Source organism: Tenrec ecaudatus, chromosome 13 (genome assembly GCF_050624435.1).
Source record: "Tenrec ecaudatus isolate mTenEca1 chromosome 13, mTenEca1.hap1, whole genome shotgun sequence".
In the NCBI taxonomy this organism is placed as follows: domain Eukaryota; kingdom Metazoa; phylum Chordata; class Mammalia; order Afrosoricida; family Tenrecidae; genus Tenrec; species Tenrec ecaudatus.
The window spans coordinates 82,239,018-82,383,196 of record NC_134542.1 but is presented as its reverse complement, the minus strand read 5'-3'; the positions used below and the strand labels follow the sequence as shown (position 1 = coordinate 82,383,196).

Genomic DNA, 144,179 nt, shown 5'->3' with positions numbered 1-144,179 from the left:
CATGTCTCTCTCTAGTCCTGTGACTTATCACCCACATGATCCCTGTGCACAAAACAGTACAAGACTCCTTAACCCCAGGAAGAAGGTAAAGAAAACAGAGGAAAGATCTAGGAAACAAAGCTATGGATAGAGGTATAAATATAGATGTGTACATATGTAAATATATTAATTCATAAAAATAGAGGTATTGGCCTATGTACATATATTTATATGACAATACATTGAGGTAGTGGACAGACTGGGCCTCTGCTCAAACCCTCCCCCAATGAAAGAACACTTGTATCTAATAGCCTGGCATTCTGTGATGTTCACCCTCCAAGCATGATCACTGAAGACAAAATGGGTACACAAGCAAATGTGGTGAAGAAAGTTGATGTTGCCAGCTACCAAAAGATACAGTGTCTGGAGTCTTAAAGGCTTGAAGTTAAACAAGTGACCATCTAGTAGAGAAGCAATAAGCCCAATATGGAAGAAGCACACCAGCCTGTGTGATCATGATATATGAATGCGATCAGGTAACAGGCACCAGAAAGCCCAAAACAAACAAACCAAAAAAGAACACATATTTCTGAGAACGAGGGGTGTTGGAGCAGAGACCCAAAACCCATCTGTAGACGATGGTACATCCCCTCAAAGAAGGGTCACAAGAGAAGAATGAGTGAACCAAGGCGCAGTATGATGAAACACACGATTTTCCTCTGGTTCCTTGAGGCTTGTTCACCTCCACTGTCATTACCCCAGTCCTGCCTGTCACTTCAGGCAGGACTGGAGCATATACACTGGTACAGATAAGAGTTCACAACCACAGAATCCAGGTCAGACAAACCCCTCAAAACAGAAATGGAAGTAGCGATACCCGGAGGGTAGAGGGGAGGTGGGGGGAAGAAGGGGGAACCAATCACAATGAATGACACATAACCACACACACACACACACACACACACACACACTGGGGGAGGAACAACAAACTGTGGGGGAAGTGAGACAGTTTAAGATATGAAAATAAAAATAATTTATAATTTGTCAAGGGGTTATGAGGGTGGGAGGGGGAAGAAAGGTAAAAAGAGGAGCTAATAATAAGGATTCAAATAGAAAGTAAATGTTTATAAAATAATGATGCCAACATATATATAAATATGCCTGATACAATTGATGTATGGATTTTAAATTGTTTTATTGGGGGCTCATACAACTCTTATCATAATCCAGACATATATCAATTGTGCAAAGCACATTTGTACATTCATTGACTTCATCATTCTAAAAACATTTGCTCTCCACCTAAGCCCCTGGCATCAGCTCCTCACTTTTCCCCTCCCTCCCCGCTCCCCACTCCCTCATGAACCCTTGATAATATATAAATTATTATTTTGTCATGTCTTGCCCTGTCCAACATCTCCCTTCACCCACTTTCCTGTTGTCCATCCCCCAGGGAGGAGGTCACACGTACATCCTTGTAATCGGTTCTCCCTTCCAAACCACCTTCCCTCTAACCTCCCAGTATCGCCTCTCACACCACTGGTGCTCAAAGGATCATCCGCCCTGGATTCCCTGTGTTTCCAATTCCTATCTGTACCAGTGTACATCCTCTGGTCTAGCCAGATTTGTAAGGTAAGATTGGGATCATGATAGTGGGGGAGGAGGAAACATTTAGGAACTAGAGGGAAGTTGTATGTTCCTACATCATACCCTGGCTGGCTCGTCTCCTCCCTGAGACCCTTCTTAAGGGGATGTCCAGTGGCCTACATCCCCCCTCATTCACTATGATAAGATTTTTTGTACTGATGATGCCTGATACCTGATCCCTTTAACACCTCGTGATCGCACAGGCTGGTATGCTTCTCCATGTGGGCTTTGTAGCTTCTGAGCTAGAGGGCCACTTGTTTACCCTCAAGCCTTTAAGACCCCAGATGCTATATCTTTTGCTAGCCAAGCACCATCAGCTTTCTTCGCCACATTTGCTTATGCATCCATTTGTCTTCAGCGATTGTATCAGGGAGGTGATAACACAATGGTATTATTTTTTGTTCTTTGATGCCTGATAACTGACCCCTTTGGTACCTCATGATCACACAGGCTGGTGTGCTTCTTCCATATGGGCTTTGTTGCCTCTTGTTTACCTTCAAGCCTTTAAGACCCCAGATGCTATATATTTTGATAGCCTGGCACCATCAGCTTTCTTCACCACATTTGCTTATTCACCCACTTTGTCTTCAGTGGTTGTGTCAGGAAGGTGAGCATCATAGGTTGCCAATTTAATAGAACAAAATATTCTTGAATTGAGGGAGTGATGTATGGATTGTTATGAGCCCCCAATAAAATGATCTTTAAAACAAACAAACAAAAAATTCCTTAACCTTTATACATGTCAAAAAGATGCCTCACTCTGCAAGCTGGGCTCATTCCAAAAGACACTCAAGGTTACTCACTCAGGGAGCAAGGAAGCTCACTGTTGCATTGTATTACTTTGGTGCTGTGGCTTCTGCTTCTACCTCCCCTTCACACAATGATGTTGCACACATTTTACAAATAAGATTACCTGTCTAGCTTCTGGATTGGCTCACGTTATACTCTACAAAACATCAAAGTGACCAATCCCAAGTCAGAATCCTCTATGCTTTATTGACCTGCTCTCATCCAATCATTGGTGTGAGCAAGGAATACTATGAATAGAAGAGCTGCAGTAAGTAATTTCGTTTCACTGCACTACAGTGCTTAGATTTACTATAAAGTTAAAATGATCCTGGTAAAATGAACAGGCGACATTTGTACAGATATAGAGATAAGGAAAAGAACAAAGATTACAGAAACAGAAAAGAGAGAGCCTGGGGTCTTAAAGGCTTGGAGATAAACAAGCGGCCCTCTAGCTCAGAAGCAACAAAGCCCACATGGAAGAACACACCACCCTGTGTGATCACGTGGTTCCAAAGGGATCAGTTATCAGGCATCAAAGAAAAAAATCATATCATTGGCTGCACACCTCCATGATACGATCACCAAAGACAAACGGGTGCATAAGCAAATGTGGCGAAGAAAGCTGATGGTCCCCGGCTATCAAAAGAGATAGTGTCTGGGGTCTTAAGGGCTTGAAGGTGAACAAGAGGCCATATAGCTCAGAAGCAACAAAACCCACATGGAGAAGCACACCGGCCAGTGCGATCACGAGGTGTCGAAGGGATCAGGTATAAGGCATCATCAGAAAAAAAAAATCTTACCATAGTGAATGAAGGGGGAAGTGCAGAGTGGAGACCCAAAGCCCATTTGTCGGGCGCTGGAGATCCCCTAACAGAAGGGTCTAGGGGAGGAGATGAGTCAGTCAGGGTGCGATGTAGCACCGATGATGAATATAGCTTTCCTCCAATTCCTAAATGCTTCCTCTATCCCACCCCCTCACCCCAACTACCATGATCCGAATTCTACCTTGCTACCTTGCAAGTCTGGATAGAGCAGAGGTTGTACACTGGTGCAGATAGGAGCTGGAGGCACAGGGAATCCAGGGCAGATGATACCTTCAGGACCATGGGTGTGGGGGGTGATACTGGGAGGCTAGAGGGTGAGTGGCTTGGAAAGAGGGAACCGATTACAAGGATCTACATGTGACCTCCTCCCTGGGGGATGGACAACAGAAAAGGGGGTGAAGGGAGACGCCAGATGGGGCAAGATATGACAAAATAATAATTTATAAATTATCAAGGGCTCATGAGGGAAGGGGGAGCGAGGAGGGAGGGGAAAAAAGAGGACTTGATGCAAAGGGCTTAAGTGGAGAGCAAATGCTTTGAAAATTATGAGGGCAAAGAATGTACAGATGCGCTTTATACAATTGATGTATGTATGAATTGGGATGAGAGTTGTATGAGTCCCTAATAAAATGTTTAAAAAAATAATACAGAAACAAAGATTTGGCCAATCACATTTTGACAAAAGTGCCAATGTATTTAAGTGTAAAATGATAGTATTTTCAAACATGGTGCTGAGCAATTAGGCATCTTTTCATAAATGTACTGAAGTAAATAGACATCGAAGCATATTGAATTAATATTAAAACATAAAAAATCATAGATACAAATAAAAAGGGTAATGCTGCATATAAAACTTCTAAAATACAATGTAAGATCAAGTTTACATTGTGTAAGGTAGACAAAGATTTCTTAGGCCATAAAAGCATTAACCACAAGAGAAAACTTGATAAAATTAATTTTTATCAAATTTTAAAACTCTTTGAAAGACTCTTTTAAGTAAACTATAGTATAAATCACAACAGAAAAAATCTATTTCCAATAGACTTGGCAAAAGACAGTTATATTCAATTCATCTGAAATTGATATTAGACTGTGACATTGCCATTGATTGAATACTTCCAGTTGCTTTGCTTTGCTTTCCAGATGTCACAAAAGGACTCCTGGTGGCACAGTGGTTCGGTACTTGCCTGATAATCAAAAGGTCAGAAGTTTGAGTCCATCAGCATCCCATGTGAGAAACATGTGGCAGATTGCTTCTTTTAATATTTGCAGCATTGACAACTCTATGGAGCAGCTCTACTCCGTCCTGTAGAGTTGATATGAGAGGTTCTACTTTGTTCTGTAGGGTTGACGTGAGAGGTTCTACTCTGTCCTGTAGGGTTGATGTGAGAGGTTCTACTCTGTCCTGTAGGGTTGACATGAGCAGTTCTACTCTGTCCTGTAGGGTTGACATGAGCAGTTCTACTCTGTCCTGTAGGGTTGACGTGAGTCATTCTACTCCATCCTGTAGGGTTGACATGAGCAGATCTACTCTGTCCTGCAGGACTGAGATGAGTTAGAATCAACTTTATGGTAATAGGCTTGTGTGATCAAACACTGAAGCACTCAACAGCTACTCAAGGGTTTGGAGGTTGGAACTCATCCAGAGGCACATTGGAAGACAGACCAGACTACTGGCTTGTGTAAAAGTTAACAGACTGGAAAATCCTGTGGGGCAGTTATGCTCTGGATAAACCGAATCTCCATGAGTAGGAAGCAACTTGATGACAAACAGCAGTATAACAACTACCTGCTAAAAGGACTTAAAAACACTAACATTCCAAATTCACTATCCAAATACAGGGCATGATAACTCACAAAGACAGCTTCTTTGATCTATAAAGCAGCCATGTCACTGGTATCATACATAGTATTGTGTATGAGTATATTTTCCTTTCCAGTCTGAGTGTTTTTGTTTATTTGGTTTTTCTTTCATTTATTTTATTGTAGCAGTTATTTTTCCAAAACAATGTTGGATAGAACTTGTGAGAGTGAGCATATCTAATCTATTCTTTACTTGGTGAGCACATATTCAGAATTTAACCACTAAGTATAATTAACTAGGTTTTTCCTAAATGCCCATTTTAAAATGACCTTGTGGTCTTAGTTTACTGTTATTTTTAAAAATAGTATAAGGATTCAAATATGGCATAAAAGTCAAGTCAAAATGTGTATATGCATTTTCTCTAAAATTCCAGCCCATAGAAAAGCTATAGGACAAAGCAAAACGGCTCTTTTAGTTACCTAGGCTAAAACACTTCAAGGGAACAAAAAAAAAAAATCTCATCTTTTTTCCTGTAGCACAGCTGGTGGGTTTAAACTACTGACCATGCAGTTAGCAGCCAAATGCATAACCTATTCACCAGGTACACACATTTAGTGATTTGAAGTGTTGTTTCATCCTATTATATATAAGGGAGTCATGAAAGTATGGGTTCTCATTCTTGCTGCACAGGATGACTACTTCCCAAATAAGGAGTCAACACTTGCTCCCTTCCTCTAGCTCTAGAGAATTCGAACTAAGACAGGTCTCAGCATGCACGAGCTAGAAATTCTCACACTGGAACAACCAGTACAAAAAAAATTCAAGTGTCTATCACAAAATATGCAAAGTCAATCATCACATGAAAAGAAGCTAGGCATAATAAAACATCAATAAGATACCATTATACTTTTTGCTCAATCATGCATTGCCATTGAGTAGATGCCTACTCATATTGACCCAGTAGGATATAGTAGACCTTTAGCAGCTAATGATTTTGAACTGTTGCCCTTAGGGTTAGCAGACCAACATGCTACCCATCAGGGATCCTATAGAAAAGTGAAAATGAAAAAAAATCTGGAGCAACTAGTACTCTCATCTATTAGTCCTGAGAGTGCAAAAAGATGTGCTCATATGAGTACTAGTGTTCACGCACCATCTTATTTGCTCCATTGCACTGCTGGAACAGATATATAGGCCTGAATGTCACTAGACCTGGTGGCATAGTGAATTATTCACTGGGCCGCTAACCAAAAGGTCAGTGGTTCACATCCCCCAGCTACTCTGCAGGAGGTTTTCTGCTCCCATAAACATTGATCACTTCATAAATTCATAGTGGCAGTTCTACTCCATCCTATAGCATCTTATAAGATTGCTATGTGTGAGAATTAACTCTATGACCTTAAGTTTGAGATTTTGGAGCCTGGTTAAATTTTTTAATTTAGATGGTGAATTACCAAGGAGTGCATACTATCATTTTAGGGATGTAGAAAATGGGAAGTATGTGAAGAAAACTGAGAACAAGAAGATACAGATGGAGGAGAATCAGAAGAAAATAGTATTACAGAAGCAAACAAACAAAAAGTCCTCAAATTCACTGCAATCAAGTCAATTCCAACGACTAGCAACCTTCTCCTCCGAAGTAGAACTGCCCTTGTGGATCTCTCAGGCTGTAAATCTTTTCTTTCCAAATCATTTTATTAGGGGCTCATATAACTTATCACAATCCATACATTCATCAATTGTGTAAAGCACATTTGTACATGCATTGCCCTCATCATTCTAAAAACATTTGCTCTCCACCTAAGCCCCTGGCATTAGCTCCTCATTTTTCCCCTCCCTCCTTGCTCCCCCTCTTCCTCAAGAGCCCTTGATAATTTATAAATTATTATTTTGTCATATCTTGCCCTGTCCAACATCTTCCTTCACCCACTTTTCTGTTATCCGTCCCCCCAGGGAGGAGGTTTTACGTAGATCCTTGTAATCAGTTCACCTTTTCCAACCTTGAACCTCCGCGTATTGCCACTCTTACCATTGGTCCTGAAGGGATCATCTGCCCTGGATTCCCTGTGTTTCCAGTTCCTATCTGTGCCAGTATATATCCTCTGGTCTAGCCAGATGTGTAAGGCAGAATTGGGATCATGATCATGGATGGGGAGGAAGCATTTAGGAACCAGAGGAAAGTTATATGTTTCATCATTGCTACACTGCACCCTGACTGGCTCATCTCTTGCCCAAGACCTTTCCATAAGGGTATGTCCAGTTGTGTATAGATGGGCTTTGGGTCTCCACCCCACATTCCGTCTCATTCACAATGATATGATTTTTTGTTCTGATGATGCCTGATCCCTTCAAACTCATGATTGAACAGGCTGGTGTGCTTATTCCATGTGGGCTTTGTTGCTTCTAAGCTAGATGGCCACTTGTTTATCTTCAAGCCTTTAAGAATCCAGACAATATATCTTTTAATAGCCAGGCACCATCAGCTTTCTTCACCACATTTGCTTATGCATCCATTTGTCTTCTGTGATCGTATCAAGGTGGTGAGCACACAATTGTATGATTTTTTGTTCTTTGATGCCTGATAACTGATCCCTTCGGCACCCCGTTATCACGCAGGCTGGTATGCTTCTTCCATGTTGGCTTTGTTGCTTCTGAGCTAAATGGCCTCTTGTTTACCTTCAAGCCTTTAAGACCCCAGATGCTATATCTTTTGATAGCCAGGCACCATCAGCTTTCTTCACCACATTTGCTTATGCACCTGCTTTGTCTTCGGCGATTGTGTTGGGAAGGTGAGCATCGTGGAATGCCATTTAATAGAACAAAGTGTTCTTGCATTGAGGGAGTTCTTGAGTGGAGGCCCAATGTCCATCTGCTACCTTAATACTAAACCTATCAACATATGTACATAAATCTATTTCCACATCCTCATATATAATCTTCATGAGAAAATAAAGCCTTATCTTTCTCCTGTAGAGTGAATGGTGGCTTTTCAAACTGCTATACAGTCACGATTGATCAGAAAGAAAGTAGTTTTAAGAGAAGAGTAAAAGCCAAAGTTCAAATGCAATGGAGTCAAGCTGTGACGAGGTGGAGAGAAGATGGGGCGTGACTCGTGGTGGTGTCCTCTAGAAGAGTGATTCCTGGTTTCACCCCTCACCCTCACAACATATGGAAACCTTGGTGATATCTATTATCAATTTTAATCATAGAATAATATGTGATGAATACAATTAGAAGCTCCTTACATGTAATATTTCTTAGATTATATGAATACTAAAACCAAAATTGATTTGTAAGATCTTCCGACACTGAAATAAATCATTGATCATATTATTAATAACTGAGCAGAAATCGTTTTAATCTCTCTCCTTTTTTCTTAATTAAAACTTCATTTTCATAAAAAGTTATTGATATAGGTTCTCAAATACTAATTACCACAATTTCATAGCTAAAACACCAAAAAATTTTGTAAAACCAGCAACTATCATAGGTCTGGCAGCAAGCAAGACAACAGTATCTATGAAGTACTCGCAGATGAAGCCGCATGATTTGAAGCATTATTGAAATTGGATGACAGTGATATCTCTGACTGGAGAGCATTACTGTTTGTTGGTCTCAAAAACCTTTCTACCATCAGTCAATTCTGATGCATAATGACTCTGGAGGACAGGACATAGGTGTCTGTAACTGCAATTTTCTTCTTTTTTATAATTCATTTTATTGGAGGCTCTCACAGATCTTATAACAAGCCAAACATCAATTGTATCAAGCACTTTTGTACATACGTTGCCATCATCATTTTCAAAACATTTTTTTTCTTCTTGAGCCCTTGGTATCAGCTCCTCTCCCCGCTCCCCACCCCATACATACCCTCCCTCCTTCACGAATACTTGATAAACTATAAATTATTATTATTTCCATCTCTTACACTGACAGGTGTCTCCTTTCACTCATGTTTATGTTGTTTGTCTGCCTGGGTGGGGGGCTATTATATGTTGATCATTGTGCCTACTTCCCCCTTTCTTCCCCTCCACCCCCTGCCTTCCCCCTACCCTCATGGTATCATTACTCCTAGATTCTGTGTGTTGAAAACTCATAGCTGTACCAGTGGACATACTCCTGTCTAGCTTGATTTGTAAGGTAGAACTGGGGTCATGATAGTGAGGGGTGGGAGGAAGCATTAAAGAACTACAGAAATGTTTTGTCAGTGCTATACTGCACCCTGGTTGGCTTGTCCCTTCCTTGTGACCCTTCTGTAAGGGGGTGTGCAATTGTCCACAGATGGGATTTGGGTCTCCACTTTGACCTCCCTCATTCACATCAATATGATTGTTTGTTTTGGGTCTTCTGATGCCTGATACCTGGTCCTCTTGATACCCCGTGATCACACAGGCTGCTGTGCTTCTTCCATGTAGGCTTGTTACTTCTCAGCTAGATGACCTCTGGTTTAACTTCGAGCCTTTAAGACCCCAGACACTATATCTTCTAATAGCCAGGTACCATCAACTTTCTTCACATTTGCTTATGCACCCATTTTGACTTCAGCGATCGATCATGCTATACGGTGAGCATCATAGAATGCCAGGTTATTAGACCAAAGTGTTTTTGCATCGAGGGAGGACTTGAGTAGAGGCCCAATGCCCATTTGTTACCTTGATAGATAGCATATAAGTCCACAGACCTATATCCCTAATGCTGTATATATACATGTCTATCTTTATACCTCTGTAAGTATATTTGCCTCCTAGATCTTTCTTCTATTTCCGTGTACTCTCCTCCTGTCCCACAATCATGCTCAATCACGTTCCTCTTGGCTACATAACTGCAACATTTTTTTCTGGCAGTAGAAAGCTGCATCTTTTCCCCACAGAGCATCTGGTGGTTCTGAACTACTGGCCTTGCAGTTAGCAGCCCAATGGGCATCCCACTAGGCCACCAACACTCCTGTTGTTTGTTGTTCGGGACCAACAAGAGGGTTCCAGCACTGCCTGCCCCTCAAAATGGTCGTTATATTCGAGCCTATTGTTGCAGCCACATTGTCTATCCATCGAGATCCCAAAGTAAAGTATCATAGCGCTCTAACCTTGGGGCTACATTCATACATATAAGCTATGCTTACAAAAATAGTTTTTATGTTATAATGAACTAGATGGATAGTCTAGAAAAAATAATTTATGTTAAAACACTACACAAAAATGTTACATTCATTTGGAGTCACTCAGGATGATCCATCCCCCCCACCCTTGTGGTGCCCTTGGACAGAGAATACACCATATTTTTACAGCATCTGCTTTGGAAAGGGAAGAAGAACTAAAGAGATTGCAAAATCCATATTTCTGAATGTCATCTTCCTACCTGATTTCACATTTTTGGTATTTAATAAACATCCTGTCTCAATAGGATGTTTATAAATAGGATGTTCCTAATGTCATTGTTATTGTTGTGACTCGGTTCTGACTCACAGACCCTGAGCACAGCAGAATGAAACATTGCCTGGTCTTGAGCTATCCTCACAAATGTTGTTTTTTGTTCAAGCCCATTGTTGCAACTGCTGTGTCATACATCTGCCAGGGTCTACCGCTTCATCGCTACCTTACTACTTAGCCAAGCATGATGTTCTTTTCCAGGGGCTACTGGGTTCTCCTGAAAAAGTACGTGAGCCCAAGTCTTGCCATCCTCACCTTTAAGGAGCATTCTGGCTGTAGTTCTTCCTAGGAGAGAGACGTATGTTCTTTTAGGAGTTCATAGTATTTTCAAGTTTTTCGCCAACACCAGAATTAAAATGCATCTTTCTTCAGCCTTCCTTGTTCAATGTTCAACTTTCACAAGTGAATGAGATAATTGAAAACCCCATGACCTGGGTCAAGACCACCTTAGTCCGCACATCACTCTTATATTCTAGTGAAGAAAAGGCTGACAAGAGGAAAGTGAATTTTATGAGGCACCCTTCAGGTCAGGAAGTGAACTAGCCTTTGTAGGTTAATTTCAGCCAAATAACAAACCAGTCTAAAGGGGGACCATGGTGAGACACATGCATCTTAGAATAGTCAACCAATTGAGATAAAAGGGTATCATTTACCCAAGGAAAAATTCAGAAGGGTTAGGAAAAAGAGAGGAACGAAAAGAAGAAGCACACGTGCAAAGATTGTAGTGTAGCGTTAAAATGTGTTTTTGCAAAGTTTTGCTTTGTGCAGAAATCCCAAGCTCTATTATTCCCCATCCCAGTTCACTTCTATATCCTGCAATTGTGTTGCCTTCCTGTGTTTCTCCATTTAAAACTTAAAAGCAAACCCAAAACTACCCTTTTCTTAAACTGTGCCAGTGATCAACAATTGCTGCATTAAAAACTTTACCTAGAATGCTATTTTTTTAAATGTTCTTTCGTGTTGCACGGTAGATTTGAGCCAAATGTCTCTCAGGGATGTTGTTGTTGCTAGGTGTCATCGAGTCAATTCTGACCCAGAGCCACTCTGGCCAGTCCTGTGCCCTCCTCACAACTGTGCCCATGGCTGAGCCCATCCCTGCAGCCACTGTATTCATTTACCGTATATACTCGTGTAGAAGCCGGGTTTTTTCAGCACATTTGAATGCAGTTTTTCTGGTAAAATTGGGTGCCTCGGCTGATATTTGGGTAGGCTTATATTTGAGTATATACAGTATCTTGTCAAAGGTCTTACTCTTTTTCTCTTTCCCTCTCCTTTACCAAGCATGATGTCCTTCTGCAGAGACTGGTCTCTCCTGACAGCATGTCCAAAGTGTGTAAGATGAAGCCTTGCCATCCTTGACTCTAAAGAGCACTCCGACTGCTTCTTCCAAAATCTCTTTGTCCTTTTAGCAGTCCATGATATTTTCAATATTCTTCTCCTGCAGGCAGCCTTCAAATGCATCCATTCTTCTTTCGTTCTCCTTACTCGGTGTCCAACTTTCACAGGCATAGAGGCCATTGGGGATACTAGGGCCTGGGTGAGGTGACACCGTCAGTTAAAATCAAATGGACAGGGAAGGCCAGTACTAGCACACACACACAAAAGCAATGCTGGTTGACGTCAAAAAGGCTAAAGTACATTGTGTTTGGAACGTTTTGTATAAATTTATTTGGATTTTTGTTTGTTTAATCAGTGCCTACATTTAACCACCTATTTCTTGTTTAGAAGAGTTCAAAGGAACTATTTCAAGCACAATTGAGTAACACTCAAAAGGAAATCAAAAGCAATTTCCTAAGCTGCTGAAGCAAGTGTTCTTCTTTGAAATTCCTATTAATATTTCCATTTCATCATATTTGAAATTTACTGCACACAGTTCATTGGTACCTACAAATGTCTTCATACAGAAATAAAGTTGTGAGGTAGATCTGTTAAAATGATTGTTCCTCTGTGTGTATTAAATCCCCTGGGTTATATTTGTGATACAACTAAAGCATTGAAGATAAAATGCTTGAGTTCTTTATCTTCCTTGTCACTATACTTTGCTTTATTTTTGGATATATTTGAATAGAACCGCACAACATATACCCTGCATTATATCATGGTATAACTCTTATTGAGATCCCTCAATGATTCCCTATCTTTAAACCTTCACCAGTCAGGGTATAGTGAAATCTTTAGGTTACTCTGATAAATCTAAGAAGTTGGCTCTTTAACCCCTCATCTGTATCTGAGGCAGGCTCGTGTCTACACTCTACTCTGATCCTCACACATACCCTCCATTCTAGAAGCTTTGAGCATTACTTCTTGTCATGACATTGTTGTCTTTGTTTAGGACTCTCTTTAAGGACCCCTTCTCTATCTATTTAGTTTATCTTTATCTTTCCCACTCTACAAAATCCAACTTGATATTTTCCCCTTCACTACATTCTTTAAAATGTCCAAGTAGTAAAAACTTTTTTATTGTGCATTGGGTGAAGGCTTACAGAACAGATTATCAGTTTTACATTCTGTTATTAATGTGCATTTTGTCAGCTCATTTATTTCAGTTTCCTCAATGTAGCACCATTTATTCCACTTGCTTTTTTGTGTTTCTTCTTTTTGTTCCTCTCTTTTTCCTAACCCTTCTGAGTTTTTCCTTGGGTAAATGATACCCTTTTATCTCAATTGGTTGACTATTCTAAGATGCATGTGTCTCACCATGGTCCCCCTTTAGACTGGTTTGTTATTTGGCTGAAATTAACCTACAAAGGCTAGTTCAATTCCTGACCTGAAGGGTCACTCAGGGCCATATTCTCAGGGGTTCCACCTGTCTCTAACTGACAAGTAAACTTGATCTCTTTTATGATTTTGAGATTGTTCCACATTTTTTCTCCCCTTCTGTCCAGCATCTTCTAATGTGATCACTTTTAGAGCAGTTGTTAGCTGTAACTAGGCACCGTCTATTGAGTTCTGGCCTCAGAGTCTTGGGGTCGAATGTTTGAGTAGTTCATTAGACCATTTGACGATTTCCTCAAAATAAAATTTTTTCATCCCTCTTTTTACCTCTGGATAAAGAGACCAAGAGATGCATCTTAGATGCCTTCTCACATGCTTTTAATATCCCAAAGGCCAATGTAGGGTGTAGAGCATTGTCTGTGAGGACTATGTTATGCCCGTTGACCTTGGTTTTGATCCCCTGTAACTGTGGCCCTGATACTCCCAGGCACAGTGACTCATTTTCACAAGATGTTTAGTTTTTGTCTAAGAAGTTTTCATAACTGAGATAGCAGTCAGTGTAAGATATGAAATAATCTATAATTTATAGTTTCTCAAGGGGTCAGGAAGTAGGAGGCAGGGAGAGGAGGGGAAAGAGGAGCTGATACCAAGAGCTCAAGTAGAATGAAACGTTTTTAAAATGATGATGGCAACAAATGTACAAATGTGCTTGACAAAATGGATGGATGGATGTATTGTGAGAAGAGCTGGATGAGCCCCCAATAAAATGATTTTTTAAAAGAAAAATAAAGTGAACAGACATGTGTAAATAAAAATAAAGACATCATCTCAATTAAAAAAATAATGATGGCAACATATCTACAAATGTGCTTGATAAAGTTAATATATGGATTGTTATAAGAGCTGTAAAACCCCCCAAGAAAATGATTTATTAAACATTTTAAAGAAATTTTCATAACTTTTTCTTCTGTGTTCTACAACACACTCATGGATATATTTTGCAACTGTAGATCACCATGCACAGGTATCCGCTGCCAAACTCATAGATATCTGTGAGCATTCTCCCACTCTCCTTCCTCCAACTGTTCAGCCTGCATGTCTATTCAATAATCAACTTGTGGCTAACCATTTTTAAGGATTGTTTATAAACAATATCTGTCTCTGTTGGCTTTAACTCATGCACTCACCCTAGTGTGTTCTCCTAACTCCATCATTAACTCTTCTAACTTAATACATATCTCATCCCTAAGTCTTCCTTATTGTTTAATATTTGCCTCCACATACAGCCTTAATAATTTTCTACTTTATGACTTTTGTTTTAATGACTTCTAAGGTTAGATAGCTTTTTGTATGCAAGTTTGTTTTTTATCTATGCAAATTAAGTTCTTCTTGAATGCAGAGGTTAATTATGTATTTAATGTCACCTACAATGACTATTATGAAGCTATATATGTGTCAGTAATGCTTTATAAATATGTGTTAGCTAGTATTTTGTAGCAACTGGAATATTATTCTGTTTTAATTACAGAAGTGATTGTAATTATAGTTTTTCTAGATATATCATGAGTAAAATAAATCTCTCTATGGGTAAATGCTTCAAATTAAATAGATTTCAAAGAAACTACACAAGTCAAAGATTTAACAACCATTACGTCGTGGAGTGTTTCTTGAAACTATCAGTTTCTAAACACCCCATGAATCAACCAGAACTTATTGATGTGACCCAGCGTCTACGAACGCATCTTAAACAATAGAAATCGGCCCTTTTCTTTTCAAAGTGAGTAGCTAAGATACCAAATCTAAACATAGGTATTTAAAACTAAACACTAAATTGTAGCACCAATATGTATCAATATGTCCTCTATCCAAAAAAAGCTCACCTCTGGGATCTTCCTCTATCCATAATTGAGGGATGGGAGGAAAATGGTTATCAAACAGAGTATATTGGTGAGATGTGTATAGCAGATCAAAGAGATAAACCTGACTTGGGTAGTTAAAAGTTTGTCAGTTAAGCCAACCTCTGTTGCATGCTGGATCTGATCTGGTTTTCAACATTTTCTGTACTTTTGTTTTGTTTTCATTTGTTCCTATTAGGGTGTATCTCAGAAGTGTGATGCCATTGAAGGTTATCCTCTTGAAGTTGTGTTGTGTGTCTCTCTCTATATGAAACCCAGGATTGATGAACCTCTAGGTACAGCAAGTAGAGTAAGAGTTTTGGTGCAGGAGGGGGGAGGAAGGGGGCAGGTCAGTGGTGGTGTGTGTGTTGGGGGGGGGGGAGGGAGATGATGTCAAGGAGTCCAGGAAGAAAAATAATGTTTGGGAACTGATTTTCTTTTTCTCTTTTTTTCTCTCTTTCTCTCGTCTTTTTCTCTTTCATTTTCTTTCTTCAAATGTATGATTTCTTGTTGTTCAGACTAAGACATGGATGGTTTGCCTAATTAGATGGGGTAGACCATGGGAGGGAATCCTGGGGGAAAGGTAATGGGGCCAATGACCCTGGAAGGTAGAGGGTGAAGAAGGAGGTGGGGAGAAGGGTGTGGTGAGCATAAGGCATCATGACAGGGGAACAACTAGGAAAGCAGAACCTGAATCTAGGAGAGGTTAGCGATCCTGTGAGTAGTAGAGAAACATCAAGTTAGTGAAGCGGAAGCACTAAGAGGTGGAAGAATGGGGAAAATGATGGCCGGGCAGGAGGAGGCAAAAGGAAATAGAGGCAAGCTGTAGTAAGCAAAGGCAGAGACGGGGAGATTAGCAGAGGTGTGCACATTTGTAAATATAGTAATCCATAACAATAGTGGCATTGGCCTATGGACAAATTTTCATAAGGCAATACACGGAAGCTGCAGATGGGCCTTGGGCTCATACCTTCCCTCAATACAAAAACACTTTGTTCTAACAAATTGGCATTCTGTGATGCGCGTGCGCGCACACACACACACACACACACAACACGGATCACTGAAGACAAAGCAGGTGTATAAGCAGATGTGGCGAAGACAGAGGATGGTGTCCGGCTTTTAAAGACATAGGGCTTTGTGGACACATAAAAAAAATAGAGTGACCCAAACCAATAACAACTTAACACAACAACTTGAACATGTAGAAAAGGAGTATTTAAATGCCGAAGCAGAAGAGAGGACATTTTAAAGATCAAACAGAAATATTGACATAGAAACAAAAACAATAAAATCAATAAGACTCGAAGTATGTTCTTTGAGAGGATCAGTAAAATTGAAAAGCTACTGGCCAAAATGCAGAGGGATAAATGACAAGATGCAAATTGCCAAAATAAGAAATGAAACGGGTGGCACTACAGCAACACAGACTTAAATAAAGAGAATCCAAACAGTGCACTATAAGTAGTCCTACTCTACCGAAATCTGAAGACCTATAATAAATGGATAAATGTCTGGAGAAGAAATCCTTCCTTCAGCACACAAAGAGAGGTAGGAAATTTGAACACATACATAAAAAGAGACAGAAGATCACATTTTAAAAAATAATAATAAAACAAAGCCGATAAAGTACCAGACCAAATGATTTCACTAGAGAATTTTACCAAACATACAGAGAAGAGTGGATCAATTCTACTCAAATTATTTCAGCACTTATAAAAGGAACAAATACTCCCTAATTTATTTGATGAAGTCAGCAAAAGTCTAATGCCAAAACTGGGTTAATACATACCACACCCAATGGCACACAAATAGCCCTCGTGAATAGAGATATACAATTTCTCAACAGAACTTTAACCAACAGAAGTCAACAGCATGTCAAAATATTTAATACTGCATGAGCAAGTGGGATTCTTACCAAAGATGCATGACTAGTTCAACATTAGAAAATCAGTCATAATTCACCACATAAATAGAACAAAGGGAAAGAATTCCCTGAGCATCTCAATCAATACAGAGAAGGGATTTGAGAAAACCCAATACCCTTTCCTGATGACGGAAAAAAAAACTCAGCAAAATAGGAATCATAGGGAAGCACTTCATCAGAATTATGACCACATATTTGTACACAAATCCAACAGTCAACATTGTTCTTCAGAGAGAAAGACTGAGAATATTTTTCTTGTGAATGGGAATGATATAAGGATGTCCATGATCACTATTCTTATTGAATATTGTCCTGGAAGTACTACTTAGAGCAGAAAGACAAAAGAATTCATCAAGAGTATCCAAATCAGAATTTAAGAAGTAGAATCAGCCTTACTTGCAGATGTCATAACACATATCTATGAGGAGTATCAGAGATTCCACAAGAAAATTACTGGAAGTGATATGAGTAGAAAATTCAGCAAAGTGGCACGGTCTAGGACCAACATACATAAAAATATCCTTTGGGTTCCTCTACATCAGTGGTTCTCAACCTTCCTGATGCACCAACCTTGCAGTGCAGTTCCTCATGATGGGGTGACCCCCCCAACCATAAGATTATTTTTGTTGCTACTTCATAACTGCAATTTTGCTACTGTTATGAATTGGACAACCCCTGTGAAATGAGTCATAGGACCCACCAAAGGGGTCACGACCCACAGGTTGAGAACCACTGCTCTACACTAACAAGAACTCTGAAAAAGAAATTATAAACATAATTTACAAAAGTCTCCCAAAGGGTTAAACATATTAGAATAAGCCAAGGACAGGAACGAGTTAGGTACGGAAACTTTAAAACATGCTGCAAGGAGCCAAGAGAGACCTACATCAATGGGGAAAACATTGCACGGTCATTGTTATGAACACTGTTGCTTTTGAGGGGTTTCTGGCTCACAGCTACTCCATGAGAGAGTCAAGCTTTCCCCATAGCGCTTCCAAGGCCATAACCCTTATAATGGTGAGGAGGGTGCCGAACAGAGGAATGTTTCCTCCTGTGGAGCACAGGGTGGCTATGAGCCGGAACCGACACAAGGGTCCCCAACAACCACAATCTTTACAGAAGGCTGCATTCCCCGGAGGATTGGCTGATGCGTTCAAATGGATGACCTTTGGGTTAACAGTTGAGTGCTCAACCACTGTCCCATCAGGGATCCAAACAGACACATAGACCAATGGAATAGATTTGAGAACCCAGCACTAAAATCATCCATTTATGGTCAGCTGTCCTTCAACAAAGAGTCCAACTTCATTCAATGAGGAGTTGCTTTAACATATGGTTCTGGCAAAGCTGGAAATCCACCTACAGAAAAGTGAAACAGGATCCATATCTCATACCATGTACTAAATCAAACTCCAAATTGATCACAGACTTAAATATTAAATCTAAAACTATTAAGTCCCTGGAAGATAACAGGGACAGAACTAGGGAAACTAACTTCTGGCATACATATCTCATCAAACAAAACTGGAACTTCATGAACAACATAATATGAAGTTTAAAATGGGGATTGCTAAAAGTTAAATACTGAGGCTCATCAGAAGACATTATCAAGAGAGCAAAAGGACAGCCTGCACACTGGGAAAAATGAATTTGGTAATGGCATAGCTGACACAGGTCTAAACTCTAAAATAAATAGAAAGTCTCAACAACTCAACAACAAACTAATTTGCAATCCAATTTTAAAAATAGGCAAAGATCCTAATGAAGTGAGTAGGATTTGGAGTTGAAAGCTGGTCATCTGAGCTACAACTAGATCTCAATTCACTGGAAACACAGTAACAAGCTAACAAAATCTCAGAGAAGAAACAAGTTTGCAAAAGTCACAGCCCCATCTACAATGAGAACAGAAGAACTGGATAGTGCCGCACTACTACCACACACCTTTCTGCCTCAAGCCACTAGTTGATCCTTGAGAGAGTGGAGGAAAATATAGAGTAGGACTCAAAATCTTGCTTTTTTGAATAAACGAAAACAGACTAAGTGGAAGTGTAGCAAACAGTGGATCTCCTAAGAACATTGCCCTGAGACTGTTTCCACACTGATTAGAACATATCGACAGAGATCACATAGAAACAAAACTAGGGAACTTAATTTTGGGCATAAATAGTTTATCAAACAAAACTAAAAGGGTGAACATGGCATAAGATAAATTAGATGATAGTGATTCCTAAAAATTAAATACTTAAACTCATCAAAAGAGCTTATTAAGAGAACAAAAAGACAGCCAACAGAATTGGAGGAGGGGGGCAGAAACAACTTTGGCAGCAGCATATCTGACAAGGATCTATTCTCTGAAGTATAGAGATAAGTATAAATAATAAAACAACATACTGACACATTAAAATCAATTATATTACCTAGAAGATCGGTGCTCTTCTTAAAATCTATCTGTGTGACACCAAAAAGTTAAAAATGTTATTGAAAGCAAACATGATTCGCTAAGGGGCAGGGAAATTGTCTTGAGGTGTCCTTGAGTCAATTCGGACACTGAGAGACCCGCTGCATAACAGAAGGAAGCACTGTGTGGTTCTGCCGCTTCTCATTCACTATTGTTCCTACGTCTGAGCCCATCCTGGCAGCCAGGGTGTCACACCATCTTGTCATGGGCCTTCCTCTTCTTTGCTGCCCCTCCGTTTTACCAATTGTGATGGCCTTCTCCAGGGATTGGTCTCTCCTGACAGTATGTCTAAAGTATGTCAGACAAAGCCTTGTCACCCTTGCCTCTAAGTAGCACACTGGCCAGACTTCTTCCACAAGAGATCGGCTTGTTGACACATCACGTTACATGTTACTAAAATCACTAAACCATGTGCACAGAAATTATAAAACGGGATTCTAACTTATTGTGCAAGCTTTCACCTAAAACTCAGTAACATATCTTTTTCAATATGGACAAAAAACCTGAATAGACACTATACCAAAGAGAACATTCAGCCAGACAAGAAATGCATGAAAAGATAAGCTATTGTTAGTCAAGAGTGAAGGAAAATCAACACTACAATGAGATACATCTCATCCTTTGAATTGTTAAAATAAAAGCAAAAATACAACAAATGCTGTAATGTTCAACGTGATCTTTATAAACAACCTTATGCCAATTGACTGAATTATCCCATAAGTCTGTGATCCCAAGGCTGTCATGCCTGAAAACAATCCCACAATGTGTTCAATGTGCCCTGGAAGTCTCCACAGCTCTGCTCCCCTACGTGTGGACCCAGAGGGAGGTTGGTCTGAAACAAAAGGTCTAGAGAGAGTTCAACTGTATAAATGCATCTCTTTTGCATGTTACATTATTTTATACATATATATAGTTTTTGAAAAGTATGTATATGTCTTAAAACTATATATATATGACTTTGAAAGTGGACATCATAGCATACTCTCAGAGGATGGAGTTCAATCCACATAGTTGTAATAAGTAGAAAAGCTATAACATAAAGAATGAGGTGCTAAAAATCTTTATGTCCATTTTCAACCTTTGACTAAAACTAGAAAACATTCATTCTAAGAAAACTAATAAAAAGAAATTACAAATTCTCTCAGAGACATCGGATACCTTTATAGTGCTATTCAGGAGATAGAAATATAGTAGCTGAAAACATTTACAGACCTGTATTTGTGTGAACATAAATCATTGAATTCTCTTGGTGAGTTGTCTAGATTAGATCTGAGCTTAGCCTGTCCCTCTCATCCTGCTCTGGGGGCCCCCAGTCCAGTTGGATCGGGCTTACTTGCTCATCTGCCCACCTGTACTGTCCCCAGATGAAAAAACAGGGAATTGGGCCCCAAGAGAGACAGCACACAGGCACTGACTCTAAAACTGCCACCCTGTGCAAGAAGCATAAGGCCCGGACACTAAATGCTAGCCCCAGTTCTTAAAGCTCTCTCCTGACACACCCCATTCCCAGTGGCTGCCCCACTCACTTTCTAAAAGAGTGATAGAGAAGGTCCAGGTATCTTGTGTGCCAGCTTCAGCGATGTCCCAGAGAAAGATCATGTATGGAAATTTTTCAGACATCACCTTTAGGCAGCAGCATATCCTCAGGGGCTGCTCACAGTCCTGTGAGCTCACGGTCCAGGAAGCACCGCATTGCCCATGCTACAACAAAGGCAAGGGGACCCTCTGGTGCTGCCTTCAGCTCCTCAGATGGGTATCAAGTCACCGCTGAAGAAGAGGAGCCGGGGAAAAGAGTAGTGATCCAGTGCATCAACACTGTGTTGGAGGATAAGGGGCCCCACTCAGGCTGCAGTGCCCCAATTACTGCCCCTCTGCCTGAATCACAGGCTGCTCCTCCAGCAGCTTCACTGCCAGCCCCCACCCCCAGTCAGAAACAGGAGACTTGGAGGAAGAAGCAGGAACCTCAAACCCCTTTCACCAACTTGAAGCTGACACACACACACACAGACACACACACACACACACACACACACAGCCATCCCGTCTCCTCATTGCCACCATCCCTCTCAGCCACCTTGCCACATTTGCTAGAGTCAGTATCTTTTATCCTGGCGACCAACACTGCCGCCTCTCAATTGTCAGATAATCACAGAGTGCCTGTCTACTGGGTCCCCATTCTCTGACACACCTGTTTCCTCTGTACGCAGAGGAAAATCCACTGCCTCACCTGCCTGCTCCTGCAGCTGTCCTCCCCTCTGCTGCCTAAAACACAGTGTGTTGACTCACCTGCCTCTTTCCTGGACCCCCACCTCTAGTCAGATATCTTGGTTCCCCTCATGCTCTAGGCTTGATCGCCCAGCCTGCTGCTCACACTCAGGACATACCCACAGACACCTCTCCACGCTGTTCCTCCAAAGGATCCCTCTCCTTGTCAGGCCAAAACACAGAGGAAGCATTTCTGTGGTCTAGTTTCCTCATCCCATACCCAAAACTTTTCAGAAGATGGAAATGCCGCACCGTCCACCACTTCAATCTCCTCTTTATCAGTATCCATGGAGGTGGGTTCTACGAGGAAGCAGCCAATGTCTGCTTCCTCCCGGCCGGAGCCATATGTTTGCTCCATGGAGATGTGGATCACAAGCAGCTGCAGACCTCTACGATTCGGGAGCAAGCTGAGGGCCAGGGATCCAAGCTGTAAGAGATTTAGGAGACCAGGTGTGCAGCAGGGTATGGTGGGAGGAGGAGCATAAAGAATGTTTGCCACCTGAGGGGTGGAGAGTGAAAAGCGTGGAGTAATGCTTGCGGTAGTTCCATAATCTGGTGTTGGTTTGAGGACTGAGACTGTAAGGGGGGAGTCTAGGCTGTCAATCAGGTCATAGCCAATGGGCCTCTGGGAATTCTGGGAACTCTGGATTTTCCTCCTCTTGTCTTGAATTCTTCCTTTAGTTCTTTCAATTTAAGATATGTTCTTCCTTTTTGGTTTTCTTACTCTTTGCACAGATAACAATTTAAAATTTAACGCCTTATCATTTGATTTTCTTTTCGATTCATTTTAAATTTGTTCTGGTTTTTAATATGTTCACCATTCTTTTCTATTGAGGTTTTAATCTATTTTACTGTATGATTATTGTTGTTTTGCATGTGTGTCGTACATTGGCGTAGTGGTTACCCATAGGGCTGCTAACTGCAAGGTAAGCAATTCAAAACCATGAGCAATTCCATGGGAGAAAGACAGGGCTTTCTATTCTGGCTAAAAGTTATAGTCTCTGAAGCTCACAGGGGGAAATTTTACCTTGTCCTACAGGGTTGCTATGAGTTAGCATTGACTCAGTGGCAGTGAGTTTGTTTAGCAATGGCACAACGGACAAGAAAGTCATTAATAAAATTAGTTTGGGATTTTATATAAATTAAAATGTATGAAAACAAAAAGTAGACCAAACAAATTAAATATGCAACAAAATAAAATATTGAAAAACCTCAGTTACAAATATAGAAAAATAATAAGCATGGATCAAATTTAAAAGGGAGAACAAATGGTGAGGTGTTAAATGTTAACCTAATTACATCTACATTCGTCGGCTTTCCCATGGACTCTGTCTGAAAGCAAAGCTGTTCACAACCCTGCTCAATCACCACCAGAGGGAATCCTCCGGAGACTTCCACGTGTGGACCCTGGAAATGTTTTGAGGGTTTTTGCTGACATCCATGACCTTCTGCAGAGTGGGTGCTCAGAATTTAAACACTAACACTCTTCTCTCTTTGGTCGTGGATTTTACTGCTTACAATGTTTGGATTTCACGGGCTGGTGTACTTCTTCCCTACTGACTTAGTTGTCGCCTCCCTTAGATGGCTGCTTGTTGTAAGACAAGACTTTGAGACCCCAGGCACTATTCTTTCTGATAGTTTGGCACAATCTGGTTTCTTCATTACATTATGCTTTGGTGATCTCTTGCTGAGGGTTAGAATCGAATAAGACCATTTCATAATTCAAGACGAATTATTCTTAAATTAGGTCAAGGGTTATGTGCAAGTTAAATCTGCATTCATATATCTATGGTTTATATATGTTGTTGGTCCACTTTAGAGATATCATTTTAGTGAGGAACATTATAAATCATCACCATGGTATATATGGTAATTTTATGAATAAAACATAAAATTTTAAAAATCCAAGCTCACTGTCATAGATTTGGTGCTGATTGTATAATTAATTTAGCCAATGTTATAAAATTTCAAAATAAACATATGCATGCACGGGGCATCTTTTTAAGACCAAAATGCATGAATTGTTGAACTGTACAAACTGAAAACTCAAGCGACTAGATAGAACTAACACAAACAATGAGAGTGGGCGATAGGGCAAAACTCTCAATAATGCTCATTCACAAAGGCAGAACCATGCCTGCTAGACTAAGACATGTCATGAGGAAGCAAAGAGAGCATGGAAATAGCAAATATGGGGTAGTCCTGAGCCACCGTTCTTTGGCACCTTCAAAGTAAGAGTTGTGAACTAAAAATCCAATGACCCCAACTCCATAACCTTCAGAGAGCAGTTATCTGCTTCTTCGCACACTAAGGCACGTCTGCCTAAGCCCAGGAATTATGTAAGTCTCTTAAATCTGACACAGATGAGCTTAAAGTCCAATTCACTTGACTTCCAAATCTGATCCTCAAAGTTTGGCCTCTGAAGAATATTGTGCACCTTGGAAAGAAGCTGAAATCCTAGTTATCTGTAGCACACAGCCTGGATCACCAAGGGCTGGATAGAAACTAGGTCAAAAGTGCCCAATTAGAAACATAGTTCTGGGCATATTCTTGCCTTTGAGGTCTATGTAAGTAATGTTAGACATTCCCCCCACCCCCATATAGGTTGTCCCACTTTATTTAGTCACCAACAAATATAATTACCTTCTCAAAGAGAGACGTGACCATCTTGATCTCTGGACTTGAATTTCCATTAAGTTTCACTAGGTCCTCTTTTAGGAGTGCCTGTTGATTTGGGGTGACCATAGAATTTATACAGCCAGAACTAGTGGTCTTTCTCTCCCCACAACATGAGAAACTGCCTCTAGCTGAAAGGAAGCCTCCTCTATCAATGTGGTTCAGTAATGCACAAATAAAGGGATGATATATTGATCATGAATGTTAGGCAGGCACACCACCTCTTTGCTTGGAGTCTGAATTAGAAGATTATATCACCTGAGATCAGGTGCTTGCCTCTGGTTTGGTGTTTATGCTTATAGTAGTGGTCTCATGCAATATTTGTCATTTTGTGATTGACAAAATTCACTCAGCATAATGGTTTCCAGGTCCATCCATGTCATAAGGGGTTTTGTGTTTCATCAATGAGTTTTAGAGATGCATAATATTCCATTCTGCCCATGTACCAGAGTTCCTTTACCCATTCCTCTACTGATGGGTGTTTGAGATGTTTCCAGATTCTTGCTAGTGTGAACTGCATTGAGATGAACATGTATGTCTGTTCATGTTGTGTCTCTTACTTCTTTGTGGTGTATGCCAAGAAGAGGTATAGTGGGTACATAGAATATTTCTATTCCCAAATATTTTAGATAAGGTGTACTGCTTTCTGCAGTGATTATAAGATCACCACTATAAGAGTACCAATCTCTCTCCACACAAGGTCCAGAATTTTTTTTGAGGACTATCATGTGAGTGGAAGGTGATAGCTCATCATTATTTTGATTTCAATTTCCAAAATGGTTATTGATAGTGAGAATTTTTCATGTTTGTTTGCCATTTGAGTGTCATTTTTGGTAAACTATCTGTTCCTGCCTTTTGCCCACTTTTTTTTTTCTTTCACGTTTTAATTTCTCCTGAGTTAAGACTTACAGAAAAATGGCAAGCCTAGAATTGTTTTTTGGTTACTCGTCCCAGATGTCAACATTTTTTTTTCTTTTTCTTTTTTTTTTAATTTAATTTTTACAATTTATTGGGGCTCATACAATTCTTTTCACCGTTCATATATATACATACATCAATTGTATAAAGCACATCTGTACAGTCTTTGCCCTAATCATTTTTTTCTCTTTTCTTCTTTTACATTTTATTAGGGACTCATACAACTCTTACCACAATCCATACATATACATACATCAATTGTATAAAGCACATCCATACATTCCCTGCCCCAATCATTCTCAAGGCATTTGCTCTCCACTTAAGCCCCTTGCATCAGGTCCTCTTTTTTTTCCCCTCCTCCCTCCCCATTCCCCCCTCCCTCATATGCCCTTGGTAATTTATACATCATTGTTTTGTCATATCTTGCCCTATCCGGAGTCTCCCTTCCCCCCTTCTCTGCTGTCCCTCTCCCAGGGAAGAGGTCACATGTGGCTCCTTGTAATCAGTTCCCCCTTTCCAACCCACTCACCCTCCACTCTCCCAGCATCGTCCCTCACACCCTTGGTCCTGAAGGTATCATCCACCCTGGATTCCCTGTACCTCCAACCCTCATATGCACCAGTGTACAGCCTCTGTCCTATCCAGCCCTGCAAGGTAGAATTCGGATCATGGTAGTTGGGGGGAGGAAGCAACCAGGATCCGGGGGAAAGCTGTGTTCTTCTTCGATACTACCTCACTCCCTAATTAACCCATCTCCTCTCCTAAACCCCTCTATGAGGGGATCTCCATTGGTCAACACTTGGGCCTTGGGTCTCCACTCTGCACTTCCCCCTTCATTTAATATGATATATATATACATATATATACATACATATATACATATACACATATATACACATACAAACACACACTTATATCTTTTTTTTTTTTTTTGCATGATGCCTTATACCTGGTCCCTTGGGCACCTCGTGATCGCACTGGCCGGTGTGCTTCTTCCATGTGGGCTTATTTGCTTCTGAGCTAGATGGCCGCTTGTTCACCTTCAAGCCTTTAAGACCCCAGACACTATCTCTTTTGATAGCCGGGCACCATCAGCTTTCTTCACCACATTTGCTTATGCACCCATTTGTCTTCAGCGATCCTATCATGGAGGTGTGCAGTCAATGATATGATTTTTTGTTTTTTGATGCCTGGTAACTGATCCCTTTGGGACCACTCGCTCACTCAGGCTGGTGTGTTCTTCCATGTGGACTTTGTTGCTTCTGAGCTAGATGGCCGCTTGTTTATCTTCAAGCCTTTAAGACCCCAGTCACTATCTCTTTTGATAGCCGGGCACCATCAGCTTTCTTCACCACATTTACTTGTTCACACACTTTGGCTCCAGCCGTTGTGTCGGGAGAGTGAGCATCATAGAGTTCCAATTTAATAAAAGAAGGTATTCATGCATTGAGGGAGTGTTTGAGTAGAGGCCCAAGGTCCTTCCGCCACCTTAATACTTGACCTATAAATATAGACACATAGATCTATTTCCCCATCCTCCTATATATATTTGCATGTACATGTCTTTGTCTAGACCTCCATGAATGCCCTTTGACTCCTAGCTCTTTCCTCCATCTCCCTTGACTTTCCTCCTGCCCTACTACCATGCTTCATCGCCACCTGGGCTAGAGTATACCTCTTCTCTAAGCAACCTTACCCTTGATCATTTCCCACCAGGCCTGCCACTCCCACTTCTCTACCATTTGGGGTCCCATGTTTTTCCCTTGTCCCTGGGTTTGTTAACACCACTTCCTTACCCCCCCTACCCCCCCACCCCAAGTCCCCCTGGAACTGTCGGTCCCGTTGTTTTTCCTCCAGATAGTTCATCCAGCCTGTCCTATTCAGACAGACCTGTGGAGTCACTAACATGCACGAAAACTAGACAGAGGAAAACAAAGCAACAGTATACAACCAGACAACAAAACAACAAAAACAAACCACTGACAAAGAACAGAATAAAACAGTTCACAAGAGAAAAGCTTGTAGTTAGTTCAGGGATCGTTTGCTGGCCCTTAGGAACGTTTTCCAGTCCAGTCTGTTGGGGCACCACGCCCTGGCCCCGAAGTCCACTTTCAGCATTCCCTGGGGACCTTGCCACTCCATTCCCTTGCTGTTCCGCTGCACTCCCCCAGTGATTTGCCTCGGTGTGGTGGGATCAGGTCAGGTGCAATTCCCACACTGTGTCTCCGGTGCTGTCCCCTGTATCGCCCTTAGTCACTGAGGGGCATCATGTCTCATAGTGGGGCCAGCCATGTTGTTCTCTCTGTGGACTGGCTGCTCTACTCAGGAACATCATCATCACGGCCTGGTGGGCCAGGCTGTGCTCCACTCTCTCCTCCTGCCCCTTCATCTGCTCCCGTGTGCTCTGATCAAATATGTCCATCTCCCAGAGCTGCAGAGTCAATGTCGTCCTTTGGAAAAAATTCTTTTCGGGGGAGGGGCAGGAATCCACTTAATTTATGGTGCTGGGGCCAGCCTCCCAGACCTCTCCACCGGTTCTTTTGCCCACTTTTTAATTGGATGATTTTGTTTGTTTTATAAACCATTTTATTGGGGACTCTTACAGCTCTTATAACAATCCATACATCAATTGTATCATGTACATTTGTACATATGTTGGCATCATCATTTCAAAACATTTTCTTTCTACTTGAGCCTTTGGTATCAGCTCCTTTTTTCCCTCCCTCCAGCAAACTTCCATCCTGTGACCCCTTGATAAATCATAAATTATTATTATTTTCATATCTTACACCATCCTCTGTCTCCCTTCACCCCGTTTCTGTTGTTCATCCCCCTGGTGTGTGTGTGTCAGTGGGGGGGGGGTGTTATATGTCAATCATTATGACTGGTTCCCCCTTTGTTTTTTTTTCATATTGGAGTGTGGCAGAATTCTATATATCTTTATAATTAGTCCCTTGCCATTGCTGAAGAATTTTCCCCATTGCATGGGCTTTCTCTTTATTCTGGACAAAGCCATTTGATGTGTATAAGTGTCAGCCTCAGCCATGTATTTTGCATTCTACTGTGTTTGCTTCCTTGATTATATTTGGTAAGATATTTATGCTCTGCAGTAGGACCCTTAAGTTTGTCCTGATTTTCTCATTCACGAACTTTGTAACTCTGGGATACACATTTATGTCCCTGATCGACCTTGAGTTCCTTTTTGTGTGTTGGGCAAGGTATAGGTCTTGTTTCAACCTTCTACAGATAGACATCTAAATGTACCAGCATCAACTGAAAAGGCTTTCTTTTTCCCATTTAATATTTTTGACCCTTTGTTGGAAATCAGTGGTTTGTAAATGGGTGCATTTATTTCTATCCTGGTTCTATTCTGTTGGTCTTTATATCTATCTATCATTGCACCAGTAACCAGGTGGGTTTAACTACTGTTGCTGTGTCATAGGTTTTAAGGTCAGGTAGTGCTAGGTTTTCTATTTTGTCTTACTTTTTAAGGAGTTATTAACTTATCCTAAGTCTCTTCCCTTTCATGTAGTGTTGGTAATTAATTTTACTATTTAAAAAAAATAAAGATGGGACTCAGATCAGAATTTGTTTTATTTATAGATTATCTGGGATAATACTGACATTTTCACAATGTCAAGTCTTCCTATCCATGAACATTAAACATTCTTCCATTTGTGAAGGTCTCTTTTGGTTTGTTGTAATAGTGTTCTATAATTTTCTTTGTTCAGGTCTTTTGTTTCTTTAGCTGGGTTTATCCCTGAGTAATTCATTCTTTGTGTAGCTATTTTTAATGGTATTGTTTGTTCTCTTGATGTCTTTTTCAGAGTTCTCTTCCCTGTTCTACAGGGATCCCATTGATTTCTACTTGTTAATCCTGTATCCTGTTACTTTACAAAGTTCCTCATTTTTTTTTCTAATTATCTTTTCGAGGAGTCTTTGGAATTTTCTACATATAAAATCATATTACCTGAAAATAGTGAGAATTTCACTTCTCCCTTGCCCAATTACATTCCCTTGATTTCTTTTTGTTGTCTAATGGTTAAGACTAAAGACAAGGGAATGGGGCCATGATTGGGACATGTACATTATATTAGAGAGGAGCTTACAAGATAGTTGTGATAGTTAGTTCAACTTTGGGTCAGGGTTTTAAGAAGTTTGGCAGTAATGTCCCAATGATCTAACGCAATGTAACCAATTCCATGATGGGGTCTCATGTAATCACCTCTGTGAGCAGCCAGCAGTGGTAGTGGACTGCAGCCCCTTTGGGGATCATAGCTTTGATGCAACTGGAAGAAATACTCCTCAGGGGTGTGATCTTTTCCGTTTTATGCAGACTCCTTGGGAAAATGTTCCCATTCTGCTGGATCTGAATCATGAATTTAGTTCATTGACCTCCTGTCATATTATCTGCTGATACCAGGAGCCAGCAGTGGACAGCCCTTTACATTCACTTGACTTTGTATCCACCAACCTTTGTTCTTCATGGTTTGTCTCCATCCCAAGTTCATCAGTCGCCTATCACCTCCCATAACTACAGGAGTAAGGAGAAGCCTCCAGTTCACCATCTGGCCCACGGACTTGAACCAGACTGGGCTTACCCACTTCTACAATTGTGTAAGCCATTTCTTAATAAAAATTTATTTCTGAATGTAAACATATATACGTGTCTCTGGTTTTGCTTCTCTCTATAATCTGGTCTAGCACATTTTTTTCCTGGAGTTGTTCTATAGGACAAAGTCATAAAGATGAATTTTCTAAATTGGATCTCAAGTCTGGTTAAGTCTAAAGACAATGAGAACTAAGTCTTTTCCTTAAAGAGTACAGATTAATCTGTCACTACTAGTAAAGCAGGGGCTATTAATACACGGCATGAGGTGGCAAGGTCAATACCCAAAATAACACCACCAACAGATGAAGTATTGGAGAGAATTGAGACAAGGTGGCCACATGTTTAATATCTTTCTGCAATTTTTGTCAATGAGAAGCCTAGGCAAGCTGGATGGTTGCTATCACTTACAGTAAACATACTGGTCAGGGAGGAGACGGGCTCAGGGCTCAGCAGGCACTGCTCAAAATGCCTCATAACATATCTCAAAGCTTCCAACTGTGCATGGAAGAAAGTTATCTCTTCTAGTAATGAACTGAGAACTAAACACAAGCTTGTCTCACAAGTATCTGAATTACACTGATGCAAGCTTCATTTTCTTACCTAGAATGATGTGTGGTGTTAAAGTGAATATAAAGATTGGGAAGAAATGGGACCCTGACACTTGAGGTGGAGATATGATGGGCTGATAATCAAGAAGGTGGGGATGTGGAGGCTCTAAATTCCCTTGGGCCATTCCAGCCACTAGCGCCACCGCTCTCATCTGGAGATTAATCCATTATCCAAAAAGCAATTGTCATCTCTACCCACAATTGAGGAAATTTTTCCAACTGATATGACACCTAGGCTGTTAAAAATGCTATTGGGGCACCTGGTGCTGTATCCGGAGCATTGCCTGAGGCAAGACGCCTTAACAGCTATTGCCCCAAGTTCCCAGGAAACACCCTCACTACCAAAAATTGCTTTTAGACCTGTAACTACTCTTAGTAACAGTGAGTCCCCAGAGGTGAAAGACAGATAGAATTTCAGGAAGAATTTCACTATATTCCTAATGAACTGATAAGAGTTTTCTAATATGTATGAACAGACACCTAGGGAATATTTGTGGCAATGGTTATCAAGGGTGTGAGATAATGGTGCAAGGAACCTAAGGTTGGACCCCTACTAAACACATGGTTGGCTGGCTGAAGCATGGGAGATGGTCTACATTAAGTTAAATGGAAGTACCATACCTAACTTGGCAAAGAATAAGTCATCCAAAGGCTTAGGGAAATTGGCATGTTGGAGTAGAATTATTAGGATAAGCCCACATACCCACAAATGGAGTGCCCTGAGGGCACGCTTTTTACCGAAACAGTAAGAAACAATTTTCTGAAGGGAGCCCCAGCATCTCTGAAAACTCTGTGATTGCTATGTTATGTCACCCAGGCTTGACAGGGAGAATGTCCCTAATTGATTTAAGATGTTTGCCTGTAAGGCAGCTGATTGGGGCACATGGGGGTTTGGGGCCAGGTGGCAACACTTAATCACACACAAGTTGTATGTGTTTACCATAATGGACAGCAGAGTCAACACAGCAATCAGAGTAGCCTGGGTCATATAAAGCGATGCCATTCGCTACTTAGGCAGAGTGTCCCTAGGAGTAAAATAGGAAAGCTCGCTCTGTCAAAATCACTGCCATGAAGGAGATTCCAACTCATAATGACCCTATAGGACAGAATAGAAGTGCCCTTGCGGGTTTCTAAGATGGTAACTCTTCATAGGAATAGAAAACCTCATCTTTAACCTGAAGGGTTGCTGGTAGTTTTGAACTGCTGACTTAGCACTTAGCAGCCCAACACATAACCCACTATACCTTCGGGGAAGCCTAGTAAACATTTACTTGATCTATACAATTGGAAGAATTTTAGGCCAGGTGCAGGGCAGTCTAATTCTAATCATCAGAATGCAGAATCACAACTCTTCAATCAATTTCCAATATTAAGCTGGTTTCCAGACTGACAACCCCTTGAATAAAGGGGAGCTGGATCCCTTTGAAGAATGACGTCACTAGACCATCAAAAATGTATACTGTGAGTCTTTGCCTAGTCTTCCCCAAATGAATCTGTGGCCTTTCACAAGAACGATTGTTCATTGGAGAAATGGAAATCATCAGACTTTTCAGGGATTATTGGACATTGCCTCTGCATTGACACTAATTCCAGGAGAACCCACACCTTTGAAAGCACACCAATCAGAGAGGGAGACATGACTATGGAGGTCAGAGTATTAATGGAGTCTTAACTCACGTTGATCTCACAGGGGGTTCAGTGGGTCCCTGAACCCATCATATAGTAATTCCCCCAGTTCCAGAATGTACAATTGGAATAGACATACTCAACTACTGGCAGGAGCCCCATGTTGGATCCCGAAAATGTGGAATAAGGAATATTATGATAGGAAAAGCCAAGTGTAAATCATTGGACCTGACTCTGACTAGTAATGCAAACACGATACAAAATTCCTGGAGGGATTTCACAGCTTCTATCAAAACCTTGAGAGACGCAGAGATGGTGATTCCCACCACATCCACATTTAACTGACTTATTGTCTTGGGGCAGTAGCGGCGGCGGGTGTGGGGGGGGAGTGGGGGGGGATAATGAATCTTGGAGAGTGACAGTAGATTATTGTAAACTTAACCAGATGGTGACTCCAATTGCAACTGCTGTTCTGTTTTATGTTAAGTAAATTAATACTTCTCCCAGTACCTGGTATGCAGCTATTGATCTGACAATGCTATTTCTTAATTCTAGCTTTGAAAGACTACCAAAAGCAGTTTTCCTTCAGCTAACAAGGGCAACCATACACTCATGTAACCCTCAAAGTTTTTTCAACTCTCCAGTCCACCAAGATGTCATTGGCATCAAGTTAATACCAGCTGTTCGTGACCTTATAGGATAGAGTAGAACTGCAGCTGTGGGGTTCTGAGACTGTACATTTTTATAGGAGTAGAAATACTCATCTCTCTCCTGACAAAATGTCACACCAGTTCATTACATTGAACGGCATCCTGTAGATGGGAGTGCCTAAGGAAAAATATGCCCCACTGTAGACTTATTGGTAGAACATCTGTACGCTCACTCACTCTTACTACCATTGAGTAGATGAGGTCTCACGGTGACCCTGGAGGACAGGGAGAACTCCTGTGAGTTTCTGAGACTCTAACTTCTTACAGTAGTAACAAGCCCCATTTTCTCCTACAGAGCACCTGGTGGTTTCGAATGGCTGACCTTGAGGATTTCACCCCAATGTCTAACCAGCAAGGCATATCTGCATGGTAGAGGGTGGTAAATAAACCTGCCAAAATATCAGGAAAAAATAAAGTGGTAAAATGTTATTGTTGAAGGGATCAACATTTCCATTTCCAACACCCCTCTCAATATATTTCTTCATGGAAAAAAAAACAATTTAAAAAATAGAACATACATATAGAAACCAACACATGACATTTTATATTTATTTAAAATAGAGCTCTATATGTTTCACAGAAATAAATGCAAGTAGTGTTTAATATTTTTTATCTTTTTCACTTTACAAAACAATACAATTTTCTTTAAATGCATACATAAAAATATATAACATTTAGGCAAATAACTATTTACATCAGGAGGGAGCTAAAAGTTAAGCAATAATATTTTTTAAAGCTTTAAAATAAATATGTTTATGTCTTTCTGTTGGTAAAGATAAACATTTTGGTATGAAGGCTATCACAAATCTTACTAAATTCTAAAATATTATTTCTCAATAAAATAAGTATATCTAGTACTATTAAAAGCCTCACAATTTCACAGACTAGAAATTAATGAAGCATCTGAATAGCATTCCTTTCTATTTGGAATTTGTACTTCTCTTCGCCCTAAGCAATTAAATTGTAACTATTAAAAGTGCCATCTGCATATTTTTTGGATACAATTTATTGCCTATTTTTCATCTCAAAGCCGATCTATTTTTCATAGTCCTTATAAACATTCACTTAATCCTGTCTGTTGAAAGGCAATATCTTTTTTACATACTTAAGAATATCAACTAACTTACAAAAAATTCTTTACAACAGCAATTCTTTCACAGTAGTTCAAGAGTTCAAGGCATTTTTTGCAATGTCAAAATGCTGTGGTTTTGACATTTGTAATATGTTCTTAGGTATAAGAAAAGTCGTGCTACCAGAAGAAAAGTATAATTAGTATTAGTACTTTGAAAGTCAACCCTAAATTCCTTTTTAAGACCTGAATCTAATTTTCTGTTTTTAGGATATTGTAAAATCTGAAACACAAATTAAGTTTGAATATTCGTTGCTGTCCTAGGCTCAGTAAAGTGCAAGAGCTTGACGCAATCATTCTAGAGTGTGGCAAAATTTAATATTCTTACAGACATACCTTCACTTTATATAAAGAGGGACAAGAGTTGGGATACTGGGATTCAACTTATTGAAGGAAGTGGAAACATGAGTAAATTTCACTCCATGCCTCCATCAATTAGACATAATTTAGGACATTTAATTCCCTCTGGAAAAAGTTGGTAAATAGGTTTGTGAATGTAGAGATAGCAAAATCAGGGTCCACGTGCCTTGCTGCACGTTGTCTGGGCTGAAAAATTAGATTTTAACAGAATAAACATACAGTCTCTCTCGGTTATTTGTAAATGTTCCCCTGTGTTCTCGGTTCAACTCGTGGATGTTATGAATGGGCTTGTGTTTTTAAGTGTCGTATTCTGAAAGTGTGTAACCATGGATATTGTCTGGAGATACATTAGCACAGAAGGTACTTTTTGAGAAAAGTGTTCGGTTTGGATCTCAGCTCCATCTCCCCTTCAGCTGGGATTATTTGTGCAAAGCACAATCTGCCCAACTGGATGTGGTGACACTGGATACAAGACAAATTTCCTAATATATTTTGATTCTTAGTGTTGTGCTAACACTGAGGTTCACGGGTGCAGCACAAAAATCATGCAATTGACACTGTTAGCTCTAGAAAGAAAAGTGTCACAGAAGATAACTTATCAATGATCAGAAAAATCCAATCAGGTACCAGCTCATATTCAAAGTCAAATCACATCCCAAAATATTGAAATCTAAGATGAGCAAGAGCTCATAGTCTCCCAAATGTCGCATGACCAACAATCGACACTAAGAAGGATCATGGCAGTTCCCAGTAGTGAGGTTTAGAAACAAAGATGATTGCCTAACTCCTATAGAATGTTATATTTCCAGCCATATGGCACAGTGAGTTAGTTTCAAGAGATGCCAAAAGCAAAACAAAGCAATGGTATGAATCACAGCAAAAATAAATTTAGCGATCATCTTATGACAAACATATTTCACATTTTCTGTTCAAGTCTTTCTCTTGAGTGGAATTTAACATTAAAGCAAAAATAGACGTGCCTTATATGTTCAAAAGACAAGAACGTAAGTTAAGTAGACTGCCAATCTCTTAAAAGTGTTAAAGAGAATCATCTCTGCCATTGACAAGCGCTCTCTGTAGTGACAGAAAGTATCGGCGAGGCCATGAGGCTGGTACGGGAAAGGAAAACCCTGCTCGAAGGTCAGCATGTGTACATCTAGATAGGGACTAGTCCCAAGTGACAGAAAGGGGCCAGAAATTCCAAAGGGATTTGGTGTTGGTTAAATCCGGCAAAAGATAGTTTATAGCACAATGAGAAATAATGTTTATCAAAGTCATACGAGAACTACAAAAATAAAGGGAGAGGTAAAATAATCTGCTAGAGACCGTGTCTAAATCTAATTTCCCAAACCCTCTTTCACCCCCATGCTGATGCATAAAGGGAAAGAGCAACCCTTACAGGAAGAGAGGGCTCCAGGCTTGAGCAGAAAGCAACTTTTGTTGCTAATTGCTCTAAAACCATTCAGCACCTCAGTGGTTGGCCTACCTAGCTGACCAATACTTTACACCTCTTCCAGAGCCTCCTGAAAATTTTCTCATTGAGCTCACCATGAGTAAGAAGTATTTCAGTGGAAATACAAAGAAGGATTTCATCATTGGCATTGACTGGTGCATCATGCTAATAATGTACATTCACTGTAGGTTGATGCGCAGGCAAGTTAACTTTTTAGCCAGTTTCGAGATATGGTAGGGTCCTGTGGTGATGTCACCACTGGGTTCTCATGTCAGTGCTGCTCATAACTGGTGTTGTTGGGTGTCCTTGAGGTACTTTCAGCTCATATCAGCCCCAGGTGACCAAGAACTGCTGCGAGGCTGTAAGCTTCATGGCAGCAGATCACCATGTCATTCTTTCTCAAAGCAACAGGGTGACTTTGAACTGCCAACACTTTAGTTAGCGGCTGAGTGCTTAGCCTCTGTACCACGGGGGCTCCTTCTGTTAAGAACCAGCAGCCATTTCACCTCTTCTCCTATAAAGGCCATTTGGATTTGCGCAAATTCTGATTTTCATTTGTTGGTCGTAAGTCCTCTCTGAAAGTATTAAGACAATGAAGGAATTCTCTTTTAATTAAAGGCTACGGAATAAAAGATTTAAGTAGTAGTTTTGTATTTTTGTTTTTGTTTTTTAATTACAGACTAAAGATAATCTTGAAGAAAATACTCATTTAAAAAGGAGAGAATGATACTAAAAACGAAACAAAAAAAAGGTGGAGGAAAAGTCATATGTTTGCAAATTTGAAGTAAAATACTTTGAGAAATCCCTGTTTCTGAAATTATATTTAAGATAGAATTTTCAAATTACAACTGACTTCTCTATTTAGAAAAAATCCTCAGGATCAACGTGATTACTGCCTTTCCTAATATTGGGGGGAAACACTAATATTAGCACATAGAGCTGGAACAAAGCATTGTTGAAAACAGAATTAATCTGTTTCAGAACAGAAACAATACTTGTAATATCTGAAAAGAAACTCCATTTAAGCTATCTTAAGATATGAATACCCAAACATTTACAAACAACTGACAGTAATATATTTGTGAATTTATACTCCAAAGAATCATTCTTGCAGTCATTAGCTGCCAGCTCCTATTCATTTGCTACTGTTACTTCCTTATTCTCTAAAGAGAAATAAAAGTTCTATGTTTTAAATAAGTACATTTAAGTAAAATTAATTCCCGTACTTACTTCAAATAGTCAAAAAACATTCCCTGACAAGTGATAATAAGTTTTTCACTAGTATTTCATTTAATAGCAAACGTGGGCTCCCTGCTTTCAGACTCTCTGCTGTGCAGAGTCTCAAACACCAACCTGAGCTCTCTCTGTCCCAATAAGTCACCTGATGGCAAAATTTCTGCACAGTAGTAGTTCTCTTTTGTTTAATAATTATACAATAGTGCATATATAAAAATAATAAATAAGTTATTAAAGAACTTTTAATCTAATGAACCTATTATAGATCTTCAAGGAAAATAAAAACTGGCTTTTAGTTCTTCAGACCTCATAACCAGGTTACTATTTTCACGTATTCATGGACATTTAAAACGCAGTTAATAGAAAGTGTAAAGATGAAAAGCAAGTTCACAGCATAGTTATGCTTCACTTCACTTTCAAGTCAGAACATAAATTAAAATTTTAGATGTGACATGCCAGATATTTTGGACATCCAAAAGCACACAGTGGAATCTGTATCAATTGCAACTTTAAATACATAGCTCATAAGGCAACATGATCATGCTAATACACTGACAAAAATAATATTTCCCTATATTAACAAAGCGAGGCTTCATATAAATCCCTCCACCATTTTATTCAGTACAGAGCTCTTCTAAATAACATTTCCCCAAGCTTTGTGCTAAAGTCAGACCCCAAGATATCTGAACGGAACAGATAACATCGATATTTTATACCTAACATTTCTTTCTTTCTTCCTATTTGCTTATAACAAAATTTAAAAGAGATAAATAGTATACAATGGGACCCTATCAGAAACAGAAAATATAAAATTTTACATCACAGGTATATACAAGCAATCTGTCTTAATGCTCTAAACTTTATCTTATTTCTATAAGTGAGCATTTCTATTTATAACCTTGTTGAAGGTTAAGAAAAAATACAACTTTTGACTTTCCTACCATTTTGCGTAATCTACTTCCTTTATTTAAAAAAACTGTACTTTGTAATTGAAATATGAGACTATTCAGTTTGGAGCTATTAATTAATCAAAACACAAACAAGAAAATAGATTTCCAAATATAAATATTGTGGCAGAGTGAAAGCTGAACCAGTAAAATATGGAATTATATTTGGACACTCACAAATAAATTACAAAATTATGAAGAGGAACATGGAGATAGATGTTAAACATAAATCAGAGAGATATATTCACTTAGCACAAGTGAATAAAGCAGGAACTATGGCTCTTTTTTATTTTGAACTAGAGCAAATCCATAATAAATAAATAACTTCACTCTCCTAAATGCAATACTATTTTTATAGTAAATAAAATTAAAACTGATGTTTTCATTTAAACTGTCTGTAATATGGAAGAAAAGAGACACTCTCATTGTGCAGCAAAAGGAAAGTGATTTTCAGACTTGCTCCTGAAAACCACTGTCATGCGGACCTCAAGACATTCTATTCTGCATTGTATCCATCTGTCAATTTACTCACTTATCACTCTCCAGCCATACCTCCTACCCCTGTTCCCAAATAAGACTTTTTAAATCCCTAGAGGCAAGACTCGTTCATCTTTTTCTTTCCCTGTCTCACTCAACATTGCGACATGTGGGTTCCTCACGTGTCTTGATGAATGGACGAAGTCGTGAAGGGAAGTGAAAAGGACACCCACATGACGTAGCTGTTGGGTGTTTTGCTCTCTTTTTGTCAACCCAGTTATATAAATATGAATTCCATAACAAAATTAAGTATAATCTCTAAATTGTGTTCTACATAAAAATACATAGGCACAGCCTTCAGAAAACTATTCCTCAATTTTATTTTGTAGGACTTTAATCTATAGGATAGTAAACATTTCTTCCTTGCAATGGGTCTCTGGCTCAAATAGCTTGGGAGATTCAGTTAAAAATAATTGAAGTAACACTTCTTCATTTCTAGACTGCTCAGGTACACATATCTCAGAACACTTTTGGTTGTTCTAGCAGAAGATTGTTCTAAGAACAGAGATAAGCACTGTTTCAGAACAATAAAAGATACCATGTTATGTTTCCTTCATCAAAATAGCTTTCTAGGTTTAACGGAAACCTTCACTATTCCATATATTTTTCTGAAATCATCACTCCGTCTCCACAGGGTTAGAATGAAGACCAAACTATCACGTGAATTTGGAATCCATTTTGGGAGAGAAAGCTATCTACATATAGTTGCTGATATCCTACAGATAGAGGGTTAACTGCTATTCTTAATTAGAGAGTGTTCTTATTTCCTAAAACAAGCTCCAAGTGTCCTTTTCTGACCATTTCAAACATGTATACATTTTTAAAGCTTGTTTTAAAATATACTTACAGCCAACACGTCATTTCCAACTCACAGCAAGCCCCTAGGAGGAAGTAGAACTGCCCTTGTGGATTTCCAAGACGGTAACTCTTTAAGGGACTAGGAACCATCATCTCCTCCCATGGGGGAGCACAGTGCATTTCGAATTGCTTACTTCACGGTTATTGGCTGAATGACTAACCCACTATGCCACCAGGACTCAGACAGAGAGTGAATGAACATGTGACTTGGGATTTTATTTTTATACTTCATGAATCTACCTTCATGCTCATCTATAAAAAGTAAGATATGTTTATGATTTAAAAAGTCAATAGCTTTTGTCCTGAGATTTTGTGTAGGCCCATTGTGATAGGGAAAAATAATTCAATTTGGCTTCTGAATGGCAAAGAACAAGTAATACAATGAAAGATGCTGTGTCTATTAGGGAAATCCAAAGAAATGGAAGCTAGTTAATCAACTCTTCCACTAGTTGTGTGATCCTTAGAAATGCCTCAGTGTCTCAAGATGTCAAGTATTTCAGAGAAAGTAACAAATTTAGCACCCCCCACACCCCCTTCCCTAAAAGCTATGGTGATATTAAATTCTCAAGTTGAGGAAAAGGGTAGGTTTGGAATACTCCCCTCAATCTCATCTTCTAATTTAGCAGCTCCATTTTGACATTGGGTATATACTGGCATAGAGATTACACACTGTACTGCTAATTGCAAGGCCAGCAATTCGAAAACACCAGCCACACCACTGGAGAAAGACAGGATTTTCTACTCCCCCCAAAAGTTGCAGTCTCTGAGACTCACAGAGCAGCTCTATCTTACCCTGGCACAGGGGTTCTCAACCTTCCCAAAGCTGCGACCCTTTCATACAGTTCCTCCTGTTGTGGTGACCCCCCCAACCATAAAATTATTTTCATTGCTACTTCATAACTGTAATTTTGCTACTGTTATGAATCGGGCGACCCCTGTGAAAGAATCGTTCCACCCCCAAAGGGGTCGCGACCCACAGGTTGAGAATGCTGCTCTATAGGGTCGCTATGAGTCAACATCAACTTGATGGCAGTGAGTTTTTCCATATATTAAGGTTCAGAATAATATATAATATTTTTAATATCTGATTTAATTCAAATAATAGAAAAAACAGATTTTATTATCTAAAACTCTATAAATACTCTATTTCACAATTTTAAAGATGACATGTTTTCAGAAATGATTTTTTACATACTTCTGTATTCATTCATGTGCTCTTGATTCAAGTAAAATAAAAACCTTAGTGATGCTTCTTATTTTTATGTAGCTTATTTTACCATTTTTCCTTCATGATAGCTTTCTTTCTTATAAAAGAAAAGAATGAGCTGTTGTGTCGATTTTTAAAATAAGCTTAAAGATAACATGGGGATTAGATAAGATCAACGCATGTTTAACTTTAGAGTTAGGTGTTCATGCTGCCTTTGGACACTTAAATACTGTACTGAATGACCTCTGAGGTAGAACAAAAAATAAAAAGGCAAAATATTCACATGAGAAGGGACAATGGGAATGACAGCTGTGAGCGAGTCCTTTGGAACACTTTCAGTACGAGGCTTTCCAGTCGTCCTTGATGCAAAGTTGAGAAATCGTCTTCTTAATACGGAGGGCAGTTAGGCGAGCCGCCCCATTGGCATACCAACATTCCCGCATTATTCTCCCCATGACACGGAGTGCCTTTGAGAAAAGGAAAGAGATCACAGATCTTAGCTACTCACACAAAACCACACACATGAAGCAAAACCACAAAGTCAGTAATAGTGCCAACCTTTGATAAGAAATAATAAGCCCAAACAATGGTTTAGCTTAACTCATAAAGAATGCCTGCCTGGATTATGGCGCTCTTTCTCAGATCTTTCTACGGGGTGCCAAACTGACAGCAACAACTCCAGAGAGTCGACAGGAAATTTAGGGGCAGTGAGTATACACTGATGGGGGAGGAACAACTTAGAAAAGGGGGGTAAAGAGGGTCCCACACTTTGTAGAATGGAATCAGGGTCGCCTAATTGGACATGTTGAAACTGGGGAATTAGTGTTGTCCAGTGAATATTCTCAACAGCAGCAAAATACATCAAATTTTTGGCCAGAAATAGTAAACCAAAAACCACATGAGAAATAAAATTAGGTTTAAAAAATTACCTTTAAAAAATTCTGTCAAACATCCCCTTACAGAAAGGTCATGAGGAAGAGATGAGCCAGTCATGGTGCAATACAATACCAACAAATCATACAACTTTCCTCTAGTTCTTTAACACTTCCTCCCCCACCCCCACCCCCACTATCATGACCCCAATTCTACTTTACAAATCCAGCTAGACCAGAGCATGTACATGGGTGCAGATAAGACATCGCAAGACAGGGAATCCAGGACAGATAAACCCCCAGGGGCAATAATGAGAATAGAGATATCAGGACGAGTGGGGGAAGGTGGGGGGAGTAAAGGGGGATCAATCATAAGGATCGGCATATAACCCCCTTCCAGAGGGAGGGACAACAGAAAAACTTTGGGTAAAAGGAGACAGCAGTTGGTTTAAGATATGAAAAAAAATAATTTATAAATTATCAAGGGTTAAGGAAAGATGGGGAGGGGTAAAATGAGCTGATATCAAGGGCTCAAGAGAAAGAAAATGCTTTGAAAATGATGGTTTTGCAACAAATATACAAATATGCTTGACACAGTGGATGGATGGATTGTGATAAGAACCGTACAAGTTCCCAATAAAATTATTATTTTTAATCATTTGGCAAAAATGGGTGCATAAGCAAATTTGGTGCAGAAAGCTGATGGTGGCTGGCTATTACAAGATATAGCATCTGGGGCCTTGAAGGTTTAAAGCTAAACAAGCAGCCATCTAACAGGGAAGCAACAAAGCCCACATGGAAGAAGCACACCAGCCTCTGTGATCATGAGGTGTTAATGGGAGCAAGTATCAGGCGATTCAAAACAAACGATCATATCATTCCAAATGCAGAGGGTTGGAGTGGAGACCCAAATCCCACCTCTAGACAATTGGACATCCTCTCACAGAACAGCTACAAGGAAGGGACCAGTCAGCCAGGGTGCAGTATAACACCAATGAAACACATAATATTCCTCTAGTTCTTTAATACTTTCCCCCACACACTAGTGTGACCCCAGTTCTACCTTACAAATCCAGCTAGACTCAAATATGTACAATTGTACAGATATGAGCTCTTGACACACAGAGTCGAGGACAGACAAGCCCCTCAGGAAAAGTAATGGGAGTAGGAATACAATGAGGGGGGGTGGGAAAGTAAGAGGGGTAAGGGGAGAAAGGGAGGACCAATCACAATGATCAACATGTAATCCTCCCCACAGGAGACAAATAACAGAAATAGGGGTGAAGGGAGACAGCGGACAGTATAAGATATGAAAATAATAATAATTCATAATCCATCAAGGATTTCCCCAGGGGGGGTGGGCAGAGGAAGGAGGGGAACAACGAGGAACTGATACCAAGGGCTCAAGTTGAAAGAAAATGTTTTGAAAATGATGATGACAACATATGTACAAAGTGTACTTAATACAGTTGATGTGTGGATTGCTATAAGAGCTGTAAGAGCCCCCAATAAATAATTTATATATAAATAAAGAAATCAGTCAAAACACACTGAAGAATCCTTAATTAAAATGTCACTCTGCTCATTTGGTATAATAGCTATTTTTTAAATCAGCGGTTCTCAACCTTTCTAATGTTGTAACCCTTGAATACAGTGCCTCATGTGGTGGTGACCCCCAACCGTAAGATTATTTTTGTTGTTACTTCATAACAGTAGCTTTGTTACTGTTATGAATTGGGTGACCCCTGTGAAAGGGTGGCGCTACCCTCAGAGGGGTGGCAAACCACAGATTGAGAACCGCTGCTTTAAATCTTCTAAGGAAGGGACCTAAAAAGCACAGAGACCCAGGGAGGCTTAGAAATACCCTGTGTCTTCATTTGAGAATGCTGACATTTGATCAGATGTCTGCTAAGCTTTGTTAATTTCACCATCCCTAAACTATCACAAAATAAAAATAATTTTCAAAATACATAATATCAAAATTCTGAATTAAAAATTCAGCATAATGACCTGGAAAGCAAATCTGAGAAATGTCTAGCATAAAAACACAACTATACAAATATGAGATCATAAAAGAAAAGTTACATTATTTTTTAAATTTTTACCATGCATATAATGAGTTTTCTAATCATGGATACTAGAAATGGCAAGAGCAGGAATTATTTAAAGGAGTTTTCAGACATTAAGAAGGTCAAAAATCCTCAAATTAAGAAAAAATTCCCCCAAAATTTAGACATCTAAATTAAAGACATCATGGAGAACATCAAAGACAGACAGAGACATGAGGAAAGCACCAAAGAGGCTTCAAAGACAGAGGAGATATTTTTAAGTAGCAAAAAAAAAAAAGAAAAGAAACAAGAATTTGATTACCAACTGAATTCTCAACATTCGACACCAGAAGATATTGGAATAATAACTTTAAAGTGGTCAGAGCATATAACTATTAAAATAATGTGTATGTCCAAATGAACTTTTTGTTAAAGAGTGGAGGAAAAACTAATGACATGTCCAGACATTCAAAAAGTAATAGAACTTACAGTCCGCCACTCAGTCATCCCACAGAGTCGATTCCGACTCGTAGTGTCTCTACAGACAGAGAACTGTCCCTCGGCTTTCTCAGACTGTAACTCTTTACAGGAAAGCCTCATCTTTCTCCTGTGGAGGGGCTGCTGGTTTCAAACAGCTAACCTTGTGGTTAGCAGCCCAATATGCAGCCGACTGTGCCATCAGGACTTCTTTAGGCCCTCATTTAAAAGAGAACAAATTATTTCTAAAAGAAGTCAAAATTTCAGAAAATTATCTAAGAAGCAAGTTTTGAAAAACTTAAAGGAATGTTGAACAAAATATAAAACATATGGCTAAATCTAAACAAAGAATTACGGTATAAATAATGCTGGTGTCTAATATGTGCAATTCTCTCAAAATAAAGTAGTACTTTTGGTTTTTTTCCCTCTTGGTGCCTATCTGTAGAGGATGAGCCGGATCAGTAGCCCAGCCCCACATCCCCAAGGAGACATCCGGGGCACTGGCAACTGGGGGGCGGGGAGGGCAGAAGGTCATGGGCAGGGAGTGGTGCGTCAATACCCCCAAGGACAGGGGAATTTCAAGGGTTCTAAACTTGGCAGTGTGCAGGGTGTAGCATTCCTGGTCATGTTTGATCAACTGAAATATATTTGAGGGGAATTACTGAGAGGTACAAATGATAGTGATACAGGAGGAAAGAAGAAAAATAATAAAGTAGTACTGCTAGACAAAAATTGACCAACATTGCATACATCAGCTATGTACAACATAGATCACAAATAAACTATCTATATTGAGGCTATACTAAGAATGCATGAAAGTTTATCTTCAGAAAATGTCAATGCAATTGCCCACAGTAAACAAGTGATTCAAGTAGATTATTGCCTCCTAGATAAGGGGGAAACTTTCAATAAGCCGGCATCAACTTTTACTTCAATCACTTAAAGTTTCTCCATGTAAAAGAAAAGCTGTAGCAGATATATTCTTCAAAAGTTAAATATTAAAAGTTTTAACAAACAAGAGCAGCCGACTCACTATCCTAACTTTCAGGCAACACCACAAGTGAAGTCCTCTGCATGATCACAGGGAGGATAGGGAAGCATTAAGACCAATCTAAGAGCTTTCGTTAACGTTAGAAGTCCTTGGCTATACGGACATCTGGAAAACAAACCAACGAACAGCTCTAGTGTTATACTCTGGAGTATCTTTTCTACATCGATGTGTAGCGGTATTGTATTTAAAAAAATCACACCCAACCATCGACAGTGGAGTGGATAGAAATTGTGTTAAATCCATGCAATGAAATGTAAAACAGTGTGAAAAATAGACAATAGAAATATATACATAATGGAGAATGAAAAAAATTGGAGAATAAGATTCAATGAGTTTCACAAATACAAAAAGTAGACAATATATTTTCAGAAGATGTTTCTGTGTGTGTGTGTGTGTCAGAACTATAAAAAGAAATTCACGGCAGTAATAAGTGCAATAGTAACTTTACAAAGAAGTGTGAATTTCTGTGAAGTATCAGAAATATTTTATTTTTCAATTTGAGAGTATATTTGCTAATTTTATGCTATTGTTATACCATAAGGCTTTCATATATGTTGCATATTCTTTTATATCCATGACATTATTAAGATTAGAAGCATCCCAATTTCATATATTTTTGGTTGAAAAACTTAATTCTGCTTCTCAAAAATTATGTACATGAGTTCTCTATACCCATTGTCATTGAGTCTACACTGACTCATAGTGACCCTATAGGAAATAGTAGTACTATCCCATAGGATTCTGCCACATCTTTGTCTGCAGAGTGGATGCTGAGTTTGAATCCCTGACTTTTTGGTTAGCAGCCAAGCACTTTAACCACTACACAATTAGGATTCCTTTTAAGCATAAAAATCATAAACAAATGAAGGCACAAATTTTGTCTTAAATAGAGTTAAGTGAGACATGAAGTAACCAAAAAAGTAACTGTACAAAAATAATTTCTATGACAAATTCAAGCGAAAAGAAGCCATTTAAAGAGACTTCAAACACTATAATTAAATATGGTTGAAAATGAAAGGCAATAGGGGAGAGTATAGCATTAGAAACGTTCTAGAACTGGTTGTATGGTTAGAATCTTTCCTTCTCCCTCATCATTCCTTCTTTCTCCTTGCGAGAGCTAAAAATATCTATTTCCATGCAAGGCGGAGAAAGTCCTCTAGCAACTATTTAATCTGTGTGTGGCGTGTATGGTTAGCACGTTCATTGCTAATTAAAAGGTTTCAGTTCCAATGGATCCAGAAGGAAATCCTGTCAATCTACTTCGGAAGAATCATTCATTGAAAACCTTATGAAGTACAGTCCTGCTCCCCATGAATCAGAAGTGAGGCAACTGCTTCTTTTGGTTTTTTTTTTTTTTTAGCCACATAATGGGTTACTCGGGCTGTGAGAAGCTCTGGTAGCATTGTAGGTTACAGGTTGTGCTACTAACTTCAAGATCAACAGTTCAAACCCCAGTCACTCTGTGGGAGAAAGTTCAGAGTTTCTACACCAGTAAGAAGGTGAAGTCTCAGAAACCTACAGCGGCAGTCCTGCGCTGTCCTTTAGGGTTGCTATGAGTTAGAATTTGCTCAGTGGCAGGGAATTTGGTTTTTCAATTTTTTCTATTGAGCTGCTGACAGTGAGCAATTCAATAGCCATGGTTCCTGCCCTCAAGGAGCTTCCCAATGCAGAGAATAAGCTTCCATTTCAGAAGTTTCAAGACAGGAACAATGTATTGACTATGTTGGTGGTGATGCTCTTAGGTTGATTCCAACTCAATAGCAACCCGATGTCACAGAGTAGAACTTCCCCGTAGGGGTTTCTTGACTGAAATTCTTACAGTGACTGAGTTACAGCTGCTGGGTAGAGCCGCTGGGTAGGTTAGAACTGCAAACATTGGGGTCAAATAGCCCAGGACTTACCTATTGCACTGATTGTACTGATTGTAAGGGTGGTTAAAATTGTAACATTTTGTGTAGCACAGACTTTGAGTGCTCATTGAATACGCTTGGGTACCCACATTTGCTGGTCACCTGGCAGTTAGCTAGTTGGCCACCAGAACACTATTTATAGGAAGAAATAAAATCTTGCTGTGGTAAATCATTAAGTTTTTCATGTTTGGTTTGATACTGCCCACACATTCTAGCACTATGTAAACTTTCTAAAGACATAAAAGAATGCATACCTACATATATGTACTGAACGAGATCCCTAGACTGAGACGAAGGCTGTGGTATTTAAAAAGTATTCCTAGATGCATAATCAAAAACCAAGAACGTGCATAAGAGAAGTGCAGGCTTACTTCACAGCTCTGCCATTGGTTCGGGATATTGGGTCGAAGCTTCTGCTCACAGACGACTGTTTTCATTTCCTCTAGTGAGGGATCTGAAGGCACCAAGTCATAATAAGGCAACTGGTAGTCTTCTACAATTCCTGCGTGAAATATGCACAATAAATTGCATCTCATGCTTAATAAGCAAAGATGACCATTTCAAAATAATATCAATGAAAATCTCTAGGCACAGTGGTACCCAAGGGAGATGGAAAGCCAGGTTTATTAAAACAGTGTATTATTATAAAGCAAAGGATATAGAAAGCATTCAGTTGAATAGGTAGAATCTGAATTTACGTACAGGCTCATCATTCATTTCAAAATAATGCCTAATTTTTTTAGGAGCTGACTTCCTTATCTTTGGATTTTAGAATGATTGCACCTGAGAAGGTTCCTGAAAAGCAGCCAAAGGTGGTTGAAAATGAGCTGTTCAATAGAGAAGGTAATGTTAAAATGGTCTCAAATACAAGGTCAAAGACTTGACTTGACTTAGCCAAAGATTAACTGGATTCCAAGAAATCCCCTCCAAAGTTATTTTCTTTAACTACAGCCCTTTTGGAGCCCTGGTAATGCTGTGGGTTAGGGGTTAGACTGCTAACTTCAAAGTCTGAGGTTCAAACCCCTCTGTGGGAGAAAGATGAGACTGTATGCTCCTTCTAAAACCCTAACCCGTGAGATCCTATAGGACAAGGGAGAACTGTAATGGGAGTAGAAAGCCTCATCTTGCTCTCTTACAGCCACTGGTCATTGAAAACTGCTGACCTTGTGGTTAGCAGCCCAACATGTAATCAGTCACCAGGACCAGGGGGATAGAAGGAATTCAAAAGGAAGTCTAAGAAACAAAGCGTCAATAGTTCTGGTCTTGGGAGCAAATATAACTTGTTCGGGTTTCGGTGGGAAGACAATGAACTGCATACAAATTCAGATAAGATGGTGCTTTAGTGGTCCTTAAAGTTTCCCTATAGGAAGCAGAATCATCATCAGACGTGCATCCTCCGCCCCTGCCCCAAGATCTGGTTGGTCACATGATAAAACACCCAGCACTTGCTGTAGGCTCTGCTGTCACTGTTGGGAAAACAGCATCCAAAGTTACTTTCCTAACTACTTAGAAAGAAGATAATATGCTGCTTAGAAGAACATTTCAGGAAATCACATCTTGTATTTAGATCAGTGGTTCTCAACCTTCCTAATGCCGTGACCCTTTCATACAATCCCTCATCTTGTGGTGACCCCCAACCATAAACTTATTTTTGTTGCTACTTCATGACTGTAATATTGCTACTGCTATGAATCTTGCGACCCCTGTGAAAGGGTCATTCAACCCCCAAAGGGGTTGCAACCCACAAGTTGAGGACCACTGATGTAGAGCATCATGGGAAGGAAAACAGAAACACACTCAAAGTCTTACAAGCCGTACCTCCAACTGAGCACCTACGGGCTATTTCCCAATAAACCAGACCGATGGAGTAAATGTCAGCACGTTTGAAGGACTCAAATATATTCACATTTATGGTCCCATCGAGCACTTCAGGAGCCATGTACCTACAAAAACGGTAGATTTCAGCTTTTGTGTATGACTTCGGTAAATACACGATTTTAATACTGCCCGATGCAAGATACAAATTTAGATAGCTTACATCAATTTTACACGTAAACCTGAGGCATGATAATAAAATTTGATAATGGTTCTTAACTTTCCCATCAATTAAAATTTTATTCACATTGTACACTTAAAAAAAGGTTTCATTGGCATATAATTCACAAATCATATGATTCGATAGTTCAATCCTATCAAGAAGAGTACAGCCATCACCACAATCAATTTTAGAACATGTTCGTCCATCTGATGCTCACCATGATTAGCTCCCAATCTCCCCCAACCTCCTCCTCTGCTGTGCACCTAAGGAGCTGTTCATCCAGTTACTGTCTCTATAGGTTTACCTAGCCTGGATTTCATATACAGAAAAGACATTTTTTAAATAACCAAAAATAATGAACAATACTAATAAGGTAAAACAGAAAAGACTCAATCAAAAAGAAAGCAGAAAATATTACATGTAGAAAAAAATGTAAAATGGACCAAACAACATCCAGAGGCACCTCAGAAGAAAGTTCAGTGAACGACTTGCAAGCCTTTGAAGTGAAACCTCCACACTGTGCTAAGCAGCCCCAAGCAGAGACCTCTCTCTATGGACAGAGTGCGTTTCCACCAAGGTGTTGCGTCTAGGACTCCAGCAAGGTGCTTGGCTACATTCCTCAGACCACATCTCTGAGAGACAATGTCATTATCCGAGAGCTTTAAGAAAACCACAGCCTCATTTGGACGGTATTCAATAAAAGTCAACAGCTCCTGACACCTGACTGAGGCTAGCTCACCTAGGAGACTGTAAGGAATTTCCAGATTATTCAATCCTTGACTCTACACGATCTCTAGGCCCTTTTCTATTTTAGAACCTCTGGGGCAATCGGCCACCCAGGCTTGGTCAACTGGCTGTCCCTCATGTGAGGAGAGTCTGATGGCAAATCAGGCTTTGTTTATCCAGCAAGGCAAGTGAGGTCCCTTTGGACTCCACCTTCTCAACAACCTCCCCTGAAGTGTGCCTGGGGCGGGGCAGGGGGTGTCCCCTTTGGAACAAGAGGAAAGCTCGTAGGACTGTCCTGAAATCTCAAATACGGAGGTCATTTATAGCAGCTAAGAAATTCTGTTCTCTCAAAGGCCTTTACGATCTCCCAAAACACTGGGTTGGGTTGTTTCACGAACCCAGGCACTACACCAAGAGTAGCACAGAGTCTCAAGCAAAAGGAAGACATTTTAAAATAAAACCTCAAATAAAAGGAAAAAAGGCCAGCCCACAAGCTAGCCATAACATCAACTATAAGCCTATCAAAAATACCACTACTGGTGGGCCGCCTAACCTCATCCTTGTGTGATATGCTCAGCTTCAATTATGCTCGTTCTTGATTTTCAGAGATTCGTGTTGTGTGGACCTATTAGCTGTTGTATTCCTTCTCACTCTATAACCCTATCTATCTATCCATCCATCCATCCATCCATCCATCCATCCATCCATCCATCTATCCATCCATCCATCCATAGTACCATTTCTTCCACCATTCTACACAGTCAAAATGCCACATTCCTCCTTGTTTTTTTTTAATCATTGTATTGGGGGTTTGTACAATTCTTATCACAATCCATACATACATCCATTCTGTCAAGTGCATATGTACATTTGTTGCCATCATCATTCTCAAAACATTTGCCTTCCACTTGAGCCCTTAATATCAGCTGCTTGTTTTCCCCCTCCCTCATGAACCCTTCAAAATTCATAATTTGTTATTATTTTGTCATATGTTACACTGTCTCACATCTCCCCCGGCCCTCTTCTCTGCTGTCCATCCCCCAGGGAGGAGACTATACATAGATTCTTGTAATCTGTTCCCCCTTTCTACCTCACATTCCCTCCATCCTCCAGGCATCGCCACTCTCACTACTGGTTCTGGAGGAGTCATCTGCCCTGGATCCCTGTGTTTCCAGTTGCTGTCTGTACCAATGGACACCCCCTGGTCTAGCCAGATTTGTAAGGTAGAATTGGGATCATGAGAGTGGGGGAGGAAGTATTTAAGAACTAGAGGAAAGTTATGTTTCTTCGTTGCTACCTTGCACCCTGACTGGTTCATTTCCTCCTCACAACCCTTCAGTAAGGGGGTGTCCGGTTGGCTGCCGATGGGCTTTGAGTCTCCACTCTGCACTCACCCATTACCGATGGGTTTTAAGTCTCCACTCTGCACTACACATCTGCAATGATATGGTTTTTTGTTCCTTGATGCTTGATACCTGATCCCTTTGACAGCTCATGGTCATACAGTCTGGTGTGTTTCTTCCATGTGGGCTTTGTTGCTTCTGAACTAGATGTCCACTTGGTTATCTTTGAGCCTCCAAGACCTCAGATGCTATCTATATCTTTTGATAACCAGGAACCATCAGCTTTCTTCACCACATTTGCTTATGCACACGTTTGTCTTCATTGATAGTATCAGGAAGGTGGGCACCCATTGATATGATTTTTAGTTCTTTGATGTCTGATAACTGGTCCCTTCTACACCTTGTGGTCAGAAAGGCTGGTGTTTTTGTTTTTTTTTCCATGTGGGCTTTGATGCTTCTCAGCTAGATGGCCGATTGTTTATCTGTAAGCCTTTAAGACCCCCAATGCTATATCTTTTGATAGCCGGGCACCATTAGCTTTCTTCACCACAATTGCTTATGCACATGTTTGTCTTCAGTGATCATGTCAGAAAGGTGGGCACCCACTGGTACCATTTTTAGTTCTTTGATGTTTGATTCATCCTTGTTTTATAACCGCTGTGGTCACTAATTTCTTGAGGACCTGTAGAAACTTCTAACTTTCTTCGACCTAATGATTTGCCATTCTGATCCAACCCCTCTATACAATATCCCAGGAATCCATGCTTATTTGAAAGTTCTACATATTATACACAGTTCCTGGTTGGTGCAACAGTTAATGTGCTTATCTGCTAACAAAAAGGTTAAAACTTCAAGTCCACTCTTTTCTCAGAAGAAAGGCTTGGTTATCTACTTTCAAAGAGTTTGCCATTGAAAACGCTAAGAAGCCCAATTCTACTGTGACACACATGGGGTCCCCACAAGTGAGACTTGGCCTGAAGGCAAGCAGAAGCCTTATACATTACTGAAGTAATTCATCTTACCTCTTGGTTCCCACTTTAGGATTCTGAGGTATGTCAATGGTGTTCAGTACTGAATCATGCCTCACAGCCAACCCTAAGTCAGCTATGGCACAAGTTTCACATTTTTTCACTAAGATATTTTTTGATTTTATGTCTCGATGAGCAATAGCAGGCTTGCCTGTGAAACATAAGGAAATAATATTCATGCTTTTTATTGAATATCAAATCTCTTTAAGATAAATATCACCTCCTCCTAAAACTCTTCCCTGACAGTCCACCTCATCTCCATTATCATATTCCATTTTACTTTCTTCATCGTGGCTTTCACGATCTAAATTATCTCATGTATGTGTGTATGTATTATATGCTGCTCCCAAATAGACTGTATGTAAGCTGCCTAAGGACAGTGACTTTGTCTTGTTCATCACCACACCTCCAAGACAGAGTACGTTCTCTGTGGCATGTGGTGAGCATTAATAAACATTTTCTGATGAATGGATAAAGAATTACCACTTCAAACCTCTGCTACTTCAGACCAGGGATTCTTAACTATGACTCAAAGAGGGGTTCTTTGAAACCCTTTCCCAACTACATATCTGCGTCAGCTATTCTTCATATATTTCAACCAAAACAAAATATTAGGAAAAAAACTCAATCTAGAAGATATAAAAATCCAGACGTAAATGAGATTTATAAAACTATAGAAGAAAATTGTTATTTTCATTAAATTGTTTGCATTATAAAATACAATACTAAGAAAACTAGATTGGTGTTTATTTAGTATACTGTGGTTATTAATTTTAAATGTTTTTCATTTTTATTTCTAATATAGCAAATATTAATGGATAGATATGATCTTTATACACAAAAATATTTTGGAGAGATTTTCAATATTTTTTAAGAGTTAGTGACAACTTGGAACAATTGCTTCTACTAAAATTTGATATTAACACAATAAACAGAAAAGTGATTAGCTCTTATACAGCTTCCAAGTACATGGTGCATAGTTTTTTCTTTCCATTTATTTTTATTCATCAAGGATAAACATTTACATCATTGGATCCTCTGACCATGATTTACCATCCCAGTGAGACTCCCTAGACAGGTAAGCCAAATGGCAAAGATAAAGCTGTAAATAATCGGAGGCACCCCATGGCAAGAACTAACCAAATCATGACAAAACTTTCAGCTTTGTAAAGTAACTTTTGTGTTTCTCTAAATTGATAATTAGTTATAATAAACTAAGAAAGACTCAAACCCCAAAATACATCATGTTTTTATTCACATACTCAAGGAGAAAAAAAAATTAGAAGAGAATAAATACCTTGTGTACCAAGAATCTCCATATGAAGGTGAGCCAGCCCGCTAGCTACTGAAAGTGCCAGCTTAATCATCCCAGTCACGGTCACGATGTTGCGGTTCAAATAGTCATACAAAGACCCCTGTTCGTGATATTCTGACACAAGCCAAAGTTGGGTCCAAGTTCCATTATCTGTCAGGGGAAACAAATTATTGTGGAAAAATATGACTAAACCGTTTGCTGGTTCAACGTTTTTACAGGTTCAGTTCAATGGCATTGATTGCATTGATCGTGCTCTGTGACCATTACCCATTTCTGCTGCCAAATTAGGGAGAGAACTCATTTTATTGCTGTTAATATAGGACAACGAAACAAGTACCAGTGATTGCAGTGACTGTGTGTTGTGACAAAGCAACGTGAATTCATTTAGTGATCATCTTAGCAATTCAAGTTAGGATGTGCTCAGGACCTTCTGGGTAAACCTTCACCCAAATTGTGATAAAAAGTTTTAAAAAATAAATCAAAGTCAACAACAACATCCAAAAAAACTCAGAATTCTTAAAGATGTTGATATATTGTTATTGATATTGTTGTATGACATCAAGTTGACTCTCACTCATAGGAACCCCATGGGACAAGGCAGAGCTGCCCCCAAAGGTTTCCAAGAAGAAACTTGACAGGAGCCGATCGGCAGGCAGTGATATAGCAGGGGCTGGCCTCACGCTGCCAGTCCCTCAGCTAAATGCTGAGCCACCCGGACTCTTTGTTACTATATTGCACCCGTAATAGCTTTGGTGGCATTTGTACCCATGAAGCAATGATTCTAGCTATGAAATAATTCCATTTTAATCTTCTCAGTACCAATATCTACTGGAGCCCTGGTTGGGTAGTGGTTACACTTTGAGCTGTGATTCACATGGTCAGCAGTTCAAAATCACCAGCAACTCTGTGGGAGAAAGACTGGGCTTTCCACTCCCATAAACACTTACAGTCTCATAAACCCATAGGGTGTCATTATGAGCCAGTCTTGACATAATAACAATGAGATTGGAGGTGTTAGGCTCATATTTACTGGCAATACAACCACACGATGAGAGAGACCACTGAGAAATGCATCTGTCTCAGGGTTGGGTGGCACTTTATTGTGAGCCTTTGAGAAGATTATACTAAGAAAAATTTTAAATGTAACAAAATCTGGCCAAATATTATCATTATCAAAAACTTTTAATCTTTCCAAAGATGAATTTGATCCTTTCCCCCCAAAATGTATATTCAATGTCTAGCACAACTACTAGATATTTTCAAATAATTTCCTTTATGTATCCAAAAATTAATCAGCTTAAATATATTTTCAAGTATCCAGAGTTTGAGCTGGCCTTTGGAATGACGGGTGCACCCTACTGCAGGGTAGTTCTGGCTTGTTCTGACACTCAGCGAAAGGAACCTATAATGAATATTTTGTTAAAAAACACTTTCTGCTAGGTGCTTCATGAAGATGAGCTGCTCATTACTCATATGCTTGGTTTCTTAGTCCAGGTGGGATTAATGTTTCCCAGAATTGCCAAGGTCAACATAGCAGGATGACATTCACCAAGGAACTGACCACATAGCAAAACGAATTCTCCTCAGATCTGTCTTCCCACTTGACAGCAGTGGCCATCTTTACCCTCATGTCAGCATTTCTATCAGGAAGATGACTGAAAAATGAAACTGTAAGTCTTGCAAAAGATAGCATGCGTGCAGATGAAAGTAATGTCACATGTCATCATTCCTACTCCTACGGACATGTAAGGATCTCACAAAAGTGGTGGCTCTTATTGTTATTGTTGTTGTTATTGTTAGGTATACCCAAGTCAGTTCTGACTCAAAGGAACCCTCTGTACAACAGAACAAAACAATGCCTGGTCCTGAGCCATCCTCACAATTGTTCCTAAATTTGAGCCCATTGTTGCAGCCACTGTGTCAATCCATATTGTCCAAGGTCATCTTCTTTTCCATTGGCTCTCTTTTACCACGCATGATGCCCTGATCCAAGGACTGGTCTCTCCTGACATGTCCAAAGTAAGGGAGACAAAATCTCACCATCTTTGCCTCTAAAGAGTGTTTGGGCTGTACTTCTTCCAAGACAGAGTTCTTGGTTCTTTTGGCAGTCCACGGTGTTGCAATATTCGTCACTGGCACTATAATTCAAATGCATCCATGTTCTTCCTTCTTTCTTATTCAATGTCCAACTTTCACATGCATATGAGGTGATTAAAAATCCCCTGGCTTGGGTCAGGCGCACCCTAGTTCTTAAAGTAAGAACATCAAAGATTAAACCCAGAAGAAGAAGAAAATCATTATCTGAGCTCTTTTGAGCATGCTATTTTGTAATCCAATAAATGATATGACTAATTCAACCACACCAAGATGGTCCATATAGCCATAGTCACGACAGCTTTGACACCTTTGTGAAAAGCTTGAACATATAGTCCATATTATTTTCAAAGTATATTTAGCTACAATTTTGAAAGATTTTATGCCAATCTCCCTTTATTCACTTCCCCCTCATTGTCATCTAGTGGAGGCCGACTCACAGTGACCCCATAGGACGGGGTAGAGCACCACTGTGGGTTTCTGAGACTAAATGTTCACAGGCATTGAAAGCCTCATCTTTCTCCCTGGGAGCGGCTGGTGGTTTCCAACTGCGGACCTCACAGTTCTCAGCCCAACAGTGAGCACTCCTCCACCAGGGCTCCTTCTTTTTCCCTAGACCCTACCCAATCAGGAATGACAAATCGTTAGCAAACATAATTATGGCCAAAATGTACAAGCAAATGATCAGCCTTTCCCAACCATCTATTATTAGTGAGTAACTTTATGATCAACTTTATACTAACTAAAAATAACTGCAGGATTGGGATTTCCTCAAGTAAGTCCGAATAGATCCCGATGACCATAGACAGCTTGTTTCATTACCTTTTTAGGATAAACATTATGTTGTGTGCCTCATCAAAATTTTTCTTGTGTACTACCAATATCAAGTTTATAAAAAAGTAAATAAGGGCTGGATTGAGTTTTTCTCACTTTTTCCCTATTTCTTTTTTGAAAGGACACTTAAGAGGACACAAAGAAATAAGTAAAGCTGTGGAAGAAAAAGAGGACGGATAATGCACAAATTTATATTTGGGTTACTCAAGGATAGATATTTTATGAACACTGATTTAAATACCTGAAAGTTAATGCTCTGTCAGCTCCATGAAACTCAAATTGTAATACTATTGGGGGGTTTCAGCATTCAACCTTAAGATATAAATGAGGCCTAAAGAAACATGAATAAAAAATTCACTAAAAATGTCGTGCCTGCTGCCACTCTTAGCACAAGCTAATGAGATAATGCTCATAGAAAACCCGAGTCATGGAAATGAAACCTGTTATAAAGAGTAAACCACAGTTCAAATAAGAGTGAGTATTCAGCTGGCATTTAGAGCTTTGCCTGGATCAACTGGAAATACCTTTCTCCTAGCTGGTTAGCAGGTATTCATTACAACCTGCAATGACACTCTTTTGCCCAGAATCCAAAGTCTCCCTACTACCCTAGCAGATGCTTCCAGATCAATTCATCGCCCAGTAACTAAAGAATTAAAACCTAACGTTGCAGGCTTTTTCTCTAGGGGCTGGTCCAGCTTTGCCTTCAGTTGTGATTGGCTGGTTCTGGTATCATATGAGTCACCAAATATTTATGAGAATCATTGCATTAGGCCAGCTTGACTGCAGGAATTAATTTAGTGACACTCTTATGTGTAAGAAAGAGTTTTATATCAAGAATTAATTATAAACATCCCAAACCAGTCCAACTCAAGTCCGTAAGTCTGATACTAGTCCATAATTCCCACTCCAGACTTACACAGCCACATGCAATGATGCAGAATGCAGAAATAACACAGGCTGGTGGGTGCGATGTCTTGTGGAGCCAATGATGATGGACACATCTCCAGGGCTCTGGCAGGAACCAGGGTCCACCAGCAGGAGGGTGAAGGCAGAGAGAGGGAGAGGGAGAGGGAGAGGGAGAGGGAGAGGGAGAGAGAGAGAGAGAGAGAGAGAGAGAGAGAGAGAGAGAGAGAGAGAGAGAGAGAGAGGAGAGGAGAGGAGAGGAGAGGAGAGGAGAGGAGAGGAGAGGAGAGGAGAGGAGAGGAGAGGAGAGGAGAGGAGAGGAGAGGAGAGAAGAGGTCTCCCAGGGCTTCCTCATGAGAAGGCCACGCCCACAGGCGGTGACCTGATTGACAGGTTGAATACCGCCCCTACACTTTATGCATCATCAAGTTGACATGAACTCATGTAACTACCACAGTCATCATAAGTTCATACGACACACGATTCTCCACAACAGGAAAGGTGCACTTTGACATACACTTTGCAAAGTCTTCCAAATGTTTTTGCTTCAAAAAGTCCCATTATCTTTTTATTTTTATCACATGCTTTTTATAGGGTCCTCTCCTATCACTACAGAGATTCATTTATGCACACTCATCTGACAGCAGGCATAACACACTTCCTTGCTGGACCCAATTAGGCGGAATATATACCTTTGTTGTCGGCAGCAATGAAGCCAAGGATGTTTTCATGTCGCAGCATCACAGTCTGGTAAATTTCTGCCTCGCGAAACCACGATCTTTCATCTCTGGAGGAGAAGATTTTCACAGCCACGTCTTCTCCACACCATCTTCCATGCCACACCTCACCGAATTTCCCTTTCCCCACCATTTCCTGAAGGACAATTGTCCGGGCGATTGTTCTTTGAACCAAAAGAGGCAGACCTGAGCCAAACAGAAGTAGAACGGATGGTAAAAATTGGCAAGTGTTGGGGCCGGGGAGGGGCAACTGTCCCGGTGCTTTGGCATTACAGACAATTAAGCACCTGAGTCATTTTACTGATTTTTAAAAATAATACGCACAGTCACAACAAACCTTGTTATAAGTAAAAAACATCTCACATTCTTCATTTGAAAGTCCCTTCTCATATTCTAAAATTAAAAACTTCTTAAACACAACCTGTGTGTGTCTGATTACCTAGAATTGCTACGGACCTCCCTCTTTGCCCACCACAGGCAGTCAGGTTATTAAACACACAGGCTAAAAATATATATATTTGTTAGACTGGAAGGACAAAAGAAAACCTTGTGAGTTCCCTTTAGAAACCAAACTAACGTGAGAAAAATGAAGAATCCAATCCACAGGTCAAGTGAGGCAACACTGAAAGTAAGGCAGAGTCATAGAAAATATTAGAAAAATATTTCCCTGAAATAACAGATTTCCCACAATAAATATTTTAAGAATATATAATATGTTTACATTCTTTGAACCAAAACCTCCATTTTTTGGAATTCCATCCAAAAAATGTCATGCAAAATACAGGAAAGAAACATGGCCTGAAGGTGTAGCCCATCGTTACGTCGGGCAAATGGCCGACAACAGAGAAATGGTGAGATGGAGCGCAGAGACCAGGAGTACAAATAAGGAAGCCCGGGGCTGGAATTGCAGCTGTTCCATGTGCTAGCTGAGGGAGAGATGGGGCTTTCTGCCCAAGCCAAGATGACAGTGGTGGGAACTTACAGAGCAGTTCTGCCCTGTCCCAAAGGGTCACTGCGAATCAGTATCAACTAGGTGGCAGTGAGTTTTGTTTCCATTCTTGCTCTTTAATGTGTTAGCTGCAAGCCAGAGTCAACTTATTGAACTTCTCTGAGTTTCAGCTTCCTTGTCTGAAAGAATGGTAGATCATGCTATTACTTATCTCAAAGAGACGGGAGGAGAATGAATCCAAAGAAGAGGTTGCACATGTTCAGGTCCTAGCATGGTCTGGCATAACACACATTCAGTCATGGTTAGCACATGCTGTTATGTTACAGCCATAGGAGTCACTTGAAGAGAATATTAATGATGCTGCTTATTAAAAGGTATTGTTTAATGATAAGGGAAAATATGTTGACTGGAATGTTAACAGAAAACAACAGAGTGCATTTTATCCACATAAATAAATGGATTTGACCATTTAAAACATGCAAAGGAAAAGATTTTGAAAAACAAGCTAAACGCTGCGATGGTTGTTAAAATTTGAGGGAATCAGGATAAATCCTTATCTTCTTTCTACTTGTCTACTTATTTTCTGCGTTTCCGTGACTTTAGAATGGGCATTTATTGCTCATCAGCAGAGGTAAAATAGTTGAGGAAGTTACCATGGGAACACATCATGGGAATTCTTGTCTTGTCACCGTCTCAGAAACCCTGTTCCATAGGCTTCCTGTGAGGCGGCAGCAACTCGGTGGCAGTGAGTCCAGACATTATTGTATTCTTTTGACTGGGACTGTAAAGTTGACGCCTTGGTGATGACCATCGATCGCAGCTGAGATGCCACAGAAGGTGCCAGCTGCCCCGTGTCTTAGAAGCCACCTGAGATACAGTTCGCTCACCGAGAGTGTAATAGCAAATCCGTCCGTTTTCCTTTCATGCAGGAATTAGATCTTTCTGGAACATGTGCCTGACCAAGTCAGGGACAAACATCACAGGTGTGGGCTGTCAACCCCTGACAGAGCTGCCTCCCTTTTCAGGTGACCGACAATGAGGGGAAGTAGAGGGAAGAGGAAGTGCCTGCTCCCCTTCCATGAGTAAGTGTTGGTGATAGAAGCCTTACTGTGCAAAGATTCCTCTGCTCTCTCATGATCAGGGACAGTAAAACTCCAAGCTATTTTCAGACAGTGGCCACTCTCAATCATATGCATCTAGTGATGGAGAGAAAAATATCTCTCACATTATTTCAACTGAATCCTTCAGGAAATTATACATGATTTGGAACACTAAGTATTTTTGTTTTTTTAATAAATCAGAGACTCGATGGAGCAGTTCTCTTCTATAATGTGGGGTCACTAGGAGTCAAAATGGATTCACGTGCAGTAGGTAGTGGAACGAAGGCAGGTGACTTCCTAAAAAGTCAATTTGGGCTAATAATCCTTAATGATCTGCCCAAATTAAAAACGTTATAAAGTGGCTTCTGAAATAGCTCGTCTACATTTACCCTAGCCCGTGTAGTGGGTTGCCCATTTGGCTGCTAACCACAAGGTCAGCAGTTTGAGCTTACCAGTGGCTCTGAGGGAGAAAGAAGAGGTTTACTGCTCCTATAAAGATTCACAGTTCTACTCTGACCTAACAGTCAAAATTACTCAATGGCCGTGAGCTGATTAGTATTTCTGGAAATATCTATGAAAACAGGGTATTTTCTAGACTTTAGGGAGTTGTTTTGTTTGGGGGGTTAGTTTGTTGTTTATTGACAAAATATCTGCTATATCTTTGGAAACCAAAATAAATTTATCATTCACACCTTAAACGTTTGTGCTTTAGGCTCGCTCTACGGAACTGTTTTGCTGGGTGTTCGAAAGTTCCATTTAAGAGGAAGACATTAGCCTAAAGCAGGAGAAGCCGTTAAAGGAAATCTGATCTTCCTTCTCACAGTTTCCATTTCTATGTTTTAATTAAGAATTTTCTTGATTTTAATCTCAGGTCAGCTCCCTGATAACTTCAGACATGCCACGGGAGTGCCTGCAGCTCTGGAAGGTTTTCATCACCTCAAGCAACGGTGTTCTAAGAACACTTGGCTTAACTACCATCTTTCCCTAGAATTCTCTTTCTCAGATACAGTAACTCTTTTATGCTCATAAAATATTTTCAAGAAATCAGCTGTAATTATTCTGAACTATAATAGCCTGAGGGACAGAATCTCCCTTCTTGTTTCCTCCACAAGTTCGGAAAGGATGCGACCACCCAAATGCCTAAAAATGCAAAAAGCAATTGAGAAGCGCTCCCTCTTGGTAGGCCATGATGACAGTTTTCCTCTTCATCAAATCCTCCACAAAGTTTCTATACCAGAATTTACCGTGTACCATCTCAAGCATTTTTTAAAGTAGAATTCAATTTTTAAAATAGACACTTGGGTCATTTTGGGTTAAAAAGCACCCTTTGATGTATTTTTAAATAAGACTTTCCTTACAGCAGGAATGCGTGATGGGAACATACCAGAGCCAGATCCTGAGGCCGTCACGTCACAAATCAGATCCTGAAGAGTTTTCCCAGCACGGACTAGATTGTACTCCGGTGGCTCCTCCACGCTCGGTCTTGTTTTCCTCCTGTACGTGCACGGTCGGCCTTGGCAGGCCCATATCATCAGCATCGCAGCAAGGGACAAGAGGCAAATGGGCACAGTGATAATGATGATCAGCTCCGTGGGTCTGAGTTTGGGGGCATTCGGTGATGCTGTTATTTAAAATAAGGAAAGATCGTGATTACAAATTAGCCCATCGGGATTCAGCCTCTACAATGTGCCCCTTAAAATGTTCATTGATAAGGACTCTATGGTCTAAGCCAACACGGGCAAAGGGAATTGATGTTAGATTGTAGGTAGGAATAGTTATGTCATGTGACACCGAGAAGCTATGAGCAGTCTGCGTCATTTCAAGACTTTCCGAGGCATTTGGCACTTTTCTATTATGTTCGTCCCATTATTCACAGCACAGGTGTGCACTCATGCATCCACACTATGAATGACTAGTGAGCTCTTGGTCTTAAGAACGGGTTCCCACTATTCCAGCTGCTAGAGCTATGGGGTTAAGTGAACACCCAAATCCCTGCTCTCACAGAGCTATGTCCTCGTGCTCTGAACAGGGGCTGTGTAATAGCAAGTCAATGCGTGATAAATTCTATAAACCACAGTGTAGGTGAGAAAAAGGCGTGATAGCAGGGCGCAACTTAAGGAAGAGTGGGGAGGGAAGGCTAGCCTGGGAGAGGTCTGAGGAGACCTACAGGAAGTCAGAGAGGGATCACAGCGAAGATTGTTCTCAGAAGAGTAAAGGTAATTGTTGTGGGACCCTGCTTGACATCTTCAGGAGCAATGTTAGAGGGTAGGGAGTAAGGGGCTACAAAGAAGGAAGTGGGGTCCATTAAGGGAGATAAAAAAGATTATGTGCGTCTGCAGTAGTCACCTCATCTGGTATCAGTTTAAGGATTAAGAGTGTAGGGGCAGAGGCTAGGCTGTCAATCTGGAGATAACCAATGAGACTGCTGTGTGGGCATGGCCTTCTCCTGAGAATTCTGGGAAATCTAGGACTTCCTCCTTGGAGGCGGAAGACACCTCTCTCTCTCTCTGCTACTTCCTGGGAGACATTGCAGAAGACAAGTCACATGGATGCAACCAGACCTCAGAAGCCAGAGAAGCCACAGAGAGACCCTTGACAGCACTGTGATACTTATAACATCACTGGACCCAAAGACTTTCTACCCACTGGCTTGTGATCATCCTGCATTTGGCTTCATTGCATGTGTTTCATGAGTCTGAAGAGGACTTTATAGATTTGTATAAGACATATGGGCTAATATCAGACTTATGGCCTTGGAATGGACTGGGTTGGGATGTTCTCTCAATATTTAATTGCTCTTATATGTAAACCTCTCCCTTATATACATATGTGTGTCCATGGGTTTGTTTCTCTAGTCTGCCCAGACTAACAGCGTCTTTGAAGGCTGAAAGAACTTTGAGAGTTTTCTTCTAAGTAGAAACTGTTAGAAGGTTTTGAACAGGGGAAAGGATCTAGCTTTCATTGTGAATGATTAGGTAGAGAATAAAATTAGGGATACAAGAATAAAAGCCAATGACCAGGTAGAAACGGAATGTAATACTGATGGTCCAAGATGACAATGCTTCCTGAAAGTGCACTTCCTCCCCACTCACTCCCTGTAACCTTCCCCTTCCTTCCTTTAATCCCTGACTCTTACCATCACCTGACACAGCATATGCTCATTTATTGATTATCTGACTCCTTCCCGAAAAAGGAAACTTCATGAGAGAAAGAATTGTGTTTTATTCACAACTGGCCACAATGATACCCCCAGTGTTGACAGACAGCAGTGCCTGCTCCGCAGGTGACTGACTAGTAAATAGCCCCAGAGTAACAGAATCCAGGAAAGTTCCACTAGCTCTGATCTTCAGAAGTAAGAGACCAGGTTTTCAGTTTTAGAAACATAAATGTAGCAACTGAAACCATACAACAAGTTTAAAATTCAGTTTCTGAGTGTAATTTTAAAATATACACAGTCTGTTTTAAACTTAACTTTCTTATTCCCAAAACATGCAAACTCTCTACCACATAGTCAATTCCAACTCACAGTGACCCTCTAGGAAAGATCGGAATGACCCCTAACCTTGTGGTTTTCTGAGACTAAATCTTTAGGGGAGTAGAAAGCCACACCGGTCTCCCTCGGAGTAGCTAGAGATTTTGAACTGCTAACCTTGAGATTAGTGGCCAAAGAGTTCCCACAACACCACCATGGCTCTGTTTTATAAATTTTTTTTTCATAGAATTGAAAAAAAGTGATTTATTAAAATCTATAAGAACTAATAGCCAAACACGAGCAATCTATGATGAGGGTAACCGAGCGGTCATCAGCTGTAACTCGCAGGGACCTATGTATGTCACAGTAGGACTGCTTTCCACAGGGTTGACGATGACTTCTATTTCAGAAGCAGATCTCCAAGCCTTGTTTTCTCATACACCCCTCCGGATCCCGCCACCATTTTGGTTAGCAGCTGAGTGTGTTAACTGTTTGCACTGCCCAGGATCTCCTATGATGTGAGGTACTTCCTGTATTTTCCATAAAAGCTCTTTTGACATAACGTCAGTCAGTAGGTAAGAGGGCCTCTGACCAGTAACTATCTCTTGAACATGTTTGGCACAATGTCCATTTACTTTCCATTGACCTAAAAAGAACCGGGAAGCATTAGTTGAATTTTATCTACACATCTGTCTATCCGGAATATATATTTTTATTTCTAATACACCAGGTAGCAAGGGGATAGAATATGGGGACAGAATTGGGGAGTGGCAGGTCCACAGACACCCAGGAGAAACAGAAGACTGTAGGTCTAGGAGACAAACCAGGCCATTTCTTTTCTTTATAATTGTTTTATTAGGGGCTTATACAACTCTTATCATGATCCATACATATATCAATTGTGTAAAGCACATTTGTACGTTTATTGCCTCGTCATTCTCAAAATATTTGTTCTCCACCTAAGCCCCTGGCATCAGCTCCTCATTTTTCCCCTCCCTCCCCGCTCCCCCACCCTCAGTAACCCTTGATAATTTATAAATGATTATATTTTACATACCTTGCCCTGTCCGATGTCTCCCTTCACCCACTTTTCTGTTGTCCGTCCCCCAGGGAGGAGGTCACATGTAGATCCTTGTAGTCAGTTCCCCCTTTCCTACCCACTGGCCCTCTACGCTCCCAGTATCGCCATTCACACCACTGGTCCTGAAGGGATCATCCTCCCTGGATTCTCTGTGTTTCCAGTTCCTATCTGTACCAGTTACATCCTCCTCTGGTCTAGCCAGACTTGCAGGATAGAATTGGGATCGTGATAGTGGGTGGTGAGAAAGCATTTAGGAAAGTTTTATGTTTCATAGTTGCTACATCACACCCTGACTGGCTCGTCCCCTCCCTGAAACCCTTCTGTAAGGGGATGTCCAGTGGCCTACAAATGGGCTTTGAGTTTCCACTCCACACTCCCCTCCTCATTCACTATGATAAGATTTTTGTTCTGATGATGCCTGATACCTGATCCCGTCAACACCTCATGATCACACAGGCTGGTGTGCTTCTTCCATGTGGGCTTTGTTGCTTCTGAGCTAGATGGCCACTTGTTTACCTTCAAGCCTTTAAGACCCCAGATGCTATATTCAGAGTTAGCCCTGCTAGGTCAGTCAGAATTAATGACAGTCAAGGGAAAAAAGAGGAGGTGATACCAAGGCTCAATAAAAAGTAAATGTCTAGAAAATAATGATGGCAGCATATGTAAATAATATGCTTGATAAAATTGATGTATGGGCTGTTAGAACTGTAAGAGCCCCCAATAAAGTGATCTTTTAATTTTTAAAAAAAGAAGAAGAATTAAAGACAGTTGACAGAAAGCCATAGCATAAAACTTCCACCTTGGAGCCTAAACAAATGATCATTATGATGGATTTGATAAAACAAGACATTCCTTAGGCTTCCTTTGTTACGTGGACAATCTTAGAGACTCCATAATACAAAGTGTACTTGAGTTTTACTTGCAAAGCGTGATCCAAGATATATTTGAAAACACATATTTCATTCTAAATTGAGAATTGTGCTCATAGCTGCTTCAATCTAACCCTAAAAGCAGGGTTAGAGCCCATAAATAAAAGATTTGAAACTGTAAAGTCAACTGTGGAAACAAGCAAAACCCATGCTCTTCTAGCTTCCCTAGTAAATCTGGAAAGTCACCCATGTCCCTTCCCCTGCGTGTTTCAGGACTCTTCTGAAGTCATGCGGTTCACAGGTGCACGTGAGCAACATTGGTCTCGAGTGGCCTGTAAGGCGAGGTGCTTCCAGTCGTCCCACTCCACTCTGAGATAGAAACAGTCAACTCTGGTGCTTGTGGCTTGTCAACTCTGCTCTCTTAAGAAAGCTTTATTATCCATTTCACAATGATCTTTCAAATGTGAATTTCAAATTGTAATATATATTACATATTTGCTCTTACATAGGTATTCCAGGCATTTTAAGAAAGTTACAGACTCTATTTGGTACCTTTTCAAGATACAGAAATATCTTTTCAAATCTTTTTTTTTCTAAGTAAAATTCAAGTATTGTACATATTTATGTGGCTACATTTTAGGTGGATATGTTATATGTCATTAGGAACTATCAAAATAAACATTAAAGTTAAAAAGCTTATTGATTGCCTTCATTTTAGTCAAGCTCTATTAAACAGACTTCGGCACATCACTATGGCAACGAATAAGAGACTCAGAAGCCCTGAAAATAGAACAATCTCTATGAAAGTGTACTGCGCTGGTAGTGGCTACCCTCTAAGGGATGTGTACTACAGATAGGTAATTTTCTACTTTGTAAACAGATTTACTGGCCCAGTGAGAAGGAAAAGACGATTATTCAGCTAATAATAATAATAATATATATGTTTAAAGCTGGCATCGCCCATCGGAAAGAGCTCATTAAACATTGAGCAGTTTTAAAGGCAAACACGTGTAAAACTGTGTGTTAAACCAAATGTCAATTGTAATCTCAACCGGAGAAACAAAGGAAAACTATAGTCTACACCCAATTAATCGTGATGGAGACAAAGGGCAGCTAAGAGTACATTTTCATAATGTTTGCTTTTGATGGCATATTCATTTTTCTAGCAAGTCTTATAATCCTGCTGGAAGGGAAAAGCTTACTACAGGATGCTTTTCAACCTTGAGATGTTCTGTGCCAACTACGGTGCATTCTCCAAGGAAGAACCAGCTCCCAAAGTGGGAGTTAGGCACGGTGGCAAACCAGGTTCCTGTACTCCCAACCAACTCAGTAGAGGAGAAGGGGGCAGCAAAATGGCTGCTCCGTTCAATGAGAACTTAACTCAGGAATATCTCCCCTCGCTATCCTTTCTATGATGTGTTAAATGGAAACAACTCAGACAAAGGTTGTTTGAGCTGAGGGTGGAGGAAAAAAGTATGGTTCCAAAAACAGGTAAAGAGTCAGGACAGATGCAGAATATCAGAGGGAAAGCAAAGCAGGAGAGAAAAGATAAAAAGATAATGCAAAGGGAAAGGAACGAATGGGAGAGGGAGAAACAGGGAGGGGGGAGTGGTGGACACTCATCTTGATGTCTTCTGCAACTTCCTTTTGGAACTGGGCAGAGCTGGCAAAAGCCATTGGTGGTGAATAGAACCCAAATGAAGATGGAAATGGGCTCCCCCAAAAAAGTTCAGTATGCTCATCGCCCGCTAGACATTTTATACTTCTGGCTTTAGTCAGGAAAATTCCATATGAGGAGAAAACGGAAGCAAGATTTCTCCTCCGTCGACTTCGTCTCTCTTTTTTTGTTAAAATTATGAAAAATCATTAATGCTTACATGATTCATATGACCTTTAAATTAATTAACTTGGTTTAATTATATTCTATTTGATTTATCATGCATTCTGTGTGGCCCTTGTGTGAGGGAGTGTCCAATTATCTTGCAGGTGGGTTTTAGGTCTCCCTTTGTCCAGGCTCCTTCACGTCAATGTGATTGTTGTTTTTGAAGGGAGCAGCGTAGCACTGATGAGACACAAAACTATCCTCTAGTTCTCTATTTCCTTCCCTTACCATTTTCGTCTTTGTTTTACTCATTAATATTGTTAAACCTGTGTATATACATTTGTATAATTAAGAGGGTTAGATGCATGAAAGCCAATATAGGTAACTCTTCAAAAACAGTCATCGGAGGAATGATCCCTGAGGCTATGGGAAGTGGGGGTGGTGTGGGAGAGGGAAGGGGGAACTGGTAATGATGATTGTATAACCCCACTCGAGGGGAATGACTAGCAGAGTTGCAGGTGAATGGATACATTGGATGGTGTAAGACGTGGCAAATAATAATTTATAATATAATAATAAGGGCTCTGGGAGGGTAAGCGCAGAGGGATAAAGGGGAGATGGTATCAAAGAGTTCAAGAGAGAAAATGTTTTTAAACTGATGCTGGTAGCAATTTAAAATTATGCTTGAACTAACTGAATTATAGATTTTTATAATAGCTGTAAGAGCTTCCAATAAAATGTTTAATAAAGAAATATAATAATAATAGAAACTTTAAAAAAATCTATTTGATATTTGGAGAATACTTAAAGTCAAGTTGAGGCGTGTAACTTATCATTTCTTTCACATAACTCATATTGACCTATAGGACAAATATGGCACCAAATATCCATATTCATTGGAAAACTTAGTTCCACTCTATATTTGAAAAGCATTCAACTGAATAAAAATGAAGACCCTGCAATGAAGCAATTCATAGAATCTATTGAGGATAGAATAAAGAAACATGGACTGGATGTAAAAAAGTAATAGGTCCTCATCTAAAATGTATTTTTGTGAAAATTTTAAAGCCTAAAGCCTCCTCCCCAAAAGTCACTGTAAAAAGGAGTTGTAGAAATTAAAAAGGACTCAATACCCCAAAATAAAGCCATGGACTAATTTAGCAATAAAGGTAGTCTAAGTCCTTTTACCAAAGGTTTTTCCCAAGTAAAAATATATCATTTTGTAAGGCTAAATTCATGGCTGTATAAATATCACCTGTCCTCGTCTTGACACCCCCCCACACCAGCATGTGATTTTGAAATGTTCTTAGGTAATAAACCAAACAAACAGATACTGTTGCTCCAGGTACTTTCTGAGGGTCTCTTTCTGTCTTGGAAGCTGAGAGAAAAGCTACCCTGACCAAATGAAGGACAGGTAATGGTCTGTCCCCACCCCACCCCTGCCACCCCCTGTAAACTCTCTGACACAGGTCTGTGGTTTCAATTAATTGTCCTTTCACAGTTTTCTGGTGAAGAAAAAAAATGTGGCGATATTATGTACAGCGGAGGCAGGAGAGAGAATACATTTTCTCTCAGACATTTCAAAGCGACTTCACTAGGTGGCTCAACAGCAATCACTTCTTTCGTCCAAAGCAGAGTGACGGCACGCTAACCGAGGAGAAATTGCACAAGGGTTCATGATGAAACCCCCTCTAACCTGTCACTTCAGGCATCCTGCAATGTGAGTACCCTCCTTTCAAATATTTGCTGGATGGTAATGAAAATACATTTTAATTGGTTTCCTGTTGCTTTACTCAATTGGCTCAAAGACTAGACCCAAACGGATTGATCTGGGTAGGACTGCACTGTGGATAGCTCTCGAGAAGGAAAGCGCCAGATCAATAAGTCAGTCTCCAATCGTACGGAGAAAACCTTAGGGAAGTGGGTGGATTGTGGATGGGGTAGGTAAAAGATCTTTAGGGACAGTTCCCTTTAGGGTGAATCAGTGCCAAGTAAAAGAATATATCCCTGCCATTTGTCAGAAACGGATCTTAGTGTCTAAGTCACAGACACCAGTTTCACAATGATCTATTGTTGTTGGCATTGTCAGTCGTAACCATGACATTGTCAGTCGTAACCATGACATTGTCAGTCGTAACCATGACATTGTCAATCGTAACCATGACATTGCAAGTTGTAACCATGGCATTGTCCGTCGTAACCATGACATTGTTAGCAGCAACCATCAAGTGTGCTTTGACTTTTGGCGACCCACATATTACAGAGTGAAACACTGGCTGGTTCTGCTCTATCCTCACGATCCCTCCTTTGTTTGAGTCCTTTATGTCGGCCGCTGTGTCAGCCCATTACCCTGAGAGTTTCCACTGTCTTCTCAGGCCCACTACCCTTCAGCTTTACCAAACATGGTGACCTTCTCCAGCGATTAATTCCCTCTGATGATGTGTTCAAAGAAAGTGAGGTGATGTCTCATATGAGATTCATACCATTTGTATTGACTCCTTTTTGGATGTAGAAATTCAGGCCTTTCTTTCTGGTATGGCTTAGTCTGGAAGCTCCACTAAAACATGTCTATATGAGTGTTCCTGCTGATATTTGAAATAAAAATAAGGCTTTAAAAAAGTTCAAGGAAAACTGAAAGAAAAGATCATGAATTTTTTTCCACAAAAGTTGTGAAGCCACTCCTGTTAGTGACAAAACTTTTAGCATCATCATAAGGCCCAAGTCATAATACGGTGACAAACTGATAGATGAATGGATATTTCCTTAAAAAACAAAACAAAACTCATTGCCATCAAGTCTATTCTGACTCATAATGGCCCAGGGACAGGGTAGAACTGCCCCTGAGGTTAAGGTGATCGCTCTGCACAGGAATAGAGAGTTACATCTTTCTCCCACGACCCAGCGGTGGGTTCAAATCGCTGACCTTTTGGTTTGCAGCACAATCTGCAACCGCTGTACCACCAGGACTACTAGCAAACGTTCCCAGGGGTTTGCCAGAGACTATTCTTTCTTCTCAATGGCCAGGATAAAATGAATCAGGAATAATCTAGTTACAAGAGAGTTCCATTTTGAAATCCCTCCAATATCCTCCACTATACCAAGCCAAAAGGTCAAACCCATTGCCATCAGGAAGCTACTGAAGCAAAGAGACCCTTTGTAGGGTTTCGGACACACTTCAGGGGTCCTCAAACTTCTTAAACAGGGGGCCAGTTCACTGTCCCTCAGACCTATTGGAGGGACAGATTAGAGTTAAAAAAAAACTATGAACACATTCCTATGCACACTGCACATATCTTATTTTGAAGTAAAAAACCAAAACAGGCAAAAACACCTGGCGGGCCGGATAAATGTCCTTGGCAAAACGCTTGTGGCCTGCCCGGGCCTTGGCTTGAGGACACCTGCCTAAATCCTCATGGGGTCAGACAGCCTCATTTTTCTCCCTCAGAGCAGGGGTGGGTTTGGGATGCCTGCCTTGGCATTAGGGGCCTGGCATCTGACTCAAACACCAGTCAGGCTTGGTCTCCCTTCTGCACAATGACAAAAGTCAAGTCGCACAGTGTGTATCTGGCCAGCATGAGCCTCAGCTAACAAGGGCTCATTTCTAATTTAACACGTCAACCCAGCCATGAAAGTGACAGAAAGAGCATGACAATTATTTCTGCCTTTTTAGCTGAATCAGATGAGCTCTTGACTTGACGAGCCATTCCACTGCTGAGCGCTCAATCTAGAAATAAATGGCTATCTGCATAAATTGTCTCACCCGAGCCTGATTCCATAATTTCATACCAAACAGGGAGCACTGCTTCACGGAGAGGTTTCCCTGTGCTGCTGGCTTGGGGTGTGTGAAAGGAGCACTGAGAAACTACATCTATTTGTACATTGGCTCTAGATTTGGGAATACCACGTTCTCATATTTTAAGGAAATAAACATACTGGGTTGAAAAACATCATCACTGGCATAAAGACTAAGAAGAACTTTCAATCAAACATAAAATGAACGAAATGTAGAAAAGACCATTAGTGTAGACTCCATCGTTAACTTTCACTTATTTAAAGGCAGGTATGTAACTGAAAAATAAATAAGTAAAGATATATATCTCTCAGAGATGATCATTTTTCAACTACAAAACATATCCTCACATGATGTGCTTATAAAATTATCAGACATTATTCAAGGAATATTTTAGGTAAGTTTCTTTTTTTATTTTATGTTTTAAATTTTAATAAATCATTTTATGGAGGGCTCTTATAACAATCCATGCATCAGTTGTATCAAGTGCATTTGTACATATGTTGCCATCATTGTTTTCAAAATATTTTCTTTCTGTTTGAGCCCTTGGTATCAGCTCCTCTTTTTTCCCTCCTTCTCCCACCCTCCCACTGTTATGGAAACCTGATAAATGGTAAATTATTATTATTTTCATATCTTACACCTACAGCTGTCTCCCTTTACCCATGTTACTTTTTGTCCCCCTGGAGAGGGGGCTGGTAAGTTATATGTCGATCATTGTAATCGGCTCCCTGTTCCTCTCCCTTTCCCCAAACTTCCCCCTACCCTTGTGGTACCGCTATTCCCATTACTGCTCCTGAGGGGTTTTTGATGAGGTTCTTTTTAAAACTAACCCTTAAAAAGTTCCATGAAAATTGAACTACCATACAATCCAGCAATCCCCCTACTGGACATGTACCTAGAAGAGACAAGAAACAAACCACAGCCAGACATCTGTGCCCCAATGTTCATCATGGCACAGTTCACAATTGCAAGGAGGTGGAAACAGCTCAAATTTCCATCAACAGATGAATGGATTAAAACCACTGTGGTACACACTTACAATGGAGTATTTCACATCCCTAAAAAGCAGGGATGGACACATGAAGCACATTGCCCTATGGAAGGAATTGGAGGAGATTATGCCAAATGAAGTAAGCTAAGCACAAAAGGACAAGTATAACATGAGTCTGCTGAGGTAAGCTCAAAACATCCAAAAGGGGCATAGGGAAGAAGCTACTGTATACATACATCCCTGGGGTGAGGTCCAGGTAATATACCAGGGGCCAGACTAAACTCAGGGATACATATGGGATACATATGGTAGCCCACTAAAAAGGAGGGGGGAAAAGACATGGGTAGCCAGGGGAACAGGGCACTAACCCACACAGGTGGAGGACGTTGATTGTGTCTCCACAGGAAAAGAGGGCTGGAGCTCCAAGACAAGAATGCAACACACTGACAGGAAACAGGGAACCGATAGAGAGGTCTGGAAGGTCAGCCCCATTACCATCTAAATGGACAGCAACAAACACCCTTCCCCCCAGAAGAATTCACTTCAGAGGACAGCACTGAAGCTACAGGTCAAGAAGAGGGGCTTGACTGATCAGAGCCTACAGGAGCCAACAAGAGGGGAAAGGGGATAAAAAAAAAGTGAAGCACATCTGACCCACCAAGTCCTGAGGACAATGTCCCTGCTCAGAGCAGCAATGCGCAGAGATGACCACGGGGCCGGACCCACCAGGAGACACAGCGTTCCTCACTGACCCATAACACCACAGGGGACAACACTAGAGACACATGGCGGGAACTGCGACTGCCCTGAGCCCACTACACCAAAGCCAGACACTGGGGGCATGCAGCAGAGCAGCGGGGGGAGCAGAGCGATGAAGTCCCCAGGGAATGTCAGGGATAGATGTGGGGCCAAGCCTTGGCATCCCATCAGACTCGATTGGAAAGCAGTAGTAAAGGACAACAAATAGACCTTGAACTATTTATAGGGTTTGTTGTTGTTGTTGTAGCTATTGTTTTATTTTCTATTGTTGTTTCATTGTACTCCATCTTGTGTTGGTGCATCTTGTTGATGCTGCATATCTATCTGGCAAGGATAGGCAGGATAAACAAGCCAGAAGAGAGAACAATGGGATGACAGTTCTGGGGGGAAATGGGAGAGGGGGAGGCAGGGGGGTGTAGAAAGTAGGTGTTAACAAACCCAGGGACAAGGGAATAACAAGTGATCCAAAATCAGTGGCAAGGAGGGTGTAGGAGGTCTGTCAGGGCTAGATCAAGGACAATGTGACTGAGAGGAATTCCTGAAACCCAAATGAAGGCTGAACAAAGAAATAGAGGAAAGAACTAGGAGGCAAAGGGCATCTATAAAGATCTAAATACAAGGCATGTACAGATGTAAATATATTTATATATGACTAGGGGGAAATAGATCTAGATACATATATTTATAGGCTTAGTATTAAGGAAACAGATGGACAGTGGGCCCCTACTCAAGTACTCCCTCAACACAAGAACACTTTGTTCTAACAATTTGATAGGCTCAGATGCTCACCTTGCTGGCACAATCGCTGAAGACAAAGTGGGTGCATAAACAAATGTGAAGAAAGCTGATGGTGCCCAGCTATCAAAAGATATAGAGTCTGGTGTCTTAAAGGCTTGAAGAAAAACAAGCAGCCATCTAACTGAGAAACAACAAAGCCCACATGGAAGAATCACATCAGCCTGTGAGATCACAAGGCGTCAAAGGACTCAGGTATCAGGCATCAAAAAAAAAAATCATAGCATTGTGAGTGAGGGGGAGTGCAGAGTGGGGACCCAGAACCCATCTGTGGGCAATTGGACATCCCTTGCAGAAGAGTAATGGGGAAGAGATGAGCCAATTACGGTGCAGTGTAGCATTGGTGTAACATATGACTTTCCTCTAGTTCTTGAATGCTTTCCCCCTCCCCCCACCACTATCAATGATCCGGCTGGACCAGAGGATGTACACTGGTACAGACATGAACTGGAAACACAAGGAATCCAGGACAGATGAACACCTCCAGACGAGTAGTGAGAGTAGTGATACCGGGAGGGTGGAGGGAAGGTAAGGGGAAAATGGGGAACAGATTACAAGGATCCACATAGAACCTCCTCCCTGGGGAGGAGAAGTGGGTGAGGGAGATGTCGGACGGTGTAAGATATGACAAAACAATAATAATTTATAAATTATCAAGGGTTAATGGGGGGGGGTGTAGCGGGGAGGGTGGGGTAAAATGAGGAGCTAATACCAGGGGCTCAAGCAGAAAGGAAATGTTTTGAGAATGATGAGGGCAAAAAATGTACGAAAGTGCTTGACACAATGGATGTATGTGTGGATTGTGATAAGAGTTGTATAAGCCCCCAATAAAATGATTTAATTAAAAAAAAGAGTTCCATGAGCACACATCTCTGCTCCCCCAGCTCACAGCAGAAAGGCTTGTGCAGAAAGAGCCCTCCAGGATAGTGATGACAAGGACAAAGGAGCCCTTTTTTCCCTAACATTCATGCTACACAGGCTCACAATCAGCTTGTTCTCTTGGGGAAGACTGCGGGGTGGTAATTATGTTTTGACCCAACTCAATGTACTCGACATGATAATCACCCGATAAATATTAATTATGTAGGTAACAGTGTTTATATAACAGAGAGCACATGGAGCTTACATTTATGTAAAATTCTCAAATGAACTACAAATTTTATTATTTTATTTTCATACTAGATCCCGATGAACAAAATTTCATCATTTAAATAAAAATGTGCTTGTTTCATAGGATAAAAAACCCTCCTCCTTATAATAAATTTTTAAAACAAAAGTTTGATTTCTTGAGAAGCTTTTGTTTTAAAGTATTTTCCAAAGTATGACCATAGCCCCTTTCACTTTTATTTTTTAGGAAAAAGAGAGCAAATTGGTGTCAGGTGTGCACTGAACCCCCAGAGAGTGAGTAACAAATCAATTTGCTCATGTGAAGACAGTAACATTCGACCAGGGGGTCCCACATTTCTCTGCATGTTCATGTCCCCTTACCCCGAGGAAAGCAATGAGGGTACATTTAAAATTTCAAACATAGAAAACTTAGGCAACAGCAATGACTTTTTAAAAAATTGGATGGCGATAATAAGATTGATGAACTCCCCAAAGAAAGATATTTATTTCCTATGCCTGTAGTTTTATGATTATGCCATGTTCAGGTGTCGTGGTAGGTTTGGGGTTGTGATACTAACTGCCAGGTCAGCAGCTCAAAACCACGAGGCACTCTTTGGGAGAAAGGTGAGGCTTTCCCTTAAAAATTTACAGCCTCAGAAACTCACAGGTGGGTAATTCTCCTCTGTCATAAAGTCAGTATCGACTCAATGACAGTGAGGTAAAATTATTTATTTTGGGTAAATTCGATTCGAATGCTATGAAGTGCTCTTGCTTCGTCATAATTTAAAGTCTAATTTAGACATGCCCCTAATCAAAGTACATTGTGCACCTATTGATACAACTTACATGTTTTCTCCGTGTCCAAACAAGAATAGACTAGGACAGTGAAAATGGTACTGAGATAAATGGGGCCCCACATGAAAATAGAATATCATCAGGTGCCAATAGTCAGTTTGACTCATATTTTATGTACCATCGAATGTAATACTCCCCTCTCCCCTCCCCCCCGCCTCCCCCATGTCATCCTCCCAAACCTTTCTCTGTGGAGCCTTTGTTTCAACCAGTCTGGTCATCAATCTTCTTCTTGAAGGCCTTCCCCATTTGTACTGGGCCCCTGCTCTACCAAGCATGATGGCCTTCTCCGTGAACTGGCTTCTCCCAATAGAATGTCTTCCTCCTAGGGAGCTTTCTGGTTGTACATCTTCCAAGACAGATTGTGTAGGAGGCGGTTGGCTGGTCCAGGTGTTTCTTGGTGTGTGACTAATTAGTCCCCTGTGCCTCTGTTTACCTTGTAGCTAAATGCATTGCGAGATAACTCAGTTCTTTATTACCTCCTTAAGATTTTTTTAAACCTTGCATGTCCTTGTGCTTATCTTAGAATGTAGAGCTTTTATTATTCAAGTGTTTAGACAGTGGGCCTAGTTGAGTAATGTTTGCACAGATAAGAGGTTCAGAATGTTTTTTAGAGCACGTGCTTTGATGTTTGTTTTGTGACCATTCCCTTGTATGAATAGTATAAAAACCAAGCTTTGAATATACCCGGTGCTTCAGTCCATCAGACTGTTGTCCTCCCAGTCCCATACTTTGTACATGTCTTTTCCTTTCATCCGCATGCCTCATTTCAGACGCAGTTTGATGTGGGAGAGCTGGTCTAATCTCCCGCAAGATTTGTTCAGTTCATTGGTAGTACATGGTACAGTCAACATTCTTCTCCAGCCCTATAATTCAAGGAATCACTTCTTCCTTGTTCATTGGCCAGCTTTCACAGGCATCCTGGGGGGTCTGAGAATGCCCTGGCTCGGATTAGACACACCTTAGTCCTCAAAGCAACATCTCTGCTTTCTCACACCGTAAAGAGGTCTTCTGCAGCAGATTTGCTCAGTGCAATGAGTTCTTCAATTCTTCATTGCTGCTTCCACAAGCATTGGCGATGGACCCCTGTAAAATGAAATCCTGGACAATTGCCGACTTATCCATTTATCGTGTTGTTGCTCATCGGTCCAGAGGTGAGGATTTCCGTTTTGTTTATGTTGAAGTTGGATTAGAACTTCACTTCTCTTCACTGTTTGCAAAGACTCCGAGACATTTTCAGAGTCCCCACCTAGATTAAGCCTTCATTGAATTCCTTCTGACCATTAACCAGGTTCTTGCCATCAGGCACGGTGCCTTGCAAAGTAAACACCCCACTAACCAGTCCAGCGAGGAGACTCTCCCTTCGAGGCTTGCCAGAGTGCGTCTTCAGTGGACCACGGGGTGCTGGGTTGCATCGTTGAGTCAAGCCCTGACTGCCTCGGCCAGTGAGCTCTGAACCACATTTGCAAGCTCCTCCATTTAACGTATTGTAACTGTTTCAGTCACCTTCCTTCACTGCTTCTGTCATCCCACCTGTAACTGTAATGTATGGATCGGCCACCAATCAGCCTGTTGAGACAGTTTCCTTGGCCCTCCTGTGTTAGGTTATCTAGAGAAGCAAGACCTGTGACGCTTCTATGTGTTGTTTATAGAAAGATATTTATATCAAGAAATGGCTCACACAGTTGTATAAGTGGCTAGGCCCAGTCTGGTTCAAGTCTGTGGGGCAGCTTTAAGCTAAAGGCTTCTACAGATGTCGATAACTACAGGCTGATGGACAGCAAACAGGAAAACCACAAGCTGGTGAATGCTATGCTGAAGAAATCAGAGATCAGCCGGATGAATCCTACGTTGGCAGTCTGCTAGGTCAGCAGGCGATAGAACAGGCGGTTGATAACTAGATGCAGCATGCAAATCCAGCAGCGGACATCAGCTAGCCCCCTCACACTGTTAGATTAAACCAAGAGTAGGCCATACCCTGAATGAAACTTCTTTTAATTGTATCAAGGCTGTGGCCAGATTAAGGAAGTCTAATCTGCCTTAGTTCTTTTAGAGATCTCATCATCATGTCGGTGACACTATGTTAGATCACATCACAGTAGAATCATGGCCCAACCAAGTTGACGTACAGCCTAACTGTCACATCTCCTAAGTCTCTCAATGGCAGCAAATCCTTGGATGCCTTTCGGACCTTCTGTCATCCCTCATTGGCATGATGTATCTTTGTCTTTGTCCTGTTCAAGACCTTTAAAGTGTTCTCCTTAAATATATTGCTATTTGGGGTCTCATTTGTACCCTAAAGCAAGATGTAACATTACAGAAAGATAAAATCTTTAGTCTTGTGATAATAATAGCACTATTAAAATACAAAATAGTTGTATTGAAATTAGGGAGGAAAAATCAGAAAGTGTTACTACGCTTACTCCAATTGAAGGTTTGGGCACCAAATCAAAACACAACTCACTGCCATCGAGTCAGTGACGACTCAGAGCGGCCCTTCAGGACAGGGTGGACCTGCCCCTGTGAGTGTCTGAGACCCCATCTCCTCCTGTGGAGCAGCTGGTGGTTTTGGAACTGCCGACCTTGTGGATGGCAGCCCAACAAGTGACTACTATGCCTCCAAGGCTCCCAAATGTAAACAAGATAGGTGAACACTGAAGGTATTTGCTGAATACACTATTTCCATACGAAGGGTTGCAAGTTAGTGTGAGAATGGACTGACTATTCCTATCCAAATGAGGCGGCTTCTATCATGCTCAGTCCTTGCATGAATTTTCATGGAGAGCTGGAGAGTGTCCTTAATGTTATGCAACTACTCCTGAGTATTTCTCTGATATCACCCTGTGTGACCAGAAATCATTTCTGTTACAATCTTATGAAGAAACCAAGAAATTAAAACGATTCTTTCATGTCTTAAGAATACATCTTTTGACATTAAAAGAGAAATAGAAGAGAAAACTGCATGAGCCCTAATGGCATAATGGGTTACACACGGGGCTGCTCAGGACAAAGTCAGTAGTTCGAACCCATCAGCTGCTACTCTGGTAAAAGAAGAAGCTTTCTGCTCCCATAGTGGTTTACAGCCTCGGAAACCCAGAGGGGCAGTTCTGTCTCCAGTCCCTCTATGAGTCTGAAGTGACTCGGTGGCAGTGAAAGGGAGTGTCATAAAAGGAAAATCATCCGGAGCCTGAACTCTTGATCCCCTATCACGGTGGCCCGAATGCCCCCATCTGGAGCCCAGGTCCCCTTTCCCCCCTCGCCCCAGTTCGCCCAGTCTGGCCTTGGCCTCCAGCTGTTAGGTGGGGAAGAGGTGCCGTTTGTCCTGGCTAGGAAGGGGGAGCCACTGTGGAGGCTTGAGGTTACCTCCCCAAGCCCCCACAAAAGGAGAGCTGTGTTTACAATATTCAAAGATTTTGAAGTGAATAAAGTTCTAAAGACTAAAAATAAACCCCCCAAACTGGAAAGGACATTCAACTGTAAATAAGGACTCGAAACCAGTGAATGTAAACTTGTATATAAATTGAATGAATGACATGCCTGTTCATGCCTGATTAAGAAGAATCAGTTACTCTTCAGTTTCAGCCAATTATATTGTAGAAAACCTCAGGGGTCCCCAGTTTGCTGATTTTCCAAGAGAATTCTGGATTCTGGATGTTTATATTTAGACTAAATTTCTTCTTCTGTGAAGAGCTACACGTCAGAAACCCACAGGAGTTCTACCCTGTCCTACAGGGTCACCAAGACTCAGAATTGACTCGATGACAGTGGGTTTCATTTTTTGGTACAAATCTCATTGTCGTCTGGATATACCCACAGGCAAGGAGACGTCTGAATAACCTGTGTTTTAGCTGTACGTTCATTAGGATTGGACTCAACTACAAATAACAAAGGAAGGTATATGCGTTTCCTTTTCTCTCTCATATAAAATAAACTTGAAATTGAGGAAGAAGACAGCCATTGGGAGGTTTGATAACATTTTTAATGCAAAAATGGTGATCTGATCTATAGCAACCACCCCACCACCACTCACCACCAAATTCACAATAAAAAAAGAATACTGGAAATAAATGAAGGAAGGAATGGATAGGTAAATAAAAGTAACAAAAAGTAGAGACATTGACGAAGAAGGTTCCTTTCGACTGTGTAAGTTGTGTAAATCATGTTTTCCTTGTCTCTTTAGAACCCTGAGAGCCTTAAGAACAAAATCCAAAGTTTTCCTCGTGAGTAAAGGCAGACACATATGAAGGAAAACAGATCAGATGGCAGTATCAGAAACTTGATGACATTTGTTCTGTTATGTTGCCCTTTGCTTGGCACTTTGGAAAACCAGCTTGGGAGATTCGTCCCCACCCCTAAACCCTAAGCAGCTACCTTTGACCTAGGTTACTAATTCAGAGAGTTTGTTATTTTTTAAAGGTTGCCTGACGTTTCCTGGATGAACTGTAAAATACAAGTTATGGTTTGTCTAGTCCAGGGTCACAACTTGCCCTGTGATTGACATGCACCTCTTGGCACTTGATCAGTAGATGACGCAAATAAAGTGCCTGTAGGTCACTATGCAAATAAAACTTCTGTGGCCTATGGAGATGGGATTGGTCAGTTCATCACCTCTGCTAAGGGAGTGGGGGCAATCCTTAAAATTATCTGTACATGTGCAGTCAGCCTGTGTAGAGGCATTTAAATTGTGACTCTGGTGAAGAATAATGAAAATACTATGAACTGCCAAGAGAGCAAACAAGGCTAGGAAAGAGTATGTCCAGAGTGTTCCTTAGAGGCAAGAGTGGCGAGACTTGCTCTCACATACTTTGAATCTGTTGTCTCGAGACACCAGGCCCTGTAGAAGGACATCATGCTTGGTAAAGCAGATGGGCAGCGAAAACCTGGAAGGGCGTCAACAAGATGGATTGAACCGTGACTGCAACAACGGGGTCAAACGTCAGAATAACGTGCGCAGCTGGAGCAGGACCAGGCAATATTTCGTTCTGCCGATCACAGGGTTGCTGTGAGCTGGCACCAATTTGAGGGGACCAGGCGACACCAATATGGAGGCCACCCTGTGGAAATGTTTCAGGCAAGAAGAAGAAGCAATAAAGAAAGGGAAGGATCCGAGTGAGAGAGGCAGCGAAGGGCCTCCCACAAAAGCTCCGTGACACTGAAGACAGCAGAGGACTCAGAAGGCACCCTGGAGCAGAGCCCCTGCTGGCAGGCTCAGAGCACCTGAAGGATCGCTGGCAGAGCCGCCCAGGGTGAAGCAGAGCCTGTCCTGAGGGGCAGAGACCCGGGAGACGGGAGACTGCCGACCTGCTGCTTCATCTGGGTCCCGGGCTTTTGGTACACTGTTTCAAAAGAATGTCCTGCAAGGGTTGGCTGATGTCAGAATTCACAAAAAGGTTGGAAGACTACTCTTCCAAACGTTCCTCCAGATAAGATACCTAAAAGAGCCTGAGCTTACAACGGAAATGGCGCGCCTGTACCTGACCGCCCTTCTTACAGGCTTGAACCTTTGGCTGATCTTGTTGCACATTGTCCCCTCTGACGCTAGATTCTGCTGCTGCTCCTGCTGTTCCTGCTACTACTTCTGCTGCTACTGCTGCTGCTACTACTACTCCTGCTGCTCCTGCTGCTGCTGCTACTAATCTGCTGCTATTACTACTACTACTACTATTACTCTTGCTGCTGCTACTACTACTACTACTATTACTCCTGCTGCTCCTGCTGCTACTACTACTACTATTACTCCTGCTGCTGCTGCTACTACTACTTCTGCTGCTACTACTACTACTCCTGCTGCTGCTGCTACTAATCTGCTGCTACTGCTGCTACTACTACTACTACTATTACTCCTGCTCCTGCTTATGCTGCTACTGCTACTACTACTCCTGCTACTACTACTTCTTCTGCTGCTACTACTACTACTATTGCTCCTGCTGCTGTTGCTACTACTTCTGCTGCTACTGCTGCTACTACTACTACTATTGCTCCTGCTGCTATTACTTCTACTGCTGCTGCTACTACTACTGCTACTACTACTGTTGCTACTGCTACTGCTATACTACTCCTTCTCCTGCTGCTGCTGCTGCTACGACTACTACTATTACTCCTGCTGCTCCTGCTGTTGCTGCTACTACTTCTACTGCTGTTGCTGCTTCTACTACTGTTGCTACTACTACTGCTACTACCACTCCTCCTCCTCCTGCTGCTACTGCTACTATTTCTGCTGCTGCTGCTACTGCTAGTACTACTACTAAAACCATCTTAAAAATAAGACAACTCACTAAGTCACACAAGAAACTTGGAAGGCTGAGAATAAGAATGCATTTCTTTATGAACAAACCATGACCAGTCGACTCTCAGATTTCCTGATCAGAGGATCAGTAAATTCCTTTATTTTCTAAGGCACTGCTAAGTGGCATGTGCCTTTTTAACTAAAAAGCATACTGGCTGGTGTATCATTCTTTAGTCAATATGAAAGGTGAAAAATCAGTCATGCTGTCTTTTAATTTGCACCTCTCCCCATATGAGTGAGCCTGAGCATCTTTTCAGTGGTTGACCACTGTGTTAGTCTGAGTTAACTAGCAAAACAAATCCAGAGATACTCATATATATGTACTAGAGAACTTTTTATCAGAGAGTAACTGTATATTGAGAAAACATCCCAGCCCAGTCCAGATCAAGTCCATAAGTCCGATATTAGCCTATATGTCCCATACTAGCCCATAAATTCCTCTCCAGATTCACAGAACACATGCAATGATGCTGAATGAAGGAAAATCTCAGGCCAGTGGGTGGAAAGTCTTGTGGATCCAGTGGTGGTGGAAGCGTCTCAGCACTGGTGTGGGTCTCCATGTGACTCCTCCAGCTCCAGGCCTCTGGCTCCCTCAGCATAGCTTCATGTGGCTTGTCAATGGGAATGTGGAGCAAAAAAGGACTGTGTCTAGCCTCAAGTGAGCTATTTATCTCCACCATGTCTCCAAATGAGGTCATTTAGCTGCGACCTGATTGACAGGCTAGACTTCAACCCTTCCTCAAATTGACAGTAGATCATGTAACAACTGTGACAACCACTTTAGTTTCTTTGTTTTCTTCTATAAATTTTCTGTCCTTAATACAAGAGCACCTTGCTCAGCTAAACAGTCATTCCATGATACCCACCTTCCTGACATGATCGCTGAAGACAAACATGTGCATAAGCAAACGTGGTGAATAAGCTGATGGTGCCCACTTATCAAAAGATATAGTGTCTAGGGTCTTAAAGGCTTGAAGGCAAACAAGAAGTCATCTAGCTCGGAAAAAACAAAGCCCACAGAGAAGAAGCGCACAAACCTGTGTGATCAAGAGGTGTTGAAGGGACCAGGTAGCAGACACCAAAGAACAAAAACCATCATTGTGTGATCACCTTCCCCACATAAACGCTGAAGATGAATGTGTGCATAAGTAAGTGTGGTGAAGAAGGCTGATGGTGCCCGGCTATCTAGAGATATAGCATCTGGGGTCTTAAAGGCTTGAAAGTAAACAAGCGGCCATCTAGCTAAGAAGCAACAAAGCCCACATGGAAGCAGCACACCAACATGTGTGATCATGAAGGGCTGAGGGGACCAGGTTTCAAGCATCAAAGGCGGGGACTGGCGGAGGGAAATCATATCATCGTGAAGGAGGGGAGTGTGTGATGGGAACCCAATGCCTATCTGTAGACAACTGGACATCCCTCGCAGAGGGGTAGTGTGGAGGAAATGAGTCACTCAGGGTTCAGCGTAGCAATAATGAAACTCACAACTTTCCTCTAGTTCTTTTTTTTTTTTCTTTTTTTTGACCTTCCTCTAGTTCTTAAACGCTTCCTCCCCCCAACTATCATGGTCCCAATTCTACCTTGGAAACCTGGTTAGACCAGATGATGCACAGCGGCACAAATGGGAACTAGAAAAACAGGGAATCTAGGACAGATGAACCCCTCAGAACCAGTGGCGAGAGTGGCAATATTGGGAGGGACCAGGGTAGGGGATAGAAAGGGGGAACTGATCACAAGGATCTACATATAACCTCCTCCCTGGGGGATGGGCAACAGAAAAGTGGGTGAAGGGAGATGCAGGGCAGTGTAAGATAAGATAAAAATAATAATTTATAAATTATCAAGGGTTCTTGAGGGAGCGGGGAGTGGGGAGGGAGAGGGGGGGAAAAAAGGAAAATGAGGAGCTGATTTCAGGAACCCAAGTGGAAAGTGACTTTTGAGAATGATGAGGGCAACAAATGTATGTGTGCTTTACACAACTGATGTATGTGTGGATTGTGATAAGAATGGTATGAGCCCCAATAAAAATAATTTAAAATTTTTTTTCTGTCCGTTGTCCAATTTTCCAGGGACCTCCTTTACTCCTCTCTCATCTTTTCTTCCACTTTCATCTTGACACGCACACACTGAGGAGCTCTTTGCCTTTTAAAAAGTGGACTACTGCTAGTCACATGCACTATAAATGTTTCTACGTGTTATTTCATTTACCTTGCATTTTATTTTGTTTTCATTTAACTCTCAGTTCTCTTAATTTTTAATCCTGGCTTTCATGTAGTGAATTATATCTGTCTTTTCCTTTTATAGTGTGTTTCCTGTGTGTCTTAAGAATGGCTTCCATATTTCAATAATATAAAAATCCTTTTTCCCCCTAAATTTCCCTCTGACATTTAAATTGTTTTATATTCACAATTAGACATTTCATTGAGCTGTAATTTATTTTGGTACACGATATGACACTGGTACAGCCCCTCCTTCCAGATGGAGACTTGATTATGCCAGCATCATTGCAAAAATAAACTATCCTGGAATTACCATTTCTGCCAAATTATGAGTTACAAGTCCGCAGAAAGCCTTTTTGATCTAACACCCACACAAATGCTCAGTAAATTAACATTTTATTACTATTATTGTTATAGTATTAAGTTGGGGAGAAAACGCATGAATTTCTCAGCAGCCAAAATTAAAGTACAAATCCAGAGATGGCTGCCATTTACCCTGGAGACATCTGCCAATATCCGGCGGTCATGTGCTTAGTTTATCAGACTTTATCAAATGATGAAGCAATAAGACATGTTTCCTGACAGAATGAAAGGTCAGATCAAACACTCACCACATAGCAAAAGCAGAAAACAAAAACAAATTAAAAAACAAATCCAGAAAACAAAACAAATTAAAAAAACATGCCAAAGAGTGAGCTGGGGCAAGAGAAAGAGGGTGTTCAATGTGTTTCTCTGAACTTGGGCTTTGGGTTTAGTAGAAAAAAAGAGGGGGGGATTGAGTTTCCTCACCCTAAGTCTGCACCCATCTATGCCATCAAAGAGCCAGACTTCACTCTATAATGGCCCCACAAAAAGCAGTTTTTAAAATATTGTGTGAGGTTGGCATAGTGGTGCCTTCAGGCACTTGGCAGAAGCTTATGTAAATCTTCTCTGAAAGAACATATTTTAAATATATGCTTCTAAAGATTCCCTCCAGATAAGACACCTAAAATAGCATGAGCTTACAATAAAAAAAATGCAAAATACACACAAAGATCCACTGATAGAATCTGGAAGAAACAATAAAGAGTGGGCTCAAACTTAGAATCTGGCTACCCCAAACCAAACCAAACTCATTGCCCTCAGTTGATTTCGACTCATATTGACCCTATCAGACAGAATAGAACTTCCCCGTGGGTTTCCAAGACTGTAACTCTTTATGAAAGAAAAAAGCTTCACCTTTTTCCTTAGAACCCATTAGAAACAGATGATTATTTTTATTAATAAATCATTTTATTGGGGCTTATACAACTCTTATCACAATCCATACATACATCAATTGAGTAAAACACCCTTATACATTCGTTGCCCTTGTCATTCTCAAAATTCACCTTCCACTTGGGTTCCTGGAATCAGCTCATTTTCCTTTCTTTTCACTCCCCCTCTCTCCCCGCTCCCCTCCCCCATGAACCCTTAGTAGTTTATAAATTATTATTTTGTCTTATCTTACACTGCCCGGTGTCTCCCCTCACCCACCTTCCCATTGCCCATCCCCCCAGAGAGGAGGTTACACATAGATCCCTGAGATCAGTTCTCCCTTTCTACACCCCCTTCCCTCCCGGTGTCGCCACTTTCACTGCTGGTCCTAAGGGGTTCATCCGTCCTAGATTCCCTGTGTTCAGAAGATTATTTTTAGAATTATTTTTAGAAGTCAAACTGCTGACTTTTGGGGTAACAGCCAATATGTAACCCAAGAGGTCAACAGGGACTTTCTGTTTACTCCACTACCACCAAAATGACTTCTTTCCTAACCCCAGAGGAAGCCGAGGGCAAAACAATCTAACATGTGTTTTCAGGATGTGGTAGTTATATAATCACTTGTCCATTTGAGATGATTAAGAGTGAAGGGGTGGAGTCTAGCCTGTCAATCAGGTCACAGCCAATGAGAATTTAGTGTAGGCATGACCTTCTCCTGAGAATTCTGGGAACTCCTGTATTTCCTCCTTGGAGGTGGGAAACACACTCTCTCTCTGCTCACTCCCTGAGAAATGCTCAACTGACAAGACACATGGTGCTCCACTGATAGAGCCTGTGCCCTGGGAGATGGAGGAGCCACATGGAGACCCCTCCAAGTCCTGTGATGCTTCTACCACCACTGGATCCACAAGACTTTCTGCCCACTGATCTGTGAGCTTCCTGCATTTGGTGTCATTGCATGTGTTCTGTGAGTCTCAAGAGGACTATATAGATTGGTATTGGACATATGGGCTAATATCGGACTTATGGACTTGATCTGGACTGGGCTATGATGTTTTCTCAATATTGAATTGCTCTTGTATATAAAGCTCTTTCTTATATACATATGAGTTTCTGTGAATTTGCTTCTCTAGTCTACGTGGACGACTATACAAGGTGACAACGTTTCCTCTGTCAGAGAAATTTGATAATGCCTGAGAGTGTTGGTTCAATGGTGCTTAAGGAATAGAAGAACTGTACACTCCAAAAAGAGTGAGCAAATATTTAAATTGAAGCCTATCTAGTCTGAAAATAAACAAGAAGAGGAAATTAGGGTAACCTGCATAAAGCATCTATAAGTTTCTCTGTTTAACTCATTTGAATAGGCTATATTTAAATTTTAAATATTCAACACTACTCTTGTTTGGGAAAATAATATATTTACTGCTAGTAAAGACATGACCTCAAAGGACTAGTCAAATAGATGATTAATTTTAGAAATTGTTGCTGCCTTCCAAGTTTTACATGAAAAAAAACACACACACTAAACGTTTGTGATAGGCAGTTAAACTTAGATCGCTTCATCAGTGATACTGAAGATATCTAATTCATTAGACTTTAGGGAAGGGGGGATATTTTATAATACATTTCTACCCAAACATATAAGTATTCCCATCGAGCATAAAATGATTAATCCTGAGAATTAAATTCATGTGTAATGCCAACGAAGAAAATAATTTTGTAAGGGAAAAACATCTAAATAAAACCTTATACATATAAATTATCTAAATTAATTAAACATCAATCTACCCCATTTTTAGAGTTCAAAATGAATGAACTCAACGCTTTTCAACATTAAGGCCTTTGAAATTAAAATAATAACTAAACCTGTAATAACTGTTGGTATGAGCTTATTAAAATAATAAGCGTCCTTATTCCATTTTAAATGACTACATTTTAAACATCAGCTGAAGCAGTGTTCTTCAACTGTGCATATAATGGATTAGGATTGTCTGACCAGAAGCTCTGTTTAATGACCTGGCATAGATCAGAGTACCTCATGTATTTTAAGTGTAAGTATGTTCGCTGAAAGTCTTGTTTTGGTTGTGTGTGCCTCTGGAACGGAACTGTGAACGCTGGAAAATGACATAAAGCGTATTTCTGTCTGTGTGTCACAATCAAAAGCTGTATGAGCGCCATGAGGCTGCGATCTTAGGAACTGGAGTCAAGCGTGTCAGATGATTTCAGGAGTGGAAGCACGGAGTATGGGCATTTCCACAGCTCCAAAGAAACGCGGGTGCCAGCGGAGAGAGGAGGATGGAGTAGGAAAGCGATGAGCTGTATTTAGGAGAGTATTTTGTCAAACGGAGACAAAGGATGAGCCCGAGCATCAGACATGTGATCTCAGGACAGCACAGGTGATCAAGCACAGCAGTTCAGAAAGGGACGGGCATGATGGATAAGTGGCACATGCACAGTGATGAGCATGCTGGAAAGGCAAAGATCCAGTTAGTTGATAATTATAACTATCAAGGTAAATCCCAAACTACCTCCAACCTGATAACCTCCCAACTTTTTCTTCTACTGTTTTGCCTGTAGATATGGTCCACAGAGTTAAGAGCTTCAGTGGAAATGTACAACTATCATTTCTTTTCAGAAGGGTTAGCATGAGGCTATGAACCAACCTGAAGAGTTTTCATATTCATTTAAGTGTCTATGTGATCATATTTTCAATCAGCGAGCACTAAGGGAGAACAATCACTCAATGACAGGCCAACCGCAGAGTTGCTGCCACTGGCTGGTGTGAGGAGCAGCTTCGAGGTACCTAGGGCCGCTCTAAACAGCCGCTACTCCAGTAACAACTTATAGTCACAGCATGTGCATCACCAAAGAACAAGCCAACAAGATGCCTGGTGTGTGTCCCTATTGAGTTCAACACATTATATAATGTCCTTAAAGAAACAAATTCTGACTTTAGGTCAATAAGACTCAACTGCCACACAGTATTCTTTACAGACATACTCATTCTCATTCCTGGCTTGCTCACCCATCCCTAAGTATTTGTCATAGCTGTGTTGCTAGGAGAGAAAGCTCATGCTTTACATTTCATAGAACCCTGAGTTCCTAGAAAAAATACATGAATCTAAAGCGCAATACACAGAGTAGACATTCAATGAAATATATCAGAATTATGTGAGCGGGATCAAATCACAGCATCCATCGAGTCTAGCTAAAGGTCACACGACCAAAGCATACACATCTGGATAGGACCCAAAACTCGTACAAACTCTATTCTATGCTTTCAATTATATTTTGAGTTGAATACAAAGACCAAGAACTTAAAACCCCTCCACCGTCTATCATGAAGAGAGAGCAGCAGAGAGACTAAAGCTCGTAGACTTCTTCACGCACCTACAGCAAGTACACCACTGTCGCTTCCATAGATAACGACCCTTTGCCTCATGTAAAGTATATGTTCATTGTAACTCTCTTTACCATTATCCTGGGATACCTTTTCTATAAATAGACGCTGAAATATACTTTATGACTACCTGGTCCTATAGATGAATATATTCCAAGCTATGTTCATTCTGTTGTTTCTGGTATTTTTTTAAATTATATTTTCCTATCTATCTCAAAGTGTCATGGGTCCTAGACACAACGTCTTCTGTGCCTAATGGCTACAAGAGCCCCACCACATACTCACTCAGGTGCCTACAGTCAAAAAGCGAGAGGCAATACCAAGTTTGGGCAAGGATGTGGAGAAACTGACAACCTCTTTTATTGCTGGTGAGAAAACAGTTTGGCTGTTTAATGAAAAAGTACACATAAACTTACCATATGACCCAGCAATTTTACTCTTACTTGGCTGCCCATGAAAGATAAAGCATACGTGCACACCTTCATAGGAGCATTACTCACAAACGCCAAACAATTCAAACGCCCATGACAGAGGAATAGATAGCCCAAACATAACGTGTCTGTGAGTGTGTATTCTCTGTGTATGTGTATATAACAGCATACAGTTCAGCCATGACAAAGAATAAATGACTCGTGCGTGCAGCAGTGTGGGTAGGCTGCAGAAGCATTATGCTCAGATTATTGTTTCTGGGTTGGCTAGTCGTTTGTTGGTTTGTTGGCGGTTTTTTCTTTGTTTTTTGCTGTAATAACAGAGCTGTAGCAATTCTAAGGCGACTGCATCGTGGAAGTTAGCAAATGAACATAGAAATTAATGATGCTGAAGCTCAGGGCTCTCTGTTAGAGAAATGAGACCTAAACATGGAGTGAGGAGAAGGTCAGGTGGAACCTGGATATCGGATTGGAGAGGGAGGAAATACATGTGCCTATTACATAGGACTCGCTCTGGGAATACATGTCTGTATATTAGTTCATATATGTATACTACCCACTGCGTGAGAGAAAGATGAGGCTTTGTACTCCCGTAAAAAGTTACAGTCTCAGAAACCCACATGACAATTCCACCTTTGCCTATCGGGTCACTACGCATCAGAGATGACTCAATGGCAGTGAGTTTTGAGCTTTAAGAGTGGGCACATAGACAGACATGCAAGTTGAACAGGTTAGGAAGGAGACTGGGGCTACACAAATATGTACAACGAGGTACCCCCTCCCCGAAAAAACCCACAAAGCTCATTTGCTCTTGTGCTGTGAGGGGAATAGTGCCCTTGAAGTTTGTTCCACCAAGTACCAGTCTTGGTCATCAAGCTTTCTATTTAGAGATTCTGAAAAGATTGAGTAACAACATGCAACAACAAAAAAGGCCTGATTTGTGGCAGATAGGGGACTGGTTTTGCCACCATGACAATGCAACTGCTCATGCAGCCATCTCAGTGTGCCAGTTTTTGGGGGGAAAAAACAACATGTCTCTCTTGCCCCACACACCAGACATACCTGACCTCACTGTGTGTGACTTCTTTTTGTTTCCTTGAGAAGAGGGGTGAGATAGTTAACATTTTTTGTGCCAACCTGGATAATGAATACATGTGGGACTAATTGAAGGGCAGAGAGATAAATGGTTCGGCGAGCCTCGTGTCTCTTCTCTCTTGCTCTTTGATCATCGGACCAGTGTGTGCTGCCTTGCTTGTTCTGTGCCTTAATTTTCAAGCTGCACTACCTGTGGGACCCCTAACCCATGAACTGTGTTGCTGTAATTTGAGGTTCCTTCAAGACCTGCTTCACCACACTATTGGAACTTTCATCTCTTGGGCTAGGGACTGTCGGACCCTGTCATCTGGCTGTTGGTGACCTGCCTTGCTGTTTGCTGCCTGTGCCCAGATAGCCTGTATTGCTCTACAGAGAACTATCCAGCGGTCCTCAAGACTTGAAGGACTGCCAGTGTCTCACAGCTGTCTCACAGGAGTGAGTTGCACTGAGCCATTTGCACTGCTTTATAGATTAATTAACTGTTTATGTTTTATGTTATATATAACATAAAACAAATAATTTATATATATATATATATATATAAATTATTTGCGTTCTGGTTTTGTTTCTCTAGAGAACCCTGTCTAACATAAGGGGCATGAAAGGACAGTGATTTGATGACATAGAAGATATTTTTTTAAAAACAAACACCAAGGGAGGTATTGTCAGCCATCCAAACAGATAAGTTTGAAAACTATTTCCAAGATTGGAATCACAAATTTGACAAATGTATTAAGTGTAATGGAGAGTACTTTGAAGGTGATACGGTTGTTTTTAAAAGAAAATTTAAATACCTATATACTCGAGTATAAGCTGACCTGAATATCAGCTGAGGCACCTAATTTTACCACAAAATATGCATTAAAATGCTGAAAAACTCTGCTTATAAACGAATATATGGGGTACATAGTTTTGGGGGAAAAATCTGGGGGTTTTTTTGTACCCCTCATTTGTGTGTGTGTTTGTGTGTAGGTTTGACAGAAGATATTTCTACACATATGTTTACAGATATATCCAATATGGAGTAGAGCATACAAGGGGCTAAGCTCAGAAAACTTCTTAACCATAGCCAAACACCTTGAGGGAATAAATCGCTGATTCCAGGGCCCGAGGGCCACAGTCTTAGAGGATATCAAGATCCATTGGCCTAGCACAGTCCTCAAATACAATGGTCTACACCCTGCTTTGGTGTGTGGCGACTAGGGGCTGAAAAGCTTGTGAGTAGCGATTTAAGGTGCAACTATTGGTCACCGCATCTGGAGCCAAGAAGAGGGAAGAAAATCAGAGACACAAGGCAACCGCCAGTCCAGAGGACGCAGAGACCATCTGAGCTATGCAAGAACATCAATGAGCATGTCTTGGTTTGGCAAAGGATATTTCTACATGGGTATTTAAGTGTTTTATAAATATATCGCTATAGGAACACACCCGGGACTAAGCTGCAAACTTCTTAGCCATAGCAAAACATCTTAAAAGATTGAGTCACTGGGCTTGAGGGATTAGGTCATGGAGTTGGGGGAATGCCTAAATCAATGGTTCTCAGCCTTCCTAATGCCATGACCCTTTCATACAGTTCATCATGTTGTGGTGACCCCCAACCATACAATTATTTCCATTGCTACTTCATAACTGTAATTTTGCTACTGTTATTAACCGGGCAACCCCTGTGAAAGGGTTGTTTGACCCAAAGGGGTTGCAACCCACAGGGTGAGAACCTCTGGTCTAAATCAAGTGGCATAGAGTAGTCCGTTACAACAGTGTTCTATAGCCTACCTTGGTGAATAGTAACTGGAGTCTTAAAAACTTGCTAGCAGCTATCTTTTCATCTATAAGGTCTTTTAACTCTATATTGAAAATTTTGCCACTGTTGCTTGCTCCCTGCTGGATATCTGCACTCTTAAAACTCTTCCTGCTCCTCTTTCCCACTTCCCAGTTTCTACTGATGTCTACTTCATCAATGGAGTAATACCTCTGTTCCATTCTTTAACAAAATACCCACAGTCGTTTAGCTCTAGTTCCTTAGTTCCATTAAGTGGATTTAATGTCCACAGAAGTGGATTTGGCTTAGTGGTTATGTGTTGGGCTACTAATCACAGAGTCAGCAGTTCAAGACCACCAGCCGCTCCTCGGGAGAAAGATGGGAACTTCTCCTCCCATAAAGACTTGCAGTCTCAGAAACCCCCAGTGGAGCCCTACCCTGTCTCCTAGGGTCATTGTGAGCTGGAACAGACTCTATGGCAGTGAGGTGATCTTTCCTAGAGTCCTTTTATCATTATTTCTCCATTCCAGAATGTGGTTTTGATTGCTTCTATTTGGCGGTAAATCCTTAACAAGTCCTTAATAGCAGTACATTGCTGTTATTTATGTATGCTTTATGTATGTTGTAGATGCTTTATGTGTGTTGCACATGCTTTATATTTGCATGTATTAGAGAATATCTGCCTGTGGCTTTTATACTTACAGGCGAATATAGCAGTTTGGGATTTTAATTTCTCTTCTCAGGACTCAAATCTTCGTAGAACCCCGGGGGGGGGAGGGGGGGGGAAGTATGGCATCACGAAACCCTGGTGAAGGTAGAGGGAAACTCTGACTCTAAGCAGGCTAGCTGACTCCAAATAACAAATGATTGACTTTCCCACTCAGTCCACCTCTTTTTCCAAACTGCTGGTGGAATAATGTGGTAGTAGTAAAATTCCTCAAGATTTTATTAACTCTGCTTCTTTCCCAAAGAAGCACCAGCTAGACTGCGGGTAGCTTTAGGAAATGGAATATATCAAACTGTATTCATTTATCTTTGATGATTTCACCTCCACTCACTAATGCTCTGGCTTTATGATACTTTTATCATGATTGTTCCTTTGATGATTTTTTGCATTTTAAAAACTTTCTCTGCGTTAAATGTTCCATGATTGAAGAAGACTCTTCCTCCTTTCACAAAAAAATAGTCAAATAAATAAAAAACAACCCCCAATATTAAAAGAGAGAGAAAAGAAAGAAAATTCTAGAGATTGCAACTTTCACAAGCACCTGCCTAGCAAACCTTCAGGACGAGGGTACAGGAAGAGCCAGCATTGTGTTTCAAGTGCACGGCGTCGCCATGGACAAATCAATAGCAGGTTACAACAGCAAAGCACTCTCTCTCTTACACACACACACACACACACACACACACACGAAGAATAAGCAAAAGATAAGGATGCTAAAGCAAATATAGTCATTAGACGTTGAATGGTAAGAACTCCTCACAGCACAAGCTGAAGCCCTACCGCCGGCACTAATGAGTGTGACCACGTCTGGGGAGTGGATTTCTGGGCGTCAAAGCCCTCAGCTGGGGACTGAAAGCCTGGGGGCTCCAGTCCACCCAGAGGCAACTCGGAAGAAAGATCTTGAGATGTACTTATCAGAAATCCGATGGAAAGTTCGGAGGCTCACTGTGCTCCTCTGACATTCACAGGGAGGGGCCAGGGGTCAGCTCAACAGCAACGACGCTGGTTTGTCCTTGCGAATGTGACCAGCGACGAGGCACTCCAGCCCAGGGTGAGTTCTAACCCTCATCCTCTCTGAGGGTGTCTCACGAAAGACAAGCACAGCACAGCATGTATTGTCTGAGACTTATTTTCAAATAGTTCCTCAGAACAAATCGAGTAAGAGCAACGCAGCAGAATATTTGTTAATGTTTAAAAGTAAGCATGCACAGTTTTAGGATAAAGGTATATGGGATATACACCCATCACACACATGCACAAGGAGTTTGATTTGCTATCTCACCATGCATAAATTTTAACATCCTAATAACTAAATGTTTAAAACCCTGGTGATATAGCAGTTACATGATTGACTGATAACCGAAGGTCGACAGTTCTAACCTACCAGCCACTCCATGGGAGAAAGCTGCAGCAAGCTGCTTGTGTGCGGATGTGTAGCCTTGAAAACCCCGTGTTCTGCCTAGAGTCACTTGAAGTAAGAGCTGGTTTAGTTACAGTGGGCTTGGCCTTGGCATGACTGGATACTGAAACCATCAACAGCAAATTGCCTCTAAGCTACTAAAAGCATACAATTCTGAAACAAACTGTGAAGAATAGCAGCCACACGCTGTGTGGCAGTGAGAGTTGATCATTTAGGAAGTGGTAAACCATATTCTCAGCTGGGTCTAAATCTGTCGGAAGAAAATTCTGTTTTAATGGCAGTAATTGGGAATCAGAAGTAGGAATATCTGGATATAGAGTATTCAGTTGTTTCATTAAAGAGGATAGCCCCTGGGAGTGCGATGTTATTAAATCTACAAAGATCAGGATAAAAATCATAATGTTTACTCTACTACTCTAAAAGGGGGTAGGCTGTCTGTACATAATGACACAGAGAGAGAACAGGTTCTGACACTTGCTTTTGAATGTAAAGGTTGATGGAGACGAAGAGCTGAGCAGGAGGTTTTGCAAGGGGTTTCAAAAAACAAAGTAAAGTACAATAATGAAATGTGCACAGAACTGGAGTGTAAAAAAAAATAAAACAGAAGGGGAGAACATTCTAAGTATTTCTCAATCTGAGAGAACTGAAGAAGAAAAAATTCAAGCCTGAAGCCACAATATTGAAAGACTATACGGCAAAAAATTTGAACAGTGAAAGAAACATCAAAAGAAAATGGAAAGAATTGAGCTACTGTACCGGAAAGTTTGCTCCACAGTAAGCCATGTCAGGAGGCAGCACCTGATCAAGAACTGGCAGTATTGAATAAAAAACTCCATGCTGCCCTGAGACACTGGAGGAAAACAGGGCTCCAAGAATTTATGGAATTCCTGTTGGGATGTTTCGACCTATGGCTGCAGCCCTGGAGGGTCTCACTCAGCTATGGCCAACCGAGTGGAAAGCATCCATACGTATCGCCACTCAAGAAAAATAAAAAAAGAGGTGTTCTAACAAAATGCAGAAATTATGAAACAGTTCATAAAAATCACATGCAAGTAAAAGTCCGCTGATGATAATTTTAAATGTTTGCAGCAGTACATTTGAAGGAAATGCAAAACATCATTGTATGGAGGAAACTAAGAAATTCAAGCTGGAATTAGTGGAGGACATTGCTGATATTAGATGGATCGTGGCTGAATACTCAGAGACACCAAAAAAAGATGCTTACTTGTATCTCGTTGACTATAAAAAGTAATTCCACTGTGTGAATCATAAAAAGTTATTGTGTTAGTCTGGGTACATCTGAGAAACAAATCCACAGAAACTCATATGTATAAGAGAGTTTTATATAAGGGTAAGTGTGCATTAAGAAAGCATCCCATCCCAATCCTGTCAAAGCCCGTAAGTCCAACATTGGCCCATATGTCCAATGCCAATCTACAAAGTCTTCCTCAATCTCAAAAAACACCCAGGGCTGCATCAGGGTAGGTCCATGTGGCTTCACCTCAGGGATGTCTTGCAGGAAGTGAGCCTTGCCAGCTGAAGCAATTGGCTAAGGCAGCTGCACCCTGGTGTGACCATCAAAAAGCAAGAGACCTGAGAACTCCACATGTGTTTATCATCCAGCTTGGCACAATAAACTTGAACTATCTCAGTTATGGATAAATTTACCGAGAACAGAAACTCTAGAACACTTCATTGTATTCATGCTGAATCTGTACTTGGACAAGAGGCAGTCATTCAAAGCCATTCAAGCACAAGAGAAGACTGAGGTTTAAAATTAGGAAATATGTACTTCAGCGTTGTATTCCTCCACCATACTCATTCAATCTGCAGGCGGAGCAAATCATCCAAGAAACTGGACTCTGAAAAGAATCCATCATCAGGACTGAAGAAAGACTCACTAGCAACCTGCAGTATAAAGGTGATGCTATCTGGCTTGCTGAGAGAGACCTTGAAGCCCTTCCTGGTGAAGATTGGAGATGATCAACCTTCAGAATGGATTACGCCTCAACATAAGGAAAACAAAATTAGTCACAACTGGACCAATAAGTAAGATCATGAAAACCCGATTTAAAAAAAATGAAGTTACCAAGGATTTCATTTTCGTTCTCTCCACAGTCAACATGAACAAAACAGAATAAATAAATAAAGTGGCACACTACACGGGCAAATACGCTGCATAGACCTGCTGAAAGCGTTCTAAAGCCAAGGTGTGGCCTGAGCCAAGCCAGGGTGTTTTCCATGGTCACGTATGCAGATGAAAGCTGGATGAAAAATCAGGTAGACTGGAGAGGAAAGCATGCTTTTGCATTAAGATGTTAGTAAAGCATATTTAAGGTACAATGGCTGAAAGAAGAACAAGCAAGTCTGTCTTATAAGCTGTACAGCCAGAATCCTCCTTACAAGCACAGATTGTGAAACTTTGTCTCACTGACTGGCAATGTAGAGAGGAGGGCTTGGCCTCTGGAGAAGGACACCGTGCTTGGTAAAGTAGAGGGCTATCAAAAACTAGCGAGACCCTCAATGAGATGACTGGACAATGGGGGCAACAGGCCGCTCCGGTGGATCACCGACTGTGAGGATGGCAACGGACGGGGCTGTGTTCTGTTCTGTGGTACATGGGTCACCGGGAGTCAGAAGTAACACAATGATACCTGGCCGGGTGTCAGCGGCTGACCCTTTGATTAGAAGTCAATTGCGTATCCTGCCCCACCAGGACCCCTTAACTTTGTTGCTAATGGCTTCCAACTAGAAAGGACACGGATGCCCATCAGAGGTCGAACGCATGAAAATGCTGTCATAAATGAGGTGTTTGTTTAATGGGATCTTAACTAGTAATGAGAATTACAAACATTCACTAAATTGTGAATGAATCAAAAATCAGTATGCCAAATGAAAGAAGTCATGCACAGAGTAATTAATGCATTCCTTATGACCCCTTTTATGTGAAATCGAAGGAAAATGGGTCTGGTCTAGAGTGACAGCAAGCATCAGATAGTAATCTGCCCATGGTGCAATTGGGGAGGAGCTGAAAATACTTCAAGGTAATAGAAACATGAAGGTGGTTACATGGATGTATATACTTATCAAACTACCCAATTAAACGGTACATATTTTATTACATATGAATCACACTTCAATCAAGTTGGGTTATTTTATTTTATTATATATAAATCACACTCAATGAATTTTGTTTTTTGAATCTTAACTAGTCTTAGTGGTAGGTTCGCAGGCTTCTCAGCACCTCAGGGGAATTTGTAGTGGAACTGGAAAGGAGCCTCTTACTAGCTACACTCAGTACCTGTAAGAGCTCAACTATTTATAAAGCATCTTGTTCTCCCAGGCATTTGTTGTAGCTGAAGTGGTGCTCCATGCCTCTGTGACAGGCAGAATGTGGTGGTGTGAAGAATGCATTATTGAGAAGACATGTTTAAAAGGGCGTTGCCAAGGCAAGTGAGCTTTTCCAGCCCTTAGAATCCGTTGGATCTTGGTTGTGGGGAAGAATGACATCAACTATAGTGAGATAAAGCAGGGAGGAAATGCGAGGAAAGAAGCATTCCCAGAAGAGCTACAGACCACCCCCAATTCAAGCAGCTACATAGAATCCAAGACACAATAAGGGTAGGTGAAAAATCAAGATGGCAACTAACTCTTAGGGATAGAACAATGAGCTTGATTTAGGATAATGTCATAGAGCGGTATTTCCAAAAGAGGGGAGAATGTAATGCTTTTAGTGGTTCTGACATTCATTTGAGGGATGAGCAATTCAAATATTAAGTCACATCAAGTCACTTAACGAACATTGATAACCTAGTTCCCTTCCAGGCTGTTTGATTGCACATGCACATAACCACAGTGTGCACTGTGTCTTTCCCAGCTCGCGTCTCCTTTCTCATCCACTGCAAGGCCACAGCTGCATGTCTTTTACTGATTTGTATGTTTTTACTTAGTCCAATCCCATTTATAATAGTAAATAAAAGATTGCTTTGTGGTAATGTTATCAAGTTTCTGTATAAAATAAATGTTTCTAAGTAAAAAAATGGTAGTCAACTTATTCTAAGGACATGTTCAAATATTATGGTGCTCTATTACTGTAGTACATGAATACCTGGGAATGGATAACAGTACTTTAATTTTGTAATTAAGAGGGAAAAATGTGTGTGTGTGTGTGTGTGTGTGTAGGTGGTTAGATACCAATGAACATTTTTAAAATGTCTAGATCAATAAATAGTTTTAAACATTCACTAACAGAACAATTTTCATGTCACAAAGTAGCTTTTAGTTTACATTTACATGTCATTTAACATCTTCCAATGTTTCAGATATCAGAGAGCTAATAAATATTTTCAGTAATATGGCAAAGGGGGATAAAAGGCCATCATTTGGGAAGCAAACCAGGAATATAACTCAACAACAGTGAGAAATGAAGGGACAGACTCCTTTCTCCCTGCTGCAGAGAGGCCTTATCTGAGTGTGGGAAGATGAAGCCCATGTGTGCGTGGGAGAGGGGACGGGGGAATCTTTCTTCATGAAAGTTGACAGCATATTCTTTTTAGTTTCAGTTTTACCTCTCGTAGCTCGCAATTGAGTCTACAATGCAATTCCTATGTTTGAAACAACCCATGGGATTTTACATTTTACTTTAAACCCATTCACCACTCCAAAAACTACAATTCACATAGAAAGATTTCATGAAAATGGCTATGTTGTTCTCAATGTCTTGACAGTGTTGGGCAGTTGTTAAGGTGGGTGAAAAAGAGGAAGAAGAATCTACCTGAGTTAGGTCTGAGAGAATTTTCCCAGGCAGAAACAAATGGGCAAAGAACTGTGAAGCACCTTTTCTTATGTAAAGAACCAGAAGACAGTTGCTTCCCGCCATGCTTACAGTGCATGGAGCGGAGAATGAAGTGTGAAATGAGCGCAGGCAAGCACTGTACCTGTGGGCAGATGCAGGGTTATGTTGTTGCAAAAATCCGTGAAGCAGCATTCCGTTTTGGTAACGTTGTTGGAACTGTGGCAGAAGACCTGGGCGCTGAGTTCCGGGAGGGACACGCAGGACTTGATCACCTGTTCTTTCCCATCCGTTAACATGACAGAAGCCCAGCATGCTCCTTCCGTTTGGCAGGTGAAGTTTGAAGAGTCGCACAAAAGACACACACATGTCAGTCCTAGAAAGTGCAAGCAAAAAAGTTCAGATGCAAGACATTCTGAAATTTGTTTCATAATACAAAATAGAAACAGAAATTCTAGCGCCATGAAAACTGAGCAAGTCCTTAAACTTGCACCTGTAAGCACACCCGGACACTCCGTCACTGTTCGCAGTCAGATGTTTCATTAAACAGGCTGTTCCATGATCCCTTTCCATTTACTGTAATTTTGGGGGGAAAATTTCAGCTCCTGCTACATTGCAAAACATTTGCCTCATCCAGACTCTAACTCCCTCCTGCTTAACCCAGGATCATTTCTTCATTTTAAAGTCAACAGCTCCAAACGACATGCTGGGAGACAGTATCGCAACATGCTGTCCAGCGTGCGCACCAAGTGTGTCTGTGGTAGCTGTGTAACTAAACAAGTACCTGGCTTTGTTCATTTACTCTTTTTCCTTGATCTTTCTTAATCAAATGTGCTAAACATGAAAAACAACGGTGGCTATTGGTAGCTCCGGAAACAATCGTGGTGACTCTTCACAGTATATTCTTCGATACTCTAACCTTGTTTAGGCAATGGTCCCTGTAAGGCACTGATAAAGCCATTAGACGTCTCCCTTAAGCTGGAAGTCAATTGCACACTGGCCCTGAGCTTCAGACGATTTTCTTTAATGAGCACATCCATTGCACAAAGCCAAGCACAGCAATAATAGCATTTAACAAATTGACGCCAATTAAAAATTAGAGTTTGCCAAATTAATCTGTTCACGTAGCTCAAGATTCTTCACGTTTTGCCCACAGTCCACAATACAGACACCAGACACTGATGCATGTGATATGGAAGGAGTGCAATATTTCTCAGTTGTTGCCTTTTTAAGGTCATTTCATGGTGGAGGGGGGGCTCTTACAGATCTTATAACAATCCATACATCAAATGTATCCAGCATATTTGTATATATGTTGCCATCATTCTTTTCTAGACATTTACTTTCTATTGAGCCCTTGGTATCAGCTCCCTTTTCCCTCCCCCCACCACCTTTACAACCCATTGATAAATTATAAATATTCTTTTCATGTCTTACACTGCCCGTTGTCTCCCTTCCCCGACGGTTTCTGTTGTTCGTGTGTTGTTATGTATCAATCATTATGATGGGTTCCCCCTTCCTCCCCTCCTCTCCCCACCTATCCCCTACTCTTCTGGTATCGCTACTCCCATTCCTGTTCCTGGATTCTGTGTGTACTGAGCTCTTATCTCTTATCTGTACTTGTGCACATGCTCCAGTCTGCCCGGCAGTGAAAGGCAGTCCTGGGGTCATGACAGTGGGGGCTGAGGAAGTCTCAAGGAACTAAAGCAATATTGTGTGTTTCATCGGTGTTATACTGCACCCTGGTTGACTCATCCCTTCGTTGTTACCTTTCTTTGAGAGGATGTCCAATTGTCTACAGATGGGTTTGGGGTCTCTGCTCCTAGCCCCTCATTTTCAACAATATGGTCTTATTTGCTTGTTTGTTTTGAGTCTTCTGATGCCTGGACTTCTCAGTTTTTAATATAGAATACTTATCAGGATGGAGAGTCCATTAGATATAAGAAATTTATTTCAGTCTTAATAAGTCTTTTGTATTATTACTTTAATGAACTTTTCATTAGATCATAACTGACTCCAAAATTACCTAAATATCCAAAGTTTTCCATACAATAGCTTTTGCTAAAGCTGAAGTTTTTTTTAAGTGGCACTATGCAAATTAGGGAAGATCTTATAACTGTAAAATATTTTGAATATCAGGGATTTTTTATGCTCAATTCACAAAACAATATAGAAGCAAAAACAATAATAATTCCTGTGTAACTAGCTGAGTAAGGAAGAATTTGTATATTATTTAGGGGAAAGTGTTATTCTTTTATAAAATTTTCTGGCTAATAAAGTACTATTCTTCTAAATATTTTTATCAACCTAAACTAACATACTATTTTGCTATCAATATTGGAGGAAATACAATAGTTCAGATCTTCTATTTATTCTAGTAACAATCAAAATAAATAAATGCACTCTGATCAATATTTCTGTTGCAGTATTCTACATTGTTTGGAATTAGTAGGACTAGATATACAAATTCTAGGTGATTTTTGAATGTGGCATTTATGGCCCTTCCTTTGGATAAAGGAGAGAAGTGGGAATCTACTGACTCAGATGACTTCTGACAGTGAAATCTCTTACTTGACTATCATTCAATCCAATCTGGCAAAAGTTTTTGAATCCTGATTATATTGTCTTTATAATGTGGGGCATTCTTTGATCCTTGTGTGTCTCCATTTCTTTATATGAGGGATAGGGATACAATGCCTCCCAATAGCATTGAATAATAAGTATGTTAATAAATCTAAAGTCCTTAGAGCAATGTATAGCACATGGAAAACATTATGTTATCATTGGTGGTCCCGTCTTCTGCCACCCCTGAAATAAATGAATTCATTTTGCAAACGACTGAAATAAATTTACACAAAGCCACAAAGGAAAGGCTGAATGAAGTTGCGTGGACCAATCACTTAAAAGACAGGACAAAGAAATTCATCTCTTTGTTTTGTCATGAAAGAGTTGATGGCTCTTGTTCTTTTTCACATTCAGACTAGATCCTAGTCATTCAGTAAAGTAGTCTCTGACTAGCATTCTTGGCAAATAATCCAGGGATAAAGGAAACCCCAGCCCTGTCTCTGTGAGACAAAAAAAGAGAGGCATTGGTTAACTTTGGAAAGGACTTTTGAACTTGGGAAGTCTTGGTGCCATCCTCTGAAAATGGTAAATCAATTGGAGTAGATGCAGTTGGTTCAGAAATCTTAAAACCTCATATATTCCCAACATTTTATGACTATGTATATATGGCTTAAATTTAAATACATGAGATTTCTACATTTGGATAACTTGAAAGAGTCCCCCACTCAGGCTATTCTTCACCCACATATTCTAAGAAGTTAGTAATAAGAGGAAGAATGGCTCTACAGAAAAACAATCAGACCATTTGTTACTAGAAAGCTCACCAAGTCCCCTTTAATGTTCAATTTCCCAGAGACCCTCAGACAAGGTTACTTAAAAAAGTCAAGGTTAAAAACCAACTGCTTTGGAGTCCATCCTCACAGTGATCCTCGAGGTCCTAGGACATAGTACAAACTGCTGTCAGGGGTCCCAAAGCTGTAAACCTTTATGGGAGGAGATGACCTCGTCTTTCTCTCAGTGAGTGGATGGTGGATTCTAACTGGTGACCTTTATAGTTAGTACCAAAGAGTGTAGATTCACTGAGTAGAAGCGATCTAAACTATTCAACCACTAAGAACATGTTGTTTTATGTGGATTCATCATCACAGATAATTCCCCATGCAACTATGAGAGTTAGTTTTCAGTATCTGTTATAGACAAAGCACTGAGGCTCAGACATCACGGGAATAACTTAATGTAATTGTCTTTAGACTACTCAGTCAAAGCTGTTGTAGTTCACTGACATTGAGTAGAGGCTGACAAATGACGATCCCAGGTGTGCAGCACACAACAGTTCCTCACAGCTCTCAGAGCTGTGAACTTTCCAAAGCATATGACTCCTTCCCAAGAGGTTTATGGATGAGTTGCAACCAACAATGTGTCAACTAGTTGTCATTGACTTAGCTGTGCCACCCAGTAAATCCACCAAAGCCACCATTTTTGAAAAGAGCAAGTTTTGAAAACTTTCCTCCCACCTCACCATTTTCTCTAGTAATAATGAATAAAAGATCATTGTAATAAAGAAGATTGGTGTTCATAATTAAAGAACAGTTGCAAATTCATATGTTGGTCGATAGTCTCCTAATAAGCTTTCAAAACACAGTTGATCATTTTTAAACCAAACATGATCCACCTGTGTTCTGAGGAGACAAGTGGTCAAGTAGAAGTCAACGCCATGTGCGTGGCCTGGAGCATACATCATCTAACCCTTCAGCTTGTCTAAATGTTGCATTCAGTGTAAATCTCCAAGTACCTGATTCTTTCTCTCTCTTCGGACTACTGGCTTCTCATTAGAATAATAACATAATAGTAATTATCAAGGCATAGTGTGGACACTCACTAAATATTTCAGAGGGTACAAAATTTTTTTTTCAATTTAAAGAGAGATCTATCAGTCAGGAGAAGACTACAGAGCAGAGCGATGTCATTATGGCACAGAGAAACACGCCTTACTTTAGATTTGCACGATGGTAAACACTGTGGGGAAATGAGGACTCACTAATGATAATGGCTTCAAACATCTGCTAAATGTCCGCTTTCACTCCAGCTCAATTGGCAGGGCTATAGCACCAACAGCGAGCAAACAGTAGACTAAAAAGGACCTACGATGTATAACTAAGATATGACATATTTAATCCCAAGTTTTCCATTTCCACTGAGTCCCATGCACGGTTACATGTGGTCTATAATTAAACTACACTTACACCAACCATCCAAACCAAATAACAGAGAGATTTCCATTTAAGGTGAGACTTATGCTTTCATTCTTTTTAAATCGATGCTACTTGAGTCAATTATGACAGGATAACGCTGGTTGTTTGCAGACAGCTGTCCACCCGGCATCTCTGTGTTTCTGCTTCCTCGTTAGGTTCACTTGGGTCACATGGAAAGGGATGGCCAATAAAGCTGAAAAGGGAAGTAATTGAAGATAAGGAGCCCGGTTGGGTTTTTGGCCCCACAACGAATATTGATATTGCGTTGGTCTTGATTCTCCTCCTACCACTTGAATTAGCCCTCCTTTGTCGATCTTCAAGGACCCCTGGTGGCATCAGGGTTACGTGTTGGGCTGTTAACCAAAAGGGCAACAGTTGAAAACTACTAGCTCCTTTTTTCTTCCTCCACCCCTCTGTGAGCCTGAAAGACATATAACATAACGGCTGGGGATGGGGGTGGGGTGGGGTGGGGGTGGGGGTGGGTGGAGATGCCTTTCAGCGCAGGTGCTTTCTGCATCTGTTTTTCATGATGCATGAATCTGTCACCATTGGTTTGGCTCATGGCAGAGTATCTGGTCACACACACGGGGAGGACCACACTGAGGGTCTACAGGTGTAATGTGGGGGGCGGATGGAGCACCAGACCTGACTGCAGGGGACAGCAATGGGGACTTTCAGGATGTGCACCTTTTGGAGAGAGGGATACTGAAGACCAAAAGGGATTACGTGTTGTAGGGGAAGTGGGACCCAGGATGGGAATCCTTAAAGAAAAGGGAACTGGATGGATTGTAATGAGTCCCTCTCTCTACTTAACAGAGAGATAGTCAACTACGGATCCCTGATTAACTTGACTTCTTGTGTGTATGGGTTTTTTTCCCTTCTCTTCTGTTTTGGGAGATTTTTGTTTCTTTGTTTTCACTTTCTGTGTTTTTCGATACAAGACAGGCAGGATAGGCTATCCTATGGAAAGAGAAACAGAAGCGGCAGTTCCTGGTGGGGGCGAATGAATGAGGCGGGGGTAGGGGTGGTGAGCAATGAAGGTGGGTCCAGCAGAATAGTCAGGGTTCGAAAGTGGATGGCGAAGAGGATGGAGCTTTTCCGGTCATGTCTGATGGATACAATTGTACCCGAGAGGAAAACTGCTGAGAGACAAACAATGGGTAAACACGATAGTGGGGCAGGAGGAAAGAAAAGGGAAAAAGTAGACAGAAAAAAATATATAGGTATATATATATATATATATATATGTAAATATATAATTATTTAAATATGTGGATTTGTTTATATCTATATATAAATGCAAATGCAACAAGGAAGCAGATGGACTTTGGGTCTCTACTTAAATCTTACCTCAGTGCAAGAACTGAGGTTTGTACTAATAATGCGGCATTGTATGATACTCACCTTCCTGACACAACAATTGAAGACAAAACAGGTGCATAAGCAAATGTGGTGAAGAAAGCTGATGGTGCCCTATTACAAGATATAGTGTCTGGGGTCTTAAAGGCTTGTAGTCAAACAAGCAGCCATCTAGCAGGGAAGCAATAAAGCCTGCATAGAACAAGTACACCAGCCTGCGTGATCATGAGGTGTCTATAGGAAAAGATAACAGAAATTCAAAACTAAGTCAGTGTGAAGTGGTGGAGATGTAGTGGAGACCCCAAATCCACCTGCAAGTTCATTGGACAGACTTCTCAGAAAGGTCACACAGAAGAGATGATAAATCCAGGGTGCCGGACAGCACTGATGAAACACATAACTATCCTCTAGTTCTTTAACATTTCCTCCCTTTACTATTATGGTTTTTATTTGTTTTACCTCATTAATCATGTTAAACTTGCGTATGTTCATTTGTATGATTCAGATCGTTCAATGCATGAAAGCCAAAATAGATAGCAGTTCAGATATAGTAACAAGAGTAATGGATCCCTGGGGGAATGGGAAGTGGGGGGCAGGGGACAGGGAGCAACTGGTAACACTAGTAACTGTATAACCTCACTTGAGGGGAGCAAACAACAGAATTGTACGTAAATGGATTTATTGGATGCTGCAAGGGAGCTGCTTTTAAGGAGTTCAGGAAGAAAGGAATGCTTTGAAACTGACTGTGGGAGCAGTTGTACAACACTGCATGAAGTGGTTGAACTCTGGAGTGTTGTGACATCTGAAAGAGTTCCCAATAAAATGATTTTATATGTAATATACATATACGTAGATATATGAATTAAAGAAAGCCACTGGCCTTTCCAAGGGAGAGAGATGGGACTTCCTATTACTGTAAAGAAACCCACAGGGACAATTCTATTCCTGCCAATAGATTCACTTCATCAACTTGATGGCAGTGTGTTTTTTGGCATTTGGTCCTGTTTGCCAATTAGTCATAAAAGCCAAGACATCTGTTACCCACATGAAACCAAAGGATGTGCCCTTTCCTATCAGCCAGAAGATAAGTCCCCACCCATATTTGCATGGGAGGACATGCACACCATTGCACCAGAAATGCAAAAACCATTAATGGCCACACAGAAAAAAGAAACATATTCGTCAATCTTGAATGTATGTGTCATTCTTATTGAAGAGTCAAGTATCTGCTTAGGAAATATGTATTGTTGGGAATTATATACAATTTTCAATAAGTTTGATTCCATTATATTTTGTGTCTATGTGTACACATACCTATTGCCAGGGCATTGCATATATAAGGGAGTAGTGCCCCTCCTCCAACAACAACAAAAATGGAATATTCTGTTCCAAAGCTATTATTTAAAGCATTTTACAAAACAACCTTGTCACCTTCAAAGTACTCTCCAATACATTTGTCAAATCTGCGATTCCATTCTTGGAACATTTTTCAAACTCATCTGTTTAGGTGACTGACAGCACCTCCCTCATTTTTTCCTTCACCTCTTCTATGTCATCAAACCGCTGTCTTTTCATGTCCTCTTCATTCACAGAAATAAAAAGAAATTGCATGGAGTGAGGTCAGTTGAGTAAGGTGAGTGGGGCAAGAGAGGCATGCGGGTTTTTTCCAAAAACTGGCACACTGAGATGGCTGTGTGAGCAGGTGCATTTTTGTGATAGCAAAACCAATCCCCCGTCTGCCACAAATCAGGCCTTTTTGTCACATACTGTTATACAATCTTTTCAGAACCTCTAAATAGAATGCTTGATTAATAGTTTGACCTAGTGGAGTAAACTCCAAATGCATTATCCCCCTCATATGTTTTTTAAAAGAGCATTGTCTGGATCTTTAATTTCACTTGATGAGTTTTGGGGGCAAGGTGACGATGGTGTCACTCATTGACTTGATTGATGTTTGCTTTCAGGTTGCAAGAATAGCACCATGTCTCCATGTCTCTTCACCAGTAATGACCTTGCGGGGAAAGTCTGGGTCGCTTCAGAGCTGTTCTTTCAAAGCACAGCATGTGTATACTCAACGCTAATTTTCCTGGTCAGTCAGAAGATGAGGCACAAATTTCACAGGAACCCTTCTGATTCCCATATCTTCTATTAAAATTCACTGAACAGAGCTCCAATATAGTCCAGATAATTTCCCCATCTTTTCAATGGTCCATCATCAGTCTTTTAGTACAAGTGCACAGATTTTGTCAACAAAATTCACTCAGGAAGTTGATGGATGTGCAGAATGAGGTTTGTCATCAATCAACATTACACCTTTTTTGAAATCAGAAAACCACTCCTACACTTGAGTTTTTCCCATCGTGCTCCCCTTGTAAACTGTGTTCAACATCACAATTGCTCCTGCAGCATTTCTTCCCCCTCAAGCAGGAAACAAAATTTCACAGCCATGCACTGTTCTCTTAAATTGGCCATCACACAAAAACAAGGTTGGAGCAAAGTTGCTTTTATGAAAAAATTCACTGTGACCAGAGAGAACTTTTCTAAGAGATGCCACTGAGTTCCCTAACTCAGAGCAATTTGCTCTGTGCTCTCCTAGCAGGAGAAATGCATACTACGAAAGCTCTGCCCAGCAGAGCTCTTTTATGTTTTTTGGGGGGGTACTATATATATCTAAAACATACCTTTTCTTATTTTCCAATATAGCCTTACAGTATTTCATTTCCCTAGTTCAAAGTAGGCTATTAAACATTTTTTAATTCAGAAAAATTACTCAAATTAAACTTGTTGAATATGTATTGTTCATAAAAAACAGAGTTTCAAAGTTATTAGGGTTTTCTAATTCTCATCTCAAATTTACGAATAAAGAGTGCAAACTAAAAAGTTGTTAACAGAAGAAATTTATTAATTTAATGATTTTCAAATTATTGCTGATCAGTATAATTATTACCAGAAAACATGATGAAGAAATTGAAAAATTCTACCAAGAGCTTCAGTCTGAAATTTATCAAACATGAAATCAAGATGCATTGATAATTATTGGTAAGTGGAATACAAAAGTTAGAAACAAAGAAGAAAGAACAATAGCTGGAAATAGGGTTTTGGAAATAGAAACGATCCCACATAGAGTTTATCAGGAGCAATGAGTTTTTCATAGCAGATATCTCTCCGCAACAACACAAACTGTGACTATACGCAAGGAACTCTCCAGATGGAACACAAAGAAATCAAATGGGCTACATCTGTGAGGAGGTACAATGGCCAAGGTCAATGTCAGCTGCTAAAATCAGGCCAGGCGCTGACTGTGAAACGGACCATCAATTGTTCGTATGTAATTTCAGGTTGAAACTCAAGAAAATTAAACCAAGTCCATGAGAGGTAAAATACAACCTTCAGTCAATCCCACCTGAATTGCAAGGACAGCTTTAACTCACTGAACACTAATGACAGAAGATCCAGTGTAGCTGAGGGAAAACATCAATCATATCACTCATGAAGAAAACTAAAGGCCATTAGAAAGACAAGAAAGAAAGAAACGTTCAACGTAGATGTCAGAAAAGACTGAGCTTTCTTACTCCTAGAGTAAGTGGCTAAAGCAAATGGAAGAAATGACAAAGTGGAAGAGGTGAACAGAAAATTTCAAAGGGCAATTTGGAAAGACAAAGAAAAATACTATAATGAAATAGGCACCACCATCGAGTGAGAGTGTCAGAAAGGAAGAAACGTGCTCAGCATGTCTTAACCAAAGAACTCAAGAAAAAATTCAATTCCACCTTGAACATTTCGATAGGCAAAATGTTGAATGAAGCAGGAACCATCAAAAGAAGGTGGAGTCACTGTACTTACAAGGAGTAGTTGATATTCCACCGTTTCAGGAGCTAGTATCTGAGCAAGAACCAACGGTACTGAAGCGAGAAGTCCAAGCTGCACTGAAGGCATTAGCCAGAAACCAGGCTCCCGGGACTGATGGGACACCAATTGAAATGTTTCAACAAGCTGATGCAGCACTGGAAGAACTTACTCGCCTATACCAAGAGATTTGAAAGGGCAGCTACTTGGTCAACAGACTGGAAAAGATCCGTACCTTTACCCATTCTAAAGAAAGGTGACCCAACAGAATGGCCAAATTATAGAACAATATCAGTGATATCACACACAAGTAAACTGTTGCTAAAGATCATCCAACAACAGTTGCAGCAGTACACTGACAAGGAGCTGCCAGAGGTTCAGGCTGGGTTCAGAAGAGGTCATGGAACAAGGGCTATCATTGCTGATGTCAGATGGGTCTTGGCTCAAAGCAGAGAACATCAGAATGATGTTTACTTGTATTTAATTGACTGTGCCAGGCTATGGACTGTGTGGACCATAACTAACTACAGATGGCCTTGAGAAGAATGGGAATTTGGGAACACTTTGTTGTGCTCATGTGGAACCTGTACACAGACCAAGAGACAGTCGTGCAAGTAGAACAAGGTAATACTACATGGCCTAAAGTCAGGAAAGATGTGCATCAGGATTTTATATGAAGAAGAGTGCAGCATCAGGATTGGAGGAAGGCTTATTAACAACCTTGGATATACAGATAACACAACCTTGCTTGCTAAAAGTAAGGAGAACTTGAAGTACTTGCTGATGAAGATCAAGGTTTGCAGTCTTCAGTATGGATTACAACTCAATGTAAAGAAGGCCAAATGGAGATCCCCTCATAGAGCGGTTTAGGCGAGGAGATGGGTTAATTAGGGTGTGAGGTAGTACCGAAGAAGAACACAGCTTTCCCCCAGATCCTGGATGCTTCCTCCCCCCAACTACCACGATCCGAATTCTACCTTGCAGGGCTGGATAGGACAGAGGCTGTACACTGGTGCATATGAGGGCTGGAGAAACAGGCAATCCAGGGTGGATGATACCTTCAGGACCAAGGGAGTGAGGGACGATGCTGGGAGAGTGGAGGGTGAGTGGGTTGGAAAGGGGGAACTGATTACAAGGATCCACATGTGACCTCTTCCCTGGGAGACGGATGGCAGAGAAGGGGGGAAAGGAGACTCCGGATAGGGCAAGATATGACAAAATAACGATGTATAAATTACCAAGGGCACATGAGGGAGGGGGGAAAGGGGAGGGAGGGGAAAAAAAAAGAGGACCTGATGCAAGGGGCTTAAGTGGAGAGCAAATGCCTTGAGAATGATTGGGGCAGGGAATGTATGGATGTGCTTTATACAATTGATGTATGTATATGTATGGATGGTGATAAGAGTTGTATGAGTCCCTAATAAAATGTAAAAAAAGAAAAGAGGAGAAAAAAATGATTAGGGCAAAGACTGTACAGATGTGCTTTATACAATTGATGTATGTATATGTATAACTGTGATAAGAATTGTATGAGCCCCAATAAATTGTTAAAAAAAAAAAAAAAGAAGGCCAAAATCCGGACAACATGAAGTAACCAGTAGGTAAATGATAAACCTTGGTAAATGGAGAAAAGATTGACATTGTCAAGCATTTTGTCTTGCTTGGATTCACAATCAATGCTCATGGAAGCAACAGTCAAGAGAGCAAATGAAGCATTGCGTTGGGTAAATCTGCTGCACAAAATCTCTGAGCAGTGTTGAAAAGCAAGAAGGTTGCTTTGAGGACTAAGGTATGCCTAACCCAAGCCATGATATTGTCATTGGCCTCATATGCATGTGGAAGTTGGACAATGAATAGGGAAGACAGAGAAGAATGCATTTGAATTGTGGTGCTGGAGAAGACTATTGAATGTAGCATGAACTACCAAAGAACAAAGAAATCTGTGCTGAAAGCTATACAGCGTGAGTGGTCCCTAGAGGCACAGAGGGTGATATTTTCTCTCAAGTCCTTTGGCCACATTTGCCTGAGAGACCAGTCCCCAGAGAAGGACATCATGCTCCATAAAACAGAGGGTCAATGAAAAAGAGGAAAGTGCTTCACAAGATGGATTGGCACAATGGCTGAGACAGTGGGCTCAAGCACAGGAACAATTGTGAGATGACGCAGGACCAGGCAGTGTGGTTTCTGCCCTTCATAGAGTCGCTAGACAACAACAAAAAGCATCATTGATTGATTGGTGGTTTAGAGGTAACCACATCACATGTTGGGCTGTAATCCGAAGGGTCAGCAGTTCAAAACCACCAGCTTGCTCCTCAGGAGAAAGACAGGGCTTTCTACTCCCACAGACAGTTACAGTCTTGGAAACCTAGCAGCGGGTGACTATAAGTTGAAATCCACTTGATGGCAGTGAGTTTGGTTTGGTTTGGAGTTGTTGTTGTTGTTGTTGTCAAAGAAAGCCCTTTCAAATACACTACTAGTAACTTTTGCACCCAAGTTATGACAGAATTGTACTAATATACACAGCCATTGAAGGATATAATCGGATCTAAAATGGATAATGACAAGATTATTTGTGTGGGCTCTCTTAAAATATCCCTAGTAACAGACAAAATAGCTCTGTGAATGGACAAAAACAGCAGAATCCTGAGTCAGCTGCTCTCCCTTCTGTCTCAGGATGCCAAAGCCTCTGTGGACAGCAGCTTGGCTGAGGCGGTGGTTAGTGGTAACTGATTTCAGTTCAGTGTAGCATCTTCTAGTCTGAATCCTTGCCTCCTTAAGAAAATTCCAGACCACTTGGAGCCCCTGACAACTGATAATCACACAAGGACCCCTGGATAGCACAAATTATGCTGCTAATCAGAGGCACACTTACTCAGAAGCACATTTTTTTAAAACGCCACCAAAAACCGTATGGAGCTCAGTTCTACCGGACACACATGGAGTTGTCCAGTTAGTTAACTGGACAACAGCTGGTACAGGCATTACAAACCTGCCACTTCAGAGCATCATTCCAACACACGATACATTTCCTCTGCTGCCTCTCCTTGTAATTCTTACTCAATTTAAGAATTTGCTTTCTGACACTGTCAGCCTAAATAACTCCACAAACCGTTCACTCTGCATTAGAGTTTTTGTTGTTTATTTTAATTCACCTACTGCCCCCTGCTTAGCAGAATAGTGGTGCTCGATGGATTCCTATTAAATGAAGGATAAAAATAAAATCCGCATCAGTATCTAAAAGATCATATAGGCTCTGTATTGTCCAGTCGGGGTGCTTCTAGCTTCTCAAGTCGCATCTCTCCTTACACACCAATCCAGAAACTCGAGTCTCCTTTCTGTAGCGCTAATTCAAGTTCATTGGCAGTGTGAGGCACTTATTCCTTCTGTTAGCTGCAGGACCCTTATTTTTCCTTCTCAAGCAGTGGTTCTCAACTTTCCTAATGCGGTGACCCTTTAATACATGTTGTGGTGACCCTCAACCATAAGATAATTTCCGTTGCTACTTTATCACTGCCATTTTGCTACTGTTATGAATCAGGCAACTCCTGTGAAAGGGTTGTTCGACCCCCTAGGGGCCGTGACCCATAGGTTGAGAACCCCTGCCCTAAAGAAAGCTTCAGAGCTCTCCTCAAGTGCCACCTCTCAGAGAAATTGTCACTGACCCCACTTCCCCCTCCTTCCTGGTACTTAGCACAATCTGAATGTATCTTGTTTATTATAGATTGGTCTTACTAGAATGAAAATTCTATAAAAGAGGCATTTTCCCCTGTCTTTATTTACCCTCTGCACCCTAGAAAGGGCTAGCACCTAAGAACCACACACCCATCCCTATCATCCGACTCCTGGAGACTACAGGACAGAGTTTTCACTCTCTCTCACCACCAGAGGAATTTTGGATTCCACTGTAAAGACAATTCTCAGTGTTGCTTTTCAAATTCTGTCAGCATTGTATTATGAGCTTGATAATGCCATCTTGAGAGCAATTCTATAGAAGTGTAAATCAGTATAAGTGCATGGCATGGATTATGACTATACTTTGAGGTTTTAGGTTGTTTTCAATATTTACAATTCTACCTGAGCAGACTACCCTTTTCCAGATTTTGCTTCCTAGGCAAGATTAACCAACAGTAGAATTATAACACTGAAGATTTTGGCAGGCACTGACTCATTTTCCAGAGAAGTTGCTCCAATATTTCCACTGATCCTGTGTTCAAATGTTCTAGTTCACAAAAATAATTTTAGATATTACAAAAACCTAATTCCATGATAAATGAAACTGTGTCTTGTTTTAAATAGGTTACACACTCTCTTGAAAATGTAGTCTGGATTTCCTCGTTAGTGAATTTTCTGGCCTTGTGCATTGGACATTTATCTCCTGGATAAATCTTAATATTTCTTTTGTATGTAAAACATTCCTTATATAAAAAAGATAAAAAGCCAAATTATATCCTATTTTTCCATTCTCAAAATTATTTATTTTTGGTAATGCCTTGTTTTTAGTGTTTTTGAAAAAAAAAAGGCTATTCCTTGTCAAAAAAGTAATACACAAATAATAAAAATAAAGTAAAATTCAGTAAATCACCACTAGACCCATAACAAAAAATGCCCACTATTAAAAGCTTCTTCAAATATCTATGAAGTGGTCATATAGACATGTATGCAAAGTCTCACTAAAATTCTAGCAATAATAATAGATGGGCACTGGAACAAAGCATCGCTTATTTTGCAAACTCTTCCTTTACTTTTCAGCTGGAAGAAATCCCCCTGTGTAGAAATATTCTTCCAGTTTATGATTTGGTCGAGTATGCATATGTAACGACGCCTAAATGTAATTTGTTTGTCGTGTGAGATAAAATACCATTATCTTTGTCCAAAACAATCTTTTTAATATAAATCATCATTTAAATAGTATTTCATATATACCACCACTGTGGTGAGAGTCTAGGGCAGGGTAAAACTGTCCCTATACGTTTCTGAGACTGTAACTCTCTACAGAATTAGAAAGCCCCATCTTTTTCCCACGGAGTGTGACTGATGGCTTTGAACCACTGACCTTGCAATAAACAGCCCAACGCGTAACTACTATGCCACCTGGGCTGAGCATGTCCAGCCTTCAGCCACCGCGGTCCTCTGGCTGAGAGCAAGGCATGATCTTCCACGTTGTGATGAAACACGCCCACAGGAATGGATCCCACTTTCATCATTTCCCATTCCCTTACCATGATGGAGCTCCATCTGGGCCCCCAGCCACTCTGCCCCAGCCAGGGTCGTGGTGTCCCCAGCCTAGCTCCGTAGTACCGCACACTTTGTCACGGGCCAGAGTTGCGCCAAATTCCCAGAACTTGCAAAAGTGGGGGTGCGGGGGTCTTCCAGCAAGGCGGCCGTGAGGGCTGGCAGCCCCCCTTCTCCGCCAAATCGGTCCGAGGACTCTCCCTGGAGCCTCCTTGACCCGGATCTTGGCGTGAGTTCCGGATGCCACAGACAATTCCTGCCTGGGCCCGGCCACCTGCCCGCTGGTCGCTCCTCCTTGGCGGGAGATTTCCTTCTTGGGCTGAGTCCCAACGCGCCAGGCTACCACCTAGTGGCAGCAGAGAGGGGACGCTGACTATGTTTTCAAGAATTACCCCAATGCCGGTTAGTGTTTCTTCGGTTTAAAACAACAAGAAAAAAACCGTGTCTCTTTGCAATAAACGTAAAATTCCAAACCCCAAATTTCCCACTATTTGGCATTTCAAAACAAAATGCAGACCTTGTGTAGAAACAAGCCGGTACAGCGGTGACTTAAATGTGCTTTTCATTTGCAAACGTGGTCCTCCACTCTCAGACTCCCTTAGGCTGTCACTGCGCTGACCTAGTGGAATACGAATTCGTAAAACATGGACAAAGCGAATCTCTTTCTTGCACCAAGAGATCCAAGACATTCCAGTCGTACTGAACTCTTCTCAAAACGTCAGAAGAAAATAAAATCCGGCAACTGAGCGCAGACTACCTACAGCAATGTGTGCATTCACGATCACAGAGTACAATACCCCGATTTTCATATTTAGTCATTATACTATTCTTTCCCTTCTTCTAAATTATTTCTTAGGATCCTGATAAATGCATTTGGAAAAATAAACAGAGTAGATAAACAGGCCAGGAAAAATAATGTTGTCAGCTCACATGAGAAGGTGATTTCATAACCATCAAAACAGGAAGTAATACAAAGATACTAATTTCAATTTGCCAAATTGGAAATTATTTTAGAGTCGTAGCACCCAGAAATGGTGAGGAATCGCTGGAACTATATCTTCATACGCAGTGGAGGAAGTAGCAGTTAACAGAAACTTCAGCACTACAATTTGAAATACCTTTGTCAAGAGTTCTAAAGAGGTTTATCATCTTTGTGGTTATTTTCCACTTCTGCTAAATAAAGTTAAAAGGGAGGAAAGTTACTTAAAATGTACAGGGCGATTATTTTTGAGGAAGTAAATTAAAATGAAATAACCTAAATATCTCTGAATCAAATTATCTATATAAATTTTGGCAATGCCTTTAATGGCCTAATATTCTGCTTTTTGGTAATTTCCAATTAGAGCCCAAACTGCTCACTCGAAAACATAACTAAAATATTGTGGCAAAATGAGTTTTTATGCAGCCATTTACCTTAGTTTTTCAGGGGAAAACTGGAGAGATGTTGCCTTTAAGCCTCCAGACGTTACCTTTGCTATAGTTTTTCCTCTGTGGCTCAGCGACCTTTGCCCAGGTTTGTTGACATTTCGTAGGTAGGCTGTTAGGCACTACTTGGTTTTGACACATTTTGTTGGCTCCTGGGCTGCAGCCTGTCCTGCGATTGGTATGTACCTTGCACCTTGCGTTCGTTGGTCAACAGAGCACGCATATGAGATGAGGAGAGCCTACCGTGCAAATTAAGTGTAAATTAAGAGTATGTGGCTCCCAGAGAAGGGCTTGCTGAACGCACGGCCTCCGAACAGACACACTCACACTCGCTGCCAGGAAGTTGGTGTTTACGCGCAGTGACCCTATGGGATGGTGGAACTGCCCCCGTGAGTTTCCGAGACTGTAACTCCACCAAGCTGCAAGCGCACGCCCACCGTGCCGACTCACAGCACCCCCTGCGGGGCCCCAAGACTGTTTCGGGGAGTAGAAACCCCACTCTGGATCTCTCTCCCGCGGAACTGTTGGGGGTTTTGAACAGCTAAGCATGCAGATCGCAGCCCAATGCGTAACTACTACACCACCAGGGGTCCTTACAGGAGTAGAAAACCCTGCTTTCTTCCCCGGGAGTGCCTGGTAATTTCAAACTGCTGACCTTGTGGATCGCGGCGGAATATGTAACCACTACGTCACCAGGGCGCCTCGTGAAATGGACAAGTTGTGTATAGCAACAGGCAATGTCGAAGAAGTTTTGAGACTAGGAAGAGAGACACCAGGGAGAAACAGCAAGAACGTGTGTGGGGGTGGGGGTGGGGGTGGGGGAGAGAGCAGGGAAGGGAGAGGGAGAGGGACAAGATACTGCCTGCAAGAGGCAGCGTACAGGGAAAGGACAGCAGCACTGAAGACAGTGGGAAGGCCTGAAAGGGCCGGGGCCAACAACGGGGCCAAGAGGAGTCTGTCCTCAGGTGGTGACAACATGCCTGTCCTGAGGGGGCATGCGAGGAGCCTTTTTGGCCAAGGGGACCCGAGAGGGCTGCAGGGCACTGAAGAAGGGAGATTTTGCCGACGTACTTCTTAACGCTGATCTTCATTGTACTCTGTTTCTTCATAAACCACCAAACTGTGCAGTATGGCCTGTGAGTTCTTTGTGGTGATTGTAATGGGTTATCAAACCAGAAAGAAAGCCGAGGGGGCTGCGTGGAAATCTGTAGACAAGGGACTTCTACCTCATGAGGGATCTGCCTCACGCAGATCTTTATTGACATTGTCCCCCATGAAGCGAAACAATTTCTGATACGGATACTCCTAGTCCCACTCTTTTACAAAGATAGAATCAGAAAACATGTGGAATATTATCCCAACACATGCATACTAATATGTTATGTATTTCTTCCTAGTCTTAATTTATAGACATATAAATATGTGTGTATAAACAGAAACTGTAGGTGGATATATCTGTGCCCGGTCATAATAAATGTACATATGTACCTATATGTGTAATGTATATACGGAAATAAAGACTAGGAGGTAATGGATTGACATTTTAATAGTGCTTTCTTTGGGCTCTCAGCTGGGAGGGGGCATTGGTACAACTTTCTTCAGTGGCTCAGCATCTGGGTTCATCGACACCAGCTGCCTCTGCCAGGCCACCCAGGTTGGAACCCAAGGAGAACAAAGTCATGTACTTTGGTGCATGGGTAGGGAGGTCAGGGTCATGTCCTCTCTGGCCCCCAAGAGTAGCCACCTGGATTTGTCTCCAAAAAGGATTGAGAATGACATGGCCACGGCAACAGGTGACTGGAATACATTAAGGGTTACCATAAAATTGACCATTCAGAACAGACAGGCCCGGGCAGAGACAGTGCCTTCTGCCTCTGTCCTGCTCATCAAAGCTCTCAAAAAACCACCTCAGAACAGGGAAGAAAAAAAAGGAAGAAGAATATTAAACACAGTTCCTTTGGATGGGGTCATCAGCATTGCCCATGAGATACAACACCGATCGTTAACCAGAGAACTCTCTGGAATGGTATCCCTGAAATAATCGTGATGGCTACTTTTAAAAACTATTTTCTGTATTTCAATAATTTTCCACATTAGACATATACTCATCAGAAACAAAGAGCCGAATTGTGTTGTTAAGATGACTCCTGGGTTAAAGAATTTGGCTCATTGAGTCACGGACAATATCATAGGGTTATACGCAGGCAGCTCTTATGCTTCGTTCTCTAAAATAACACGGACGAACCATTACCATATTACACCATAGCTACAGCAACTCTACTTTCAGCCCCAAATCTGGGACTTTAAAATAGGCCACCAGACTGGAAACCAAGATCTCCTTGAAAATTCAGATGCATGGTCTTTTCAAGATGACTCTGGTTCTGTGCCGGAAACGTCGCTGATCCCTGGTCACGCAGCAATGCACTAGCCTAGCCTAAGAGATATTTTCCTGTAACGGCTCTTCTCACCTGTAAATGTGTCTTAGAAAAGGGGCAACCAGGTATAATAATATCCCCAGGCTTTATAGAAGACAATCAAGAACTGCTGACTGGCCGTTATGCACGTGGCATGCTACTGAACAAGGGGCCCCTAAGCTGACTCGGCAGAATGAGCTTTGTTAAATGATGCATTAATGAGACTGCAGAGGCAAGCAGCGTTTTCCTTAACCAAGCTTAATGCTATAGCAAACCTTGAGAAAGCACCCGAGCACGCCCATAGAGCGCTACCTTGCAGGTGATAAATGCTCTTTCAAGTTGAACTAAGTGTTTTTACGTGAGCAATGTTGCCTTTGCCATGGCCTTATCTCTGTCTAGATAACACCCCTGAGTTGCTGTTTCCTTTGCTGAGAGCAGAAAACACTACTTCATGTGGATGAATTAAACATCGTTGAATTTATCTTAACTTGATTATATCTCTATGCATTTTATCCCATTTTATAGAATGTAGACAATGTATACCAAAAAATTAATATCCCTTACAAGGAAGTTATATAACATACGCAAATCAATTATTAATGATTTTTCAAATACTTTGTTTATTTAATCAATGTTATTAATCTACATGGTAAAAACTATATATATGTACATATATATTGTGTGTGTGTGAGAGAGAGAGAGAGAGAGAGGGTGTGCACTGAACTTCTAACCACAAGATCTTCAGTTTGAACCCACCAGTTGCTCCTTGGGAGAAATATGAGGCTGTCTACTCCTGTCATGATTTGTAGTCTTGGAAACTTACAAGAGCAGTTGTACCCTGTCCTACAGGGTTGCTCTGAGTATAAATTGACTAAATAGCAGCTTGTGTGTGTGTGTCATATATATATGACATTAGACACCTGTTGAGTGGCCCACTTTCATGGTTGTTGCTGGAAGACTATCTTCGGGCAGTGACTCTAAATACCTGCTGCTTTTCTGTGTTAACCAACTGGAGACATCATCTGCAGACATCATGATTTATCTATGTCTCAAGTTCACATGCATCCTGCATCCCCAATGTTGACAAGAGCAAATAGGTTCATTGAGGTGGAATTTACATCTAGTAAAATTCATCCTTTTTACTGTACAATTTAATGCATCATGACTACTGATGACTGTTATTTAGCCTTCACAAGACGCAAAGTGAAGAGATGGAAACGTGCACTTGTGGCGAGTTTCCACAGTGCACACACTTGGAGTCAACTTGATGACTACTAGCAACAAGATAAAAGCCAGTTTGATTGAACTATATTTCTTTTTTTGGAACTATTTTTCTATTTCTGTCTTCAATGGATTAAATTATTGCATTGCAAAATATGTATCAACTTGGTGAGGCCATGGTTCTCAGTAATTTAGGAGTTATGTGGTGATGTAATGTGGCAATTTGCCTTTGAATGATAGTGCTGGCAGTGAATATTGAAAGTACCCTGGAGTGCCTAAAGCAGCAACTCACTCTTAGTGCACCCAGTGGTGTCACCTGGGAAGGTTCTCTCTGGTCACAGTGAATGTTTTCATGATAGCAGTTTCGTGCAAACCTCATTTTTTGTGATGGCCAGTTTAAAAGAACAGCATACGGCTGTGATATTTTGTTTCCTGCTCTGGAAAAAACGCCACAGAAACTGCTGTGATGTTGAACACAGCTTACAAGGACAACACGATGGAATGTACAAATGGTTTTCTTGTTCCAAAAAAGGTAAAATGTCGATGATGACAAACATTGTTCTGGACGGCTATCAACTTCCCAAACGGACAAAAATGTTAATTTGTGGTGCATTTGGTGTTTGTTCCACCAGGTCAGACTGTTAATCAAGGTTTCTATGTAGAAGTTCTGAAAAGATAACTTAAGAGTGTGTGACATTAAAAGACCTGATTTTTGGCAAATAGGGGACTGGTTTTGCCACCACGATATAGCACCTGCTCATGCAGCCATCTCAGTGCGCCAGTTTTTGGCAAAAAACAGCATGCGTCTCTTGCCCCAAGCACCTTACTCACCTGACCTTGCTCCCTGCAATTTCCTTTTTGTTTCTGAAAATGAAGAGGAACGTGAAAGGACAGTGATGTGATGACATTGAAAGGGTGAAGCAAAAACGAGGGAGGTGCTATCAGCCACCCAAACAGATGAGTTTGAAAAATATTTCCAAGAATGGAATCAAAGAGTTGACAAATATATTAAGTATAATGGAGATTACTTTGAAGGTGAGGGTTTGTTTTGTGAAAAACAAAAAAAAATTTAAATATATACCTTTGAAAAAGAAAGTATCTCTGGTTCCTTTTTGGGTACCCCCTCGTATATGGAGCATTATGGGATGGAGCTGACTTGATGGCACCTAAGAAAAACAACAACAACTAGATGGCAATTCTATAATTGTGCAATCAACACCCAGTATGTGCTCTGATGCCAATCAGGGGTAAGGCTTGGTGATGGGAAATAATGCCTCAGCTCAGAACACATCCTTAATCTGTTGTCAGGGAAGTTTCCCTGGGCTGTAGCCTGCATCACCTTTTGTCTTACGGGGGATTTAAAAAAAAAAATCTTTCCCAACGAGTCAATTCTGATTCTCAGCAGCTGTACACGACAGAGTATAAATGCCCTTGTGGTTTCCAAGGCTGTGAATCTTCACAAGGACAGAAAGCCTCATCTTTCTCTGACAGAGCAGCTGGTGAGTTTGAACCACTGACCCTGTGGTCAGGAGACCAATGTATAACCCACTACTCCACCAGAACTCTCTACAAGATATAAAAGAAGAGAGAAGTGAGCTGAGAAGGAAGAACCTAACACCGAGGAAGAAGAGCTTGGAGCAGTCAGAAGACATCCTGTGAGCCCAGTGGACCTGTGCCGAGCCAAGACGAGGGAAACATCAAGGAAGAGTGGGCCCACAGATGCTGAAAGGACATAAGGACCTTCCCCCAGAGCCTAACACTGAGGGACAGCCTTTCCCTAGAGCTGCTGCACTGACTTTGAACTTCTAGCCTCTTGAACTGCTACATTGTACATTTCTGTTTTTAAAATCATCCGCTGGTGGCATTTCTGCTAAAGCAGCACTGGAGAACCAAGAGCCCATCCAAACACTTTTTTTCAAAATAATGTAAGTATATGGAAAAACCAGATGTGGAAAAGTTCTTCTCCCTCTCCACAAATGCCTGTTGTTTTTCTATGTATGCTTTCAACAGCAACAAAATACATAAAATTCATAAAGAAATAAAAGATAAATTTGAAATGCAGCATAACGATAGCAGAAAGAACACCGAATACTAATGTTTAGCCCACTAAACTACAGAAAGCCATAGAAGAAGGAGGGAGAGAAGGAGAGTCAGAAAACTTAGCAAAAGGATAATGTTGGAAACAAAAACATTGGTAATGACATTAAATGTAAATGACGTCAGACTACATAAGGGCCAATACATGAAAAACATAAAAGAGCAGAATGCAATCAGGAACTTTCTACAAGAGATCCAGTTTAAGTCTGAAGACACATACTTGAATAGGTTAAGAATTGCTAGGAGCCATCGCATCCGTTCTGACGTCTAGGTTGAGAACAAGAGGATGGAAAAAGCCATACTGTGTAATCATCTGGCACAGGAGAGCTGCAGTGGCTGTATTTATAGCAAACAAAGTAGGTATTCCAGCATTGCACACAGGAGAGTTGGCATGGCTGTGTTCACATTGGTAGTGTGGACTTTAAGACAACAAATACTAGCAGAAATCGAGTGATACGTCTCACAATAATAAATATTACCAGGGATACGATTAGAGGTTCCCCGTGATAAAGAGCCAAATCCATTATGATGACACAGATCCTCAACCTGTGTATACTCATGGCAGAATTCTAAAATGCATGATGCAATATTGAAGGAAGATAACAGCTACAAAGAAAAATAGACAAATTCACAAGAAAACTAAAGACTTTAGCAATCTACTCTCAATGATCGATAAAATAGGAAAATAGAAAATCAGTCAAAAAATGGAACACTGGAAAGCAACTTGATTAATTGACCTTTGCAGAACATTCCACCTCACAAGAGAATACACATTTATTAAGTACACTGGGGTTATAAAACAATACCAATGAATTATTTTTCATTGAATTCATGCAGATTATGTTCTTTCACCTCTAATGGATTTCATTTGGAATTCAAAACTTAAATCTGCAAATATTTTCAAATAAAACAATTGGTGTGGTAGTTACAAAATCTGTGGGCAATTTGAAGATAAAGAGTAAAGGGGTGGAGTCTAGCCCGTCAATCAGGTCATAGCTTGATGTCCTCATTTGGAGGTACTAAGGAGATAAATAGCTCACTGGAGGTGGGACACTCACTCCCTGAGAGATGCTTTACTGACAAAACACAGGGCGCTATGCTGATAGAGCCCGTACCCTGGGAGCTGGAGGAGCCACGTGGAGATCCCTGCCAGGCTGAGATGCCTCTACCACCACTGGATCCACAAGACTTCCACCCACTGGCCTGTGATCTTTCTGCATTCAGGGTCATTGCATGTGTTGTGTGAGTCTGAAGAGGAATCTAAGATTGGCACTGTACTTATGGGCTTGGACTGCACTGGACTGGGCTGGGGTGCTTTCTTGATGTACAATTGCTCTTGTATATAAAGCTCTTTCTTATACACATATGAGTGTCTATGAATTTGTTTCTCTAGTCTACCCAGACTAACACAATTAGCATTTGAAGACTGGACAATATTGGAAAATCAAACAGTAGATATCTAAATGATCCATCATTCACACACAAAAAAATAATAAAAGGAGAAGCAGAGGCATGGGGGGAGAAGGGAAAAGTCGAACGAGGGAATGGTATCAGAGCCCAAACAGTGAGAATCTGGTTTGCAGAGGCTGTGGATGGCAGTGGGAGCTGAGATACATTTGGGGGAACTACATAGGAAATATGCCTCTGGTGAGCGCTCTTGATCTATATTAGAGGGATGGGAGGAAAGTATTACTAAACAGAGTGCCCTGAAAAGATGAGTATAGAAGATCAAAGGGATAAACCTGACTTGTCAGCTGATCCCCCTTCTGATGCACTTGACCTGATCTCTTTTTCAACATTTTCTGTTTTTTTTTAATTGTTTGTTCTTATTAGGGTTTATCTCAGATGTGTTATGTCATTGCGGGTCATGCTCTTGAATTTGAGTTATATATATTTTTCTGTTTTTCTGTATATGAAACCCAGGGTTTATGACCCTCTAGGGACAGCAAGGAGAAGGGTTTCAGGGGGTGGGGTGGGGGGCAGGTACAGTGGTGGGGGAGGGGTCAGGTAAAAGGGAACGGTGTCAAGGAGTCCAGGAAAGATAACAATGTTTGGAAACTGATTGTGGTGGCAATGTGCAATACTGCTTGATATGATTGAACTATGGAATGATATATTTTTCCCAATTGTAAAAACAAAATAATTACAGAGGGGGAAAAAGGTGTAGTTTTCTATAGAATTTGGAGATTAGCCCTTTATCTGTCATATTATTATTAGTGAATATTTTTTCCTAATCTGTGGGTTCTCTGTTGACTCCTTTGGTGAAATCTTTTCATGTCCATAAATGTTTTATTTTTAATATGTTCCAGTTCTTTATTTTGTCTTCTAAAGTATAGATACTTTTCATTATGTTCAGTTAATATGTTTATGTATTAGAGTCCTTAGTTTGTCCTTATTTGATTATCTTTATAATTGTGTGGATCCTGTTTCCATTTCTCCTTCCTCTTACTAAACCTTCTGAAATTTTGTCTTTGGGTAGATGCTACCCATTTTATCTTAAAGAATGTATTATTCTAAGATGTGCATGTATCACTTGTGTTATTGATCTCCTTATAGACATGTTTATTGTCTGGGTGACAATTGAGCCTTGGCAATGCTTCCATTTGGGACCTGAAGACTGACTAAGGGCCATAGTCTCAAGGTTTCTACCAGTTTATATCTGATCAAGACTTTAGGAAAATCAATCTTCAATTTTGACTCAAACTAAGCATACACACACCGTGGCCCAGCAATTCAATTTCCACAAAAGAGATGTACAAAAATATGTTTTGAAGTTTTATTCACATTAAGCCATGACCAGAGATAATCCAAATGACCGTGAAAATAGGAATAAATAGATGGTGCTATATTTATACAATGAAACAGCAAACAACAGTACATTTTTAAGTACTGATATATGTCATTGAATAAAGGAGAACAGAGTCCAAAACATACGGAAATTAAAAACAAAATCCTTTCTGCTATCAACTTCATTCCAATTCATCTCAATCCTATAGGGCAGGGGATCTGACTCGGTGGGTATCTGAGATTATAGCACCTCCTCTTTCTCCCTAAGGGCAGCTGGTGGTTTTGAACTGCTGACCTTGTGATTAGCAGCTCAACACATAACCACCTTCAAAGGTTACATATGAAAAATAGTTAGCAGGTTTGGCTGTTAGCTGAAAGATGGGAAGATCAAAGCCTCCCAGAAATGCCTTAGAAAAAAGGACTAGTAATTTATTTTCAACAAAATCAGCTGCTGAAAAACCTAATCAGAACAGCTTTACTCTGATACTCATGGGATTTCTGTGTCAGAGTTGACTTGATGGCACCTAGTTTATTTGAACGATATCAAGAACAGGCCAAGCTAAGCAATAATGATAGAAGTTGGATTTCTTAGGAGGGCAGGGGGTGATATAGATTGGAAAGGGTATGAGGAACTTACCCCTTTCATAATTGTATACATGCTTTTTTTCCTTTTTATATATACATGCTTTGTAAAGTTATGGGGGGAACTTTTTTAAGTTTATCAAAAATAGATAAAGCCTACAGACACCAAAGTTTTCAAGTGATTAGCAGGGGCCCAAGGTGGGGGGTGGGGGGTGGAATCCTTGTTTAGGGTGATGGGAAATTTTGGAAGCAGATGTTGGTGATGGTTACACAACATGACGAATATAATTAATATCACTCTCTTTCATCTGTAAGGGATGTTAAATTAGCAGATGTTTGGTAACATTCGTAAATGTCTCCCTGGCCACTGACAGTTGCGCATGCCCATGAAAACTTTCCTAAGTCAAAATGGCATAGAATGGAGAAACTATCACTATTAATTTACAGGGACACCATTTTAAAGCATTTCCAGGCCCAAACGTAGCCTACTAAGCATATCAAAGAACATATGAAACCTCAAACAGGATGAACATACAGCATTCGTAGACACTGCACACACCTGTAGGAGCCAACTACGGGGATGCTCACTGTAGTCTCCATGGAAGGGACTGGGTGCGCAAGTCTTCCTGCTCACGGTACACACCGGTGCTTTAGCAACACTGGATGCTCATTTTGCTTTCTGTCATTTTTCTTAAAAGTGAAAATCTTCTGTGGATTTCTTTCAGCTAGCAAAACTAAAAAACCAAACTCACTGCCACCGAGTGACTGCCAACTCACAACCACCCTACAGGACAGGGGGGAACCGCCCCTGAGTTTCTGAGACTAACTCTTTAGAGGGTAGAAAGTCTCCCGCAGAGCCGATGGTGGTTTATGAACTGCGATCTTGCGGGTCAGAACCCAGTGTGACCAGGGCTCCTTCAGTTAGCGAAGGCAGGTTCTCAGGTAGACCCTGTGTAAACGTGAAGCAATGCAACGCTAACTTCTGAAAGCTGAGGGGTACCTGTGTACATGTCACAACGTTTTAGTTGAATGGAATACTTAAATTGGTTTGCTTTTTACACTTACTATTTATAGATTACATCTCAAATTTTTAAGATGAGAAAGAAAATTGGGACCAAAAAAAAACAAACCAGAAGACAATATATAGGAAAGCAGAATGGAGAAAAAAGTAAGGTTAGAAAACATGTTTGCCAAACTATAAATTGGGTAAATATAACATCTCATTTTGATTTTGTGCATTCTAGTAAATAATGGAGGTGCCTTGTGGCACTTGGGTTAGGTATTGGGCTATGCAAAGTCAACGGTTCAAACCCAGGAGATACTACATGAGAGAAAGGTGAGGCTGCCTCCTCCCAGAAACCCTATATGGCACCACTATGAGTCGGAACTGACAAGATGGCAATGGACTTGGTTTGTGGTTTAGTAAACAACGAGAAAAGGAAACGTGGTAGCCACAAAAGTCAGAGGCTTGGGGCTCTGGAAAAGCAAAACCAGTCACACGAAAACCACAAAAAATGTTGTCCCTTGAGTCCTTAGAGACAAACAGTTGATGGTATGTCTACAGCAAATGTGGGATCGCGTTTCCTAGGGCGACTTCCTGCGGCATCGCTCATGAGTCAGTGGTGACATCCAAATGGCCCTCCAGCGAAGCCAATGCCGCGGGAGCATCGGAACCGGTCTTTGGCACAACACCTCACAGTCCTCTCAAAGGGCTGCAGTTGCCGCAACAGAGTCGACAAAGCGATGCCTCTTTATACAAAATAGCTAGGAAACTGCTGTCGGAAAGTAAAGCGAGGCTCTGCCTTGAGCACTACGCTCTTTCAAGATCTGTACCAGATCAAATGACAACAACGCAAAGGATTGGAAAGACACCACAGAGGGCGGTGACTTGATGTCAGGGGTGGGGGTGGGGTGAGGTGGGCGACAACCCAACAAGGAAGCCCAGAATTGCACAAGCCAAAGGAGGCGTTCACTGTCACTGAATAATAAATGTGGAAATTGTTGAATCGACATGTTTTGCTGTGTATGTGCTTAACAGCATAATAAATAAAATTATATTTATAAACAAAAGGAGAGAGACTTTCATGCAATTGCTCATTCACTATCCAGTTAGGAATCTTCTGCTAATCAAATAACTATTCTTTAATCAGTGTTTCAAATTTGTACTGTCTGTTTCCTGGGAATACGCAACAAATTGTAGGGGAATTTGAGCGAGAATGCAGTTTCCCTAGAACGATTCGAACCTTCTAATGTTCACAGAGTAGCTCTTGACGCCTGGAGAGTGGTAACGGGGAGGATGGAGATGGGGAAACTTGCACACCTCTAGGAAAGGAGACCAGGGAAACCGCCATCAAACAAACGGGATGAGATATGATGAACTAATAATATTTCACATATTTTGGCTCAGTTTCTAAACAATCTGGTTACTTTTAAAAATTACTTTTTGTTGTTTGATGAGCATATACGCTGCAGAACAGCTGAACAATCCAGCACAGCTCAGCCACACTGCTGCTGTCCGTTATGTCGTCCAGCCATTTTCACTCTCCGTTTCTGAGTTGTGTCCTCCGACATTAACATCACGGTGCCCCCAAACTGACTACCATTTCAAAGCAATATTTTACTGTGTGTCCAGTAAAGGTTTGCCCATTAACTTGGGTTCCTATCCGGCAATGTCTACACCAGTTGCTCAGTGGCATTGGTTACATTCTTTACAAAGACGTGAAGTTTCATGATCTCTGTGCTAGTTGTTCTGTTTCCATTAATCTAGGGTCCCTCGCCACTAATCGCCTCGTCTTCATTTTCAAGTAATGGTTGGAGGGTTTGATGGGTGATTTAAACTATTGATTATGAAGATGATGATCTGCAATGTAAATCCCCACTGAGTTCACAATTATAAATAAATTAATTAATTAGCTAATTGGGCGATTTTTCAGAAGAGCAAAGTACTTACAATCAATGGCTGTTTGTTTGGGGGTTTTTTTAGCCAATATTTTCACTATAATGTGATTCCAGGGGTTAGTTTCAGTCCGGTTTGAAGAATATCGCAGGGCAAGAGTTTGGGGATGTCCTCCAGCCTCAACCAGCAGGGCTGGTTCAGGTTTTTTTGTTTTTGTTTTTAGGAACTGAGCCAACTCAAGGGCAATGAGTTTGGATTTGGGGAATCTAGTAGACCCAGTGGTGCTGTCAAGCAAACGTTGGTCTGCTAACTGCAGTTGGAGATTTAAAACCACCGGCTTCTCCACAGGGGGAGGGGGAAGGAGGCTATCAGTCCCCATCCAGATTCCCATCCTCAGAAACCCTATGTAGGGGGACTGTGAGGTGGAAGAAACCCTGGTGGTGAGGTGGGTTATGTGAGAGGCTGCCAACCAAGGTCAGCCATTTAAAACCACCAGCTGGTCCGCAGAGACAGAGGAAGCTTTCTACTCCCATAAAAAGTTACAGTCTAGAAAGCTCACGAGGGCAGTTCTCGTTCCTGCAGGGTGCAGTAAGATGAGAATATGCTCCATGGCAGTGGATAACAGTGGTCACCCAAAGGTGCAAGAAAGAAAGCCTTGTCCACCAGCTTCTGTAAAGAGTACAGCCACGCCAACCCAAAGGAGCAGTCCTATTGTGAATCAAACAGGCCTGCGGTGAGTCAAAACCCACTTGACGGTGACAAGTTCAGTTTTTTAATCAATATACAGTGACATGACATCCACCACTGTTATTTTACCTTATCACAAGATAAGGATGACAAAATAGATTAGGAGAAAATGTGTGTTTCATTTTCAAAATCTGAGCATTCTAATTATTTTCGAGGTGTGAAAAGTTTAATGAAAAAGTAGATTGATCTAAATTGGGATATTTAAGTCATTGGCAAATCTAAAATTTTTTTAATAATAAGCTAAGCTCTTGAGTCATACGGAGTGATTCACCGATAGGATTCTTGTGGGAATTAATTTAAAACCATTCCAAAGAAACATTATCTTCACATACCTACTCCCTAAAAAATAGCAGAGAACAATAGAAAGGGGAAATTAGTCTAAAGGAGGGGGAGAAAAGTGAAGACTCGGGACTGAGCAAAGCCTGTTGCCCTGATTTGTCAAATCAAGCTGATAAATACTGCAAGCACAAGTTGTGGCAAGGGCCATACACTCATAGGCGCAGAGGGCATTGGCTTCTGGGTAAATAAAGTCTTCCTTCGCTGTTCCACATTCCTACTAACCACCACCCTCCTTTGACCTTTTACTGGATCTGCAAGTAAGAAGAGTAGTGATTTATATTTCTCAAAATTCAGGGAATCCAAAGACCCACATCCTGCAGGGGGACTCCACCTTTCAAAGAACCCAAAGGGACACAGGACACATACTGGTCCTGTCTTCTTCCTCTTTTCCGTAGCAAGAGTGTGAAGAGAAGAACCTGTTTCCTGACGGAAGAAACCCAACTACCACTCCACAGACTCTATACCTTTTCCTCGTTCAGCAGCTGCCCCTGAATGTATCACCTGGAACTCTTGCCGGGGTGATGGAGAAGATTAGATTGCTGTGAAGTTTTGGAGTCCAGGGTTGGCTCAAACTGATATGTGACTCGGAACCAGAAGGTTGTTGGATAGAACCACCTAGATCCACCTCTGACATCATCTCTGGAATTCTGCTTCTAAAAGGTCTCAGCCTTGAAAGCCCTGGGAAGTAGTGCCTACAGAGCAGTTCTACTCTGCCAACCTGGGCTGCCCTGAGGCTGCATCAGCTTCATGACAACTGAACACAGGGACAAGTGGAAGTCCCTTGCTCTGCCTCACGGGTCTGTCACCAGAAACTAGACTAATTTTAGAGGGTATCAATGTCAGGATCCAGGGTCGCATCATCTTAGGCTATTTGTCAGAAGTTTAGAAAAGTGAATTATATTAGAATTTGACCATGCAATTTTGTCCCCAACATGCAAGTGAATATTTGCTGAAAGTAATTACAAAACAGTTGGAGAAATACACATCAACAGGCATTCAAGTCAGATTGAAAAACGAACTAGAGACAAAGGCTATCACTGCGGACATCGTGTCGGTCTAAAAGCAGGCACTACCAGAGGGAGGCTCACCTGTGTTTTAATAACTATGCAAATGCTTTCAACTGCGTGGATCATGACAGATTATTGACAACATCTCTAAGGATGGGAATTCCAGAACACTTAATTGTGCTGATGAGGAAACAACCTAGACCAAGAGGCAGTCATTGTAACAGAACAAGGGGGTGTTACATTGTTGAAAGTCAGGGTTGGATTCTTTTACCGTTCTTATTCAAACTTTAACCTGAACAACCCAGCTGCAAAAATGGACTAGACAAAGACGAATGCTGCATCAAGATGGGAGGACATCTCATTAAGAGCCTGGCTTGCAGAAAGTAAGGAGAATTTGGAGCACCACTGATGAAGTTCAAAAACTGCAGCTATCCAAGGCTGCAGCCTCAATGTAGGTTACAACCTAACACACAGAAATCAAACATCCTCACAATCGAATAAGTCGACCTCATGATGCACAGAGAAAGTATTGACATTGGTAAGTATTTCATGTACTGTGGCTCCACAATCAAGGCGTCAAATGACATGTTGTACACATCTGTCATGAAAGATTTCTTTAAAGTGTTAAAAAGTAAGATCACACCGTGAGGACTTAGATGCACCTGACTCAAGCCATGGTGTTTTTAATCACCTCCTATGCATGTGAAAGTTGAGCAGCAAATAAGGAATATTGGTGAAGAAGACGTGATGCCCTTGAATTACGGTGTTGATGAAAAATATTGACTATTCCATGTCCTGCCAGAAGAATAAACAAGTCTATCTAGGAAGAAGTACAGCTAGAATGCTTCCTGCCAGCCAGTATGTACAACTTCATCTTATGTATTTTGGGCACTTTATCAGGAGAGATCAAGCCCTGGAAAAGGACACTACACTTGGTAAAGTAGAGGTTTGGCAGAGAAAGAAGAAGACGGTCAACAGAAATGATTGGCATTGTGGTGGTCGCCCTGGGCTCCCCCGCAGCACTGATTGTGAAGGCGGCACAGGTAGATGCCGTGATTCCTTCTGTGGCGCACCCAGTCATTGGGAGTGGGTACCTAACTGCCGCAACAGCCCTGCGACCTGGAGCCACCACACCAAAGCAGGACAAAGTTACTGTGCTTGCTCTTGTCTCCTTTTCCTAGATGTCGCCCTAAGGAACCTCTTAGACTCGAAGGAAAGCACAGCTGAACCAAGTCAGAACTTAGGTATTCTTGGGTCCTTCCAGCAAAAAAAAAAAAAAAAAGTCACTTTGGCATCACTTGCAAACCTATCTGAATATTACACAATTTCATAAGTGTGCGATGGAAAAAGTGAAAGCAGTGGGAAATCTGGAAAGAAATTCATGCCTCTACATACGATAATCATGATGGTGTAGTGGTCATGCATTAGGCAGTTCAACAACAAGTCGCTCTTTGGGAGAAAGACGGGGCTTTCAACTCTTATAACCAGTGACAGTCTCAGAAACCCACAGGGGGTTGCTATGAGTCAGCATTGAGTTGATGGCAGTGAGTTTAGTTTTGGATACTCTGAATGCTTAGAACTTTTCTCTTATTTTTCTGTTTAGTTCTTTTACCTATTTTCATTCAAAAATTATCTCTTGCTTTATTATAATGAAAATAAACTCTTTGTAGGCAGAATAATGTCTCTCAGAACTTTTTCAGGATCCATTGAAGTTGTCTATTGATGGGATATGTTACTCTACATATCTCAAAACTAAGTCAACACTAATCATTTGGCAATGACAAATGAAATTCAAGATTTAACCAGCACAGGAACAAAACCACCTTGGGTGGATATTTATGGAGCCCTGGTGGTGTGATAGTTCATGGTCAGCAGTTAAAACCCTGCAATGGCTCTGTGAGAGAGATTAAAACCTAGGAAACCTCATGGGGAAATTCTACTCCATGACATGGTGTTCCCTCCACAGAGTTGGCGCAATAGCAGTGAGTAATGACCTCATTCCCAAAAGACTTGCAATCACTTAGTAGGAGCACACTTCTAAACCCTAAGCTCTTGTCAAATGAACAGATCCTCCAAGCTTGCTCTAAAAGGATCCAGAATCCTCTCTTCATTTTCCCCTATTTACAATAAGAAATGTGAGTCTGCCAAGAAATATAAAATAAACTAGATCTTGGCTACTACTTGGAAGCTTTTTCTCTAAAAGGGAAACATACCAAAGTTTCTACAAATGGAAAATGCTCTAAAAAATGCAACAGAAAGTAACAATTGCACGCAAATGTGGGGAAAGCCAATTGCTCTCACACCATCATCTCTTCCAGCAAGTACAGAAAGTTATTCTTATGCTTTTCATACATATGTGGATGCCAAGATACACTTCGAAGATTGAAGAAAGGTAGGTACCCTTCCTTGTCCACACAGACGCACAGTGAGCATCCTGTGCAAAGAGTTGGGACTGGCCCCAGAGTGAAATGCACACGTGGACTGTAGCAGACCTAGAAGCGGGGCAGTTTGAAGATACGTGGATTAAAACCAGGTTTGTACCACTCTCTTTAGTGAAAGGGTCCAGAAGACATGTGTCATGAGACATCCATCTCACCACCTTGTTTGTCTGCTATGTAAAATATAGATCACTATGTTAGATTTGAATTGATCAGTGAAAAAAATTATTAATACATGCCTGAGAAAATATCATATTTGTGACATAGTAAAAATCAATCCATTGTTATCTGGAAATGCAATTTCGTGGTGTTTGTGGGTTTGGGGTTGTTGTTTTGTTTGTTTTGTACCTTCTTTGCTCAATCTGTAATTCTGGTTAGTGAATCTTTGAAAATAATCTGTCCAGGGCCTTGACTCTCAATCACTTTATTTTCAGCCCACACTTATCCCCTGAACTCCAGACTCATGAAACCAATGATTTATTTGACACTTCCACTTTGGTTCCTAATGAATCCAGTCACCCAACAGTTAATTTCAACTCATGGAAACCTCATAGTAGCCAAACAGAACTATACTCTGTAACGTTTTCCACAGCTGATATTTTCTAGAGTAGTTCACCAGGCCTTTATTCAAAGGTGGACTCAAATGAGCAATCTTTTGGTTAGCTGCTGGCCCCTGCCCAGGGACTCCTGGTGTCTAAGAGGTATCATGAACATAACGTAGCAAAACTGAGCTCCCCATGTCTGCCTCACTGCCTCTCCTCTCCCCAGACTAGCTTGCGTGCAATCGGTTGCTCTTTTTTCACCCATTCTTCCATGGCTCAGGACAAAATGCTGGTGTCCTTTACCATTCTTCACTTCAGCCCTTCTCCTCTCATATTCCAAATTCAATTTCTCTTGGAATAATTTTAGGGATTCAGAGTAACTCTATTGCCTTATGCGTGAGGCTAGATGATCAGAAATAGAATCCATAAAGAAATAAATCCCTGGGGGCTCCTACACAGAGAACTTCTCTCGGATCAGAGATATCTCATCCTTGGAACCAAGAGGCCTCTTACCACATTTAAAGCAGGGCCAAGGTGGTCACAAAAAAAAAGTGGGGATTGGGGGGAGGGGAGGGCTTTCACTTTCATTTCCCAAAGGGCACAGCCTAAGTGTTCCTAAAGCTCTCCCTGAAAATTGCTAACTGTTATTATCAGCTGTCCAGGTGACTGGCCAACCCCTGGGGCCTCCTGTGTGTGTCAGAGTTGAATCGACCTCCCCTGGGTTTCAACGACTGAGTTTGACTCAGAAGAACTTCGCAAGGCCTAGCACTCCTAGCGTGTCAGCGGAGAAAACAAGATCAATATCTGAACCTCAGTCTATCCACCAGTCCTTAATGAAAGTTATCTTTCTGCTCTTCCAAGAGCAGCGGATAGCTTTCTGTTGTTGCTGTTGTTGTTAGCTGCTTCCCACTCTTAGTGTGCACCGTTGTACTTCTGGATTCTTAAGCACCCTTTCAAAACCAGAGGAAAACAGAGTTTCATCGCAGCAGAAAAGAAGGCACAGTGTATAGAATCTATAGATTATCCAAATCTCAAAGTCAACATAGAGAACCTCAGTACATGTTGAACCACTCCTTATGAATCATGTCTGACTCTTGTTGCATCGGAGGCCTTGATACAAAAAGGGGTGAAAATGTCTTTTAAAAATATGAAAATATTTGACATGGAAGTTCGTGTCCAAAATTCCTGGATGAGCACTGCTCTACTAGATTCAGACAGCTCCCCATCTCAGTCACTTTCTTCAACTTCACCTTTTCAGGAAACAATCACATGAGAGCAGATTTTGGGGCTTTCTTTCCTTCATCCTTTCTTGCCCATTTAAACATCAGTGCCTAAGAATGACTTTCAAAATCATATCAGGCATGGTTATTGTGCTGTTATGCCCAGGGCCTCTGGAATTTTTCTAAAGATCTATCGCATAACAAAATGAACCTTGAAAACAAGATAGGAGATAACGGGGTGCCTGTTTTTCAAACCGTCTGCATTCTGTTATTAGCGCCCCAATTTTAAAGGGTTGTGCAGCACTTTGGACGTGTTATCAGGAGAGACCAGTCCCTAGGGAAGGACATCATGCCTGGTAAAGTGGGGGGCCAATGAAAAAAGAGGACGATTCACATGAGATGGATTGACACAAAGTGCTTGCAGCTGTAAGCTCAGACACAAGAACAGTTGTGAGGATGGCGCAGGACCTGGCTTTGTGTCACTCTGTGGAACACAGGATCGCAAGGGGTCATAATGACTCAACAGCAACCAACAACAGACAGCCCACAGAAACAGTTCCATGGGGGCCCATTCAGAACTGGGGCATCTGGAAGATTATTGTCTTGGTAGGCTCTGTAAGTCATCAATGTGTAGAGGGTTACAAGTGAGGCTACTAACCTCAAGGTCAGCAGTTAAAAGTCACCTATTCCTACTTAGCAGAAAGAAGAAGCTATCTGCCTTGGAAACATAGGGGGGAGGTGGGGGGCTTCTATCCTGTCCTAAAGGGTTTCTAAGAGTCAGAATAGACACAATGGAAGTTTTTTTATTATATTTTCATCATCACCATTATTACTAGTCATCAAGAGTACTTTGAGCATACCAAGTAGAGAATTTCCATCCAGTTCTTATAAACACTCCATCATCAACTTCTTTCCTACTGCTGAAATATTGCATCGTCTGCTGTCATCTCACAGACAGAACTCAGGGAATCTCTGGCTTTTCAAACAGCTGTGTCATTTCAAAGATCAGTAGAACGGGACAGCTTTGGAAAAGAGGATGATACCGGGTGCACACGTGTGACTAACCAATGCCAGGGCACCCGTGGCAACTGTTGAACTGGTATATTTTTTTTCTATGTGTATTCTCCACAAAAACAGCAAACATAGAATGTTTTCCAAAGCAAATAGAAGATGACCGAAACGCTTTAGTCATCCTATTTTGTTAATTCATGCTTCCTGATACTGAAGGGTTCACTTCACTGTGGCAGTGATTCTTTTCGGTTCTCTGAAACATTGACATCTGTGGGTGACAGCAGTCCTACTATCCAAGGCATTCTCTTGTCATGTGACTCAGAGGGACACTACCCAGCCTCAGTAACACTATTATGCCAAGCAAAGGGTCATCTTGATAAACAAAACCGCATCGGAATCCCATCCGGACAAGATACAGTCCCACAGAAGAAGGGCAGGAAGGAAAAGGACCTGGGTTTTCATGTGCAAATGTCGAATTGAAATATTTAAGGAATGAGTTAGCAAGAAATCTGTTCCGATCTGCATAAACCAGGCTGATAGCACAATACAAAACAGTTTTAGGGTTTATTTTAGCAAAGATGCATTTACCCCTGTTTCTAGTGAACATTATAAGGAAACGTTTGGTGTAGCCTGGGCCGAGGACTGTATTTAGCCTATCAAGGCATCGACCTGCTATAAAACGCCGGGACCTTTGCCAGAACAGCTCCCTTCCCCCCACAGCCCCCCCCCCCCCCACGCCTGCCCCTGCAACTCTTAGTAAAACACTGTGCCTCGAAAGCAGACCACGGAGGTTTGAGCTCCCACCCCTGCTCCACAGTTTAGCGCCAAAGGCTCTGGGGATGACCCTCGCCTTCCAAAACTCAAGCAGAGTCGCCTCTCAGGCGCCCCAGTCCTCCTCACATTCTCCAGCCACTCGCCTGGGCTCAGTATACCTACCTGCTGCCCTGGATGCGGGTGAATTGGCGGGGCCACCTAGCTCCCAGCTGTGCGCGCACCCACAAGCACACTCCTACTCCCTCTTTCGCAGACCGCCACCAGATTTCTGCTAACCACCTCACCCCTACTATCTACACCCCCACGTCCAGTGGCCGCTTTTTCCCTCCGCTGTTGGCTTCGTCCACGACACCCTGGTTGGCCCCACACTGCCATCCTCAGGGGCCCACGCGGCGCTCTGTCCGGCGCCCTCTCTACCCACCCGGGCTTTCCCTGTCCTCCGATGGTCCGTTTGCTACGAGTAGCTCTAGCCCCTAGCCTCCTGCCCCCTACCCGCTGCAGATGCCCCCATGTCTCCACACTCGAAGGTGCCAGGGGGAGGGGCATCGGCCTTACCTGCCGAGAACGTGGCTGCCGCGACCAGCAGCAGGAGCGCCGGGCGGAGTGCGGAGCGCAGCGCCGGGGTCATGGCCACTAGGCGGGCGCGCTGGGGCTGCCGGGCTCCACAGCGCAGCCAGGCGACAGGGGCAGCCGGGGCCGGTTGGCAGTTCCGAGGGCACGCGCAGGTGGGCAGCACAGCTCCCGCAGCCTCCGCCAATGTGTAGCTGCCGCTCCTCAGTGCCTGCGCCCGCTTCCTTCTGCCTCGCCCTGCATCGCTTGCCCCCTGCGGTTGGCGGTGCCCGTCGCGCCAGCCACCGGCCTGGGCAGCCACCCCGGGCGGCGGGGCGGGGAGCTCCAGGACCCGCCCCCGCCGCGCCCCCGCCCCCTGCGCCCCAGCGCGGCCTCCACGGCCCGCGGCGACGGGGCTCGGGACTGGGGGGCCGGTGCGGGCCGGGGAGGGGGCTGGCGCCCCGCGAGCGCAGGACTGCGGGACACAGGGACAGAGGGACAGAGGGAACGGTGCACTGAGACTTCCGGGAAAGTTAAAATCTTAAAAGCAGTCAAGACTTCCTGGTAGCCTGCGCCCTATTGGATAAAGACCCACCCTCCCAGGTGTTGGGAAAATCATTGATCGTCTGGCTTTTAGAGTCTTGCAAGCCGCCTTTGCCTGCCTGCAGCCAGAGGCTGGCTGCCCGGGTGTCTGCCTGCGGGTCCCAATCTTCAAAGGTGCCCGAGTGGCTCAGTGGGCTACGCCGGTGAGCTGCAGACCACAACGTCAGCGGTTTGAGCCCACCAGCCATTCTCCTCTGTAGAGGTGAGGCTGTCTGTGGGTGGGCTCTACAATCTAAGTCCCGGAAACCCAAAAGGAGCTGTTCTGTTCTGCCCATTCCATCTCCCTGAGTGGAATCAACTGTACGGCAAGAGAGGGAAAGTCCAATGTTCAATCCAAGCTGCCCAGCCTTCATAGAAGGGCGCCCTCTTTGAGTAGACCTGCCAAAGACCAACTGTCGAAACCAAACTCACTGCCGGGGAGTTGATGCAACTCAGGGCGACCCTCTAGGATAGGGTACAACTACTCCTGGGGGGGTTCTAAGACGGTTGCCTTTGAGTAGACAACAGAAAAGTGGGTGAAGGGAGACGTTGGACAGTATAAGAAATGACAAAATAATAATTTATAAATTATTAAGGGTTCATGGGGAAGGGAGAGTGGGAACGGAGGGAAAAAATGAGGAGCTGATACCAAGGGCTCAAGTAGAAAGCAAGTGTTTTGAGAATGATGATGGCAACATATGTACAAATGTGCTTGACACAATGGATGGGTATATGGATTGTGATAAGAGTTGTATGAGCCCCCAATAAAATTATTTTTAAAAAACGAAAAGGAAAAAAAAAACCTAAGTGGCACAAAGAGTTTGTGTTCTAGTATTAACCTAAAGATGGGCTGTTGAAATCCACCCAGTAGAACCGAAGAAGAAAGGACTGATAATCCGCTTTTTTTTTTTAATTTAAGAAGAAAAACAAAACCTTTTTTGATGGCAAAACCTTGCCTCCTGAAATAAAGAGGGCTCGCAGCACTTACTGCTGAAGCTCCAGGACTCAAACCTCCCTATGGCAGGAGTTGCACCTCATCATAAAGAAAACAAAATTCTTCACAACTGAGTCAATAAGCGACATTGTGGTGAATGGAAATCAGATGGAAGCTGTAAAGGATTTCATTTTACTCAGCTCCACAAAGACTGGGTCAAGAAATCAAATGGCCTACTGTGGTGGACAAATCTCCTGAAAGTGGCCTTTAAAAAGCAAAGATGTCATTCTAAGGACAAACTATGCATCTCATTCAAACTGTGATGTTTTCAATCAGCTCGTGTGTGGTGGCTGGACCATGAATCAGGAAGAACAAAGAGAATTGATACATTGGAATTACAGACTGCCAGAAAAACTAAGCCAATCTATCTTGGGAAAAGTACAGTCAGATTGATCCTTAGAAGCCAGGCTTGGTCTTATGTTCTCTGGGCATGTGCTGAGAAGGAACCAGTCCCTGGAGAAGGACATTCTTCTTGATCAAGTAGAGGGTCCGCATAAAGGAGGCAATCCTCAAAGAGGTGAGCTCACATCCTGACTGCATCAATGGGTTCAAACCCCACCACCATCATAGGGATGTGGGAGGATCAAGCAGTGTTTCCTTCTGTTGTCAATAGGGCTACAGTGAACCAGAATGGTCTTGCTGACCGCTCACGGCCACCATCTTTATGGAAGCCGATCTCTGGGCTGTTCCTCCACAGTGCCTCTGGGGAGGCACAGCCGTCAGTTTTCCAATTCTTGCTGTAGTTGCTCGTTACCATGAAGTCGATTCCTACTCACTGTGTTCCGTGTGCGCAGAGTAGAAGGGCTCCGAAGGGTTGCCAAGGCTGTTGCCAAGGTTGTAATTTTGGAGACTCCAGCCACGCCTGTGTCTAGTCTAGTAGTTCAGCTCTTTAACTTGTTGAACTACCTAGTGCCAAAACGACCTTCCAATAAGCTCTTGGTCATAAAACCCTTGGGAGGAATTGTGTTCTAGGGCATGGAGTCACCGGAAGTCACACTTGGTTCGACGGCAACAGAGTGAGTTTTAGGTGATCGGAGGATTACAGCCTTTGGTGGCTGGGCTTTGAGGCATGAGGGTGACAGTTCTAAAGATGAACACCCCCCCCTTCACTGTACCAAATCACCCACCGCCACCAAGCCATTTCAACGCACAGCAGACCTAGGCAGAGTTTGCAAGACCGTAAACCTTTACAGGAGCAGACAGCCTCACTAAGATATCCGAAGCATTAAAAAGAAAGAAAATAGTCTAAGCATAATAGACTTTGTTCGCATTTTATTCTGGATCTAAACACATTAAACATTGGCAATGTGGGACAAAGCTAAAACCTTCCAGACGCCTACAAAACAGATGCTTTAAACAAAAAAAAAGGAAAGAAAAGAAAACGCTGGGACACATTATAATATAGCTTGCTCATAATTTGGTTAGTGTACCTGAGATTGTAATGTATGGTTAGACTGAGCAGGGTTAATGAACCTCTCATCTCTCCTTTACTCAGAATTATGCCCAAGATCAGAAAGAATAGTGGAAGGTGCTGTTAAACCATTACGCATTGCACTGCAGTCCAGTATTTGCCTCTGTCTTTCGCCTTTTGAACACAGTAAGCAGTGTCCTCTGTGCGTTGGAAAGCCCTCGTTCTAAAAAAGCAAGGTTCTTCTCCCCAGAAGTCTGATGTTGATTATCTTCCTTATTTTAACCCGATCGGGAGCTTTCCTCCCAGTTTAGCGCCTTGTCCAACAAGGCAGTGACATGTGACAGTGAGCACTTGAATTAAGCTTGCTTAAACTGAGATGTGTTACAAATGTAAAATGCAATTAAGATTTCAAAGATCTGGGACAAATTCAAGAAGACATAGTCATTTCCTACCCGTATCAACCCTATGCCCAACACAACAAAACACTGCACGGTCCTGTGCCATCCTTACAAGAACACTCTACATATCATTAATAATTTTAAACTGCTTACTTTTTAAGTGTGAACATAGTTCATATATTGGGCTGAATAAAATCTATTATAAAATTAATTTCATCTATTTCTTTTAAATATTTTTTGTGGTGAATAGAAAACATCTCATTATCTATGTGGCTTATCTTAAAACTCTGTTGACAATGCTGTTCATCTTCAGACAGCAAGTGTCATGACCTTTAGCTTAGGCAAAAAGTGCGGGCAACCAACAGTGTCATCCCAATGAACAAGTAACATCTTTTGAATTCGTAGTGTAAAGTTCTGTGTCACAATAAGAAAGACTAACAGACGAAAAAATATGTACTTAGCGTGTAAAAGTATTTAAACTAGGTTCCCAAGTAAAACCCCATCCACTTACAAATACTCCTCTTCCACAATCCATATTATGGAAGTTTTGAAATATGGAGCTAGCTATTCACCATATAATGAATCTAAGTAGCAAGCAATGTATGGTCTTCAACTATTCCAGAATTTCTGAAATGATTGAGTAATTGATAGCCTCATAGCAAGCAAGAAAAAGACCTACATTCCATTTTTTCTTAAATGATTATACTATTCACAGCTATAAAACCTATTTGGAAATTAATACAGTATTGATTCCATAGCTTTTTTAATGGAATATTATTAAAAACATTCTTTGGAGCATATTGAGGTGTTTCTCTTATTTAATAGAAGCTATAGAAATGCATTGCTCAAGATTGATAGAATACAATAATGTTTCTCTTTGATAGCTTGTATATATACCAAAGAAAAAAATTACATGTGAGATTTCTTATTCCATGGAAGCAAATTTACAAGCAAAAGGTATCTATCAAGACATCCTTCCCCCAACCCTTAATCATCTATTTGTACATATTCATTGCCATAGCAACATTACATCATGACCCCTGGTTTCTCCTAATCAAAAGAAAACAACAACAAATAACTGAGCGACTCATAACCTATCAGTAAAACAGACTTTGGGTGAGTAAACCTTACATAAACAAGGGAAGCAGCTATAGAAATGTCAAATTTTAAAGATATATATTTTGTATAACATTCTATTATTTGTGGAGGCAAATAATAACATGGAAAATTATTATGTGCTGAGTGTGGTTGTTTGGGTTTTTGTTTTTTATTCCACCGAGTTCCTTTATTATTATTCTTTCCAGCTTCTCCAATGCCATGAATCTTAATTTCTCATTTCAGCTTGGAACATGAATGCATCATGGAATGAACACATGGTGAGGAGGCAGTTTGGTGATGTGCTGTGCACTCTCAAGGTCTACTCTTTTCTCATTTTATTGCATTTTCCCTTCCCTCCACCCACATTCTCCCCAAAGGTGTACATGACATTTACTACTCACATATCTGCATCCCAGAAATCATTGCACTGGAAAACCCAAGAAAGTAAGTTTGGTTTGACTTCTTTTACTTCTTTCTAGTCCTTGAAAGAGTGTGTTTCAGAGCCTTGGTTAAAATGCTTACAGCATATATCTACAACACCTCTAGAGTCGAGAAGAGAAGGAATGGCCTTTCTGGGGACCCAGGTAATGTGAGGCTGTCACTGTTGCTTAGCTTAATAGCCACTGCTAAAAGCTACAGGCATATTTTCAGTACTTACATTTCCTCTGTTGTCACTGCCTTCTGAAAAGACTACATGTCTCCACTAATTCCCCTATCCCATTTTAATACTATTCATGGAGTCTTTGGGGGTACCTCAAATTCTGCCCTTGACACTGAGCAGAGTTGGTGTAGAGCCCCTACCTATAAAGCACAGCTGGAGATCCAGTTACAAACAAATACCACCACGGCTTAAAGGAGTCCTTCTACCTACCAGAATAAAGTCACCAGGAGGTAAGAGAGTTGAATCATTCAATAAAAACCCTTTCTTCCTGGAAAAATAGCTCAAAAAGTACTGAATTGTTATTGGCCCCAGACAAAAACAACATCAAGATTCTGACAAGCTGACCTCAGGTTAGCGAGTGGTCAAGAGCTGTTCTGTCAAAGACGGTAGTCATTTCTCGGTGTGATTATTGAGTGCTTGAAAAGTGACCAGTGTGAAATGTGAGTCCAATCAACACGCATTAGATTCGGAATGTTTGGTACCAAACAATTAACATGCTGAATTTTCATATTTCAGATATCTTTTTTAAAACAAATTTTAGGGACTCATGCAACTCTTATCACAATCCATACATATATCAGTTGTGTAAAGCACATCTGTACATTCTTTGCCCTCATCAATTTCAAAGCATTTGCTCTCCTCATAAGCCCTTTGCATCAGGTCCCTCATGAGCCCTTGATAATTTATAAATTATTACTTTGTCATATCTTGCCCTGCCCTACATCTCCCTTCACCCCCTTTTCTGTTGTCCATCCCCCAGGAAGGAGGTCACATGTAGATCCTTGTAATCAGTTCCCTCTTTCCAACCCACTCACCCTCTACCCTCCCAGTATCGCCACTCATACCCCTGGTCCTGGAGGTATCATCTGCCCTGGATTCCCTGTGTCTCCAGCTCCTATCTGCACCAGTGTACAACCTCTGCCCTATCCAGACTTGCAAGGCAGAATTCGGATCATGATAGTTGGGGGGCGGGGGGGAGAAAGCATTTAGGAAATGGAGGAAATCGGTATTCTTCGTCGGTGCTGCATCGCACTCTGACTGACATCTCCTCCCCTAGACCCCTCTGCAAGGGGGATCTCCAGTGGCCGACAAATGAGCTTTGGGTCTCCACTCTGCACTTCCCTTTTCATTCACTATGGTAAGATTTTTTTTTTCTGATGATGCCTTATACCCGATCCCTTTGATACCTCGTGATCGCACAGGCTGCTGTGCTTCTTCCATATGGGCTTTGTTGCTTCTGAGCTAGATGGCCGCTTGTTTACCTTCAAGCCTTTAAGACTCCAGACACTATCTCTTTTGATAGCCGAGCACCATCAGCTTTCTTCGCCACATTTGCTTATGCACCCATTTGTCCTCGGCGATCGTATCATGGATGTGTGCACCCAATGATATGAGTTTTTGTTCTTTGATGCCCGATAACTGATCCCTTTGGAACCATGTGATCACACAGGCTGGTGTGTTCTTCCATGGGGGCTTTGTTGCTTCTCAGCTAGATGGTCGCTTGTTTATCTTCAAGCCTTTACGACCCCAGATGCTATCTCTTTTGATAGCCAGGCACCATCAGCTTTCTTCACCACATTTGCTTGTTCACCCGCTTTGGCTTCAGTGTATTTCAAATATCTTATTAGTAACTTTATATTAATTATATATTGAAATGATATGATTTTTTAATATATTGGGTTGACTTATTATTAACAATAACTCCACCTTAGAATGTGAAGAAATCAGAACCCTCGTGCACTGCTGACAGAGATGTAAAATGATGTAGCCACTGTGGAAATCATTTGATAGTGCCTCAAATAGCTAAACATAAAATTATGATATGACCCAACAATTCTACCTCTCGGCATCCACCTGCAGACTTAGAGCAAATGTCCAGGCAGATCCATGGGGACACTGGTGTCTGTTGAACCATCATTCACAACAGTCATAAGATGGAAACAATCGAAGTGGCCATCAATAGAAAAATTAATGAGCAAAATGCAGTCCATCCATATAGTAAGGGAGGAACTCCCACAGCCTTATGGTAAGCGAATTGCGTACAAATGGAGAAATGTTATATGATGTCACTTACATTAGACATCTGGGACATGAAAATGCATTGAGACCAAGTTTAATAGTGGTTACTACAGACAAGAGAAGAGAAATAGAAATACTGGTGAGATTTTACTAAAGGAGTAATGAGTTTCTGTTGAGGGTGATGTAAAACTTTCAGAAATGACAGTGGAAAGGGTAGTACAATGTGGTGAAAATAATTAATGTCATTGGACTGTGCACTTACAAAGTTTAAAATAATAAAAATTCTGTTATATAGATGTGTATTTACCACAATTTTTTTCATTAGCTTCACCTTTTTACCTTTTTTTTAATGCAGCCATTAGAAAAGGTGTCTGCATCATGCCTTTCATTATGCATCCCGTGGACAGCGCTGGTCTGGTGACTCCTTAGCAGATGCAAGGACCATTGTGCATGTGCTAGAAATGGAGGCAAGACCTTTTCTCCATTGTTCTAACTCCAGCTCCAACTCCAGTGCCTGCTCTTTCCGTGTCTTCAATAGAACCCTTTTTTTTCTCAGTCACATTTATTTTTCTTTTGGTTGTCCACTGTCATTCTCATGTTTGCATAGGTCAGGTCCTAGTAATCTTATGCTTGTATTTTTTTTAATTACCTGGCCTACAGAATCAAGGTCAACTTCTCTAGCATGCTGGTTTGGAAACTTTCTAGGAACCAGGACTATTTTACTGTTTTCAATTTTTTTTTGGAAACACCTAATAACTTACGTTTAGGAAGTCTATGGC

At 41.2% G+C, this 144,179-nt stretch overlaps 1 protein-coding gene across 1 annotated transcript; it reads right to left on the bottom strand.

The window, feature by feature from the left end:
* Positions 1-40,941: 40,941 nt before the first annotated feature.
* On the bottom strand, positions 40,942-99,233 carry ACVR1C (activin A receptor type 1C). Its single transcript, XM_075529137.1, has 8 exons — positions 99,080-99,233; positions 61,416-61,652; positions 57,938-58,168; positions 53,397-53,564; positions 52,094-52,250; positions 48,783-48,907; positions 47,336-47,466; positions 40,942-41,073 (listed from the first exon to the last, which is right to left on the bottom strand). Exons 1-8 carry the CDS (start codon positions 99,231-99,233, stop codon positions 40,942-40,944), a joined length of 1,335 nt encoding a protein of 444 aa, XP_075385252.1.
* Between the last annotated feature and the right edge of the window lie 44,946 nt (positions 99,234-144,179).

Coding starts and splice junctions, on each gene's coding strand:
- ACVR1C (XM_075529137.1), bottom strand. CDS start 99,233: ATGTTAACGGATGGGAAAGAACAGGTGATCAAGTCCTGCGTGTCCCTC. Junction 61,653..99,079: donor AACCCTGCATCTGCCCACAG/GTACAGTGCTTG, acceptor TTTAAATAACAG/CATCACCGAATGCCCCCAAA. Junction 47,467..48,782: donor CCGTAGGTGCTCAGTTGGAG/GTACGGCTTGTA, acceptor TATTTCACGCAG/GAATTGTAGAAGACTACCAG.